Below are 138,772 nucleotides of genomic sequence, written 5' to 3'. Positions count from 1 at the left end.
ACAGGAGGCAGGGAGGTCAGAGGTTGATGCGACAGTCAAGGAGGGAGAGGATAAATGCTCGGATCAGTGGGGTAGCAGTTTGGATGGAGAGAAAAGGGCCAGGGGTCGATGGTGGGACAGGCGAGAACGAGGCACAGTGAGAAGGTTAGCGCCAGAGGAGCGGAGCGGGAGGGCTGGGATGTAGAAGGAGAGAAGGGGGAAAGGTGATGGAGAGCTTCGAAGCCAATAATAATAATAATAATAATAATAATAATAATAATGGCATTTATTAAATGCCTACTATGTGCAAAGCACTGTTCTTAGCGCTGGGGAATTTACAAGGTGATCAGGTTGTCCCACGTGGGGCTCACAGTCTTAATCCCCATTTTACAGAGCAGGTAACTGAGGCCCAGAGAAGTGAAGTGACCCACCCAATAGTGAGGAGTTTATATGAAGGTCTGTCTCCCCCCACAACAAACACACCGTATGCTCACTGTGGGCAGGGAATGTGTCGGTTTATCGTCGTACCGTATTCACCCAAGCACTTAGTACAGTGCTCTGCCCACAGTAAGTGTTCCACCTCCGCCACTTGTCAGCTGTGTGACTTTGGGCAAGTCACTTCACTTCTCTGGGCCTCAGTGACCTCATCTGTAAAATGGGGATGAATGTGAGCCCCGCGTGGGACAACCTGATCACCTTGTAACCTCCCCAGCGCTTAGAACAGTGCTTTGCACATAGTAAGCGCTTAATAAACGCTATTATTATAATAAATGAGACCGAAAGAATGAACGAACGAGCTTACAGTCTAGAGGAGAACGGCTAGGGTAGGGTTTTGATAAGGTGTGAAGGGATGTGCAGGTGGAGGGATGGATTTTGAGAGAAGGCAGGTGATCTCTGGAAATACTGCTGGGAAGGATGGGAGAGTTGAAGACGACCCAGGAGGATTGGAGAGGGGCAGGGGAGGTTTTGGGGGGATCACGCCCGTGGGTTTCAATTTTAGCTTCTAGACTGTGAGCCCACTGTTGGGTAGGGACCGTCTCTATATGTTGCCAACTTGGACTTCCCAAGCACAGTGCTCCGCACGCAGTAAGCGCTCAATAAATACGATTGATTGATTGATTGATCAATAAAGCACCGGGCCATCTGGGGAAAGGGATGGGGGTTGGAGGGCAGGAGGTATGAGAGGGAAGTCCACGGGCAGGGTCCACAAGAGTCAATAAAAAACAACATACCTTACGTGGCTCAGAGGAAAGAGCCCGGGCTTGGGAGCCAGAGGTCATCGGTTCTAATCCCGGCTCTGCCGCTTGTCAGCTGGGTGACTTTGGGCAAGTCACTTCACTTCTCTGGGCCTCAGTGACCTCATCTGTAAAATGGGGATTAAGACTGTGAGCCCCACGTGGGACAACCTGATCACCTTGCATTCCCCCCGCCCAGAGCTTAGAACAGTGCTTTGCACATAGTAAGCGCTTAACAAATCAATCAATCAATCATATTTATTGAGCACTTACTGTGTGCAGAGCACTGTACTAAGCGCTTGGGAAGTACAAGTTGGCAACATATAGAGACAGTCCCTACCAATACCAACGGTGGGCTCACAGTCTAAACAAATGCCACCATCATCATCATTATTATTAATTATTATTATTAATAAGGACAGAGCGGTTTTGTTTTGTTGCCTGTCATCCCCCTTCTAATAATAATAATAATGGCATTTATTAAGCACTTACTATGTGCAAAGCACTGTTCTAAGCGCTGGGGAGGTTATAAGGTGATCAGGTTGTCCCATGGGGGGCTCACAGTCTTAATCCCCATTTTCCAGATGAGGTAACTGAGGCACAGAGAAGCGAAGTGACTTGCCCAAAGTCACACAGCTGACAATTGGCGGAGCCGGGATTTGAACCCACGACCTCTGACTCCAAAGCCCGGGCTCTTTTCCACTGAGCCACGCTGCTTCTCTACATCAAACAGAATTTTGAAATACCGTACTGCTGTTCTGCAAAATGCTAAGTTTTTACTTACGGGCTCACAGTTTCTAGACTGTGAGCCCATTGTTGGATAGGGATCGTCTCTGTTGCTGAACCGGACTTTCCAAGCGCTCAGTGCAGTGCTCTGCACACAGTAAGCGCTTAACACATTTTATTATTATTATATTATGATTAATAAGGACAGAGCGGTTTTGTTTTGTTGTCTGTCGCCCCTCTTCTAGACTGGGAGCCCATTGTTGGATAGGGATCATCTCTGTTGCTGAACTGGACTTTCCAAGCGCTTAGTACAGCGCTCTGCACACAGTAAGTGCTTAACAAATGCCACCATTATCATTATGATGATTAATAAGGATAGAATGGTTTGGTTCTGTTGTCTCCCCTACTCTAGACTGTGGGCCCATTGTTGGGTAGGGATCATCTGTTGCTGAGCTGCACTTTCCAAGCACTTAGTACAGCGCTCTGCACACAGTAAGCGCTTAACAAATGCCATTATTATTATTATTATTATTATTATTATTATTATTATTATTATTATTAATAAGGACAGAGCGGTTTTGTTCTGTTGTCTCCCCTATTCTAGACTTTGGGCCCATTGTTGAGTAGGGATCGTCTGTTGCTGAACTGGACTTTCCAAGCGCTTACTACAGCACTCTGCACACAGTAAGTGCGTAACAAATGCTATCATTATTATTATGATGATTAATAAGGACAGAGCCGTTTTGTTCTGTTGTCTCCCCTATTCTAGACTGTGAGCCCATTGTTGGGTAGGGATCGTCTCTGTTGCTGAACTGGACTTTCCAAGCGCTTACTACAGTGCTCTGCACACAGTAAGTGCTTAACAAATGCCATTATTATTATTATTAGTAAGGACAGAGTGGTTTTAGTAATAATAATAATGTTGGCATTTGTTAAGTGCTTACTATGTGCAAAGCACTGTTCTAAGCGCTGGGGGGGATACAAAGTGATCAGGTTGTCCCATGGGGGGCTCACAGTCTTAATCCCCATTTTTTTACAGATGAGGTAACTGAGGCCCAGAGAAGCTAAGTGACTTGCCCACAGCAGACATGTGGCGGAGCCGGGATTTGAACCCATGACCTCTGACTCCAAAGCCCGGGCTCTTTCCACTGAGCCACGCTGCTTCTCTGCAGCGTGTTCTTTGTTCTGCGTGTTCAGGTTTTGTTCTGTTGTCTCCCGTATTCTAGACTGTGCACCCATTGTTGGGTAGGGATCGTCTCTGTTGCTGAACCGCACTTTCCAAGCGCTTACTACAGCGCTCTGCACACAGTAAGCACTTAACAAATGCTATCATTATTATTATTATGATGATTAATAAGGACAGAGCGGTTTTATTTCGTTGTCTGTCTCCCCTCCTCCAGACTGTGCGCCCATTGTTGGGCAGGGATCGTCTCTGTTGCTGAACTGGACTTTCCAAGCGCTTAGTACAGCGCTCTGCACACAGTAAGCACTCAACAAATGCCATTATTATCATTATGATGATGATTAATAAGGACAGAGCGGTTTCGTTCTGTTTTCTCCCCTATTCTAGACTGTGAGCCCATTGTTGGGTAGGGATCATCTCTGTTGCTGAACTGCACTTTCCAAGCGTTTACTACAGTGCTCTGCACATAGTAAGCACTTAACAAATGCTATCATATTATTATTATCATTATGATTAATAAGCACAGAGTGGTTTTATTTCGTTGTCTGTCTCCCCTCCTCCAGACTGTGTGCCCGTTGTCAGGTAGGGATCGTCTCTGTTGCTGAACTGGACTTTCCAAGCGCTTAGTACAGCGCTCTGCACAAAGTAAGCGCATAACACATTTTATTATTATTATATTATGATTAATAAGGACAGAGAGGTTTTGTTTTGTTGTCTCCCCTATTCTAAACTGTGAGCCCATTGTTGGGTAGGGATCGTCTCTGTTGCTGAACTGCACTTGCCAAGCATTTACTACAGTGCTCTGCACGCAGTAAGTGCTTAACAAATGCCATTATGATGATGATGATGATGATGATTAATAAGGACAGAGCAGTTTTGTTCTGTTGTCTCCCCTATTCTAGACTGTGAGCCCACTGTTGGGTAGGGACCGTCTCTATATGTTGCCCACTTGTACTTCCCAAGTGCTTAGTACAGCGCTCTGCACACAGTAAGCGCTCAATAAATACGGTTGGATGAATGAATGACTTTCCAAGCACTTAGTACAGTGCTCTGCACCCAGTAAGCACTCAATAAACACGTTTGAATGAATGAATGACTTTCCAAGCGCTTAGTACAGCGCTCTGCACACAGTAAGCGCTCAATACACACGGTTGAATGAATGAATGACTTTCCAAGCACTTAGTACAGCGCTCTGCACCCAGTAAGTGCTCAATAAACACGGTTGAATGAATGAATGACTTTCCAAGCACTTAGTACAGCGCTCTGCGCACAGTAAGCGCTCAATAAACACAGTTGAATGATTGAATGACTTTCCAAGCACTTAGTACAGCGCTCTGCGCACAGTAAGCGCTCAATAAATACGGTTGAATGAATGAATGACTTCTGCACACAGTAAGTGCTCAATAAATACGGTTGAATGAATTAATGACTTTCCAAGCGCTTAGCACAGCGCTCTGCACACAGTAAGCGCTCAATAAACACGGTTGAATGAATGAATGACTTTCCAAGCGCTTAGTACAGCGCTCTGCACACAGTAAGCGCTCAATAAATATGGTTGAATGAACGAATGACTTTCCAAGTGCTTAGCACAGCGCTCTGCGCACAGTAAGCACTCAATAAATACGGTTGAATGAATGAATGACTTCTGCACACAGTAAGAGCTCAATAAATACGGTTGAATGAATGACTTTCCAAGCGCTTAGTACAGCACTCTGCACACAGTAAGCGCTCCATAAATACGGTTGAATGAATGAATGACTTTCCAAGCGCTTAGTACAGCGCTCTGCACACAGTAAGCGCTCAATAAACTCAATAAATACTGTTGAATGAATGAATGACTTCTGTGAATGAATGAATGACTTCTTCACACAGTAAGTGCTCAATAAATACGGTTGAATGAATGAATGACTTTCCAAGCGCTTAGTACAGTGCTCAGCACATAGTAAGCGCTCAATACGGTTGAATGAATGAATGACTTCTGCACACAGTAAGCACTCAATAAACACGGTTGAATGAATGAATGACTTTCCAAGTACTTAGTGCAGCGCTCTGCACACAGTAAGCGCTCAATAAACACGGTTGGATGAATGAATGACTTTCCAGGCGCTTAGTACAGCGCTCCGCACACAGTAAGCGCTCAATAAATACGGTTGAATGAATGAATGAATGACTTTCCAAGCGCTTAGTACAGCGCTCTGCACACAGTAAGCGCTCAATAAACACGGTTGAATGAATGAATGACTTTCCAAGCGCTTGGTACAGCGCTCTGCACACAGTAAGCGCTCAATAAATATGGTTGAATGAATGAATGAATGACTTCTGCACATAGTAAGTGCTCAATAAATACGGTTGAATGAATGAATGACTTTCCAAGCGCTTAGTACAGCGCTCTGCACCCAGTAAGCGCTCAATAAACACGTTTGAATGAATGACTTTCAAAGCGCTTAGTACAGCACTCTGCACCCAGTAAGCGCTCAATAAATACGGTTGAATGAATGACTTTCCAAGTGCTTAGTACAGCGCTCTGCACACAGTAAGTGCTCAATAAACACGGTTGAATGAATGAATGACTTTCCAAGCGCTTAGTACAGCGCTCTGCACACAGTAAGCGCTCAATACACACGGTTGAATGAATGAATGACTTTCCAAGCGCTTAGTACAGCGCTCTGCACACAGTAAGCGCTCAATAAACACGGTCGAATGAATGAATGACTTTCCAAGCGCTTAGTACAGCGCTCTGCACACAGTAAGCGCTCAATAAACACGGTCGAATGAATGAATGACTTCTGCACCCAGTAAGCGCTCAATAGATACGGTTGAATGAACGAATGGCTTCCCAAGCGCTTAGTACAGCGCTCTGCACCCAGTAAGCGCTCAATAAACGCGGTTGAATGAATGAATGTATGACTTTCCAAGCGCCTGGTACAGCGCTCTGCACACAGTAAGCGCTCAATAAACGCGGTTGAATGAATGAATGCCTTTGCAAGCGCTTAGTACAGCGCTCTGCACACAGTAAGCGCTCAATAAATACGGTTGAATGAATGAATGACTTTCCAAGCGCTTAGTACAGCGCTCTGCATACAGTAAGTGCTCAATATACACGGTTGAATGAATGACTTTCCAAGCGCTTAGTACAGCGCTCTGCACACAGTAAGTGCTCAATAAATACGGTTGAATGAATGAATGACTTCTGCACACAGTAAGCGCTGAATAAATACGGTTGAATGAATGAATGACTCTCCAAGCGCTTAGTACAGCGCTCTGCACACAGTAAGCGCTCAATAAATGCGGTTGGATGAATGACTTTCCAAGCGCTTGGTACAGCGCTCTGCACACAGTAAGTGCTCAATAAACTCAATAAATACGGTTGAATGAATGAATGACTTCTACACACAGTAAGCGCTGAATAAATACGGTTGAATGAATGACTCTCCAAGCGCTTAGTACAGTGCTCTGCACACAGTAAGTGCTCAATAAATATGGCTGAATGAATGAATGACTTTCCAAGCGCTTAGTACAGTGCTCTGCACACAGTAAGCGCTCAATAAATATGGTTGAATGAATGAATGGCTTTCCAAGCGGTTAGTACAGTGCTCTGCACACAGTAAGCGCTCAATAAACGTGGTTGAATGAATGAATGACTTTCCAAGCGCTTAGTACCGCGCTCTGCACACACTAAGTGCTCAATACACACGGTTGAATGAATGAATGACTTTCCAAGCGCTTAGTACAGCGCTCTGCACACAGTAAGTGCTCAATACACACGGTCGAATGAATGAATGACTTTCCAAGCGCTTAGTACAGCGCTCTGCACACAGTAAGCGCTCAATAAACACGGTCGAATGAATGAATGACTTCTGCCCCCAGTAAGCGCTCAATAAACACGGTTGAATGAATGAATGAATGACTTTCCAAGCGGTTAGTACAGCGCTCCGCACCCAGTAAGCGGGCCGGCGAGAACCCGGATGTGGGCGGCGGGCCCAGCCGGGAGGGCGGAACTAAAGGTGAAGGGCTGCGCCTCCGGCGGAGCCATTTGAGCGGCGCCCTCCGCGGCCGCCATTGGTCCACGGGGAGGGAGGGGGCGTGCCCAGGCCGCGTCCGCGCGCTCCCATTGGCCGGCCTGCCGTCGGGCGGGCGGATGCGTCCGTCGTGGTGAGCCGTCCGGGTGAGGCGATCCCGGGGAGGCGGCGATCATGGTGCGCCGGAGCCGCCGCGAGTGGCCCGGGGGCTGGGGCCGCGCGCTGTGGGAGCGCTGCAGCGTGGTGGCCTGGCTCAGCAAGGCCGAGTGGGACCAGGTGATGGTGTACCTCTTCTGCCCCGACTGCAAGCTGCAGCAGTACGCCCTGCACCGGGTGTCCGCCTGGAAGAGCAGGTGCGGGGCCGGCGGGGACCCGGGGGGAGGCGGGAAAACGGTTGCCCCGGCAACGGGGGGGGGGGGGAGGGAGGCGGGGGAAGATGCCCCGGACCACCGCAGGGAGGCGTGCTCAGAATCATCACAATAATGATGATGGCATTTGTTAAGCGCTCACTATGTGCCGAGCACTGTTCTAAGCGCTGGGGAGGTGACCAGGTGATCGGGTTGTCCCACGAGAGGCCCACAGTCTCCATCCCCATTTTCCAGATGAGGTCACTGAGGCCCAGTGAAGTGACTCGCCCAAAGTCACACAACTGACAAGTGGGGAGTTGGGATTTGAACCCACGACCTCTGACTCCCAAGCCCGGGCTCTCCTCCACTGAGCCACGCTGCTTTTCTGTAGCAGAATCATAGTGAGGGCCTTTAGTAAGCGCTCACTATGTGCCAAGCACTGTTCTAAGCCCTGGGGAGGTGACCAGGTGATCAGGTTGTCCCACGCGGGGCTCACAGTCTCCATCCCCATTTTACAGATGAGGTCATTGAGGCCCAGTGAAGTGACTCGCCCAAAGTCACACAACTGACAAGTGGGGAGTTGGGATTTGAACCCACGACCTCTGACTCCCAAGCCCGGGCTCTCCTCCACTGAGCCACGCAGCTTCTCTGTAGCAGAATCATAGCGAGGGCCTTTAGTAAGCGCTCAGTATGGGCCAAGCACTGTTCTAAGCGCTGGGGAGGTGACCAGGTGATCGGGTTGTCCCACGCGGGGCTCACAGTCTCCATCCCCATTTTCCAGACGAGGTCACTGAGGCCCAGAGAAGTGAAGTGACTCGCCCAAAGTCCCAGAGCTGACAATCAGCGGAGCCGGGGTTTGAACCCAGGACCTCTGACTCCAAAGCCTGGGCTCTCCTCCACTGAGCCACGCTGCTTCTCTGTAGCAGAATCATAGTGAGGGCCTTTAGTAAGCGCTCAGTATGTGCCAAGCACTGTTCTAAGCCCTGGGGAGGTGACCAGGTGATCAGGTTGTCCCACGAGGGGCCCACAGTCTCCATCCCCATTTTCCAGATGAGGTCACTGAGGCCCAGTGAAGTGACTCTCCCAAAGTCACACAACTGACAAGTGGGGAGTTGGGATTTGAACCCACGACCTCTGACTCCCGAGCCCGGGCTCTCCTCCACTGAGCCACGCTGCTTCTCTGTAGCAGAGTCATAGCGAGGGCCTTCAGTAAGCGCTCACTATGGGCCAAGCACTGTTCTAAGCGCTGGGGAGGACACAGGGTGATCGGGAGTTTCTGCCTGATGCGCAGATTGACTGGTAGCCGCTGGAGATTTTGGAGGAGGAGGAGGAGGAGGATTAAGACCGTGAGCCCCACGTGGGACAACTTGATCACCTTGTATCCCCCCCCGCCCCCAGCACTTAGAACAGTGCTTTAGTAAGCGCTTACAAATGCCATTATTATTATTATTATTATACCGTAGTTCCCCTTATCATTATTATTAGTTCCCATCATCAGTGTTCCCAAGAGCCTAGCACAGTGCTCAGCACACGGTAAGCGTTCAGTAAATGCAATCGAATGAGTGAATTGCGATTGTTTTGGTCCCCAGCCCTCGAGAGGCTATCTAAGGATAAAGCAGCGTGGCTCAGTGGAAAGAGCACAGGCTTGGGAGTCGGAGGTCGTGGGTTCGAATCCCAACTCCACCACTTGTCAGCCGTGTGACCTTGGGCAAGCCACTTCGCTTCTCTGTGCCTCAGTTACCTCATCTGGAAAATGGGGATGAAGACTGTGAGCCCCATGTGGGACAACCCGATCACCTTGTATTCTCCCCAGCGCTTAGAACAGTGCCTTGCGCCTAGTAAGCGTTTAACAAATACCAGTATTATTATTATCAGGTTGTCCCACGGGGGGCTCACAGTCTTCATCCCCATTTTACAGATGAGGGAACTGAGGCCCAGAGGAGTGAAGTGACTTGCCCAAGGTCACACAGTTGACAGTTGGTGGAGCCGGGATTTGAACCCATGACCTCTGACTCCAAAGCCCGGGCTCTTTCCACTGAGCCAATAGTTGTCCGGGGGTCAGGGAGGGATGGGGGCAGGGGACGGTGCCCCTGACCAATGTAGGAAGCAGGGATCTGGAGGGAGTCGTGCTAACGATTGTCCCGGGGTCAGGGGTGGGATAGGGGCCGGGGGAAGATGTCCCTGACCACTGTAGGAAGCAGGAATTTGGAGGGAGTCGTGCTAACAGTTGCCCTGAGGTCAGGGGTGGGATAGGGGGCAGGGAAAGATGCCCCTGATTACTGTAGGAAACAGGAATCTGGAGGGAGACGTGCTAACGGTTGCCCCAGGGTCAGAGGTGGGGGTAATGGGGCAGGGTAAAATGCTCTTGAACACTATAGGAAGCAGGGACCTGGGGGGATTCGTGCTATCAGTTGCCCCGGGGTCAGGGGTGGGATAGAGGGCAGGGGAAGATGCCCCTGACCACTGTAGGAAACAGGGATCCGGAGGGAGTCGTGCTAACGGTTGTCCTGGGGTCAGGGGTGGGATTGGGGGCTGGGTAAGATGCCCCTGAGCGCTGTAGGAAGCAGGGACCCGGAGGGAGTCGGGCCAACGGTCCCTTGGCCCCAGTGGTCCCTGCCATCCCGGGGATCCTCCAGGCCCACACCAGGTCCCGGGCACGCGGTGCCCCCCGCAGAACCCGAACCTCGGATTTACCGCCTCTCCCTCCAGGTCCAGCAACAACCTCCCCCTGGCCGTGGCCTGCACCGCTGACCTGGTTCTCTGCACGATCCTCGATGTGACCGGAGACCTGGGCCCCGACGCGCTCCTCTACCTGTATGGGATGGCCCTGGTCAGGTGAGGCCCGCGTTCCCGGGGCAGTCCTGCCGGAGAAGCGCGCGGGCCGCCACGTAGCTGGCGTCCTTCGTGAGCCAGTGGGCGCGAGGCCCACGCACGCACAGACAGACACACAGAGGAAACACAAGGGACTGGGCCGTCGGGCTGTGTGCGACCGACCCGTCTGGTGGGAGAGACCTTCCCCGGGGGCCGTTTTGGAGTCAGAGCCTCCCTGGCGCGGCGCGGGGGTCGGAGAGAACTCGGAGTGGCCGGCCGTGTGAACGGGTGGCCGGACCGCCTTACACGAAGAACGACAGCAGGCCGGACCCATCCTGCGCCACCCCGCCGCCAGCTGTCCGCTTCCTCTTCCCCAGGTTCATCAATCTGATCACTGAGAGGAGGAAGGCACTCAACCCCGCTTCCCTGAGAGAGCTGGCCTTCGAGGTACGGGAGCCGGGCGGAGGGTGGCAGGGAGGGGTGGCCCCTGAATTCTGCCTCCAACACTGGCTGGACAGGCACCGCCCCTGATGTTGGGGGGCCGGGGCAGGGTGGGGAAGCCGAGGAATGGGGCTGGGCTGCGTAGGGGGGGCTCTTCCCATCGTCTGGGCCCCAGAGACCCCGGAATCTGGCCGGCCTCTCCCCGAATACCGCCCCCCACCTTTGCTGGGCCTCACCCAGGTGGGGTCAGGGAGGGCGTTGGGCAGCTGCTGGCGGAGACCGGGAGGTTTTCCGCCCCGAGACCCTTCCCTCCCTCTTCCCTGCCAGTTGAACATTCCCGATTGGATCGTCAGTCTTCGCCACGACCTGACCCACGGGAAGCTGCCTCAGCTGAGCACGTGTCGCAAAGGTAATGTGTCTTCCGTGCCGCGGGACTCGGGGGCGGCAAGTGGCGGGGTGATCTGATGACACGGAGTCCCCTTCTGAAGCGGTCAGAGCTCTTCCCCAGCAGCCCCCTCCTTCCCTTTCTCTGGTCTGCCCCCCCGTCCTTCCTTCTCCCAGTCTCGAAGGTTTCTGTCCGAGGGGCCTCACCGGGTCCGCTTCCGTCCAAGCAGCCCGTCCGCCCCGGCCTCGGCCAGAACCCGGAGTCGTCTTGTCCGTCACACACTCGTACATCTGCTTTGTGCAGGGCTCAGGAGTGAGCGGTGGGGATTAGACGTGGTTTTCCCTCCCCTTCGGACCGTGTCCGACCTGATCGCCCCGAATCTCAACCCCAACTCTTAGCAGCACAGACGGGGCTGGGCCCATAGTACACACTCAACTAATAATCGTATTTATTGAGTGTTTACCATGTGTAGAGTGCACAGATACTTTATATATATTAAGTATAAGCTTATGTATGCCACAATTCATACCACAATTCATGACACCATTCATAGAGAAGCAGCATGGCTCAGTGGAAGGAGCCCGGGCTTGGGAGTCAGAAGTCGTGGGTTCTAATCCTGGCTCCGCCGCTTGTCAGCTGGGTGACTTGGGCAAGCCACTCCACTTCTCTGTGCCTCACTTACCTCATCTGTGAAATGGGGATTAAGAATGTGAGCCCTGCATAGGACAACCTGATCACCTAGAGAAGCAGCGTGGCTCAGTGGAAAGAACATGGGATTTGGAGTCAGAGGTCATGGGTTCGAATCCAAGCTCCGCCACATGTCTGCTGTGTGACCTTGGGCAAGTCACTTAACTTCTCTAAGCCTCAGTTACCTCATCTGTAAAATGGGGATTAAGACTGTGAGCCCCCCATCGGACAACTTTATCACCTTGTATCCCCCCCAGCGCTTAGAACAGTGTTTTGCACATAGTAAGCGCTTACAAATGCCATCATTATTATTGTTATTATACCATAGTTTCCCTTATCATTATTATTAGTTCCCCTCATCAGTATTCCCAAGAGCTTAGCACAATGCTCTGCATACGGTAAGCGTTCAGTAAATACGATCGAATGAGTGAATTGTTATTGTTTTGGTCCCTGGCCCTCGAGAGGCTATCTAAGGATAAAGCAGCGTGGCTCAGTGGAAAGAGCACAGGCTTGGGAGTCAGAGGTCGTGGGTTCGAATCCCGACTCCACCACTTGTCAGCTGTGTGACCTTGGTCAAGCCACTTAACTTCTCTGTGCCTCAGTTACCTCATCTGGAAAACGGGGATGAAGACTGTGAGCCCCATGTGGGACAACCCGATCACCTTGTATCCTCCCCAGCGCTTAGAACAGTGCCTTGCACATAGCAAGCGCTTAACAAATACCATTATTATTATAAAGGTGGGGAGAAGAGACTGGAATCCAGCACTTAGGAGGGATGAAACGGTAAAGGAATATCAAGGACAAGGATAAGAACAAAAAGAGCAGGAAGCACTGGCTAGAGGGACAGGGTTTTCGGCTCCTCCCAGCTCAGGGGCCACCGTGGTTGCCGCCACAGCCTTCCTGGTGTTCTCGATTTAGTGGGGAGCTAGTGCTGAGGCCGGGCCCAGTCTTCCTGGCCTCCCGTGCCGTGACAGTCCCTGCCTTCATCCCGGGGAGGGAGGCCTGGCCCGGGAGCCGGGCACTGGACAGCGCGTCCTGACCCAGCTCTCCCCAGGCTGCAAAGCCGCCCTGGATTGGCTGCGGCGAACCTACTGGTGCCGCCAGCTGGGGAACAACCTCGTGGAGTCCCTGGACTCGGAGCTGGGCGAGGAGGCGGCGGCGGCAACGGCGGCGGGGGATGACAACGGCGACAAGGAGGAGGATGACGACAACGACGAGGCGGAGGAGGAGGAGGAGGAGAGCGGTGCCAGCCTCTCCACTACCAACCAGCAGAGCCTTCCGTCTGCGAAGGAACTGAGACGCAAGGAGCTGTACGGTGAGGCCGGACGGAGGGAGGGTCCGTGGAGCGGGAGCCGGGCCCCGAGAGTTTGGGGGGTCCGGCGCGGACGCCAGGGCCCCGGCCCGGGGGCCGCGAGGGGCTTGGCCAGGGTGGCTGAATGGATGGTCCACCCCGTGGCAGGACCCAGCGTGGCTCAGTGAAAAGAGCCCGGGCTTTGGAGTCAGAGGTCATGGGTTCAAATCCCGGCTCCGCCACTTGTCAGCTGTGTGGCTTTGGGCAAGTCACTTCTCAGGGTCTCAGTTACCTCATCTGTAGAATGGAGATGAAGACTGTGAGCCCCACGTGGGACAACCTGATCACCTTGTATCCCCCCAGCGCTTAGAACAGTGCTTGGCACACACTAAGCGCTTAAAAAATGCCTTATTATTATTATTTTCCTGGCCGCTCTGGTGGGAGGGGGTCCTGACCGTCCAAGGGAGAGAGCACGGGCCACTCCCTCCCGAGTTACGCCTCGTGATCCGCAGTCTTCACCTCGGGGGGGTCGGCGGAGAGGTGGCCGTTTCTCAAGGTTCGCACGTGCTCCGTGCGCATGCTTCGTAGCCCCCCTGTGCATCTGCGGCCAACACCGCGAAGGGTAAAGGCCCAAGCGCCACCCAGGCCCAGAAAGTCTGAGCTGGGGGCGGCGCCCGGCTGCTCGCCCAAAGCCAGGGGCGATGGTCCAGCCCAGGGCCCCTGGGTCTTCTCAAGCCGAGGAAGGCTAGCACCGGGCCCCTGTTGGCTAGCCAGAGAGCACTCCCTCCCCCCTTGGGGACCGGGTGCCTGACGGGATGTAGCCGCACGCCGCGAGGCCCAGCACCCACTGGCACATTTGTGTTGGCAGAGAAAGTCCGCGATGTCCTGGTGTCCTACGAGGAGCAGCTGTATAGGGTGAGTGTTTGCCGTGCCGGGGCCTGGGGCGGGCGCGGGAATGGAGGAAAGGCGGGGAGACCTGACCAAGGCCCACCAGCCCTGACCGCCATCCCACCCCCCAGGTCAGCCGGGTTTGGGCAGGTTTGGATTGGGTGCCAGGGACCACCACTCAGCGCCTCGTGGCCTTCCAGAGGACCTTCCTCTCCGTCCCCTGGAGCCGAGTTTTATCGTCCCCCTCCCAAGTGGCTTCCCAGACTTGCCCACCTGACTTCTTCACTGCCTCGCCTGGCTTTATTCATTGCCTTGCCAGGCCAAGCCTTGCCTTGGCTCTGATGCAAAGACTAGCTCCCACTGCCTCAGTTTCCCTCTTTTTGTAGTAGGGAGAAAGGTCACCCCAGGCGGTGGGAGTAGGTAGGGAGGACCACCCCCTCCTGCCCCCTGCCCCGGGCTGCCAGGATGGGGGCCGGGGAAACGGGTGTCCGCCTGGTCACCGAGGCGGCCCCGCCCCCTCCCACTGCTGGCAGGAGCTGGAGCAGAATCGGAAGCGTTTCAAGGACATCCGGGCGAGGTACACCCTGTCCGAGGAGGTGAAGTGGATCGTGGCCCAGCTGAAGGATATGATCCAGGAGAACAGGTGAGGCCGGGGCTGCCCGGACCTAGGAGCCACTCGGGGTTGGCCACCGGTCCTACCTGGGGCGAGCCGGGAAGCTGGAGGAGATTGGCCGGGGTTAGAGGGTATGCCCCCGGCCTGCTCCTCCCGTACGCGGAGGGCGGAGGGCTTGGGCTTGGCTGGGCCCAGAGCGGCATTGGGGTCGTCCAGCTCTGGGGAGTCAGTGGGGGCCGGGGGGACGTGCCCAAGGTGGGACCACGGCCCCGGCGACTCCAAGGACTCGGTCCAGAGACCGCCTCAGAGACACTTGCGTCCTGGCACCCCTGCTCGGGTGGGGAGACTGAAGAGGGTGGGGTTCAGGGTGCTGGACCCTTCTTCCCGGGATGCCCCTCTGGTTCCCGCCCCCCGTCCCCACACCCGTGCCAGGGAGGGAGTGAGCCGCGTCGACATTAAGCAGGGCGGTGGCGGTCAGCGGGCCGACCGGAGGAGGTCCGCTGAGAGTCGGAGCCGTCGGGGCGGGCAGAGTTGGGCCTGGCGGAGACACGTCCGTCTCAACTGGACCCTCCAGGGGCCGTCCCTCCCCTGTGGGGGTCCTAAAACACCCGCCCTGTGGCCCAGAAGCTGCTGCCGCGCCTGTCTGGAGCCATGCTTCCGGTGGGGCCGGGGCCGGGACCCTTAGGTCCAGGCTAATCGTGCCCTCTGCCCCGTGCCGGGCCTCTGCAGGGGCGTGGTGCTGGATGCCCTGCTGGACGAGGGATTCCTCATTCCCACCGAGGAGCAGCTGGCAGCGCTGCGGATCCCGAAGAAAGGTGGGGCTGGGGCCGGGCTGAGGTGGGAGCGGCCAGGGAAGGCCCCGCCGGGGGGCCGCGTCTCTCAAACCCATCGGCACCGGTGCCCGCCGAGCCCCCTGCCTATTGCGCGCTCTCCGGCCCCCCCAGAGTCCGCCGACCTGGACCGCCTGCTGCTGCTGCCCCGCCCCGTCTCCCGCTTCTGGCAGCCGCTCCTGAGCCAGCTGGACTCCCACTCCTTCATGCAGGCCCTGCTGGAGCGCATGCTGACCACCCTGCCGCACTGCGCCAGCGGGACCTCCGGCCTCCGCCACTCCTACCTGCTGGGCTGGATCGCCGAGCTGTTGGTGGCCCACACCAAGTGCCGTGAGTGCCGGGGAGGGGTTCCGGTCGCCGCGGTTCCGCGTCCCTTCGGCTTCCCGGCTCCTCTCCGGGCCCGGAAGGGTCAGTGAAGCCAGCGAGTCGGCCCGCCAGCGTGCTCGCCCCGAGGGCGCACGGGGGGCTGGGGGAAGAGGGAGGCTCCGAGCCGCGGGCAGGGATGGGAGAGGCGGAGGGGTTCGCCAACCGGACCCCGCGCGGCCGCCGTATCTCCCCAGGGCGGAGCACCCGGCATCTCACCACCGCCCAGTGGGAAGTGCGCAAGTCGTGGATGATGTTGGGCCCGATTGCCCCCCTGCAGTGGCCGCAGCTGGTCCAGGCCTGCCTGGCCGCTCCCTGCTGGGCCAGCCCCCACCTGCTGCAGCTGTAAGACGGACCCCCAGGGAGGGAGGGCCTCGGTCGCCCCGGGAGCCGCCCCGGATCCCCTCGCTCACATCCGCTTCACCCCACTTGGAGGGCGGCTCTCGGGGCCTTCCACCACACACACACTCACACCCACACCCCTCCTGCCGCCCCCGGTCGGATCTCCCGCGTCCGGGCCCAGGGAGACGGAGCCCCTGACGGCCCGCCCTCCGGGCTGCTGTTCCCACCCAGAATCCTGAAGGCTTCAGAGGAGCCCCCGCCCCTGAGCACCCAGGAGAAGCTGCTGCACCTCTGCACCGTCTACACCCAAGGGGGGTCCTCCCTGCCCGGCTCTGACTCCGGCCCCGCCTCCCCCGGACAGCCCGTCTACACCCTGGAGAGCCTGCGGGGCCAGGCCTGGGGCCAGGGGCCCGAGGGGCGGGAGCCTGGCGAGGAGGACGGCGACGAGGACGAGGAGGAAGCGGCGGTGGCAGAGGAAAAGGAGGAGGAGGAGGAGGAAGAGATGGAGCTGGAGGGCGCAGAAAGGGAGGGGGAGGAGGACGGCGGGATGGAGCGGGCGGCCGCCCCGCACCTGGCGAACGTGCTGCCCCTGACTCTGCCCGTACCCATCAGCCCTGAGGCCTTGGCAGAGAAGCAGGCAGTGCTGCAGGGGTCTGCCTGGCAGCTCAGTGCAGGTGAGGGAGCCTCCCCCAGCTCTCTTGCCCTGCTCTGGGGGCGAGCGTCGGGGGAAACTGAGGCTCAGAGGTGGCCAGGCTGCGAAGCCTGGGCTAGACCCCCTCGCTCAATTGGCCTGGGCTTGGGAAAGCCTCCAACACCCACCTGCCCTAGCGTGGATGCCCCCTAGCCCAACAGGACTCCACTCCCTCCCCAAAATACAGGCAAATATGGGGGGTGGGTGGCAGGATGGGGCTAGGCAGGGTCTTGACTCTGACCTGGGCCCCGCAGATGACGTGCAGTGGGGCCTGTTCCCTCTGGGGAAGCTCCCGGGCCAGACGGAGGATCCAGGCGGCCTGCTGCTCACCAGCTACACGGTGCTGGACCAGCCGGCCGCAGACGGGCGGCCGAGTCCCACGCCCTCCGAGGATTGGTGAGTACCCTCTCTTATCCATTTCCTTGCCGAGTCCCCCTTCTCCCCTCCCGGGAACCCAAGAACCAGCCCGAGCCCCTCCTTCTGGGGTCTCCCAGCTGGAATTCCCCTCGGTTCCGGCTGGGAGTTGTCCGCCGCCAGCCGGCTCCTGGCCGAGGGACCCCCCTTTGCCCCGGGCACAGGCCCCCTTCCCGGCTTCAGATCTTGGACGGGACCACGTGAACGCACCCGAAGCCAGGACCCAACCCTCAGCTCAGGGCTTTCCGCATCCGCCCCGGCCTGCCTCAGCCCCGCTCCTGGAGAGGCCGGCGGAGCAGCGATGCTTCCCCGGTTCCTCTGCCACCCGAGCCGCCGCTTGCCCTGACCAGTGGAGCTTGGGGAGGGCGGGGGCACAGTCAAGGGGGCTGGAGAGGAGGTGGCGCAGGCCCCCCGAGCCTGTTTCCCCACTCGGACCCTCTCCCCTGACCTGTGGCTCTCAGAGGGGTCTCCGGGCTGTGGCCAAAGCTCCTTCACACGCCCGGAGGAGAAGACGCCATCTGGGCGGGGCTGCCCACGGGCCCCGGGGCTCCAGCCAGTCGGGCCTGCCTGCCAGCTGGCCGTCAGGGCTCACGCTCGACTACCGGTGGAATGGACCTGGGCGCCCCTTGCCGCTTCCTCCTTCAACTCGAGGAGTGCCCCCCACCCCCGGGGGCTCAGATGGGGCTGCCCGGCCTCCGCTAGCCCTGGGCCCAGCAGCCCAGTGGCTTCTCCAGTCCCCAGCCCCCACAAGGCTGGTCGGAGAAGTGGGGGGGCCCCACCACCCCTGGAACCCAGGAGCAGCCACGATGAGGAGCTGGGGTTTCATGTTGGCACCCCGAGCTCTCTGCCCCGTCCCCGGCTGACCTGCCGTCTCTCTGCTCTCCCAGCTGCCTGGACCTCGGTGACTCGGGCGGTGAGGGGCTGCTGTGGACGCCGGGGGAGATGCATCGCCTGAAAGCCGGCCTCCAGCTCTTCTGACTCCGCATTCATCCTGCTGCCTGCCACAGGCTGAGGGTTGGGAGTCGCGGATCGGGAGCCAGGGGGATCCTAACCCCCATTCCCGTTCCAAGCATTTGTACTGCCTTTGGAGGAAAATAAAGTGAGGGTGGGGGCTCCGGTCTGTGCCCGTCCTCTGCCGGGACACCTGTGTGGGGGCCCGCGCTTCTCCCTGGCCAGCTGGGGGTAGCCAGGATACTGGGCAAGAGCCATCACCAGAACAAAGAACCTCTGCCCCCCAGAGCCTGGGTTCTTACCCCAAGACTGGGGAACCAGGAGGGGCTGGGATTTTGGTCCGGAATGGGGCTGACTTTCATTCCTTGCTGGAAGGCCTGGCCTCGGCCTGCTTAGTTGTGTGGCAGGCGGTGAGGGGTTTGGGGGAGACACTTGGGTTGGAGCCAGGACTCTCCACGGACACAGGGGCAGCTGGCCGGGGTGGGTTAAGCTCAACCGGCACCTGGTTTGCTGGCCTTGCTGTTAAACCCCGCATTAAAATTTCACTTCTAGCCTAGTCAGGGTGGCAGTGGGCAGGAGGGTGGGGTTTGGGACCCCAGGCAGAGGGCGGGACGGGATGGGGGTGTCTATTTCCAAGAAAGGAGGAGGGAAGGATTTTCCTTTTTGGAGCAAGGGTGGCCCTACCCCAGCCCTGGCGCCCTGACACCCCCGTCTCTACTCCCACCTCAGCTGCACCGCATTGCCCGGGGCGGGGACAGAGAGGACTGACCCCAGGCCCGTGGGTCTGACCAAACATGGGAAGCAGCTGCACCCCTGGCACGTGGCCCATGGAGGCTGTTGCCCACAGCTCCAGGAAGTGGGCTGCAGACCCCTGCTCCTCTTAGGACCACGGAGGGGATGCCGAGTTCCATCACACCTAGGGCTGGTGGGCCCCGCTGACCCGCCGCGCCCAGGAGCACAATCAGGGAAGAGCTTTACGAAAAGATGTACCTTCAGTAAGGTTTTGAAGGTGGGGAGAGTGATTGTCATAATGTATTTGGTAAGCAGCTACTATGTACCAAGCACTGTACTAAATGTGTCGCTCTTGGGGCTCACAGAAGATACGAAGATGGAGGCTATTCCAGGCCAGAGGCAGGATATGGGCAAGAGGCTGGTGGTGAGAGAGTTGAGATTGAGGTAAAGTGAGACGTTTGGCATTAAGAGGTGAAAAGCGTGTGGGCTGGGTTGTAATACAAGAGCAACAAGGTAGGAGGGGGCAAGCTGATTGAGGACTTTAAAGCCAATGGTAAGGATTTTCGGTTTGTTGGGAGGTGGATGGGCAACCACTGGAGGTTCTTGAGGGGGGAAACCTGAACATTTCTGTAGAATAATGATCCAGGCAGCAGAGTGAAGTATGGACTAGGGCAGGGAGAGCCTGGAGGCAGAGAGGTCAGCAAGCAGGCTGTTAAGGTAATCAAGGTGGGATAGGATAAGTGCTTGGATTTAACGTGGTAGTTAGGATGGAGAAGAAGAAAGGGCTTCAATCAATCGTATTTATTGAGCGCTTACTGTGTGCAGAGCATTGTACTAAGCGCTTGGGAAGTACAAGTTGGCAACATATAGAGACAGTCCCTACCCAACAGTGGGCTCACAGTCTAAAAGGGGGAGACAGAGAACAAAACCAAACATATTAACAAAATAGAATAGATAAGTACAAGTAAAATAAATAAATATGTACAAACATACATATATACAGGTGCTGTGGGGAAGGGAAGGAGGTAAGACGGGGGTGGTGGATGGAGAGGGGGAGAGGAAGGAGGGCGCTCAGTCTGGGAAGGCCTGGAGGAGGTGAGCTCTCAGTAGGGCCTGGAAGGGAGGCAGAGAGCTAGCTTGGCGGATGGGCAGAGGGAGGGCATTCCGGGCCGGGGGGGAGACGTGGGCCGGGGGGTCGTCGGCGGGACAGGCGAGAACGAGGCATGGTGAGAAGATTAGCGGCACAGGAGCGGAAGGTGCGGGCTGGGCTGGAGAAGGAGAGAAGGGAGGGGAGGTAGGAGGGGGCGAGGTGAAGAACAGCCTTGAAGCCCAGGATGAGGAGTTTCTGCCTGATGCGCAGATTGATTGGTAGCCACTGGAGATTTTCGAGGAGGGGAGTAACATGCCCAGAGCGTCTCTGGACAAAGACAATCCGGGCAGCAGCATGAAGTATGGATTGAAGTGGGGAGGGACACGAGGATGGGAGATCAGAGAGAAGGCTGATGCAGTAGTCCAGACGGGATAAGATGAGAGCTTGAACGAGCAGGGTAGCGGTTTGGATGGAGAAGAAAGGGCGGATCTTGGCAATGTTGCGGAGCTGAGACTGGCAGGTTTTGGTGACGGCTCGGATGTGAGGGGTGAATGAGAGAGCGAAGTCGTGGATGACACCAAGTTTGCGGGCTTGTGAGACGAGAAGGATGGTAGTGCCGTCAACAGAGATGGGAAAGTCAGGGAGAGGACAGGGTTTGGGAGGGAAGACAAGTAGTTCAGTCTTGGACATGTTGAGTTTTAGGTGGTGGGCAGACATCCAGATGGAGATGTCTTGAAGGCAGGAGGAGATGGGAGCCTGGAGGGAGGGGGAGAGAGCAGGGGCAGAGATGTAGATTTGGGTGTCATCAGCGTAGAGATGATAGTTGAAGCCGTGGGAGCGAGTGAGGTCACCAAGGGAGTGAGTGTAGATCGAGAACAGAAGGGGACCGAGAACTGAACCTTGGGGAACCCCCACAGTAAGGGGATGGCGAATGAATGAATGTGGGACAACGTGATTACACTGTATCCCCCCAGTGCTTAGAACAGTGCTTGCACATAGTAAGCCCTTAATAAATACCATTATTATTATTATTAACAAATACCATCATTATTATTATCATCTTTATCTGGCAGGTTGGCGGAGCCTCCTAATTCTGGATCCCACCAGTCATCTGGAAGATAATAATAATGATGATGGTATTTGTTAAGTGCTTACTATGTGCCGAGCACTGTTCAAAGTGCTGGGGGGGGAATACAAGGTGATCAGGCTGTCCCACGTGGGGCTCATAGTCTTAATCCCCATTTAACAGATGAGGTAATGGAGGCACAGAGAAGTTGAGTGACTGGCCCAAAGTCACACAGCTGATAAGTGGCGGAGCCAGGATTAGAACCCACGACCTCTGACTCCCAAGCCCGGGCTCTTCAGCCATGTGAAGGTTGAAGTCACAGTGATAGGTTGAGTGCGAGATGAGTCACGGTTATGGGTTTGTGAGTCGGAGGCCGGTGGTGCTGTCTACAGTGGTAGAAAAGTCAAGGAGGATGGTTTGGGTGGGAAGATGAGTCATGGTTATGGGTTTGTGAGTTGGAGGTCAGTGGTGCCGTCTACAGTGGTAGAAAAGTCAAGGAGGACAGGGTTTGGGTGGGAAGATGTTCCATTTGAGGTGCTGGTGGCAGGAGGAAAACTTGAAACTGCGGAGGAGAGAGAGAGCTCAGGGTTGGAGTTGGAAAATTGGGAATCATCTGCCTAACGGTAGTGGAAACCACAAGAGTGAGTGAGATCTCCAAGGGGAGTGGGTGTAGATGGAGAATAGGAGTCCCAGAAGTGAACCTGGAGGGACTCCCACAATAGGAGGAGGAGGATCGGCCCGAGAGATACAGGAAGAGAACCAAGAGAAGACAAGCCAAGGTGGGGTGGTGGTTCCAGAAGAAGGGGGTGGTCGACAATAGTGGAGGTTGAGGAGAATTAGGAGGGATTAGAGGCAATCCAGTGGCCCACTTCCCCCAGACAAAGCACATGTAATCTCCCCGGTGGCCATGCCCCCTTAGGGAATGGGGACTGAGACTGTGACCCCCTCGTGGGATAGGGGCCTAGTGCTCTGCCTGGCACAAAGTAAGCACTTAAACACCCCAATAATTCTCATTAAGATGCTCAGCAGCTCAGCCCAGGGCCTGTCCGGCGCGGAGCTGTTTTTGACTGAGACCAGGATGCCGGGAGGACCTCCGTCGTCCACCTGGGCACCTGTTCGCGTAGTTAGCGGCGGAAAATGGAATATCCAGCTCTGTTCACTCTCCCCCCCCACTCCCTCCAGTGACCCAGTGAGCCCCCTCTCCCTCCCTGTGACGCAGCGTGGACGCTTTTCCATGGATCCAGCTAAATCCCTTAGCAGCAGTGCTAGTGTTTCCAGCTGCCAAGCGGCCTGTGGAGCGGATCGGGTGTGATCTCGGGCAATCCCCACCCTCCGTCCACGAGAGTGCGGGGTGCGGGGATCTGTCGGTTCCCATCCCCCAGGTATCCAGCAGCAGCAGCAGAGACGTTCATCCATTGTGTGAACGGAGCGGTTTATCGCCCGGGTTATTGGCCGACAAAGCAACGGAGTCCATCCCACGTCAGGCTCCAACCAAGGCCTGCAATTCCTGTGAGCGTTCTCCGCTCTTTCACTCCCCCAAGAGCCGCGGGAGAGGGGAGAAAGATTTTTTGGTCACTTTCTTCCCTCCCCACATTGTCCGCTGAGCAGGCTTAGTACGCTCATGTTGTGACATCCCTTGGGCGGGCCTCGCCATGCCAACAAGTCTCTGGTCACGCAAAACTCATCTTCGTCATGGGCCACACGCAGCAGCCACAGCATGGCCTATTGGATAGAATGGGCCTGGGACTCAGAAGGACCTGGGTTCTAGTCCCAACTCTGCAGTTGTCCGCTCGGTGACCTTGGGCAAGTCACTTTCCTCTTCTCTGCTTCAGTTACCCTGTCCGTAAAGTAGGGTGAGCACCATGTGGGGCTGTGCCCAACCTGATTACCTTGAGAAGCAGCGTGGCTCAGTGGAAAGAGCCTGGGCTTTGGGGTCAGAAGTCATGGGTTCGAATCCCAGCTCTGCCAATCGTCAGCTGGGTGACTTTGGGCAAGTCATTTCACTTCTCTGGGCCTCAGTTACCTCATCTGTAAAATGGGGATTAAGATGTGAGCCCCACGTGGGACAACCTGATCACAGCGAAAAGCAGTGTGGCTCAGTGGAAAGAGCCCAGGCTTGAGGGTAAGAGGTCATGGGTTCAAATCCCAGCTCTGCCAATCGTCAGCTGGGTGACTTTGGGCAAGTCACTTTGCTTCTCTGGGCCTCAGTTACTTCATCTGTAAAATGGGGATTAAGACTGTGAGCCCCACGTGGGACAACCTGATCACACCGAGAAGCAACATGGCTCAGTGGAAAGAGACCGGGCTTTGGGGTCAGAGGTCATGGGTTCAAATCCCGGCTCTGCCAATCGTCAGCTGGGTGACTTTGGGCCGTGCTTAGAACAGTGCCCAGCGCTTAGAACAGTGCTTTGCACATAGTAAGCCCTTAATAAATGCCATTATTATTATCATTATTATTATTATTAAGTCACTTCACTTCTCAGGGCCTCAGTTACCTCATCTGGAAAATGGGGATTAAGACTGTGAGCCCCCCATGGGACAACCTGATCACCTTTTAACCTCCCCAGCGCTTAGAACAGTGCTTTGCACATAGTAAGCGCTTAATAAATGCCATTATTATTATTATTAGTATTATTATTACCTTGCATCTACCCCAGCACTTAGTATGGTGCCTGGCACAGAGTAAGCCCTTAACAAATACCATAAAATAAATCATAGGTCAGCTTACAAGTGCATCTGCGCCCTGGTAGATCCTCATCGATTTCCAAGTCTCCCTGCATTTATGCAATCCATCAGGGGATTTATTGAGCGCTTACTGTGTGCAGAGCACTGTACTACAGAGAAGCAGCGTGGCTTAGTGGAAAGAGCCTGGGCTCGGGAGTCAGAGGTCATGGGTTCAAATCCCGGCTCCGCCACTTGTCAGCTGTGTGACTTTGGGCAAGTCACTTATCTATGCCTCAGTTCCCTCATCTTTAAAATTCATTCATTCAATCGTATTTATTGAGCGCTTTCTGTGTGCAGAGCACTGTACTAAGCGCTTGTTGGCAACATATAAGACTAAGACTCTGAGTCCCACGTGGGACAACCTGATCACATTGTATCTTCCCCACTGCTTACAACAGTGCCTTGCACATAGTAAGCGCTTAACAAATGCCATCAGTATTTATTGAGCGCTTACTGTGTGCAGAGAGACTGTACTAGCAGAGCACTGTACTACAGAGAAGCAGCGTGGCTCAGTGGAAAGAGCCCGGGCTCGGGAGTCAGAGGTCGTGGGTTCTAATCCCGGCTCTGCCACTTGTCAGCTGGGTGACTTTGGGCAAGTCACTTCACTTCTCTGTGCCTCAGTTACCTCATCTGTAAAATGGGGATTAAGACTGTGAGCCCCCCCATGGGACAACCTGATCACCTTGTAACCTCCCCAGCGCTTAGAACAGTGCTTTGCACATAGTAAGCGCTTAACAAATACCATCATTATTACTATTATAGGTTCTAATCCCGGCTCCGCCACTTGTCAGCTGTGTGACTTTGGGCGAGTCATTTCACTTCTCTGTGCCTCAGTTACCTCATCTGCAAAAGGGGGATTAAGACTTTGAGCCCCACGTGGGACAACTGGATTACCTTGTATCTACCCCCGTGCTTAGAACAGTGCTTGACACATAATGAGCACTTAACAAATACTGTCATTATTATTATTATTATTATTATTATTACTAGGTGCTTGGAAGAGTACACTACGACAGAGTTGGCAGACATGTTTCTTGCCGACAGGGAGCTAACAGTCTTGATGGGGAGACAGACATTAACATGATTTATATAAACACGAATAATAATAATAATTATGGTATTTGCTAAGCGCTTACTACGTGCCAGGCACTGAACTAAGCGCTGGGATAGATACAATCGAATCAGGTTGGACACAGTCCCTGTCCCACATGGGGCTCACAGTCTCAATCCCCATTTTCAGATGAGGTAACTGAGGCAAGGAGAAGTCAAGTGACTTGCCCAAGGTCTCCCAGCAGACAAGGAGTGGAATCAGGATTGGAGCCCATGACCTTCTGACTCCCAAGTCTATGCTCCATTCTCTATGCCATGCTACTTAGAGAAACAGCCTGGCTCAGTGGAAAGAGCACGGGCTTGGAGTCAAAGGTCATGGGTTCAAATCCCAGCTCCGCCGCTTGTCAGCTGTGTGACTTTGGGCAAGTCACTTCACTTCTCTGGGCCTCAGTGGCCTCATTTGTCAAATGGGGATTAAACCTGTGAGCCCACCGTGTGATAACCTGATCACCTTGTAACCTCCCCAACGCTTAGAACAGTGCTTTGCACATAGTAAGCGCTTAATAAATGCCATTATTATTATTATTCTCTGTTATTTTATTTTGATAATATGTTCTGTTTTGTTGTCTGTCTCCCCCTTCTAGACTGTGAGCCCGCTGTTGGGTAGGGACCATCTCTATATGTTGCCAATTTGGACTTCCCAAGCAGTTAGTACAGTGCTCTGCACACAGTAAGCACTCAATAAATACGATTGAATGAATGAATAATAAGCACTTAAACACTGTCATTATTATTATTATTATTATTATTATTATTATTATTACAAGGTGCTTGGAATAGTACACTACGACAGAGTTGGCAGACATGTTTCTTGTCGACAGGGAGCCTACAGTCTAGGTGGGGAGACAGACATTAACATAATTTATATGTACACACGAATAATAACCTCTCCAGTGCTTAGAACAGTGCTTTGCACATAGTAAGTGCTTAATAAATGTCATCATTATTATTATACTTCCCCGCCCTGCCCTTCAGGAGCACCTCCCCTTCCCACAGCACTTGTATATATGTATATATGTTTGTATGTATTTATTACTTTATTTATTTTATTTGTACATATTTATTCTATTTATTTTATTTTGTTAATATGTTTCGTTTTGGTCTCCCCCTTCTAGACTGTGAGCCCACTGTTGGGTAGGGACCATCTCTATATGTTGCCAACTTGGACTTCCCAAGTGCTTAGTACAGTGCTCTGCACACAGTAAGCGCTCAATAAATACGATTGAATGAATGAATGAATAATAAGCACTTAACAAATACTGTCATTATTATTATTATTACTAGGTGCTTGGAAGAGTACACTACGGCAGAGTTGGGAGACATGTTTCTTGCTGACAGGGAGCCTACAGTCTAGATGGGGAGACAGACATTAACATAATAGGGTCCGTCTCCTTCCCTCACCCCCAACGATCTGGCCTCCTACTTCATTAACAAAATTAAATCCATCAGGTCCGACTTCCCCAAAGTCACTCCCCCCCTTTCTCCAACCCCCCGGCTCTCAACCCTCTCCGCTACTCTCCCATCCTTCCCAGCAGTATCCTTTGATGGGATCTTCTCCCTCCTCTCAAGTGCTACTCCGGCCACCTGTGCTTCTGACCCCATTCCCTCTCATGTCATGAAATATCTCGCTCCATCCCTTCTCCCCTCCTTAACTTCCATCTTCAACCGCTCACTCTCCACTGGTTCCTTCCCCTCTGCCTTCAAACATGCCCATGTCTCTCCCATCCTAAAAAAAACCCTCTCGACCCCACCTCACCTTCTAGTTATCGCCCCATCTCCCGACTACCATTCCTTTCCAAACTCCTTGAACGAGTTGTCTACACGCGCTGCCTCGAATTCCTCAGCACCAACTCTCTCCTCGACCCCCTCCAGTCTGGCTTCCGTCCCCTTCATTCCACGGAAACTGCCCTCTCAAAGGTCACCAATGACCTCCTGCTTGCCAGATCCAACGGCTCATACACCATCCTAATCCTCCTCGACCTCTCAGCTGCCTTCGACACTGTGGACCACCCCCTTCTCCTCAACACGCTATCTGACCTTGGCTTCACAGACTCCGTCCTCTCCTGGTTCTCCTCTTATCTCTCCGGTCGTTCAGTCTCAGTCATTTTTGCAGGCTTCTCCTCCCCCTCCCATCCCCTTACTGTGGGGGTTCCCCAAGGTTCAGCGCTTGGTCCCCTTCTGTTCTCGATCTACACGCACTCCCTTGGTGACCTCATTCGCTCCCACGGCTTCAACTATCATCTCTACGCTGATGACACCCAGATCTACATCTCTGCCCCTGCTCTCTCCCCCTCTCTCCAGGCTCGCATCTCCTCCTGACTTCAGGACACCTCCACCTGGATGTCTGCCCGCCACCTAAAACTCAACATGTCCAAGACTGAACTCCTTGTCTTCCCTCCCAAACCCTGCCCTCTCCCTGACTTTCCCATCTCTGTTGACGGCACTACCATCCTTCCCATCTCACAGGCCCGCAACCTTGGTGTCATCCTTGACTCCGCTCTCTCATTCACCCCTCACATCCAAGCCGTCACCAAAACCTGCCGGTCTCAGCTCCGCAACATTGCCAAGATCCGCCCTTTCCTCTCCATCCCACCCGCTACCCTGCTCGTTCAAGCTCTCATCTTATCCCGTCTGGACTACTGCATCAGCCTCTCTCTGATCTCCCATCCTCGTGTCTCTCCCCACTTCAATCCATACTTCACGCCACTGCCCGGGTTGCCTTTGTCCAGAAACGCTCTGGGCATGTTACTCCCCTCCTCAAAAATCTCCAGTGGCTACCAACCAACCTACGCACCAGGCAGAAACTCCTCACCCTGGGCTTCAAGGCTGTCCATCACCTCGCCCCCTCCTACCTCACCTCCCTTCTCTCCTTCTCCAGCCCAGCCCGCACCCTCCACTCCTCTGCCGCTAATCTCCTCACCGGGCCTCGTTCTCACCTGTCCCACCATCGACCCCCGGCCCACGTCATCCCCCGGGCCTGGAATGCCCTCCCTCTGCCCATCCGCCAAGCTAGCTCCCTTCCTCCCTTCAAGGCCCTACTGAGAGCTCATCTCCTCCAGGAGGCCTTACCAGACTGAGCCCCCTCCTTCCTCTCCCCCTCCTCTCCCTCTCCATCCCCACCGTCTTGCCTCCTTCCCTTCCCCACAGCACCTGTATACATGTATATATGTTTGTGCATATTTATTACTCTATTTCTTTATTCTACTTGTACATATCTGTTCTATTTATTTTATTTTGTTAGTATGTTTGGTTTTGTTCTCTGTCTCCCCCTTACAGACTGTGAGCCCACTGTTGGGTAGGGACTGTCTCTATATGTTGCCAACTTGTACTTCCCAGGTGCTTAGTACAGTGCACTGCACACAGTAGGGGCTCAATAAATACGATTAATTGATTGATTGATATATGTTGCCAACTTGTACTTCCCAAGTGCTTAGTACAGTGCTCTGCACACCATAAGTGCTCAATAAATACGATTGAATGAATGATTTATATATATATGAATAATAACCTCTCCAGCACTTAGAACAGTGCTTTGCACATAGTAAGCGCTTAATAAATGCCATCATTATTATTATACTTCCCCGCCCTGCCCTTCAGGAGCACCTCAAAGTTAACCCTTCCATATCCCCAATGGTGTGCTCACCCGCCTTTGATGGGTACCCAAGTTTTCCCGGCTGTTTCGCTCGATTCCTCCCCTCTGCAGTCTCTTGGTGGGGTAGGGTTCGGGACCAACATTTCTCTACTCCCCATGCTGGTCATCTCCCAGCCTGCGGCGTCCTGACCCCTCCGGGCTCTCCTCAAGCTGCTCTGAGTCCTGGCCTTCGGGTCCCCGTTCGAGATGCCGTCTGGCAAGAGCTGCTGTCCACAATGAAAGCCATGAAGTGTCATTTTTCTTTCCTCACCCCGCCAGGGTGAAGGCTTCGGGGAGAACGGAGACCCACTGACCCGGGCGGAAGGTCGGGGCTGCGGCCCGGCCTTTTTGGGAGCGGTGAGGGTGGACTGGTCTCTCCCAGTCATCCCCAACGGTACCTTCATCAACATTCAACAGTTCAACCCTCAGCGCTCCTGTCTTCATTGGCACTGAGCTTGCGAGAGCCCTGTTTGAGCCCTGAATGTGCCCTAATAATAATAATAATGATGATGACATTTGTTAAGCACTGGGCACTGTTCTAAGCGCTGGAGAGGATACAAGGTGATCAGGTTGTCCCACGTAGGCCTCACAGTCCCATTTTACAGATGAGGTAACTGAGGCCCAGAGAAGTGAAGTGACTTCACTTCCTTCACTTCAATTCCTACATATATATATATGTTTGTACATATTTATTACTATATTTTACTTGTACATATTTATTCTATTTATTTTATTTTGTTAATATGTTTTGTTTTGTTCTCTGTCTCCCACTCCTAGACTGTGAGCCCGCTGTTGGGTAGGGACCGTCTCTAGATGTTGCCAACTTGTACTTCCCAAGCGCCTAGTACAGTGCTCGGCACACAGTAAGCGCTCAAGAAATACGACTGAATGAATGAATGACTTGCCCAAAGTCACACAGCTGACAAGCGGCGGAGCCGCCGGGATTAGAACCCATGACCTCCGACTCCCAAGCCCGGGCTCTTTCCACCGAGCCACGCTGCTTCCCCTACATGAGCCCTGAGCGGGTCCGGGCACTAATTCATTCATTCATTCATATTTATTGAGCGCTCACTGTGTGCAGGGCACTGTACTAAGTGCTTGGGAAGTACACTAATATATATGCATATATGTTTGTACGCATTTATTACTCTATTTATTTTACTTGTACATATCTATTCATTTTTATTTTGTTAATATGTTTTGTTCTCTGTCTCCCCCTTCTAGACTGTGAGCCCACTGTTGGGTAGGGACCGTCTCTAGATGTTGCCAACTTGGACTTCCCAAGCGCTTAGTCCAGTGCTCTGCACACAGTAAGCGCTCCATAAATACGATTGATTGATTGATTGATTGATTGGTTGGTTCCTTTGCTGGCATGCAGTGCAGAGGGCTCAAGCCCTCACACTGGCCACAACGATGGGGCCGAGGGCCCGCGAGTCTCGGGAGGCTGTCATCCCCCGGGGGCAGGGGGCCCGGCCTCGGGGTTACCTGCCCCTCCAGTGCCAAATGGGGGTTGGCCGCCGGCCCCTCTTGCCAAGCTCAGCTCGGAGCCGCGGGGTCCCAAGGCGCAGGGCTCCAGATGCTTCCGGATGACGCGCCCACCCGTTTCCCTCTGTAAAAACCAGGCGGAGGCAGGGGCTCTCGTGTATAAATACTTTTATGGTTCAGGCTGGTTTACAGAGCGCCATCATCAGCCACACGCGGCGTCTTTCCATTGGGAAAACAGTTCAAATAAATTAAAACCTTACGAAGAAGCTCCGAGCTCCTCCGCTGGCATGCAACAGCAGGAAAGCACTGCACACATGACGGCGATTACGAACACCACGGACCGGGGCTGGTGGACTTCCATTTTTACTGGTCTGTATGGGTTGGGGGCGGGGAGAGCAAAGGGGGGGTGTGTAGTGTGTGTACGTGGGTGTGGGCGAGTGAGTGTGAGGGTACGCATGTGTGTTTGTGTGTGTGTGTTTGTCATTGAGACTTACATTATGTTTGGGTTAACCAAAAAACCCAAAGAGGTTTTATAAAATCTTACAACGATTAAACAGTAACGTTTAATTCTACGAATGAAAACCAAAACCGAAAAACAAACTACGATAGCTCCATAATTACAACCACCAGGAAGGACTGAGAGTAGTCAGATGACCCACAGATACTGAGCTTCCTAAAAGACCACAGTCGGACATGAGGTATTTACAAACGGTGAAATAACTTAGAACGGGTTCCAGAAATACACCCGGCTCGGTGGGCCCGAGGGTTCAGCTGTCCCTCCAGGTGGGAAAGGAATCGCTCTCCGGCGTCGGCCCGTAAACGGAAAGGGAGGCGGGGAGCAGAGGTCGGGATGGGTCTGAGTCGGGAGAACCCCGGTGCCCCTCCCCGACCCCCGGTGCTCCCCCCCCGGGCCTCCCCACAGGTGACTTCTCGTACTCCGGAACGGTCATCCGCACTCAAATAAACGAAATCTATTATTTAAACCTTGGGCTCTCAAATAGAGCGTCTGTACAAAGTCCCACTATTTACACCTCGAGATGGAGAGTGACGGTGTTTCTCGAAATGAGCTCTCTTACGGGAGAAGAGACCCCGGGGCTACACGGGGGGATGACGGGTGGCGGCGTCCGGCTGCGACCGTGACGGTGGCCGAGGAGCCGTGGCCCCGGGTCGAGGACGGATGACCAGCCTCCGGGGACTGTGCCGAGACATGGTAAGCGGGGCGGGAGGGCGACACGGTTCTCCACGACTGAAACACGCGCGAGGGCTGAGGAACCCACCCCGGGTAGGCCCCCGGCCCCGGCCTCCTCCGTCCGGATGGGGTGGGGTGGACGCCGAGCTGAGCCGAGCTGAGCTCGCCCCTCTCCGAGCGGCCTGGCGGAAAGCGTCCGCCCCCGATCTGACCGGCGGGCCGGATCCTCGCCCACAAAGACAGCCCAGGCCCCACGGCCTCGGGTGGGGCCCGGACGGCCCGGCAGCCCACAGGGTCGGGGCCGGACGCCGAGCCGCCAAGCGACTCCTGCCCGACGCGACATTTCTGAACACCCGAAGCTCCGACTTCCACCCGCTCCAGGGCCGGCCCCAGGCCCGGAGGCGCGAGGGATCGGATCGCCCGGGCCCGGTTCCACCCTCGCTCCCCACCGAAACCGTTGTCTGCCGGCCGGTTCCCATTCCCGACGCCGTCCAGAATGGAAGGACGCCGAGCGGGATGCGCCTCGGGCCGCCGGAACTATCCCGGCCGATCCACCACCGACGCTCGGAGAAGGCACGTTAACGTGGACTTCTTTTACCCAGAAACCCCCAAGGCAGGGGCAGAGGCGGGGCTCTCTATCGACCTGAGACGAAAGCTGACTTATGCTCTAGAACACGCTCTAAAACGCACACGCGCCAGCTGTGCGCGGACTAATCGAAGTGGACGTGAAAAGTCGCCTCTGTCCAGAAACGACAGGTGCCCTTTGGAACTAAATGGCCGCTTCAGTCCCCCCGCCCCCAGGGCTAACTCCCCGTGACACACAGTGTCACAGACATCGTGGTGACAACGCAATACTGAAACTAGTCTAGAGATGAGTTTGTACAGGTTTGCTTTATACAATCAAGAAAAAAAGAGATACAATTTGTATCAACAAACAAAAGGTCATTTCTGGTTATTTGAGGCTTTGCTCCCAGCCGCAGAATCGGACCAGCTGTGCGCGAGAGGGGTTTGATCGGGGCGGTGGGTGGAGGGGAGAGGGGGGCAGATCTGAAACCCAAAAGGTCGGTGAAGAAGAGGCTCGGGGGGGGCGAGAGCCGGGGAACCCGCTCTCGGCCCCCCGGAGCTGAACTTCTTCCCGGCGAATTTACGGCCGACGGGGTCGGCGAGGGCCCGTTTGGCCGGTGCGGGCCCACGGCTTTACGGGGCCGAGTCGGGAGGCTGCGGCCCAGGCGTGGAGACCCCGGCCTCCGGAGGGGCCGTCCCCCACGGGCTGCCCATCACGCGGCAGAGGCGGGAGCCCCGGTCTGCCCAGGACGAACGGCCCGGAGGGAGGCGGATCCGGGGCTCTGGGGGGTGGGGGCCATTCCTTTCCCCCCGCACTGCCCCTCCGTCTTCAGCTGCGGGGGGTGAGAGGGAACGTCAGAACGGGGGGTCGGTGGGGGGGAGCCGCGCTCAGCGGGGCCGGAGAAAGGGGAAGGGTCCGGAACGCGGCCTGCAAGCCATGATCAAAACGCCAGAAACAACCCTGACGGCAGCCTCACATTCTGTGCGTTTCACAGTAAGAAACATTTAGGCAAGTGTCACACCTTCTCATGAAGAAACAAAAGGCCCGGAACAGGCCTTCTCAACTTGCATGAAAAAACTACAGTAGAAGTCGGCCATTTCCAGCTTGAGAACTATCCCAAGCTGGTCGTGGTTTAAAATGTGGAAATATACATTGGATTCAAAAAGGGCGTCCATTCAGTGCAGCTTAAAAAAAAAACAATCGACGCCTCTTCCGGAGGCATTGTAGCTACAAAGGTTTCCACCCTGAGGAAAAGACAAGTTGCGCAAACGATGCCCCTCCCGGAGGTCCGTTCCTCTGGCCTCCTCAAGGACCCGGCCCCAAGCCGGCCGGCGGCCAGACGCCCGTCCGGCGTGGATCCGGGGCGCCCGATGGGCGTCCCCGCCCATCGTTCCCGCCCACTCCGGTCCCCCGTCCCCCGTCCCCGGTGGGCAAATCCCCGGTCTCATCCCCACCCGGGGGGAGCAGAGTTCGCTCGTCCAGGGCCGGGCATCTAGGACGTGATGTCCCGGCAACCCCGGGGGTAGCGCCCGCTCTCTCCCGGTAACACCGATCTACACAGCGGGCGCTCAAAAGTCAGGGATGGACAGAAGGGTCCGGGCTGATGGGGAACACGCCGCCCGCACGGATCGGCCCCTCTGAAGGGGCACGCTGCTGAGGCCACCGGTTGGGCTTTCCGGAGGCGGAAGTGCCAAGGGAAAGGGCCGGCTTGCTTCTTCCGCCATTCAGGACCCCTCTCTCTGTCTCCGTCTCTGTCTTTAACCGCCGGCAGGCTCTCAATTCCGAAATCAGCTTAGCAGGCGGGTGGCCTCGGCCAGGAAGGCCCTCCGGAATTCCTCGCCTACCTACCTTAAGTGCAGAACTTGCTTGGAAAGGTTGAGCGTAGGTAGCGGGGATATGGAGACACGCATCTCCGCATCTCTAGAAAGGCGGCGGCGGACCCGCAGACACACACGTCTCGGAAGATAATCTACATTCACACATGCGACAGGATTGCTCACGCTAGGGTTGGGTTTTCCGGCTCAGAGACTTGAGCGGGACCCAGGAGTTGATCCGTGCGGTGAGGCGTGTGCATTTTCTCTTCGGGTGCCGGGGAAAAATTCCTCTGATTTTTGCTTTTGTGATAAAAAAAAGCGTGTCGCCAAAAAATCCACCTCCCCACCCGCACCGCCCCCGGCCCCCACCTTGCCCCACCGGGCCCATCCTGTTCGTGACGAAAGCCGGTCTCAGGGGTCCCCGAGTCGACCTTCCCCGTCTCGCCGAGCGGGACGGCGTCCTGCGGGTGGGGGTTGGCCAGGCCCGAGCGGAGCCCCAGCCCCGCCCGCCGCCGCCCATCTCCAGAGCCAGGAGAGTCGGAGCAGTGCCCGGGCGCCGCGGGTCAGCGCCCTGACCTGAGTTTGGTCACGATCACGGCGGCCAACTGCTGCGCGTCCGTCAGGTGCGGGTTCTTCTCCATGACGGCCAGGACGACGCCGGCCGGGAAGATGTTGCACAGGTTCCGGTAGGTCTGGTAATGGTGCTCCGGGACGGCGGGCTGCTCGCGGGGCTCGCCGCAGGCTCCGGCCCACGGGTGCCGCCACAGCTGCTCCATCTTCTCGGGCATGCTGCGCACCATGACGGGCTCGTAGCACGGCTGCATCAGGCCGCCGCTCAGCGGGTACGAGTGGTAGCCGTACGAGTCGGCCGGGCCGGGCAGCGGGTCCCAACTGGCGTGCTGCTCCCGGCAGAGCGGGGGCCTCCGCTGCCTGGTCGGGTGGCCCTCGTAGAGCCGGGAGTCCGAGACGCTGTCCATGCGGGTCATGACCAGGGCCCGGCCCGGCTGGGCACCGGGGGCGGCCGCCACCTGGGCGCCCGGGGGCCCCGGGTAGTCCCCGGGGCAGCTGGCCCGGGTTCCGGCCACCGGATGCTGGACGTGGAGGGCCAGGCGGGAGAGCGGCGGCTTGCGCGGGCCCGGACAGGGCTCCTCGGGCCCGTAGCTCTGGACCCGGGCCAAGGCCTCGTGGAAACCGCCGGGGGCGAAGGGCTGCGGGCGGTGCCGGGAGGGCGACCGGCGCATCTTCAGGGTCTCCTCCGGCCCGCTGTCCGCCAGGCCCAGGTAGAGCTCGCCGAAGGCGGCGTAGCCGGCTCCTCCCGGCTGGCTCAGGCGGGGGTCGGGCCCGGGCCCGGGGCTGGGGTTGCGCGAGAAGAGGCCGGGGTCCGGCTCGGCGGCGGGCCCGTAGTAGTCCCCGCTGCCGAGGCTCAGGGTCCCGGAGAAGTCGCTCAGCATGGAGTAGTAGCCGGGGTCGGTCAGAGAGTCGTACTTGGGATACGGTTCGCTGTAGTCCACCGGGGCGCCGTGGGTGTTGGTGACCAGGATGGGGGGATACCGCCGGCCGGCCATGTGGTCCAGGCCGGCCTGCGGGTGGGCGAACGGCGACGTGCCCGGCACGGGGCTGCTGGCCGAGCGGGTGTTCAGGGCCCCGGCCGCGTGGCTCTTGGGCGGGGGGCAGCGTCGGCACGCTCAGCGCCGACACCAGCGAGGGCACCGAGCTGGCCTCGGCCTTGCGGGCGGCCGACAGCCTCTCCTCGGGCTCCGCGGCCGCCACCGAGCGGATGCTGGGGTCCGACTGGCGCTTGGGGGCAACCCGCTTGCCTTCCGGGCCCACCTCGCCCTTGGGGCCGGCCGAGCCGCCGGCGGCCTTGGCCAGCGCACCCTCGCTCAGGGTCTTGACGGCGCACAGCTTGGCGCTGATGCGGAGCTCGTCGGCCACGGCTCGCTGTGGCTGGTGGGCCCGCTCCGGGTGGTAGTACTTGCACTTGTGGCCGTACGTGCACTTCTTGCCTGGGGAAGAGAAGCCCTCGGGTTAGGGTCACGAGCCCGCCTGGAGACCTCAGGGGTGGCCCGGTGGTGGCTTGGGGGAAGATTCACGCGCTGGGGACTGCCCCCCACCCCCGGATATCCGCGTCTAGTCAGAATGGCGACCACCTGGCCGGGTGAGACGAAGGCCTTCGGTGAACCAGACGGGGTGGGGGGACGGGGCAGCGTCTCTCAGCGGCCCAAGGGTCTCCCCAAGCAACTGGAAAATTATCGCAATAATTCTATTTATTCTGACCATTTGGACACCTGTCTACGTGTTTTGTTTTGTTGCCTGTCTCCCCCTTCTAGACTGTGAGCCCGCTGTTGGGTAGGGACCGTCTCCCTATGCTGCCGACTTGTACTTCCCAAGCTCTTAGTACGGTGTTCTGCGCACAGTAAGCGCTCAATAAGTACGGCTGAATGAATGAATGAGATGAATGAAACCCCCAGGGGCCGCTGCCATGGGGGTATCTGCTCATTTGCAGCAGGGGTTTGAGGGAGATAGGGGCCAGGGCCAGGGCACGGGCAATTGGGCTTTGGGGAGCGACAGGTCAGGAGGACCGGATCCGGGGACTTTCCAGTCCCTGCGGAGAAGCCCAAAAGTTGCAGGGGAGAGAACAATCTGGACCCTGGCATGGAGTGGCGGTGGGGGGGCACAGAATGAAGAAGCATCATTTAACCAACCCCAACCCCATCTCCCTCCCACAGAATTGGCACCTGTGCTCTTTCCCTACAGGCCCTTCTGATTTCCAGATAAGGCAGAGAGAGGAACGGCTCTTTTCCTGGCTACTTTTCTTTCATCGCCATTTCTCTTAATTCTCTGTGCCCTGAGGCCCCCTCGGCCACTTCTAAGGCTCCATCTAAGCACTTCCCCTCCACACCCGCAGGAAAATCCACACGCAGTCCAGCGTGGCTCCTCGGCTCCTCAAAGAGCTCCCTTTGAACCAGGAGAGAGGGATCAAAAGGCGAGGGTTCCCCGCTCACAACGTCTGTCCTCCAACCCACTACCCACCGTACGGGCACGGCTGTTTTTTATGTTCCGGGATAACCGGCCTCTTTCTCAGGAAATTTTCAAGGCTCGGGCCGTGGCGTCCTAGAGGGTCATCGGGCGGCATAAATCTAGGAGAAGAGAGAAAGAGGGAAAATGAGAAAGGGGGAGAGGGGGAGAGAGAGAACGAGAGCGAGCCCCTGTATTTGAGCATGACCCCGAGTGTGACCGTACTTGTCATTGACAAAGGAATACATCAGCAGCCTCTCTTCTATGAACTTCTTCCACTCTGGCTTTTCATTTTGCAGGTCCCGGTAGTTGTCGTTGGACACGATGATGCCATCCGAATCGAAAGCCAACTTGACGATAAACCGGTCGTCGTAGCAGACCACTCTCCTCCCCTGGACCCTCCGGGACGGGGTGAAGACCAGAATTTTCTCTTTCTCCAGTTTTCGCAAGATTTCTTGATCTGTCAAAGGGATGAGGTACTTTGAGTACACAAGTCCGAGCCCAAACTAAAGCCGCCAGCAAAGCAGTTTTGACCCCAGTTGAGGTAAAAACAGGAGACAGTGTGCTCGGCCTAAGCTACAGAGCCCGCCTGGAAATCCGAGAAACAGCCCGGCCTAGCGAGAAAGAGCCTGGGCCAGAGAGCCGGAGGACCTAGTTTCTAACCCTGGCCCTTCCACTTGCCTGTGGTGTGACTCTGGGCAAGTCCCTTCGCTTCTGTGCCTCAGTTTCCTCATCTGTAAAATGGGGATTCAACACCTCTTCTCCCTCCTATTTAGACTGTGAGCCCCAAGTGGGACAGGGAATCGGTCCGACATGATTAATTTGTATCTTCCCCAGCACTTAAAACAATGCTAGACACATAGTGAGCGCTTAACGAATGCCAGAATAAATAACTGTAATCTGCAAGTCCGTCGTCAGTTTCCACCTTGGCTGCTGAACAAAAGAACTAGTCAGTGATTCAGGGCTCTATCGGGCCTTTCTTCTGAGCCCTAGGGAAGCGGCCCCGGCTGCAATCGGGATACCAGGCCCGGGAAGAACAGGCCCACAAAGACCAGGCCTGGGTGCTGTCTCTAATAAGTCCCTGCTGTCAGGAAGGCAAAAAAACCCTTTCCGGAAGACCAAATGTCAGTCACTCACCGTGCCTGCCTGGACCCCAAAAAGGCCCTTTTGAGGAAAATAAAAATTCACAGTTGGCAACCCAAGCCATACGTTTCTGAGTAGCGCAGCCCCTCAGAGCTCCGTGTTGCCATTTTTATGGACCGGCCGGTCTCCCTGCTATTGAGTTCAGGCGGATGGTGTTTCTGAACTAGAAGGGGCATCCTTCCGCTGCCTCCGGGTTGGCCGGAAGTTTCTTCCGACCACTCCTATCCCCCCGGCGGTCCGCTTGGAGTCTGGGGCTGCAGAGTGCTTCAACGCTGCCAGTGGGGAATGACGGGAGCCAAAAACACCCTGAATGCTCTCCTTCAATTGTGGGGTCCTGGCCGATCCCCTGTTCCCCTCAGAAACCAGGCCTTGTAGCTGCCAAACCACTCCCCTCACCTACAAGGGGCTTCCTTGCCCACATTTACTTGGGGCTGATTTAGACCCAAACCAATGGTTTTCCAGGAAAAAAATATCCATCCACTCCAAAATTCCCCTGCTCTAACAAGCCAGGCTTCAATCTACAGGGAAGAAACCTCCTTTTGGGATGGCTGGACCCCAACCCCGTTCCTCTTCCTGGAAAACCCTACCTGTTCCACGTTTCCCGCCCACTGGAAAACAACTGTCTTATGGGAAAGATAACGTTTATCTTTTTTCAGTGTTCATTCTACCCTCTAGGGAAAACCCGGGTGACTTCCAGGTGGTGTCTCTGGACCCGGCACCGCTTTCCGAACCCCGGGGGGAAGGGGGAAAACGTGTTGTGTTTGGAAAACAGGAGCCAGACAGCGGTGGGGGAGGGGGTTGGCGGGGGGGCAGAGGAATCGTACTCATTTCCCACCCTGCGGCGTTACCTGTGATCGGCGCATCTGGGCGAGACTGTTCCTTTCTCCAAGCAGGCACGAACACAGTAATGTCTTTGTGCCCCTTCTCCAGAAACCAGTCCACAGCTAACTGAATCCCTCGGCAGGAGAAGCTTTCTTTATTTCCGTGGCTGGAAGAGACGAGGGGGAATCGAGCACGGAGGTCAACAGAAATTAGCGATGCTTTAGGATAGACTCTATTGGCACCGAGGGGGAGAGACTGGCTGGAGAGGAATTTCCCACTCTGGGATTGCCCGCAGATAATGAAAACAGAACCTGCAAATCCAACTACCCAGGGCAACTATCCTAGGAAGCTAAACCTCTTCCTCAGAGGTCAGAAGGGTGCCGTGGGGGCATTTTCAAACCAAACGGACAAGGGATGACGTGGGTGACCCCTCCTCTTGTCCCTGCTGGGGTCTGGAGGGTCTCCCTTTCCCCTCTTGAGGGTCCGTCATCGATCCGTTCCCACAAGGTGGAATGCTGTAGGAGCTACTCACGACCTCTGACTTCTTCCCTCAACCTTCCTCGTCCCTAGTTGCCACTGCCAACTTCAATCTACCGGGTCCTCAGGACGGCCCGTGGGGACATCTTATGGGCCGGGGACCGCAGCGAGTTGCCGCTGGGACTGGTGGAGGGGATTTCGGGAGTGCTCGCGTTCTTCACAAAACGGCAACCCGGAAGGCTGACGTTCAATGAACACTGCAGATATTGTGATAGAAAGCTGTGAGCCGTTTGTATGGGCTCCTTGACAATTTCATATTTTGCTGGCTGAGTAACGAATTTGTACCGATGACTTCTGGAAGTGGGAATTCTCCGAGATTGTGACTTTCTAGACTTTCACTTATGCTCCAGACTGGAAGTCTGTTGTGGATGGTCATTGTGACTATTTATTGCTGTTCTGTACTCTCCCAAGTGCTCAGTACAGTGCTCAGCACACAGTAAGTGCTTAATAAATACAAATGAACGAATGAATGACCTTAAAGGCTTCGTCAGCTGAATACGCTAGTGGACGTCAGTATCAAAGAGGAGCACGGCTCCCCAGAATTATTTTGGTGGCCCAAAATAAGGAAAAGGGGACACCAGAGGGCAAAATATGACTGGACCACCTTTATGTCCCTTCAGAGCCATGGGCCCTGGCAGATTCCATCAGTCAGTGGGGACAGGAGCACACAGGATGAAGCCACAGCGCTCAGTGGGGGACCGACACCTATTAATTGCCGAAGATGATGGTGCCAAGGGCTCGCCAATTAAAAATGCTCACTGCACTGGGGGATGCTGTGCGGGGTTTCACATTGCACCATGGTGCTTGGCTTGATAAGAGGGAAAACAGTCATTAAGATTGGGAACCCCCAGGGGCAGGGCACCTGGGCCCAATCAATAACCTCGCATCTTTCCGTAGCCCGGAATACGATAACGCTTGGCACACGATAGGCGCAAACTGGTGAAACGACTACGCCTTTGAAGGTGGAATTTTACAAACCCAAAAAAGGAGGCGCAGGGAAACTGGCGAAGAAAAGGAATGAATGGGAATAGGGACATCATTGGCCAGTTAAGCCTCGGATGGGAAGAACGGACCCACCCGGCACGGGTAGCCGAACTGCACTTAAGGCTGGGTGACCGATGAATTCCGACAATGTACCAGCAATCCCAACCCAAGCAATATAATGTGGATCCTTGCCGTTTTACACCCCACATGCTCTGGCCCGGAAATCAATTTCCTCACAAAGACAAGCTACCCGGGGGTCTTGGAAGGATGGGGTGGGGCCCTCTACAAGAACCCCACTCTAGGGAAAACCTGCGCACTAATTCTCACCATGTCCGACACTGCGCGAGTGTGCCCAACTCCATGACAAACTGAACCTTCCTTCCTTCCCTAATGTTGAGTTCTAGCTGAAGAAGAGAGAGAAAACCTGCATTGGGGACCCCGTTTTCCTGAGGACTCCCCACTCTCTCCAATAGCCGTGGTACCTGTTCAGCGCTGGCTTGGTGTTGAGCGCTGTACTGAGCGCTGGGGCAGGTTACAAGATCATCGGGTCAGATCCAGTCTCTGTCCCACCTGGGGCTCACGGCCTAAGTGGGAGGGAGAACAGGGATTGGCTCCCCATTTTACAGTTTGGGGCAAGCATGCATCACCCCTGCATTTTAAAAGTCCCAACTTTTTTTTAAAAAAGGAGCTCTGCCACTTGCCTCTGGGTGACCTTGGGCAAGTCACTTCACTCTTCTGGACCTCAATTTTCTCATCTGTAAAATGGGAAGAAGATACCTGTTCTCCCTCTCACTTAGATTGTGAGCTCTTTGCCTCGAATTCCTCAACACCTACTCTCTCCTCGACCCCCTCCAGTCTGGCTTCCGTCCCCTATATTCCATGGAAACTGCCCTCTCAAAGGTCACCAATGACCTCCTGCTTGCCAAATCCAATGGCTCATACTCTATCCTAATCCTCCTCGACCTCTCAGCTGCGTTCGACACTGTGGACCACCCCCTTCTCCTCAACACGCTATCTGACCTTGGCTTCACAGACTCCGTCCTCTCCTGGTTCTCCTCTTATCTCTCCGGTCGTTCATTAATCAATCTCTTTTTCGGGTTCCTCCTCCCCCTCCCCTCCCCTTACCGTGGGGGTTCCCCAAGGTTCAGTGCTTGGTCCCCTTCTGTTCTCGATCTACACTCACTCCCTTGGTGACCTCATTCGCTCCCACGGCTTCCACTATCATCTCTACGCTGATGACACCCAGATCTACATCTCTGCCCCTGCTCTCTCCCCCTCTCTCCAGGCTCGCATCTCCTCCTGCCTTCAGGACATCTCCAACTGGATGTCTGCCCGCTACCTAAAACTCAACACGTCCAAGACTGAACTCCTTGTCTTTCCTCCCAAACCCTGCCCTCTCCCTGACTTTCCCATCTCTGTTGACGGCACTACCATCCTTCCTATCTCACAAGCCCGCAAACTTGGTGTCATCCTCGACTCCGCTCTCTCATTCACCCCTCACATCCAAGCCGTCACCAAAACCTGCAGGTCTCAGCTCCACAACATTGCCAAGATCCGCCCTTTCCTCTCCATCCAAACGGCTACCCTGCTCGTTCAAGCTCTCATCCTATCCTGTCTGGACTACTGCATCAGCCTTCTCTCTGATCTCCCATCCTCATGTCTCTCCCCACTTCAATCCATACTTCATTCTGCTGCCCGGATTGTCTTTGTCCAGTAACGCTCTGGGCATGTTACTCCCCTCCTCAAAAATCTCCAGTGGCTACCAATCAATCTGCACATCAGGCAGAAACTCCTCACCCTGGGCTTCAAGGCTGTCCATCCCCTTGCCCCCTCCTATCTCACCTCCCTTCTCTCCTTCTACAGTCCACCATGCACCCTCCGCTCCTCCGCCGCTAACCTCCTCACCGTGCCTCGTTCTCGCCTGTCCCGCCATCGACCCCCCGGCCCACGTCATCCCCCTGGCCTGGAATGCCCTCCCTCTGCCCATCCGCCAAGCTAGCTCTCTTCCTCCCTTCAAGGCCCTACTGAGAGCTCACCTCCTCCAGGAGGCCTTCCCAGACTTGAGCCCCTTCCTTCCTCTCCCCCTCGTCCCCTTCTCCATCCCCCTCATCTTACCTCTTTCCCTTCCCCACAGCACCTGTATATATGTATATATGTTTGTACATATTTATTACTCTATTTATTTATTTATTTTACTCGTACCTATCTATTCTATTTATTTTATTTTGTTAGTATGTTTGGCTTTGTTCTCTGTTTCCCCCTTTTAGACTGTGAGCCCACTGTTGGGTAGGGACTGTCTCTATATGTTGCCAACTTGTACTTCCCAAGTGCTTAGTACAGTGCTCTGTACTAAGTGCTCTAAGCGCTTGGGAAGTACAAGTTGGCAACATATAGAGACAGTCCCTACCCAACAGTGGGCTCACAGTCTAGAAGGGGAAGACAAAGAACAAAACCGAACATACTAACAAAATAAAATAAATAGAATAGATATGTACAAGTAAAATAAATAGAGTAATAAATATGTACAAACATATATGCATATATACAGGTGCTGTGGGGAAGGGAAGGAGGTAAGATGGGGGGATGGAGAGGGGGACGAGGGGGAGAGGAAGGAAGGGGCTCAAGTCTGGGAAGGCCTCCAGGAGGAGGTGAGCTCTCAGTAGGGCCCTGAAGGGAGGAAGAGAGTTAGCTTGGCGGATGGGCAGAGGGAGGCCATTCCAGGCCCGGGGGATGACGTGGGCCGGGGGTCGATGGCGGGACAGGCGACAGCGAGGTACGGTGAGGAGATTCGCGGCAGAGGAGTGGAGGGTGCGGGCTGGGCTGTAGTAGGAGAGAAGGGAGGTAAGGTAGGAGGGGGCGAGGTGATGGACAGCCTTGAAACCGAGGGTGAGGAGTTTTGTTTTGTTTTGTTCTCTATCCACCTTCTAGACTGCAAGGCCACTGTTGGGTAGGGACCGTCTCTATATGTTGCCAACTTGTACTTCCCAAGTGCTAAGTACAGTGCTCTGCACACAGTAAGCACTCAATAAATATGATTGAATGAATGAATGCCCCCTAAAAGGTCAATCAATCAATCGTATTTATTGAGCGCTTACTGTGTGCAGAGCAGGTCACAAATGATCTCCTCCTTGCCAAATCCAGTGGCATCTACTCCATCCTAATCCTCGACCTCTCAGCTGCCTCTGATACTGTTGACCACCCCCTTCTTCTGGAAACATTATCCTATGTCGGCTTCACTGACACTGTCCTTTCCTGCTTCCCCTCCTAAATCTCTCCCTGGCTGCTCCTTCTCAGACTCTTTCACAGCCTCTTCCTCGGCCTCCCACCCCTAAATGTGGGAGTCCCTCAAGATTCAGTTCTGGGTCTCCTTCTAGTCTCCATCTACACCCATTCCCCTTGGAGAACTCATTCTCTCTCATGGCTTCAACTACCACCTCTTTGCGCATGATTCCCAAATCTGTATCTCCAGCCCTGCTCTCTCTCCCTCTCTAGAGGCTCACATTTCCTCCGGCCTTCAAGACACCTCTACCTGGATGTCCTCCCGTCACCTCAAACTTAACATGTCCAAAACAGAACTCCTTATCTTCCCACCCAAACCCTGCCCTCCCCTTACTTTCCCATCCCTATAGACAGCAACACCATTCTCCCTGTCTCACAAGCCTGTAACTTTGGTATTATCTTGACTCCTCTCTCTCATTCAACCTACACAATCCTGTTGATTCAACCTTCACAACATGGCTTAAATTCACCATTTCCTCTAGAGAAGCAGCGTGGCTCAGTGGAAAGAGCCTGGGCTTTGGAGTCAGAGGTCATGGGTTCGAATCCCGGCTCCACCACAAGTCTGCTGTGTGACCTTGGGCAAGTCACTTAACTTCTCTGAGCCTCAGTTACCTCATCTGTAAAAATGGGGATTAAGACTGTGAGCCCCATGGGGGACAACTTGATCACATTGTATCCCCCCCAGCGCTTAGAACAGTGCTTTGCACATAGTAAGTGCTTAACAAATGCCATTATTATTATTATTATTTTATTATTATTATTACCAGGTTAATCAAAGCACTTTGCCTATCCTGCCTTGTTGATTGTATCAGCCTCCTTGCTGACCTCCTTGCCTTCTATCTCTCCCAACTCCAGCCCACACTTCACTCTGCTGCCTGGATCATTTTTCTCCAAAACGTTGAGTCCAGGTTTCCCCACTCCTCAAAAAACTCCAGTGGTTTCCCATCGACCTCCACATCACACAAAAACTCCTCACCCTCGGCTTTAAAGCACTCAGTCACCTTGTCCCCTCCTATCTTATCTTTCCGATCCCCGATTTCCAACTACAACCCAGTCCACCTGCTTGGCTCCTCTAATGTCAAGCTATTCACTGTGCCTCAGTCTCATCTATCTCGCCCGCCAACCTCTCACCCACATCCTGCCACTGGCCTGGAATGCCCTCCCTCTTCGTATCCAACAACGGATGACACTCCCCACCTTCAAAGCCTTCTTGAAGGCACATCTCCTTCAAGAGGCCTTCCCTAAGTCCTCATTTCCTCTTTTCCCACTTCTGTGTCTCCCTGATTTTCTCCCTTTATTCGCCCCTCCCTCAGCCCCACAGCACTTAAGTACATGCATATGTATATATAGTAAAGTCTGTCTCCCCCTCTAGACTGTGAATTTGTTGTGGGTGGGGAATGAGTCTCCCGACTCTGTTACATTCTTACATTGCACTCTCCCAAGAGCTTAGTACAGTCCTCTTCGTACAGTAAGTGCTCAATAAATACGACTGACTGATCAATTGATCGATCCCCAGAGTACTCTCAAATGTACAGTGCTCTGCACACAATGAGCACTAGGCAAATACTACTCTTGATAAGACAGCCCACTGGGGAATTGAGGACTTTCAAATCTTAGGGTCAGTCACACACCCACTCCCTCTGTCAATGATCCACTGATACCATGAGTAACAAAAAAACTTGGTGGAGACCCATCTTGGGCTAATACACTCTATTGTAGCCCGGCTGAGGCCAGGGTGGAGTCCAGCACAGCCAGAGGGAGATGCACACAGTCCTCGACTTTGGACTTTTTTGCGTTCTGATCACTCCTTGCGACGTTTCTAAGTGAACACCCCTGCAGCTTTACAGCATTGTAGGCACGTCAACTCTGCCTGGTGATTCGGTCCAGCAAACGGGGAGAATAATGGAGAATGGAGGTGGTTTGTGTTCAGTATTTCCTGTGTGCCGAGCACTGTCCTAAGCACTGGGGTAGTTACAAGATCATCAGGTTGGACTCAGTCCCAGTCCCGCACGGGGCTCCTGGTCTCAGGGGGAAGCTCGCCGGCAGAAACCGTGCAATAACACAGAATGTGTTGGGCAGGCAGAGAGGCTGCCGGATCGGAGACGGCTCGGGCGGGTGGCGAGGTGGTGGGGAGGCGGACTGGCACTGAGTCTGAAGGCTGTTATTCAGCAGCGATGGATCGCAGCGCCGTGGTCTTTGCTGCGGACTGACTGTTCTTGCTGACGTTGTCAGCTTGATCTTTCCTTGTGTCTGGCCCCAGTTCTCTCTTCTCCCCTCTTGAGACTGGCAGCCCCCTGGGGAATGGGGATAGGGTTTGCACACAAACCCTACTGCTCAATCAATCAATCAATTTATAGCATGCTTACTGCATGCAGAGCACTGTACTATGCGCTTGAGAGAATACAGTAAAACAACACGAAAGATATGTTCCCTGCCCACCTTCACTGCCCACAGACTATAGACGATTTTTACGGTCTGCCGGGTCTCCCCCTCTCTGTCCCAGAAACTGCCCTCTCAAAGGTCACCAATGACCTCCTTCTTGCCAAATTCAACGGCTCTAATAATAATAATAATAATGGCATTTGTTAAGCACTTACTATGTGCAAAGCACTGTTCTAAGTGCTGGGGGGGATACAAGGTGATCAGATTGTCCCACGTGGGGCTCACAGTCGTAATCCCCATTTTACAGATGAGGTAACTGAGGCTCAGAGAAGTTAAGTGACTTGCCCAAGGTCACACAGCTGACATGTGGCGGAACCCATGACCTCTGACTCCAAAGCCCAGGTTCTTTCCACTGAGCCATGCTGCTTCTGTTTCTCTACTCCATCCTAATCCTCCTCGACCTCTCAGCTGCTTTCAACACTGCTGACCACCCCCTCCTCCTGGAAACATTATCCAACCTCAGCTTCAGTGACACTGTCACTGTCAGTCTCAGTACCTTTCATGGGCTCTTCCTCTGCATCCCACCCCCTAACTGTGGGTGTCTCTCAAGGTTCAGTTCGGGGGTCCCCTTCTATTCTCAATCTACACCCACTCACTTGGAGAACTCATTCGCTTCCAATGGCTTCAACTACCACCTCTATGCAGATGATACCCAAATCTGCATCTCCAACCCTGATCTCTCTTCCTCTCTGCAGTCTCACATTTCTTCCTGCCTTCAAGGCATCTCTACTTGGATGTCCTCCTGTCACCTCAAACCTAACATGTCTGAAACGGAACTCCTTATCTTCCCATCCAAAGTCTGTCCTCCCCTGATTTTCCCATCACTATAGATGGCACCACCATTCTTCCTGTCTCACAAGCTTGTATCTTGGTGTTTTCCTTGACTCTTCTCTCTCATTCAACCCGCAAATTCAAACTGTCAGTTCAACCTTCACATCGTGGCTAAAATCTGTCCTTTCCTTGATTTCATCTACCTCCAACCTCACATCCACCAAATTGATCACTTCCCCCCTTCAGAGCCCTACTGAAAGCTCGCCTTCTCCAGAGGCCTTCCCAGACTGAGCCCCCCTTTTCCTCTGCTCCTCCTCCTTCCCTCCCAAATGTCCCTACTCCCTCCCTCTGCTCTACCCCCACCCCGCCACTTCACTTGTGCATATATGCACAGATTTATTATTCCATTAATTTTATTAATGATGTGCATATATCTATAATTCTATTTATTTATATTGATGCTATTGATGCCTGTTTACTTGGTTTGTTTTGTTGTCTGTCTCCCCCCTTCTAGGCTGTGAGCCTGTTGTTGGGTAGCGATTGCCTCTGTTGCCGAACTGTACTTTCCAAGCACTTAGTACAGTGCTCTGCACACAGTAAGCACTCAATAAATACGACTGACTGAATGAATGAATACCTCACCACTGATCTCTTGTTCACATCCTGCCTCTGGCTTGGAACGCCCTCCCTCCTCATCTCCCAATTACACTGGACAATGTCCAATTACTCTCCTGTGCTTCAAAGCCTGAATGAAGGCACATCTCCAAGAGGCCTCTTCCCTAAGCCCTCTTTTCCTTTTCTTCAGCTCCCTTAATAATAATGATGGTATTTATTAAGCGCTTACTATGTGCAAAGCACTGTTCTAAGCGCTGGGGAGGTTACAAGGTGATCAGGTTGTCCCACGGGGGGCTCACGGTCTTAATCCCCATTTTACAGATGAGGATTCATTCATCCCTTCTGCGTCGCCCTGACTCGTTCCCTTTATTCATCTCCCCTCCCAGCCCCATGGCACTTCTGTACATATCTGTAATTTATTTATTTATATTAATGTCTGTCTCCCCCTCTAGACTGTGTGCTCACTGTGGGCAGGGAATGTGTCTTCTATATTGACAATGTTGTACTCTCCCAAGAGCTTTGTACAGTGCTCTGCACACCATACGCGCTCAATAAACACTGGCTGATTCCCTGTGTACTGATTTCACAGCTCGCTCCCTGAGGCCCACTCGACCCCAAGTGCTTAGTACAGTGCTCTGCACACAGTGAGCGCTCAATAAATACGTTTGAATGAATGAATGAATGAATATATAATGATCAGGACCGTAATAACACACTGCCCTCTAGACTGCAAACTCACTGTGGGCAGGGAACTCGTTTACTGACTCTGTTGTACCGGACTCTCCCAAGCACTTAGTACAGTGCTCTGCACACAGTAAGTGCTCAATAAGAACCCAATGAGAAGCAGCATGGCCTAGTGGAAAGAACACGGGCCTGAGAGTGTCAGAGGACCTGGGTTCTAATCCCAGCTCTGCCAAATGCTTGCTGTGTGACCTCGGACAAGTCACATCACTGCTCTGTGCCTCAGTTCTCTGCCTCAGGTCTCTTGTTCTCCCACTTATTTAGACTGTGAGCCCCAAGCAGGACAGGGACAATGTCCAATCTAATTAACTTGTACCTACCCCAGACTTAGGGTTTGACACAAACTAAGTGCTTAACAAATACCATTAATAAATAAATGCCAATGATCGGCTGATAGCACCAGTTTAGAAACTCACCTCATCCCATTGAACGCTTACTCAAAGGCCTTACCATCCTTAATACTAGAGGTGGGGTCCACGCTGCCCCCTTCTCACCTGCCCACAGGGACAGGGAGAGCAGGGCCGATGTGCAGTTTGAACGACAGCCCCATGACGTGATTTCACGTCGGCAAGCGGCCCCCAGATAAGTAGAAACGTTTGGCTGCTCTGGGGACTGTCCCCAGAGCCCACACTGCACCCTCCCGCTCTCAAATTTAGGCTAAAGAAGGAAGCTCCATCCTCAGTTATTCCGTTCGCTGCAGGACATTCGGCGGATCATCTTGGAAATGTCAAACAAAAAGTCCTCTAGATTGTCAGCTCTTTGTGGGCAGGGAACGTGTCTACCGACTCTTTGGTTGTAAACTCTCCCTGTTTTGTCCTCTCCTCCTCCCCATCTTCTCCTTCCCCTCCTCACAGCACTTGTATATATTTGCACAGATTTATTACTCTATTTATTTTACTTGTACATATTTACTATTCTATTTATTTATTATTTAAAGCAAATAGCTTTAATTCTACTTGTTCTGACGATTTTGACAACTGTCTACATGTTTCGTTTTGTTGTCTGTCTCCCCCTTCTAGACTGTGAGCCTGTTGTTGGGTAGGGACCGTCTCTATATGTTGCCAACTTGTACTTCCCAAGCTCTCAGTACAGTGCTCTGCACACAGTATGCGCTCAATAAATACGACTGAATGAATGAATGAGAAGCGCACTATGCAGGCCGTTGACTGATGCAGGAGGGCCAGCCTGGGAGATGAGTCCGGCTTGGGGTGAGCCTCAATCTGGTGGAAACCCAGGAGTCTGCCAAGGTTCGGACCTGGCTAGTCCAGGGGTTAGAAATCTCTGGTTCTGCATATATGTATATATGTTTGTACGTACTTATTACTCGATTTATTTATTTATTTTATTTGTACATATTTATTCTATTTATTTTGTTTTGTTAATATGTTTTGTTTCATTCTCTGTCTCCCCCTTCTAGACTGTGAGCCCACTGTTGGGTAGGGACCGTCTCTATATGTTGCCGACTTGGACTTCCCAAGCGCTTAGTACAGTGCTCTGCACACAGTATGTGCTCAAGAAATACGACTGAATGAATGAATGAATGGTTCTGCTTCGTAGTAAGCCACAGGCAACTATCCTGGGGCAGAGCGAAACCCTACTGGAATCAACCCTAATTTGTGGAAGGCGAAGGGGCGGGGAGGGGGGGAAGTCAGCAGAGCAGAGAGACCTTCTGGGGGTTTTTATGACCGAGTGGAAAGGACAGACGGCTGGGAGTCAGCGGATCTGGGTTCCGGTCCCAGCTCTGTCCCCAGCCAGCTGGGTGACCTCAGTCTTCCAATTGTTTATCTGTAAAATGGGTAGAGTAATCCCTACCTCCCTCCTCAATCTCAGCAAGATTAACTAGTTACAAAGAGAAAGATGGTCAAATACGTTCTCCTTCAGAGAGTGGCTCTATGCAGAATGAAGAGGCAGCATCACAATATAAAGATCTTCTTTCTCTTTGGAGGCAGCCGCGTGGCCCGACAGAAAGGACGTAGGACTGTAAATCAGAGGATCTGTGTTCTAACCCCAGCTCTGCTGCTTGCCTGCTGGGCAAGTCACTTCGCTTCCCTGGGCCTCGGTTTCCTCATCTGCAAAATGGGTATTAGATCCCTGTCTTCCCTCTCCCTCAGACGGTGAGCGCCATGTGGGTCCGGGACTGTGGCATTACAGAGAAGCAGCGTGGCTCAATGGAAAGAGAATGGGCTTCGGAGTCAGAGGTCATGGGTTCAAATCCTGGCTCCGCCAATTGTCAGCTGTGTGACTTTGGGTGAGTCACTTAACTTCTCTGTGCCTCAGTTACCTCATCTGTAAAATGGGGATGAAGACTGTGAGCCCCCCCATGGGACAACCTGATCACCTAGTACCTCCCCAGTGCTTAGAACAGTGCGTTGTACATAGTAAGCATTTAATAAATGCTATTATTATTATTATTATTATTCTAATGCTCTTGTATCTACCCTAGTGCTTGAGAAGCAGCATGGCCTCCTGGATAGCGCCTGGGACTGGATTCTAATTCTGGCTCTGCCACTTGTTGGCTGTGTGACCTTGGACAAGTCATTTCACTTCTCTGTGCCTCAGTTACCTCATCTATAAAGTGGGGATTAAGACTGTGAGTCCCTTGTGGAACAGGGACTTTGTCCAACCCTTTGATCTTGTATCTACCCCAGCGGTTAGAATAGTACTTGGCACACAGTTAAGTGCTTAACAAATACCACTATAATCATTACTATGATGGCTATTATTTTTATTAGAGTGCTTGGAACTTGGTAAATGCTTAACAAATACCCCAATCATTCTTCTTCTTCATAGCCAGCACTACCCCTTAACAGATTAAGAAAACAAGAGGACATTACGGTTGTCTCCTAACTTGTTTGTAGGAACTGAGCCGAGTCTGTAGGACCCAACAGACGAAAGCGGGTGTCCCTCTCCTTCAGACCTGATCGACTGCACCCTGAGGGGACTCGCTTTCTCCCAGGGCCTCGGCTGTCAGGAGAGTAACAGGCTGGAAATTGGAAGCAATTTCCAAGGGAGAGCACGGATCATCCTCGGGAAGTGCTTCCTGGGAGCTGGTGGCCTCTCATGAGCCTGGCTAGTTGCCCAGGTGAACGCGGGCCATCGACGCTGCCGGCCGGTGGGTTTGGGTTAGCAGAGGTGAGGAGTTTCTGGGGGCACCTTAAGGAAGTGCCCCGCAGCAGCATTCATTCATTCATTCATTCAATCGTATCCCGGTGCTTAGAACAGTGCTTTGCACATAGTAAGCGCTTAATAAATGCCATTATTATTATTATTATTTATTGAGCGCTTACTGTGTGCAGAGCACTGTACTAAGCGCTTGGGAAGTACAAATTGGCAACATATAGAGACGGTCCCTACCCAACAACGGTCTCACAGTCTAGAAGGGGGAGACAGACAACGAAACGAAACATATTAACAAAATAAAATAAATAAATCAAGGCGGCTAGAGCACGGGCCCGGGGTTCTAATCTCGTCTGCTGTATTCATTCATTCATTCATTCATTCATTCATTCATTCAATCATATTTATTGAGAGCTTACTGTGTGCAGAGCACTGTACTAAGCGCTTGGGAAGTACAAGTTAGCAACATATAGAGATGGTCTCTACCCAACAGTGGGCTCACAGTCTAGAAGACCTTGGGCCTTCTAGAAGACCTGTGTATGACCTTGGGCGAGTCACTTCGCTTCTCTGTGCCTCACTTACCTCATCTGTAAAATGGGGATTGAAAAAGTGAGCCCCGTGTGAGGACAGGGCTTAGTACAGCGCCCGGCACAGAATAAGTGCTTAACAAATCCCACAATTATCATTATTACCTCATCGCCACGTTGCTGCCGTCGATGACGACTGGCCTCAGATTGTCCGTGTTGTCCACCATCTCTTCTTCTAGGGACAGCTCGGGGCTGGCGATCTCCTGGGGGCAGGGACCACGGGGCACGAGCATGCCGGCGGCAGTACCGCCCCCGCCGCCGCTGCCGCTGCCACCGCCGCCGCCGTGCCCCTCCGCCTCGCCTTTGTTACCCAGCCGGACCAGCTCGGCCAGGATATCGTTGATCAGCGCGTCGGGGCCCAGTTTGTTCAACACGGCTTGGATCTGTTCCCCGGCGTATCCCAGCTTGAGCGCGAAGTCCATTTTGGCCTGGTATTCCTTGTCCAGGGGGGTCTTCTCCGGGTCGAGCCGCAGCTCTTGCAGGGTGCTGCTCTGTGAGAAGCTGGGCCGGTCCAGGCAGGGAGAGCGGCAGAGCTGCCGGTGAGGCTTATGGGACACCTCTCGCTCCCTCCAACGAGGGTTGCCGCCGCCACCGCCACATGCGATGCGGCCGGAGCCGCCGCCGCCGCCGCCGCTGATGCTGCCGCTGCTGTCGCCGCTGCTGCTGCCACCGCCGCTGCTGCCGCTGGTCCTGAGGCAGGGCTGCTCGGGCTCGCTCTCGGAACTCGTCCAGTCCTCCGACTCGGCGCTGCAGTCCCCAGCGTCCCGCTCCGCGGTCCTCTCTTCTCGGGAGGATCTCTTCTCCATTTTCAGCTTCTGCACCATGGACCAGGCCGTCATCCCGTTGGGCTACCGGCCGGAGACTGCCAAGCCTCGCTTTCTTGCCCCACCCAGCCCCGTTCCACCGGGCTTCCCGGGGCTGCTTCAGCCCCAGAGCATCTCCGAGCGTGGTTCACTCCTCCGGGGGTGCGGGGCTCGGGGACGTCTCCGATGCCCACGGGTTCCTGGTGCGTTCCTGAAAACCAAGCACACACACACAGAATGAACTCGGTCTCGCTTGGAAAAGAGTAGGTGCTCTGAGGCGGGGAAAGGGAGAGGAAGCGAGGAGGGGAGGATTTGAGCTGCGCAGCGAGGCTGCCCTCTGGGTCCCGGGAGCCGCGGCCTCCTGAGGGGCCCTCTGGGTGTGACGCCTCACTCCCCTGCTGCCCAAGAAGGCTGGAGGCCATTCCTCGGGAAAGGTGATGCTCAGGTGACTACTTTCCTGAGCGAGAGCCCGGAAGTGGGACATTGAGGGGACGAGGCTTTGCTAGGATGAGCCCAGGGGGCTGAGATTGCAGGGAGAAAAAGGCAGGAAAGGGACGGACACACGCACACTTGTACTGGGACACGAAAAGCATTCCTCAGAGAAACCACCTGCCCAAGGAGCACTGAGGCCAAGGCTTTGAGCCCGCCCTTGTGCTGCCCACGGTGGCCCCTGACTGTCTTCCCAGGGACAAGAAGCACCCCATCACCCAGGAAGAGACGCTAAAGTCACAAACCACAACTCCCCGATGCCTCTGGAGGCTTTTACCGCCATCCTCGGAAGGTAGGCTGCGTTCCTGGCGGGGACACCGCCCCCCAACCCCACTCCCCAGCCAGAGAGTTTCGCCCTCCCAGCTCCCTCTGAATCCAGGCTTGGCATCGGAGCTGTGGAACTCCGACACCGGATCTGCAGAGGAGCGAGGTGGGAGGCCGAAAGTTAAAATAACACCAGACAGAGGACAGCTGAAATCTGGACTGTCCGGTCCCAAACGTGGACGGCCTCCCTGCTTTAGAGGCTGGCAGCGCCGCCGTGACCGCCACCGCTGCCAGAATCTGCGAGCCGGGGGATCCTGGGCCACAGGAATCGCTTCCAGTACGAACCCGGCCAACGCAGCAGCAGCAGCAAGAGGAGGGCCGATCTGGGGCCCAACCGGCCATTTCCTGGGTTTGGGAAAGATCTCTGGGCACAGCCCCCAGCTCTGTTTTGTTATTTGGATGGTGAGTTGAAAGGAGAAAACACAGTTTCTGCCGAGGAAGCCCGAGTAATCGAACCATATTTAAGAACGTCTGGAGGAGGGACAGAGGACGCTAGCAAAGGAAACTTGAAATCATGGGCTTTGGCTCTCCTTCAAAGACTGCCTTCCCTAGACCCTTGAGGAGTTCACCGCGGCGTTTTTCATGCTGTGACCATTTATCTTAAAAACAATGGGTCAGATTGCTAATGGCCTCTCCGATCTTCCGTTTAGTGAAAAGGAGAAAACCTGCCTAGAAAAACCGTATCGTCCCCATTGCCATTTTCAAGTCTGGGCTAGAAACCAAACGTCAGGTGGCCCAGACTTTTAAAACCAAACACACCTCTCTCCTCTTCTTCTTAAACCATTTAGGGAGTGCTAAAGCGGAGATTAAACACTTTTTAAACTGAACAATAGACCCCAGCCCTGGAGAGGAGAGAGATGAACTCCGAAGTCCTGAAACGGCAGCAGGAAATTTAAAGTGTCCCAGATATTCAGCATTTGGGGGTCTGCCAGGCTGACACAACCATCCCAGCAAACTGGCCAGGAGCCCGGGGTGCCTGCCGGCTAGGACGCCTCTTCTCTTTCTGACTCCTGTTTCTCATCTTGAGGTTTCACTGAATGGACATCAGCAGAACAGCTTTTTTCTTAAAATCTGCCCCCACTCAAATCCCTCCACCCCTCAAAAACCTCCAAGCATCGCCCATCCATCTCTGCATCAGGTGGACACTTCTCACCGTGGGCACTCAACAGCTCTCTCCCCCCTAATTATCCTCGCTCCTTTCCCACTATCCCCAGCTCGCATACTTTGTTCCTCTCTTTCACTCCTCCATCCATTCAAATGTATTTATTGAGCACTTACTGTACGCAGACCACTGTATTAAGAGCTTGTGGGAGTACAACATAATAACAGACATATTCCCGGCCTACAACTTACAGTCTACCATCAGGCCAACGTCCATTTCTTTCGCCATTGCCCCTTGCTCCCTCCTTTCCTCCTGTCTAGAACTCCCTTCCTCTTCACAGTGGGCAGACCACTGCTCTCCTCATCTTCAAAACCCTTCTGAGCTCTCATTTCCTCCAGGAGGCCTCTCCTGCTTCATCTCTCATTTTCTTGCTGTGGTGTCACTGAGCCATTTAGGTCCTCATCCGCTAAGGTACTTATCCCACTTCTAATCCACCAAGAGAGCTTGTGGGAGTACAACATAACAACAGACATATTCCCCGGCCTACAACTTACAGTCTACCATCAGGCCAACGTCCATTTCTTTCGCCATTGCCCCTTGCTCCCTCCTTTCCTCCCGTCTAGAACTCCCTTCCCCTTCACAGTGGGCAGACCACTGCTCTCCTCATCTTCAAAGCCCTTCTGAGCTCTCATCTCCTCCAGGAGGCCTCTCCTGCTTCATCTCTCATTTTCTTGATATGGTGTCACTGAGCCATTTAGGTCCTCATCCGCTAAGGTACTTATCCCACTTCTAATCCACCAAGAGTACTTCTGTACAAATCTTTAAACGCCAATCTTCCCCCCTATCTGTAACTGATTTTAGTGCTGGTCTCCCCCATTAGATTTTACTCCAAGCACTTAGTACAGTCCCAGCCCACAGTACGTGCTCAGTAAATGTTATGTATTGACGGACCGGGATGGGATGGCAGGGAAGACGGCGGAGGTCCCCTCCCAGGCCCTTAGCTCCACCTGCTCCGATGTTTCACTGAGAGACACATCTGGAACGTTTATGGAGGTGGGGAGAATCCCTTGAGCCAGCTCTGGGTTCTGCCCGTCACCTGAAACCGTAAAATAGCATCCTTTAGGAAGGAGCGTGACTCAGTGGAAACAGTGTGGGCTTGGGGGTCAGAGGACGTGGGTTCTACTTCTGCCACTCTTCTGCTGTGTTACGTTGGGCAAGCCACTTAACTTCTCTGTGCCCCAGTTCCCTCATCTGTAAAACGGGGATGAAGACTGTGAGCCCCACGTGATTACCTTGTATTTACCCCAGCACTCAGAACAGTGTTTGGCACAGAGTAAGCGTTTAACAAATACCATACTTATTATAATTATTTTATTATTTAGGAGCCTGCTGCCAGCTGAGGTGGTGGGAGAGAATCCCTTGGCTGCCAGGAGGAGGAGGAGGAAGGGGAGGAGAGGAAGGAGAGGAAGACTGGCTCTCTAGTGACAGGGTCGGCAGTTATTGTCACCGCTGCGATCATAACCCAACTGGTTATTTCATGCCTACTGTGGACAGGGCCCCTTACTGGGCACTTGGGAGCACAATTTTAATCAATTAATTAATCGATTGTATTTATTGAGCGCTTACTGTGTGCAGAGCACTGAACTAAGCGCTTGGGAGAGCCCAATACAATAGAGTTGGGAGACAGGCTTTCAGCCCACAAGGAGCTGACGGTCTGAGGGGGACACTATGATAAAACTGGAAGTGGCAGCCCCCACCCTTGAAGATCCTACAATCTGTAGCCAATCTTCCTAACTCTGCTTTCCCCCTTTCCACTCCCTTGTCTCTATTGCTGTATTGTCCTCTCCCAAGCGCTTAGTACAGTGCTCTGCACATGGTAAGCGCTCAATAAATACGATTGATTGATTCTCTTTCTCTGCCTTCCGATCATGAGAGGTGAGAGGGTGAGGCAGTGCGGCCTAGAGGAAAGAGCACGGGATTGAGAATCAGTTTCTAGCCCCATCTAGGCCACTTATCCGATATGTGACCTTGGACAAGTCACTTAACTTTTTTGTGCCTCAATTTTCTCATCGGTAAAATGGGGATAAAATACCCATTCTCCACTCTTCTTAGTCCCTGTCCCACATGGGCCTCGGAATCAGGGTCTGATAGGATTATCTGGAACCTGCCCCAGCGCCGCCGGCGTTCGTTTGAGTAGCCAGCAAGGAGGGAAAATAACCGTGAAATTCTTGTGACTACTTCATTAAGTCTCAGCAAGTCTTTTGACTATTATATTTATTCGGTGATATATTTATTTTAGGAAAGTTGTCGTCAGAAACATCACACGAGTGCGCCAATGGAGATTTTACCATCAAATATAGAAGTGACGTTTCTGTTGCCCGATAATTTCTGTTGAAACCATTACACGTAGCGGCATATGTACTTTTTAGGAAGTTTCCAATAAGGAATTAACTGGCTATTTTTGCTTTCACTTCCTAGACCCGTGTTAGTTATGCAAATTCTGAAGCCCGTTTCCTTTTTCGTTTTTCTGAAGGACTCGAAACTCAGATTGTTTTGCAGGTGATTCCTCTGCCGGACCAATTCACAGAAGGGTTTCCCCCCGGCACACTGGTTGGCTGGTGAGGCGGAGGCAACAGCTGGCCTTGTTCATTGCTCATTTGCTCCCGGAATTAGAGCCACGTTTCCCTGCAGGGAAGCCCGAAATGGACTTGGCCCCTCTAAATGATGGATCTGCTCGTAATGGCCCCTCCGCTCAATCCTCAATAGCCCCAATCTCTTTGGCTCCCCGGCCTTCAATTATGCGTGCTAGTAACCGTTCGTGCGGAGAATGAGTTATCCGCCAGAATAAATTCAAGCTCAGGGAAAACCCCACCAGAAGGAGAGCTCAGCTGCCCTTTGACTCTACCAGAAGCTAATAGTGAGCATTTGTCACTGAGGCACTATAAATGGGAAGTGAGCCAGAAAACCCAATGGGCGAAGACCTTAAGGTTAACTCCACTAAAAATTTAAGGGCATTGTTTGTCCTTTGCCCTAGACTCTGGGGGTGTCCATAATGTATATTGTCCATCATGGGTCATACACTCCAGAATCTAAGCTCGTGTGGGCAGGGAATATGTCTACTTATCGTTATACTGTACTCTCCAGAGCACTTAGAACGGTACTGTGCACACAATAAGCGCTCAATAAATACTACTGAATGAATACGGTCCCAGAGGGCGGGGACCATGTTTTTCAATCCATCAGCCGCCCCACTGAGCACATCCTGAGAGCACAGCACGGTATTTAGAACTGAACAGTTCTAACAGCACGCTTAGAACAGTGCTTTGCACATAGTAAGCGCTTAATAAATGCTATTATTATGATTATTATTTAGCGGTTGGGAGAGTAGGTTGGGAGAATAGGGAGAGAAAGTTCCCCCTTCTAGACTGTGAGCCCACTGTTGGGTAGGGACCGTCTCTATATGTTGCCAGCTTGTACTTCCCAAGCGCTTAGTACAGTGCTCTGCACACAGTAAGCGCTCAATAAATACGATTGAATGAATGAATGAATGAATGAGAGTACGTTGGAGTGAGCAGGGATGATTCCTGCACTCAAGAACCTTTCAGGCTGGAAGGTTTGCATGTGGCATCATTTATCCTGGACAATGCCCAGGCTGGGTCTCCGGTCTCACGTTTTCAGTGATCAATCAGGTGATAGAATATGGGTAGAAGACAGTAAGACAGAAGACACACGTCCTGATTAGGGAGGCCGATTCCTTCTCCCCGTTTTTTTTTTAATGGCATGTATTAAGCGCTTACTATGTGCAAAGCACTGTTCTAAGCGATGGGGTGGTTACAAGGTGATCAGTTTGTCCCACGGGGGGCTCACAGTCTTCATCCCCAATTTGCTTTGACAGAGAAGGAGCCGGGGCACCCTGAGGTGAAATGACTTGCCCAAGATCACATGGTTGGTTGGTGAGTGGCAGACCTGGGATTAGAACCCAGGTCTTCTGACACCCAGGCCTATGTACGTTCATTCCACTGGGCCCCGTTGCCCAGAGGAGCCAATAAGATGACAGACTCTCACCAGGAGGTGAATGCTGTCCTTATTCAAGAACGGGGCTGGATGTGGTTTATTAGTTTCTGGAAAGGAACAAGCAGCACGGTGCTCAGAGAACGCAGCTTGCCCAAAGTCAGAGAAACTAAGCAAAAAGTTCCAAGCGGGCAGCTGAACGGGCCTAAGCAGAGCCAGATGACGGCATAAATGCAAATGTCACTGAGGAAACAGCAAACAGTTTTTCAGTAAGAAAAAAAGGGCATTTCCTTCAGCCATGCAGGGTGCTGAACTCCCCTTCTAGACTGTGGGCCCGCTGTTGGGTAGGGACCGTCTCTATATGTTGCCAACTTGTACTTCCCAAGCGCTTAGTGCAGTGCTCTGCACACAGTAAGCGCTCAATAAATACGATTGAAAGAATGAATGAACCACACAGTGCTTCATTCCTTGGTTTCGCCCCGTAGAGCAGAACTGTGTTTTACACGACTTTCTGCTAAGGGGAACAGAAGTCCCGTTTTAGGAAGGGACTCCTCAACTTCGGGCGTTGGTCCTGGGTCCCACATATTTGAATGTGTGTCTCGTTAACTAGATCTGGAGCTCCTTGTTATTCATAATAATAATGATAAAAATAATGATGGTATTTGTTAAGCGCTTACTATGTGCGAAGCACAGTTCTAAGCGCTGGGTGGGGGACTACAAGGTGATCATGTTGTCCCACGTGGGGCTCACAGTCTTAATCCCCATTTTCCAGATGAGGGAACTGAGGCACAGAGAAGTTAAGTGACTTGCCCAATGTCACACAGCTGACAAGCGGCGGAGCGGGATTAGAACCCATGACCTCTGACTCCCAAGCCCATGCTCCTTCCACTGAGCCATGCTGCTTCTTTAAGTTAATAATAATAATAATGATGGTATTTGTTAAGCGCTTACTATGTGCAAAGCACTGTTCTAAGCGTTGGGGGGATACAAGGTGATCAGGTTGTCCCACGTGGGGCTCACAGTCTTAATCCCCATTTTCCAGATGAGGTAACTGAGGCACAGAGAAGTTATGTGACTTGCCCAAAGTCACATAGCTGACAAGCGGCGGAGTCGGGATTAGAACCCATGACCTCTGACTCCCAAGCCCGGGCTCTTTCCACTGAGCCACACTGCTTCTCTAAGTTAATAGGGCTGTCCCACGCGGGGCTCACAGTCTTGATCCCCATTTTACAGATGAGGTACCTGAGGCACAGAGAAGTTAAGTGACTTGCCCAAGGTCACACAGCAGACAAGCGTCGGGGCCGGGATTGGAACCCACGTCCTCTGACTCCCAAGCCCGTGCCATTTCCATTAGGCCACACTGTTTCCTTGAAGTGGGCAGGGAACGTGTCTACCGACTCTGTTCTATTTTTCCTCTCAGCACCTCACCTCACTATGACAACCCAGCCCGCACACTTCACTCTTCTAATGCTGACCTACTCACTGTACCTGGAAGCAGCATGGCTCAGTGGAAAGAGCCCGGGCTTTGGAGTCAGAGGTCATGGGTTCAAATCCCGGCTCCGCCGCTTGTCAGCTGGTGTGATTTTGGGCAAGTCACTTAACTTCTCTGGGCCTCAGTTACCTCATCTGGAAAATGGGGATTAAGACTGTGAGCGCCACGTGGGACAACCTGATCACCTTGTAACTTCCCCAGCCGTCAGAACAGTGCTTTGCACATAGTACTCGCTTAATAAATGCCATTATTATTATTATTATTATTATCTCGCCTATTTCACCACCGACATCTCACCCACGTCCCGCCTCTGGCCTGGAATGCCCTCTCTTTTCATATTTGATGATTACTCTCCCCACCTTCAAAGCCTCATTGAAGGTACACCTCCTCCAAGAGGCCCTCCCTGACTAAGCCCTCATTTCCTCTTTTCCCACTCCCTTCTGCGTCGCCCTGACTTGCTCCCTTTATTCACCACTCACCCCCGCGCAGCCCTACGGCACTTATGTCCACATCCATAATTTATTTATTTAATGCCTGTCTCTCCCTCTAAACTGTAAGCTCGTTGTGGGCAGGGAATGTATCCGTCACACTGTTGTGTTGTAGTCTTCCAATCACTTAGTAATAATAATAATAATGATGACATTTATTAAGCGCTTACTATGTGCAAAGCACTGTTCTAAGCGCTGGGGAGGTTACAAGGTGATCAGGTTGTCCCTCATGAGGTTCTCAGTCTTAATCCCAATTTTCCAGATGAGGTAACTGAGGCCCAGAGAAGTGAAGGGACTTGCCCAAAGTCACACAGCTGACAAGCGGCAGAGTTGGGATTTGAACCCATGACCTCTGACTCCAAAACCCGTGCTCTTTCCACTGAGCCACGCTGCTTCTCTACTGAGCCACGCTGCTTCTCATACAGTGCCTTGCACACAGGAAGCGCTCGATAAATAATAAATACGACTGCTCTGCATACAGTAAGCATTTAATAAATGCCACTGACTGACTGGCCTGGGTGGCATGATAAAATCCCTCTGCTGCCAATCAATCAATCAATCAATCGACTAACCAGTAGCAGATGAGATGAGCCAATAAGATGACAGACTCTCACCAGGAGGTGAATTCAAGTATGCTCAGTACAAAGCATACTTTGTAGGCAGAGCACTGTAATGAGCCTTTGGGAGAGTTCAAAAGGGTTAGCAAGGCTGATTGCTATCCCACCAATCTAGCGGAGGAGATGGATGATAAGATATAAAGATAGAAACATAAGTTGCTCACGGGGAGGGGTGTGCCCAGTGCTTAGGGGGTGTGGAACTCCTGAAGTGGTAGTAGGGTGGGCAGAAATGAACTGGGGAAAGTCTCCTGGAGGAGATGCGATTTCACAAGAGCTACGGTGGAGAGGGTGGAAGTCTGTTGGATATGAAAAAGGAGGGAGTGCCAGGCCAGAGGGAAGACATGAGAAAGAGGGAGAGAGGGAAAGGAAGAGGGAGAGGGAGGAGGAGAGAGAGAAGAATTAGGGACAGCGAGTAGGCTGTCTTGAGCAGCACCAAGGGAGCAGGCTGGGCTGGGGTGGAAAAAGAGAGTGACCAAATACGAACAAGAGCTGACAGAGAGCCTTCAAGTAGCTGAGCCGAAATTCCTGCCGGATGAAGAGAAGAACGGGCACCCGCTGGAGCTTTCTGGGTAAGCGGGGAGACCGGGGCAGGAAAACATTTGAGAAAAGCGACCCAGGAGGCAGAGTAGACGAGGTCAGTGAGGAGGCTGAAGCAGTTACGGTGGTGATGGCCAACGGCTGCTATTGTTGCCACTTATGGCGGAAGAAAAGCAGCGTGGCTCAGTGGAAAGGGCACGGGCTTTGGAGTCAGAGGTCATGGGTTCGAATCCCGGCTCCACCAATTGTCAGCTGTGTGACTTTGGGCATGTCACTTCACTTCTCTGGGCCTCAGTTACCTCATCTGGAAAATGGGGATGGAGACTGTGAGCCCCCTGTGGGACAACCTGATCACCTTGTAACCTTCCCAGCACTTAGAACAGTGCTTTGCACATAGTGAGCACTTAATAAATGCCATCATTATTATTCTTATTATTGCGATCATTGCTTCTGCTGCCAGTCGGTATCTGTGTCTCTCCGTGTGTTTGTGTCTGTAGGTCTGCCACCCAGTCTGCCCTCTCCTCCTTTCTGTCCTTCCACCCACCTGCCTCTCTTTTTATTTCCCTCTCTCTGTTTGTCCCTAACCTTTACACACCCACCCCAATGGGGGCATAAAGGGCATCTCTTTGACCCTTCTTGAGTACCGCCCAAATCTGGTCACCTTAGTTGAGCGATTCACCCAAACCCAAAGAGCCAATGACTTTCTAATCTCCTGGAAAAAAAAGAAAAACTCTTGGGGGAGGGATGATGTTGATTTTAGTCAGGTCATAAAAAACTAGGCCAAAGCCTTGGAGCCAAATGCCTACACCACATGGCCCAAGGGACCTGAATGCCTAGGCCACCTGTGGCTACGGGGTTGATGGTTTCAAACTAATCAACCCAAGTGGTACTAAAGCTGAACATTCAGTCAGAAGTCACTTTTTAGCCAAAGACTCTAAATTAATGTTAAACTATTTTTTTTGAAGTTTGTTTAACATCACAATTGGGTCAGAACAAGGGCAATACCGGAAAAATCCCACTTTTCTCGGCTACCTGCACTCCCAATTATCTGAAAGACTCAGTCCCATTTAGTTCAGGTAATTGACTTTACCTCATAATTTAGTTTTCAATTCTGCCATTTGGGCTATTTTGAAGAACCACGGGATAGACTATGACTTCTACTAGACTCTTCTAGAAAGTAACCTGTTGATGGTATTCACTGAGAGTTTACCGTGTGCAGAGCACTGTACTGTTTGGGAGTCTAATACAGCAGAGTTGGTAGGCATGATCCCTGCCCTCAAGGAGTCTACTGTGTGCAGAGCACTGTACTACTAATAATAGCATTTATTAAGCACTTACTATGCGCAAAGCACTGTTCTAAGTGCTGGATAATAATAATGGTATTTATTAAGCGCTTACCATGTGCAAAGCACTGTTCTAAGTGCTGGGGAGGTTACAAAGTGATCCGGTTGTCCCATGGGGGGCTCACAGTCATAATCCCCATTTTACAGATGAGGGAACTGAGGCCCAGAGAAGTTAAGTGACTTGCCTAGAGCCACACAGCGGACAATTGGAGGAGCCGGGATTTGAACCCATGACCTCTGACTCCAAAGCCCACGCTCTTTCCACTGAGCCACTTAAGTAAGCGCTTGCGAAAGTCCAGTCCAATACAGTTGGCAGACACGATCCGTGCTCTCAAGGAGTCTACTGTCTACAGCCTGAAAAATCTCAAGAGCCGAGCACTTGAATGGACATAGAAGATTTACACCAACTGAATGCTGTCCGATCCAAGTTCCCACTGAGAAGCAGATGGCTCGATTTAGGCCCTCTCGACTATTTTCACGTGTCTTAAGTGACTGTCCAGTAGCAAGAGCAGAGCTCTGAGTTCTAGTCCCGGCTCTACAAGCACGGTAGCTTCTGCCCTGGGGCGGAACCACCTTAGGCGTTTCTCAGGGATCCAGAAAAATTGTGGGTGGATGCGGGAGGAGAAGCCCACAGCAGTTACTGAGACTACCACTCGCCCTGGCAAAAATATTGGATTTTTCCATACGGGAGGCAGGGGGGTCAGGAGACCCGGGATCTAGTCCCGGCACTGCCACTCTCCTACTGGGTGACTTTGGGCAAGTCTCTTCATTTCTTGGTGCCCCATCAGTAAAATGGGGATAGTCCCTCTTCGACCGTGAGCCCCATTTGGGGCAGGGATCATGTCTCCCGGGGTGCTGTGCCCCCGGTTTAATAAACCCCATCATTTTCACTAACAATAATGATGGCATTTGTTAAACGCTTAACTGTGTGTGAAGCACTGTTCTAAGTGCTGGGGTAGATACAAGGTAATCAGGTTGTCCAACGTGAGACTCACAGTCTTCATCCAAATTTTACAGATGCACAGCGAAGTTAACTGACTTGCCCAAAGTCACACAGTTGATAAGTGGGGGAGCTGGGATTACAACCTCTGATTCCCAAGCCCATGCTCTTTCCACTAAGCCTGCTTCTACTAAGCCACACTGCTTCTGTACCCTTGTATTGTGTGGCAGCAGCAGGGTGGAGGAAGAGATTGCGGGCAGACCATTATTACTTCCATCCCTAAGGGCAGACCCTTAGGGCTGAGGTCTCTGAACTGAGGCTCCTTCGTGGTTCCTTTTGGGAGACTTGAGAAGGAAAGCTGGGGCCGTCCCAGTGGTCATGGGAAACGAAGGAGGCAATCCCTTCCATCCTACCCGCACTGCACACTTAGTAGGCGCCTGCTGTCGTGGTGATTTTTCTAGGGAGAGATCTGACTCAATTTCCCCCCCGAGTCAATTTCCAAATGGAGGGCAAGCTATCAATCAAGCAATGGTTTGCTGAGCGCTTATGGTGTACAGAGCACTGTACTAAGCATTTGGGAGAATATATTTACCACAGAGTTGGTAGACATGATCCTTGCCCACAGTGAGCTTACAGTCTACAGGGAGGAGAAAGGAATGCACAAGACGACAGGCCTGAGAACGGATTTGGGATTTCCAATTGGCAGCCAAGGAATCAGAGGATACGATTCAGTTAACAGTCACTGGGCCAAGAGCAGAGGATTGCATGTCAATCCGAGCCACTGGCGATTCGGAACATGTCCACATGGGATGCCTAGGTGCATGAATGTTTGGAAATTAGGTTTCCCTGCCTGCAATGAGCTTATGGTCTACAGAAATTAATATAAGTAAATTATGGATATACACATCAGTATTGATTCTCGAGTGTGTGTGTTGGGGGGGGTGGCTGAGGTGGTTGGGAGATAAGGTGGTGAGCAAATCTTACCAGGAAGGGCGAGCTAATTAAAAGCAGGACATCTGGTTGAGATGCGAATTGGCGATGCTCACTATTGCACTTCATGAGAAATCCCTCATCTACAACCATTTCTCTCTAAAGGGAGGTCGTCTCCATCATCTCACGCCATTTTCCTCTCTTCCCAGCCCCACCAACCATCCCATTAATCGTCAGGGGCTTCTAGAGTGGGGGAATTTATCTGCAGATTCCCATCGTGGGAAAAAAAAAAACAAAATCATCCCGGCTGACGCTGGGGCCTACGCAACTCCCCAAAACCAAGTCCGGGACTGACCGCCCCCAACGCCGGCCGGGCGCTGGGCTCTTCCGCCCCTACTCCGTGAACAGAGCCGACCCATCCCAGGAGCCCACAGTCTCCGACTCCATCTAATAGATTCTGGGGCTTCCGTCATCCCGGACACGGGGCCCGGACCAAGCCGTCTCAGGAAGAACCGAGACCGTCCGCGGTGGCTTAGCTCGAAGGTCTGGGTCTCGTCTAAAAATGCCCTTCGCACACTTTCCCAACTGGACTTGCTCAATTCTCATCTCGCGCTGTACTCTTCTTAATCTGTTTACCCTGGTGGCGATACTATTGACGGGGCAACCACATTCTTCACGTGCTCTCTGCTCTCCCGATCGGTGCCCGGCCCACTTTAAGTGCCCACTTCCTGGACGCCGGGAACATGGAAATCGCCGCCTCGGCCCCGACGCCGTCCAGCCCACCCCACCCCCGGACCCGTTTCTGTTCAAAGCCCACTCACCGTGGGCAGGCTTCATTTCTATTGACTCCAATCCCATCTCTGCCCGGCTGTCTCTCCCGTACCCACTAGACGAACAACAGTGAATGGAATCACTGAGGACAAACTCACCTCCTTTTCCTGGGTCCGTCAAGAGGATCTGGAGAGAGGTCAATTGTAATCCAGGGCGGGGAAGCCACACCGATCACTACAGAAGCGGCCTTCTGCTCGAGTAACTGTGCTGAAATTGTGCGCTCCGGCCACTGGAGACGGCTGGGGAGAGCTGTTATGAAAGCTTGGCTCTGGAGAGCCCGCCCACTTCTGTGACTCACTGGAGGAGTTTCTGGCTTTCCTTTTTGCTGAACCGTAGTCAATGATCTGCCCCAAAGCGGTAGGGAAATTTGGCTGTGTCATTCCACTCTCACAGGACAGCGGAAAAGGCAGTGACTGTGGTGTGACTTGATATCGGCCAGCCCATCTTTGGCCCCTCGGGCTTCTAAAAACTGCTCTGCTGGGGGTGAGTTGGGACTTTCGTCCCGGGACCCTCTGGCCGAACGCCCGGCAAGCCGAACGGAAGCGGAACGCAGCCAGCTTGCGGTCCCATGGCAGGGTCTCAAACTGGCAGGTGCAACGAGCGGAGCAAGGCAAAAGGCAGCGGGGCAGGCGACGTCTTGTTTCTCCGCCGCCTCCCATTAAGGGAGGCTTCGGGGATGTCACTGCTGGACCCTGGCCATCCTAGAAGTGCTCGAGAGGCCAAAGAAGTCCCAGGGAAGGAGGCATGTGGCATGGAGGGAGAGTTAAAGGAGTGGGATCAGCTGCCTCTCACAACCCAGCGTTTATTTTAACTCCCTTCCTCTAAGCTGTCGGGTGCTGTTACTACACTCTTTCCAACCACAGCTGGGGCAGAAAGGCTTTGGTGGCAAATGGGAAACAGTCCGGGAGGGGGGGTTTGGAAACCGCTCCAGAATCCTCTGGGGTGCTGGGGGGTCCCATTGAAGAGCGGGGGAGTCCGGGATGAAATAAGAGCCCTCGTCTCCCAAGGTCGCTGGAGGGATCAATCCTGATTGCAGGGGGCGGGGAGGGGGTCCGAGGGTTGGGGATGTTCCTGAGCCCTTGGGGGGGTCCGGCTGGCTCCCTTAACCTGGGGCCCCAGGGACCTCCAAAGGAGGGAGGAAGAACCAGGTGGTGACTGAGGGACAGACGGTCAGAAGGCAGGTATCTCGGATGACAGGTGTCCCACGCCCCGGTGCTGCTGCTGCAGCTGCTACTGCTGCAGTCACCAGGGCATCTGGCCCACAGCCATGCCAGCAATCACTTTAGTCAACATTACCTGGCCTGCTCTAGGTCAGGTCAGGTGTGGCATCCTTGGCCCGGATCCTCAGAGCGGCCGGGATGAGTCACTCGCCTCACAGGAGTGGCTTCGGAGAAGTTTTCCCGTAAGTTATTTGAAGTTGGGAGCGACGCTAACTTTCAGTTTGCTCTGGCATATTTTTTCCCACAAAAGCGCCTCCGGAAAAGGGCCAAACAAAGGCTTCCGATCGCTAATCTCCCCCAAATACCCAGGCGAACACGGAATTAATTTTCATACCATGGAAAACTTTTGATAGTCCCCCAGTTCTGGACAAGTTACAGAGTTCGTCCCTTCTTGCTACGAGCATCTGCTGAGGTTTACACAATAATGAATCCATTCTTTTCCTGGAAAGACATTTCTGCAAAATAAGCAGCTAACATCTCCAACTGCTCTGAAACCAAATATCTACACCGGCGAGCTTGACGGGTGATGGCTGGGTGTAATTTATCTTACATTTTGCACGTCGGTGAGGTATCTGCGAGCAACTTAAGGGGCTCACCCATTTTTCACCGAAAAAGTATCTTCCCACGTCTGTGATGACAGCCGTGAGGTTAGAGGTTGGGGGAAACCGGAAGCCACGATGACCAATGTTTTTTTCCCCCCTGCTCAAAACCTCGCTCTCCAGGATGGTTGGTTTAACCCAACTAGCTGATCAAAATGGCTCTTGACACAGCTCTCAGCACCCTCAGACCAAACTCTCAGTGACTTCCTCCACATTCGAAAGTCAGGCTGCCTCAGGGCCCACGGACTGACCCAGCACTCCACTGGCCAGGCTCCAGGAGCCGAGTTCGACAGTCTGTTCTGGGCAATCTTAACCCACTCCTGGCCGAATTCAGACTCAACTAAGAGAAGGGGGGGTGGGGGTCTCAATGGGCCCTGCTCCGATCAGGAAAATTCAATGTCCGCTTTCCCAGTCCGGGCAAGAGATCTTTGGGATGCCCAAGATGCTGAAAGGGGAATGCTCCTTGCCAAAGGAGTTTCCCAGAGAGCAATGCACCCTTAGACTTCTCTTTCAAAAGGTGTTTTGAAAGACCATGAACCTGACAGGGAATTAAATCAATCCATCAGTGGCATTAATCTAACTAATTCACTGGGGGGGTCTCAGTGGAGTCCGGGATGAAATAAGAGCCAACCCGTTGGAGCGCCCCACCTCCCAACAGGGAATTAAATCAATCCATCAGTAGTACTCTATTTATTTATTTATTTATTTTACTTGTACATATCTATTCTATTTATTTTATTTTGTTAGTATGTTTGGTTTTGTTCTCTGTCTCTCCCTTTTAGACTGTGAGCCCACTGTTGGGTAGGGACTGTCTCTATATGTTGCCAATTTGTACTTCCCAAGCGCTTAGTACAGTGCTCTGCACATAGTAAGCGCTCAATAAATACGATTGATGATGATGATGATGATTAATCTAACGCTTACCGTGCTCAGAGAGCACTAAGTGCTTAGTCTGCTGTCCTGACTTTCCTTTTCTTTGTTTTCTTTCCTCCACTGAACTGCAAGCTTATTGTGGGCAGGGAAGATGTCTACCAAATCGCTATAGTGTCCCCTCCCAAGTGCTTAGTTCAGTGCTCGGCACACAATAAGCGCTCGATAAATACCTTTGATTGATTGATTTGGAGAGTTGGTAGATGTGATCCCTGCCCACTAGGAGCTAGGTCACCTTAAGATGACAAATGAGCATGCCGACTAAAAAGCTGAGTCTCCAACTAGAAAAAGACCCAGTTCAGCTACGTAATAATAATAATGGTGGTATTTGTTAAGCGCTTACTATGTGCAAAGAACTGTTCTAAGCACTGGGAAGGTTACAAGGTGATCAGGTCATACAACGGGGGCCTCACAGTTTTAATCTGCATTTTACAGATGTTGGTAACTGAGGCCCAGAGAAGTTAAGTGACTTGCCCAAAGTCACACAGCTGGCAGCTGGCGGAGCCGGAATTTGAACCCATGACCTCTGACTCCAAAGCCCATGATCTTTCCACAGAGCCACACTGCTACATAATAATAATAATAATAATGATGATGGCATTTATTAAGCGCTTACTATGTGCAAAGCACTATTCGAAGCACTGGGGGGATACAAGGTGATCAGGTTGTCCCACATGGGGCTCACCGTCTTAATCCCCATTTTACAGATGAGGTAACTGAGGCCCAGAGAAGTTAAGTGACTTGCCCAAAGTCACACAGCTGACAAGTGGTGGAGCCAGGATTTGAACCCATGACCTCTGACTCCAAAGCCTGTGCTCTTTCCACTGAGCCACGCTGCTTCGCCCCATACCTTCTCATTCAAGTGTCTCCACTTACTGTTTTGCTTTCTCTCCAAACATCAAAGAGCACGAGCTTTGGAGTCAGAGGTCACGGGTTCAAATGCCGGATCTGCCAATTATCACCTGTGTGACTTTGGGCAAGTCACTTCACTTCTCTGTGCCTCAGTTACCTCATCTGTAAAATGGGGATTAAGACTGTGAGCCCCCCATGGGACAACCTGATCACCTTGTAATCTCCCCAGCGCTTAGAACAGTGCTTGGCACATAGTAAGCGCTTGATAAATGCCATCATTATTATTATTATTATTATTATTAAAATGACAGTGAACTCAGGTTACGCTGCTGGGGTTCAGGATTCCATCTCCTGACGGGACAGCTCCTGTTCTTGATCTGGAAGAGTTTCCGATCCTGAAGGGGGAAGGAGACCCTCTTGGTGCCCCACCCCGAGAACCCGGACCTGGGGGGTCCAAGCAGCTGCCATTAACTGCACGTGTCCACTAACTGGGGGTAGAGGGCCTGACTTCGGAATTTCTAAGCACTGGGGTAGATACAAGATCATCAGGTTGTACACAATTCCTGTCTCACGTGGGGCTCACGCGGTCTTAATCCCCATTTAACAGATGAAGTAGCTGAGGCCCAGAGAAGTGAAGTGACTTGCCCAAGGCCATAGAGCAGATAAGTGGCGAAGCCGGGATTAGAAGCCCAGGTCCTTCTGACACTTAGGCCCGTACTCTAACCACTAGGCCATGGTGGCCCTAGAGTGAAAGAGCTGAGACGAAGAAGAAGAAAGCCCACCTCAAGGGGTTCAAACAGACGGGGGTCCCAGAATAAACTCAGGACCCAAACTGACCACTCTTTTTTCAATCTAAGACATAAATCCTGGGTAAGTAAATAATAATGACCATCGTGATATTCGTTAAGCAGTTACTACTTACCAAACTCCGTACTAAGCACGAGGGTTCATACAGTACTTTCACATAGTAAGTGCTTAATAAATGCCATCATCATCATCATCATCAGATTCAGTCCCCATCCCACCTTGGGATCACAGTCTTTGGAGGAGGTATTTCACCCCGATTTTCCAGATGAGGAAATAGAGGGCAGGGAAGTTAAGTCCAACAGGTCACAGCTAGCAAGTAGTGGAGCCGGAAATAAGAACTTAGGTCCTCTGACTCCTGGGCCCGGGTTCCTTCCCTAGGCCTCACCCCTTCTCCCTAGGTCCCGCCGAGTAAAGACGGAAGGAAGAAAACTGACCAGCCCCCGCTCTGGCCTGCAAATTTTTTCTTCTCTTATCTCACCTTGCTCTAACTCGAACTAGTCTATGCAAAGTTTATGCAAAGCTGACAAATGGCCTTGCAAATACCAGGAAATAAAACTTTTCACAACCCTTGCTGCACCCTGTTTTGGCCTTTCCTCGCCCTCCAGAATTTAGCTTTCATTAGAGGTCGGGGGACAGACCTTAACAGACTCCTAAACAAAAAAAACGCTCCCCGTGAGATGAACATCTTCTCCTGCAACAAAAGGCTGACAAGGTAATCCGCCTTGCTCTTTAGGAATTCTTACAGTTTTCTTTTCAAGGACCCAGAAAGGGGAAGAAGTTTGCATTGGTTTGACGATTGGAATGTCCCTATTTGCCTAATAAATCCCAGGTCTCTTTCCCTGTACCACATCACTTACAAACTGGGAAATTATTTATTTATTTTATTTGTACATATTTATTCTATTTATTTTATTTTGTTAATATGTTTTGTTTTGTTCTCTGTCTCCCCCTTCTAGACTGTGAGCCCACTGTTGGGTAGGGACCATCACTATATGTTGCCAACTTGTACTTCCCAAGCGCTTAGTACAGTGCTCTGCATACAGTAAGCGCTCAATAAATACGATTGAATGAATGAATGAATGAATTTAGCGTGCCAAGGATATGAGCCCGGAAGAATGAAGTGGAGTGTGTTCCGGAAATTTATCCCACTAAATTTGATGAATCACACGGGTGGCTAAGGCCCCTAATTCTCTTTTTCCAGAAGACAGTGATATGAACAGGAAGGCCAACCAACGCTGCATAAGTTACACAGAGGTCTTTCTTCTGAATATTCAGAATGAAGCAATCCCAGCTATCAGCCAGCTAAAACTACTCTTAAAGAGGGTTTCGCAAAGAGCTTGGTAGACAGAGAGCCGCTGTACAAGGTTAGAACCGCTGTTCAGCCCAGACGATAATGCACTTACTCATTCAGGCACGGATGAATCCCACGGCTTTTAAAAAAAAATGGTATGTGTTTAGCACTTACTACGTGTTAAACGCTGTTCTAAGCGCTCGGGTAGATAGAAGATGATGAAATTGGACATAGTCCCTGTCCCACATGGGGCTCACAGTCTAAGTCAGAGGGAGGAGGATTTAATCCCACTTTACAGATGAGGTAACTGAGGCCCAGAGAAGTGGCCCGCCCAGGGTCGCGGAGCAGACGGGTGGCAAAGCAGGGATTAGAACCTAGGTCTTCTGAATCCCAGGCCTGTGCTCTTTCCCTAGAACACACTGCTTCACTGTGACTTCTCCCCTCTCCAACCTCTTCCCAGAATGAGAGACACCAAATGGCTTCGGAAACTTCGGCCACCGGCCTCTATCTCCACGGGGCCGACTAGCTGTGCGCACAAACTGGGTCTCTTCCTACCAAAGAGAGGAAAATGTTCTCCAATTTGTTACAGTGTCAAGGCCCAGGAGCCTCCTCTGGGACACCCGCTGGGCCTAAATAGGTTTTTCAAGCTCATTTGCCTTGAAGGTTCCCAGAGACATTCATTCAATCACTCTTCAGTGGCCTGCAGGAAACGAACCGCTGATCTGAATTTTGCGCCCGGGCAACAGGAGTCCGCTTCCTGAAATCAAGAGTTCCAGCCAATACCCAAAGCAGCGGGGCCTAGGTGGAAGAAGTCTAGACCTGGGACCCTGGGTTATAATCCTGGCTCCGTCACTTGTCTGTTGCGTGACTTCAGATAGGCTGTCTCGCTTGCTGGGCCTCAGTTTCCTCATCTGTAAAATGGGGAGCCAATGCTCGTTCCCCTTCCTACTTAGACTTGTAGGGAAGGACTGGGTCCAACCTAAATAAAAATAATAATAACAATGATAATAATAATTCTGGTATTTGTTAAGGGCTTAGTATGTACCAGCGTGGTACATACTAGAGAAGCAGCGTGACTCAGTGGAAAGAGCCTGGGCTTTGGAGTCAGAGGTCATGGGTTCGAATCCTGGCTCCGCCACATATCTGCTGTGTGACCTTGGGCAAGTCACTTAACTTCTCTGAGCCTCAGTTACCTCATCTGTAAAATGGGGATTAAGACTGTGAGCCCCACATGAGACAACTTGATGGCCTTGTATCCCCCCCAGCGCTTAGAACAGTGCTCTGCACATAGTAAGCGCTTAACAAATGCTATTATTATTATTATTACCAGGCACTGTAGTTAGCTCTGGGGTGGATACAAGCAGACCGGGTTGGACACGGTCCCTGTCCCGCGTGGGGCTCATTATCTTAATCCCCATTTTACAGATGAGGTAACTGAGGGGCAGAAAAGTGATGTGACTTGCCCAAGGCCACAAACCAGACAAGCAGGCCAGTGGCGGACCCAGGATTAGAACTCATGACCTTCTGATGCTCGGGCCCATGCTCTATCCACTACGCCACGCTGCTTCAACTTGCCTCCACCCCCGGGGCGTGTGACATCTAACAAGCGCTAAAAAAAAAAATGCCACAATTATTAACGGTCCGGCCTTGACTATGCTTATAAAATAAAGGATCCAGCGCTGGGTTGCGGGGTGAGGGAACAGGGGAGCAATTTCCCCAGCTACACATCGGGGACGTGATCTCTTCTTTCTAGCTAGAGGATGTGTCCTTTTTCCACGTGCTTCTGCCACCAACTCAACACTCAATAGTGTCGGCTCACTTCCAAGGCAACAGAGGCTGGGCACCAAATCCCCGGGAGAAAGAATGGGAACTACGGCGCCTTCCCGTCAGGAGTCGAGGAAGACCCGGCCCGGAGGAATCGATCACGCGGGGCTGTTCACACCCTCGGCTCCCTGCCGGTCATGGTGGGCACTTAGGTGGGAGGGGCAGGGACACACCGAGATGGTGTATGGCCTAATGGACAGAGCATGTCCTGGGCGTCAGAAGGTCCCAGCTCTGCCACTTGTCTGCTGTGTGACCTTGGACAAGTCACTTCACTTCTCTGTGCTGTTACCTCATCTTTAAATGGGGATTAAGACGGTGAACCTAATGTGGGATAGGGACTGTGTCCAACCTAATTTGTTTGTATCCCCCCCAGTACTTCATACAGTGCCTGGAACGTAGTAAGCGCTTAAGTCCCACGGCTATTATTATTATTATTAGATGCACATGCGGCCTTTGGCAGGGCCAGCAAAGTCAGAAATGCAATGTCAAATAAAATCTACCCACTTACGACTTCAAATCCAGGGGTTTAAAGTAGTAACTCTGCCTTGTACCGAAAGCCAAATGCCACGGGCTCTGCTCTGTTCCAATTCCCACAGATTTTTCAGGGGTTTCAGACGGTAGGGCCCATGGCCCCCTTCTGAGAGATGCGGTAGGGCCTGACTTTTGTGGATGCGATAATTGTGGGTTTGGTTAAGCGCTTTCGATGGGCCAGGCACTGGGGTGGATTCAAGCAAATCGGGTGGGAAAGTCCTTGTCCCACGTGGGGCTCACAGTCTTTACCCCCATTTTAAGATGAGGGAACTGAGGAACAGAGAAGTGAAGTGACTTCCCCAAGGTCACACAGCAGACATGTGAGGGAACAGGGATTAAAACCCAGATCCTTCTGAGTCCCAGGCCTACGCTCTATCCACTAGGTCAAACTGCGTCTCAACCACCGGCTCCCCTTCTGCCTCATGGCCCCTAACCATGGGTGTCTCATTGAGGCTCTGTTTGGGGTCCCCAACTCATCAGCTGCCACTTCCATGCGGGTGACTTCCACACAATATTGCTATATTGTACTCTCCCAAGCGCTTTGAACAGTGCTTTGTACGAAGTAAGTGTTCATAACTGACTGACCTATCTCCCCTTTCCCCTTCTTCGGCGATGCAACGATTTCCTGTTTCCTCCTGTCCCGGGGACATCCCCCCTTGGATGTCCCTCCGGCATCTCACGCATCACAGGTCCAAGACTGAACGATTCATCTTCACTCCTAAACCCTCTCTTCCTTCCAACGTTTCCCTCCCTGTCGATGACACTGCCTTCCTTCCAAGTCCCGAAGCCCAGAACTTTGGTGTCATCCTTGGACTCCTCATTTTAACTCGCAGGTCTCCCATTCAAGCTATGGCTAGCTCCTGCCAGTTTGGATTTTCACAACTTTTCCCGCCTCTGCCCATTCCTCTCCGCCTAGATTGCTATCATCTGGGGTGTATTGTGCCTGGACTGTATCAGTCTCCTCACCTGTCTCCCTGCCTCTAGCCTCTCTCCACTTCAATTTATTACTTTAGGCTGCCTAGAGTCACAATAAACTCCAGCACACGATACAGTACATTATAGCACTGTGGTGACTGTGATCCTAGTGTGGCTCGTCTCTTAACTACCCCAGCGTTGGAGAAGCGGCATTGCTTAGTGGAAAGTGCACGGGCTTGGGAGTCAGAGGTCGTGGGTTCTAATCTCGGCTCCATCACTTATCAGCTGTGTGACTTTGGACAAGCCATTTAACTTCTCTGGGCCTCAGTTACCTCATCTGTAAAATGGGGAATAAGACTGCGAGCCCCACATGGGACAACCTGATTACCTTGTATCTACCCTAGTGCTGAGAACAGCGCTTGGCACATAGCACTTAACAAATACCATCATTAGTATTATTATTATTACAGTGCTTGGCATATCGCAAGCACTTGACAAATACCAGAACTATTATTATTATTACTACTATTACTGGCTGCTGCACAGATCGCCCTCCAGAAGCATCACTCATCTCACATTCCTCCTCCCCTTAAATCCCTGCAGTGACTCCTCTGTTGCCCTCTGCAACAGATTTCCTCTAGATTGGCTTCAGAGCTCTCCTCCGACTCTCCTCATCTTCACCTGGGACTCTCCAGCTCACTCTCTTCCCTCCTCCCAAGCCGACCTTCCAGCTGGGCCTCGTGCCCAACTTTCCTCGCTCCCACTCTTTCTGCCTGCCTAGAATTCCCTCATCGCCCTGATGGGACACACCGCGGCTCTTCCCGCTTTCAAAGCCCTCCTGAAATCCCATCCTCTCCGACCAGCCTTCCCCGATAAACTCCCCAATCTCAAGTCACATCACCCTTTTGGCTGCTTCCAGCACTTACGTATTCATTTCTTCATCCATCCATCAATCAATCAATAAAGCGATGGTATTTACTGAGCGCAACAGGGGGCTTGTCTCATGCTTCTGTTGAAGCACCCCATGGGCGCTCAATACTAATAAGTGTGGTATTTGTTAAGTGCTTACTTCGTGCCAGGCACTGTACTAAGCCCAGGGGTGGCTACAAGCAAATCGGATCGGACACGGTTCCTGTCCCACATGGGGCTCACAGTTCCCATTTTAGAGATGAGGTAACTCAGCCCCAGAGAAGTGACTTGCCAAGGTCACACAGCAGACAAGTGGCAGAGCCGGAATCAGAACCCACAACCTTTTTGTATCCCAGGCCCGTGCTCTGTCCACTTTACTACTTAACCACTACTTAACAACTAAGTTACTACTTAACTACTACTATTATTATTCAAAGAAGCAGCGTGGCTCAGTAGAAAGAGCCCGGGCTTGGGAGTCAGAGGGTGTGGGTTCTAATCCCGGCTCTGCCACTTGTCAGCTGTGTGACTTTGGACAAGTTACTTCACTTCTCTGTGTCTCAGTTACCTCATCGGTAAAATGGGGATTAAGATTGTGAGCCCCACGTGGGACAACCTGATCACCTTGTATCCCCCCCCAGTGCTTAGAACAGTGCTTTGCACATAGTAAGCACTTAACAAATACCATAATCATTATTATTATTACTACTACTTTTACTTCCTTCAGAAGAATCTTCCTTCTAACCTGGGCAAGAAATGACTGTTGAAATTACGGAAAACCAAACGAATTGTTTCTATTTTCTGTTTTGCCCTTGTGATTGTCACAACCTAATCACCGAGACTTTCCCCTCAATTGAATGTCCCATAGAATACTTTTCTGGAATCGGCTAAGCACTGCTACAGTTCCATGCAAACCCCGGTTACCAGCACGTCATGGGAATTTTCAAAAGAGAATCTGAGGTGAGTATTTCTCCCCCCACCAGCAGGTCTGGGATAATGGCGGGGTTAGTATTACCTTGCATCTACTCTGGAATTTACAATAGTACTTGATGTGCAGTAAGCATTAGCAAATAAAATAACAATAATAATAACAGCAAGGAAAATCACTAAATTTTGGTTTATTCTAGATGGGCAAAATTTCAGGAATGAACACAGTTGCATATTCTTTACATTTTCATCCTAGACTTTTGTTTAGGGAAATCAGGTATCCCCATCTTCAAATATCCACACTGGCCCATTTGCCCTCAGCCCAGGCCTATAAAACATGGAAGGGAGATGGGTAGACAAAGCTTTACATCAGATTGTAAACTCCCTAGGGGCAAATTCAACATCCTGTTATTTCCAGGGCCTAGTAAAATACATCCTGCCAGCAGCAGGCTCTGCAAATAATGGGTGTCCAATAATAATAATAATGATAATGGTATTTGTTAAGCGCTTACTATGTGCCAAGCACTGTTCTAAGCACTGGGAAAGATACAAGGTTATCAGGTTGTCCCATGTGGGGCTCACAGTCTTAATCCCCATTTTCCAGATGAGGGAACTGAGGCTCAGAGAAGTTAAGTGATTTGCCCAAAGTCACACAGCAGACAAGTGGCGGAGCCGGGATTAGAACCCATAACCTCTGACTCCCAAGCCCGAGCTCTTTCCACTGAGCCACGCTGCTTCTTTAAAGAACACCAGGGGTACTGACCCTGAGCTGTCCGAGTAGGTGGAAAAGAAACGTCATCTATTCTGAGGCCGTGCTCACGTGGACACAGCTGTAGAACCGTCACCTGAAACTCATTCTTTCTTTAACACTCCCTAGGTCATTGGGCAAAGGTGACAAGTCTTTAGGCCCCTTTTGACCAAAAATAAAAACCCAAAGGACAAGAACCTTTGGTCAGGACGACCTCCTTATTGTGGCCCAGCTAAACAAATCGAGCAGCGGGTTCTGGTGGAAAGAACACAGGCCTGGGCATCAGAGGATGCAGGTTCTAATCCCAGTTCTACCACTTGCCTAGCTCTATGACCTTAGGCAAATCACTTCTCTTCTCGTTGCTTCAGTTTCCTCCTCTGAACAATGGGGATGAGATACCTGTCTTCCCTCCTATTTGGATTCTGAGTCCGAGGTGGGACAGAGTTCTTGTCCAACCTGATGATCTTGCATCTCCCCCAGCACTTAGTACAGTGAAAAACAGAAATCACAATTATTTTCATTATTCTACCTCAAATTGGCAAGCTTTCCCTCTGTAGCTACAGAAAATATTCCTCATCTGGAAAAGATTGATTTCTGCTTCTGTAATCTAAGGAAAATGCAGAGAGAGGAAAGAAGAAAGGGAAAAGAATCCCAGCTACCTTATGGTGAGGAAGACTTCTCTCTCCAAGACTCTCATTCTTAGCTTCGGATCCCAGAGCCGCTCACGTATTTGGTGAAGATACGAACGGCTATGTGAATAATCTTTCGTGGAAAATTAAAGTGAAAGAGGAATATCCTCCCTTGTGAGGTAAAATGCTGAACCACACACCTGCCCACACTCTGGAATTGAGTCCTCCTCAGTCTGACTTCAGCCTTCTCTCTGATCTCCCATCCTCGTGTCTCTCTCCACTTCAATCCATACTTCATGCTGCTGCCCCGATTATCTTTGTCCAGAAACGCTCTGGGCATATTACTGCCCTCCTCAAAAATCTCCAGTGGCTACCAATCAATCTGCGCATCAGGCAGAAACTCACCCTGGGCTTCAAGGCTGTCCATCACCTCGCCCCCTCCTACCTCACCTCCCTTCTCTCCTTCTACAGCCCAGCCCGCACCCTCTGCTCCTCTGCCGCTAATCTCCTCACTGTACCTCGTTCTCGCCTGTCCCGCCATCGCCCCCCGGCCCACGTCATCCTCCGGGCCTGGAATGCCCTCCCTCTGCCCATCCGCCAAGCTAGCTCTCTTCCTCCCTTCAAGGCCCTACTGAGAGCTCACCTCCTCCAGGAGGCCTTCACAGACTGAGCCCCTTCCTTCCTCTCCCCCTCGTCCCCCTCTCCATCCCCCCATCTTACCTCCTTCCCTTCCCCACAGCACCCATATATATGTATATATGTTTGTACATATTTATTACTCTATTTATTTATTTTACTTGTACATATCTATTCTATTTATTTTATTTTGTTAGTATGTTTGGTTTTGTTCTCTGTCTCCCCCTATTAGACTGTGAGCCCAATTTTGGGTAGGGACTGTCTCTATATGTTGCCAATTTGTACTTCCCAAGCGCTTAGTACAGTGCTCTGCACACAGTAAGCGCTCAATAAATACGATTGATGATGATGATGAAGACGTAGCTTGCATTTTTCCTCACTCTATGAGTGAGAGTTTATGGATTAACTTTTCCATATTTTTGGCACGGATTTTTGACGGGGCCCTTTGTGTGACCTTGTAGAGAGTTAAAATCGGCCGTCGCGCCTGACCTAACTTCCCCTCGGAAATGGTCTCAACCTCCAATATTAGCCAAGGCATCTTCATAATATAATAATAATGGTATTTATCAAGTGCTATGTGCCAAGCACTGTACTAAGCCACGCTGTTCCATGTCACATTATCTTCTGCCATAAGATGTATCTACAGATTGGTACATACAGCTCCTCTCACCCTCACGTCCCCCTCCCTTCCCTTCCAAGAGACTACTGACCTGTCGTTGTCATAGACCTCCCCGTGGACGTCGCCAACTTTCCCAATGCTGCACGACTCCTCCGGAGGCCCTTGGGGGCCCGTGGCGTCCTTTAAAGCAATAGGCTTCTTGGTTCCAACATGGCTTCAATCCTCCAAAGCTGAGGCGAGGATGTCACAAGTCCGCTGCCACCACTGCTGCCGCTGCCACCCTGAGAGGACACAAGCCTGTCAGAGTCAACCTTCTCAGCTGCTAGGGAGGGGCGGTCATTTGGAAAAATGCTTCCCTGTAGCCCCCTGCTCGCCCCGAGCCTGGGGCCCTGGCCTGAGCCGACCAAGAGTCAGGCCTGCTCCCTCCAGCGTGGGCTGATCCAATGGGACAGCCCGCCATCCATCTCCCTCTTGGGGTGGGGAAGCCTGTTGCCGCAAGGTAGTTTGTCATCCCGTGCCTTTGAGGGAGAACCTGAAAGGCTAGGGCAGGGGAAGCTACGTGAGAAAAACCCGGAGTTTTTGACACGTGAATTGTGAGTGGAACAGCAACGGTTCAATCCGGATGTGCAGCTAGCCAAAAGACTTGCACGCTCCTAGAATGACTTCTGGTTATGGGGTCACAGGTCTATTTCTCCTTGGGGGGTTTCTGGAAACACAAAACTATAAATCCTAGGCTACTTCAACTTAGACAGACACGTTTCCAATCCACTCGAGATGTTGCAAGCTTGCATCACGAGGGTGCTTCTCCCAGGATTCTACCCAATCGGGGCTGAGAATTCCTTCGGGCTGACAGCGTGGGTTTCAATCCTGGGAGGTGGCCATTCTGGTGAGTCAAGAATTCTCCGAACTGGGCTTCTTCCGTCCCCTCCCCCAGACACGGGCATTCCCTCATTCTCGCCCCTCTCCTTTGACGTAGGCGATCTGCTTCCGGGACAGTGGGTGGGTGAGGAGAAACAGAGGAAAATCAAAAGCCAGAAAAATGCCACTACTGCCAGCCTGACGGTAGAATTCAGGATCTCTCTGTTCCCACCCAAACGGGACCCAAATGAGTTCTTCTGACTCATTTCCTGGGGGTCGTCACACTGGGAAGATGAGGACGGTGAAGGGGCCCATCCTTGGGACCTCGCGGGGCACTGGAACCTAAGAAGGAAAGAGCGGGAAGGTGCCGGGCCTTGTGGCTCTGTCACCCTGGCTCAGGGGGTTGCCCCCGGCTGGCCCCCTGCCAGACACGGGGCGGATAACGACCCCCGTCGGCCACCTTGGGAGGTGGAGATCCAGTTCCCAGCAGCAAGCCGCAGCTGGGAAAGAGCTTCCCCAGAACGGAGGGTGGCCCTGGCCTCGGCTACACCTGAGAGGCAGAGCTCATCGGGAAAGCAAGTGTTGGTCCCCTCCCCTGAGAGCTCTCCCTGGCAGGTGGGGGCACAGAGCATCTTGAAAGACCAGCCTACAGGCTGCCACCGGCTAGCGGCTACCTTTCAGAATGGACCGTTTTCTCCTGGGCTACAGGGCCAAGCGACCACCCCGGGCAAGCCAGCAGCGGAAGGCGGTGAGAAGGTGAAGACCCCAGGGGCCAGGGCTGCCAGGGACACGGGCATTGGGGGAGCTGCTACTCACCCACCTCCCTGGGTGTCAAGTTGCCTCTCCTTCCGAGTGTCACCAGGGAAAGTCAGGATCCTACGAGGCAGAGGGACTGCCAGCTTGCCACCTGGCAGCCTAGGCTACTCCTTGTTAAGAGGGCAGAGGAGTGGGGTTGGGGGAGGAGGTCATGGAAGATATGCTGACCTCTAACCCCGCACCCCAACAGGGAACTCTCGTGGGACACGGCGGGTCATGGGAGGGAGACAGAAAACCAGAAGGGACCAGAGCATGCTTACCCTTTCAGAGACCTAATCTTCCAGGGAAAGAAAAGAAGCAGCCAGGGTAAAGTCAACAATATGCCATGCCAACGAGTACAGCGCGAAACAAACATACCACAGACACCCGAGGAGAGGCCAACTTGGAAACAGAGACAGAACAACACCCGCTGGCGAACAGGGCCGGGAGAATGGGGGACTTCCTGGAGAATAGGAAGTCAGCCTGACAGATCTGTTTCCTGCATCGTCCAGCTGGAGAGGAGAGCCGTTCCCTTTCCTCAGCTGTTCACAAACCAGAGGTGATATTTTTCTGTAGAGAAAATACCACCTCCGTCGCCCTGCTCCCGCCTGGTCTCACAGTTCTGCTCTCCTCCACTAATACAGCTCCAACCCTTCAGCCTGAAACAGCTCAATCTGGAGACCAAACGCGGCCTGGCCCAGCGGGTCACCCAACAGTCCAGATTGTCCCCCTGCTTCACCGCTCCTTGGAAGGCTCCGCTGTGGGAGATTTGTTGCCCGTTCTTGTGTGAAAACTGCTGTAGGACATACCCAGCAGACGACGCGGGCAGTCCGAGTCTCCAAATTGCACGGGTCTTACCTGCGACTTTGTTTTCTCAGTAACTACGGCACATGCCAAAGGTAAAGCTCTTGGGCTACGCATTCTGGGCCACGGCCTGGGTGAACAGAATATTCTGAGGCCAAAAATCTCTCATCAGCGATCAGGAGCCAGGCAAGAGGGGGCAAGAGGCTGCCTGCCTCCCAAAGCACAAATAGCGCTAATGAACTAGAGAGAAAGAGTTATATCTTCACCCTTATTCGATGAGGAGATACCACTTTCTCGGGTTCTGATATGGATCAGTTCCAGGTTTACGATGGGAAGGGTCTTCAGATTAGGGACTGTAGGCTCCCTCTAGACTGTAAACTCATTAGGGGCAGGGAATGTGTTCTTCCAAATCTGTTGCACTGGATTCTCCCAAGCACTTAGTACAGTGCTCTGTACGTGGTAAGTGCTTAGAAAACATGATTGACGGATTGAAAGCAGCCAAAAGTTAGGCAGAAAACCACACTATGGGATAGAGAAGCAGCGTGGCTCAGCAGAAAGAGCAAGGGCTTTGGAGCCGGAGGTCAGGGGTTCAAATCCCAGCTCTGCCAAGCTGTGTGACTTGGGGTAGGTCACTTAACTTCTCTGGGCCTCAGCTACCTTATCTGTAAAATGGGGATTAAGACTGTGGGACAACCTCATCACCTTGTAACCTCCACAGTGCTTTGCACATAGTAAGCGCTTAATAAATGCCATCATTATTATTATCATCCCCTGCTCCAATTGCAGAAATGGCTCCCCGCTTTTTAAAGCGCTTATTATGTGCCAGGCACTGTTCGACGGGATGGAGTAGCTATGAGGTACTCAGGTTGGACACAGTCCCTGTCCCACACGAAGCTCACAGTCGTAATCCCCATTTTACTTATGAGGTAACTGAGGCCCAGAGAAGTGAAGTGACTTGCCCATGGTGACAGATCAGACAAGTGGTGGGGCCGGGATTAGAACCCAGGTCCTCTTGACTCCCAGGCCTGTGCTTTAACCACTAGGCAATACTGCTTCCCCATCATCACCTCACCGGCAAGTTGGTGGGATGAGAGGGCACTTCCTGAAATTTGAAGAAGACTTCTCCGGGTGGCCTAAACTCTGCCCTGATGCCCCTGCGCTTGGCTACGAGGACTCCAGGAGTGGACGAAGGAAGAAAAGGAAGAAGTGGATAAGATTTGGGGATGAAGGGGAAGGCAGCGTGGTTCGGTGGAAAGAGCCCAGGCTTTGGAGTCAGAGGTCATGGGTTCAAATCCCGGCTCCACCAATTATCCGCTCTGTGACTTTGGGCAAGTCACTTCACTTCTCTGGGCCTCAGTTCCCTCATCTGTAAAATGGGGATGAAGACTGTGAGCCCCCCTGTGGGACAACCTGATCACCTTGTAACCTCTCCAGAGCTTAGAACAGTGCTTTGCACATAGTAAGTGCTTAATAAATGTCATTATTATTATTATTAAGGCAGAGGGAACAGAGAGTAAAGACAAGGCCAGAAACTGAAAGCGGGAAAATCGGGGACTTTTTAAAAACAGGGCTTGGGTAGTGCCTACAGATCCCTACTGTTCAGGAAGACATCAAGGGTTGTCTATTTTTGAAAAATGAAGAAGCACCTCTAAGTCCACAGTAAATGCCAAATAAAGTCATATTAGAACTTGAATCAGTCACACTGAGCCCCTTTTAGGAATCACAAAGATTTTTCTTAACAAACCACTCTCGCCCTGATCCATTGCAATGTTTTCACATCTAATGAGTGCATCTGCTCCAAGCATTGTGTAATTGTTTAAAAAAACATTAACACATTTTTACCTTAAACAAAATGATAAAAGCACATATATTCCAGTCACTAAGGCAGGGCAATTATGGAAAAAAAATCAAAGGACCGGAATAAGATAGACAAGAACGGAACTTTGGTTTGATCCCTAACTTCTAGAAATAACAGGCTTTGCACGGGAAACAGCAGCAAGGTAGCTGTCACCCTTCCAATCTGCTACGAACAGCTTATTATGAGTCCCCAAAACTGCATTTTTTCAGCAGACCACAAGAAAGGGGGTGCCAAGCAGCTTTTATCCTTTAATTTCTTTGTAGAAGAATGAACAGGAAGCAGGCAATCCACTCCCAAGCACTTATTACAGTACTCTGCATTCAATAGGTGCTCAATAAATACAGCTGACTGATTGACTGGGACTGCAGAAACTACTGCGGTCTTTGAGCCCCATGTGAGACAGGAACGGTGTCCTATCTGATTGTCTTATATAATAATGATAGCATTTATTAAGCGCTTAGTATGTGCAAAGCACTGTTCTAAGCGCTGGGGAGGTTACAAGGTGATCAGGTTGTCCCATGAGGGGCTCACAGTCTTAATCTCCATTTTCCAGATGAGGGAACTGAGGCCCAGAGAAGTTAAGTGACTTGCCCAAAGTTACACGGCTGACAAGTGGCAGAGCCGGGATTTGAACCCATGACCTCTGACTCCAAAGCCCGGGCTCTTTCCACTGAGTCACGCTGCTTCTCTCTCAGAGCTTAGTACAGTGCTTGGCACACAGAGAAGCAGCACGGCTTAGTGGACGGAGCACGCGTCTGGGTGTAGAAAGGACCTGGGTTCTGATCCCGGTTTTGCCACTTATCTGTTTTGTGACTTTGGGCAAGTCACTTCACTTCTCTGGGCCTCAGTTCCCTCGTCTCTAAAAATGGGGATTAAGACCGTGAGCCCCATGCGAGCCCGCTGTTGGGTAGGGACCGTCTCTATATGTTGCCAACTTATACTTCCCAAGCGCTTAGTACAGTGCTCTGCGCACAGTAAGCGCTCAATAAATATGACTGAATGAATGAATGAATGAATGTGGGACAGGGACTGTGTCCAACCTGAATAACTTGGAACTACCCCAGCACTTAGAACAGTGCCTGGCACATAGTAAGTGCCTAACGAATACTAAAAAAAGTGTTTAGCAAATACCCCTATTATTTTCACTGCTATTGATGAGTCACGAGTCACACACACATTGAACCAGATTTACGGAGAGGGCATCTAAGGTGGGAAAATTGGAGTTGAGTCCAAATTCTTCCTGGAAAGGGCCACGGGGTTTGATTTCCGGCCGTCAGATCTTTTCGGAGAGGAATGGGAAGGTCTTCAATTAGCGCCACGTTCCAAAGGCAGCAACTTCAGTAAGATGGCAGCCCCTCCCAAGTCTCGACTGCCAAGAAATTACACATTAGCCTTCACCCACCAAGTTAGTCTGGCAGGGGTGACCTATCGACACCAATAACTGATATCATCTGTGTGCTGGTCACCATGCAGAACTTCTAAAAAATGGAAAAATCTCCAACAGCGAGAGACAGAAGTGCAGAAGTAACCGGTTTAAGTTCCAAACTCGAGAGGTATCCGAGGTGGCTATCAACCCACTGAGACGACCTTTTGGTTGATGCCGAACAGAGGGTCTATCGAAAATTAGAGATTTGCTTCTCTTGAAAGTGAGGGGAGTGTTTCGTTAACAGAATAAATGCATTTCACTGACTTGGAATATTTTCAATCTACCCAAAGGCCTTCCCTGAATTTCAAGAAGCCAATCTCAGCATCACACTTGTACTTTGCTCCAATTGCTCTGCTCATTTACGACAGCATAGTTTCTATTTTAGGCGAGGCCTGGATACAGCCGGCTTTGCTGAGGCTGGTGGTGTTTACTTCCAAGTATGGGAGGAAAAAAAAAAGAATGCACATTTATATGGCATAAATATGCTACATAGTTTTTAAGACTTCGTTTTAAGTAACCAGCATCACTGGACAGAGAAATCCGGGTTTTATTTCAGTTGTGGTTGAGGTCTGAAAGAAGCTCTTTAAGAAAACGTAAAACAGGGGAGTTGAAGAAACATCGGATTTCTACAAAGATACAGCCCAAACCACAGCCTAACCAACTCAACCGGTGCTTTAAATTCACTATGACAAACTGCTAAAAATCACCAAAACACCAAACTGCTGGGGAAAGTGAAACCATGACAAGACACCGATCAGTTACTATGAATGTGGAAAGGTTTTCAACCACGGCCTTTCACAACTGTAAAGTACAAGAGGGAAAGTTATGCAAATATGGATAAAGGATAAAGAGAAGAGGTGCGGGGGGAGTGACGTGTTACAGATTTGAAGTATGACACTGCAGGTTCCAGTCTAGAAGGGGAGTGAGATATTATTATAAATAAATAATTTACATACAGGTACATTTCTACCAACTCTTTTGTATTGTCCTCTCCCAAGCGCTTAGTCCAGTGCTCTGTGTGCAGTAAGCACTCAATAAATATCCTTGGTCACCACTGGACCAGGCCTTGCAGCTAGTCTTCTTGACCTTAGCTCAATCAATCAATCAATCATTCATATCTATTGAGCTCTTACTGTGTGCAGAGCACTGTACTAAGTGTTTGAGAGAGTAAAAATACCAATATAACAGAGTTGGTATACATATTTCCTGCCCACAATGAGCTTACAGTCTAGAGGGGGAGACAGACAAGAATATAAATAAATGAATTATGGATATGTACAAAACTGCTGAGGGGCAGATGGGTGAATTCATTCATTCATTCATTCAATCGTATTTATTGAGCGCTTACTGTGTGCAGAGCACTGTACTAAGCACTTGGGAAGTACAAGTTCCCAAGAATACAGGGAGCAAATCAGGGTGACCAAGAATGGAGTGGGAGAAGAGGAAATGGTGGCTTATTCAGAGATCTTAGAAGAGATGTACCTTCAATAAGGCTTTGAAGGTGGGGAGAGTGATTGTCAGATATGATAAGGGAGGGTGTTCCAGGCCAGAGGCAGGATGTGGGTGAGAGGTTGGTGGTGAGACCGTCGAGATCAAGGTACACCAAGTAGGTTGGCATAACCTCCCCAGCGCTTAGAACAGTGCTTTGCGCTTAACAAATACCATCATTATTATTATTATTAGAGGAGCAAAGTGAGAGGGCTGGGTTGTAGAAGGAGAGCAGTGAGGTGAGATAGGAAGGGGATTCGGTGCTGTAAAGCTGATGGTAAAGAGTTTCTGTTTGCGGATGGCAACCACTTGCGGTTCTTGAGGAATGGGAAAACCTGGCCTTGAAAGTTTTTGTAGAAAAATGATTTGGACGGCAGAGTGAAGTATGGACTGGAGTGGGGAGAGCCAGGAGGCTGGGAGGTCAGAAAGGAAGCTGATACAGTATTCAAGGCAGAATAGGATAAGTGCTTAGATTAACGTGGTAGCAGTTTGGATGGCCCACCTGGAAAGTTTCCAGTACTCTACCAGTCTCGGCTACAGGAGGGAGAGCCAAGCAGAGCCCTAGCCATTCCATTCCTAGCTTGGGCAGTGGCTAGGAAGGTAATCTGCTACAATTCAAAACTCACCTGTGCTGGGCAGCAGTGGCTGGGAGAGTGTCGAGGGCAGAGACTCAAGTTTACCATGCGGAAGGAGGCGATGGTAAACCACTTCCATGTTTTTACCAAGAAAACTCTATGGATACACTACCAGAACGATTCCAGATGGAGAACGGGGCGTTCTAGGAGAGATGTGTCCGTGGTGTTGCTATGGGTCGGAAACGACTCGACGGCATAAGACAAGTTTGGATGGAGAGGAAAGGATGGACATTAGGGATATTGTGAAGGTTGAACTGAGAGTGACAGTTATAGATTGAATATGTGGGTTGAACGAGAGAGATGAGTCAAGGGTAATGCCAAGTTTAAAGGCTACAGAGATGGGAAAATCAGGGGAGGACAGGGTTTGGGTGGGAAGATAAGGAGTTTTGTTTTGGACATGTTAAGTTTGAGGTGACAGCAGGACATCCAAGTAGAGATGTCTTGAAGGCAGGAGGAAATGTGAGACTGCAGAGAGAGAGCGAGATCAGGGCTGGAGATGTAGATTTGGGAATCATCCATATAAAGGTGGTAGTTGAAGCCATGGGAGCGAATGAGTTCTCCAAGGCAGTGGGTGTAGATGGAGAATAGAAAGGAACCCAGAACTGAATCTTGAGGGACTCCCACAGTTTGAGGGACGGGGAGTTGAGACAGCGGAGGAACCAGGGAAAGAGACTGAGAAACAGCAGCCAGAGAGATCCAGGACAGGACAGCGTCAGTAAAGCCGAGGTTGGACAATGCTTCCAGGAGAAGGGGGTGGTTAACAGTATTGATGGCAGCTGGGAGGTCAAGGAGGTTTAGGATGGAGTAGAGGCCATTAGATTTGGCTAGAAGGAAATCATTTGTGATCTTGGAGAGGGTGGTTTCTGTGGAGTGAAGGGAACGGAAGTCAGATTGGCAGGGGTCAAACAGAAAATTGGAAGAGAGGACCAGGAAACAGAGGAGTCTGGAGAGGAATGGTAGGAGGGAGATGGGGCGACAACTGAAGGGAGCCATGGAGTCAAGGGAGATTTTTTTAGGATATGAGGAGACATGAGCATGTTTGAAAGCAGTGGAAAAGAAGCCACTGGAAAACAAGGAGTTGATGGGAGGGGACAAGTGCTTTGATAAGGTGCAAAGTGGAGGGGATGGATTTTGAGAGAACGCAGATCTCCTCTTGAGATACTGCTGGGAAAGACGGGAGAGTTGAAGATGGGGCAGGAGAAGGGAGGGACTGGAGAAAAGCAGGACTGGAAAGAGCAGGGGGAGGTTTAGGGAGATCACCTGATAGTTTCAATTTTCTCAATAAAGTAGGTGGCCAGGTCATTAGGGGCAAGAAATTGGGGAGGCCGGAGGACAGAGAGTTGGAATATGGAGCTAATCACCTAGAACGACTGATGAGGGCATTGGGCATGGGTGTCAATAAGGATGGAGAAATAATTTTCCTGGGCAGAGAAGAGGGCAGAGTCCAACCACGCACATCCGAGGATGAACCTGAGGTGGATGAGGTTGGCCTGGTATCTAGATTTCCATCAGCAGAGTTCTACGGCTCATGCACAGGAGTGAAGGAAGCAGAATGAAGAGGTGATCCAGGGCTGTGTTAATGGTATGAGACGAATGAAGGGAAAGGGGAGCGAGTGATAATGATGGTATTTGTTAAGCACTTACTTTGTGCCAGGCACTGTACTAAGCACTGGCAAATCGGGTTGGCTACGATTCCCGTTTCACGTGGGGCTCACATCCTACAGATGAGGTAACTGAGGCCCAGAGAAGTGAAGTGATTTCCTCAAGGTCACACAGCAGGCAAGTGATGAAGCTGGGATTAGAACCCATGACCTTCTGACTCCCATGGCCTGAGTTCTATTCACTAGGCCATGCTGCTTCAGTTGAGTTCAAGTTCAACAGAGAGGGTGGTCGATTTGGTCATCAAGGGAAAGCAGTTTGGGCATGGAGACTAAATGGGGCATGCCGACCTGAGAAAAGTGGATAGGGTCAAAAGATCGGAGCTCTCCTTGGGGGAACAAGACAGATTTGTCGGTTGGAAGCATGTGGGAGAAGAGGGCAAGTGAGGAAGTGTTGGTCAGAGGGATTTGAGTTGGCAAGGGTAGAGACTGAACAGTGGCTAGAGATGAGATAGAGTCTGTGCCTGGTGAGTGGGAAATCCCTGAAATCCCTCTATCTGATCACAACTTCCTCACTTGCCTCCTCTCCCATACATCCCCTAAATCTGTAATATTTACAGAGAATTCAGATCTTTGGAACCCAACCAACTTTCTCAACTCATCATGCCCAACTTAGCCTCCCACACTATACCCACACTACCCTCCCACAATGATCAAATCAATGCTCTCCGCACCACCCTCTCTACTGAACTCAACTCACCCATTCCCCTAGCCCTTCATCGATCTCATACTTCTAGACTGTGAGCCCGCTGTTGGGTAGGGACTGTCTCTATATGTTGCCAACTTGTACTTCCCAAGCACTTAGATAGTGCTCTGCACACAGTAAGCGCTCAATAAATACGATTGAATGAATACCACTAACTCACAGCCCTGGCTCACTGCAAAGTCTGCCTCCTTCACTCCTGTGCTAGAGACACAGGGCGCTGCTGGCACTAATCTAAATATCAGGCCGACTTCATCCACTTCAAGGTTATCCTTGTAAACTTTAACTCTGCCCTCTCTTCTGCCCCCCGAAAATGATTTCTCCATCTTTATTGACATGCATGCCCACTGCCCTAACCAGTTGTTCCAGACATTTAACTCCCTCCTCAGGCCCCCTATGTCCCCACTGCCCCCCCATCCCCAGTCCCTTGACCACCTACTTTATTACAAAAATTGGCATTATCGGGCGTGAGTGCTTGAAAATCACCCCTGCCCTTCCTCAGTCCCTCCCGCTTCCAGCCCACTCTTCAACTCTTCCATCCTTCCCAACATCCTTCTCCTGCCTCCTCTCTAAAGCCGTCCCCTCCACCTGTGCATCTGACCCCCCATTCTTTCACACCTTATCAAAACTCTTGCCCTCTTCCTTCTTCCCTCCCTAACAGCCATTTTCAACCGTTTGCTCGCCAACGGCTTCTTCCCCATGCCTTTCAAACATGCCCATGTCTCCCCTAGCCTAAAAAACCCCTCCCTTGACCCCACAGCTCCCTCCAGTTATGACTACATCTCCCTCCTACCATTCTTCTATAAACTCCTTGAGTGAGTTGTCTACACCCTCTGTCTCAAGTTCCTCTCCTCCAATTCTTTCCTGGAACCCCTCCAATCTGGCTTCTGTCCCCTTCACTCCACAGAAACCACCCTCTCAAAGGTCACCAATGATCTTCTTGGCAGATCCAACGGCCTCAACTCCATCCTACTCTTCCTTGATTTCTCGGATGCCTTCAACACTGTGGACCATCCGCTTCTCTGGAAACATTATCTAAACTTTGCTTCTCTGAATCCTTCCTCTCCTGTTTCTCCTCATATCTCTCGCCGTTCATTCTCAGTCTCTCCTCCTCTGCCTCCCACCCCCTATGGGGCTCCCTCAACGCTCAGTTCTGGGTCCCCTTCTATTCTCCATCTACACCCACTCCCTTGGAGAATTCATTCCCTCCCATGGCTTGAACTACCACCTCTATGAGGACGATACCAAAATCTACATCTCCAGCCCTGATTTCTCTCCTCTGCAGTCTCGCATTTCCCCTGGCCTTTGAGATATATCTACTTGGATGTCTTTCTGTCACCTCAAGCTTAACATGTCCAAACCAGAGCTCTTTATCTTCCTACCCAAACCCTGCCCTCCTCCTGATTTTCCCATCACTGAAGATGGCACCACCATCCTTTCTGTCTCATAAGCCCGTAACCTATGTGTTATTCTTGATTGCTCTCTCTCATTTAATCCACATATTCAATCTGTCACTAAATCCTGTTTGTTCCATCTTCACAACATAGCTAAAATCTGCCCTTTCTTCTCCATCCAACTGCTACCACAGTAATAAAATCACTCATCCTATCCAGCCTGGATTACTGCATCAGCCTCCTTTCTGACCTCCAAACCTCCTGTCTCTCCTCACTCCAGTCCGTGCATACTTCACTCTGCTGCCCAGATCATTTTTCTAGAAAAATGTTCAGGACATGTCACCCCACTCCTCAAAAAACTCCAATGGTTGCCCATTCACCTCTGCATCAAACAAAAACTCATCACCATTGGCTTTAAAGCACGGCATCACCTTGCCCCCTCATTCCTCACCTCACTATTCTACTACAACCTAGCCCGTCCACTTCACTCCTTTAACATTAACCTTCTCAATGTGCCTCAATCTCGCCTATCTAGCCGCTGACCCTTTGTCCAAGTTCAGCCTCTAGCCTAGAATGCCCTTCATCCTCAAACCGAACAATTACTCTCACCCGCTTCAATGTCTTACTAAAGGCACATGATGATGATGATGATGATGATGGCATTTGTTAAGCGCTTACTATGTGCCAAGCACTGTTCTAAACGCTGGGGGGGATACAAGGTAATCAAGTTGTCCCACATGGGGCTCACAGTCTTAATCCCCATTTTACAGATGAGGTAACTGAGGCCCAGAGAATCAATCAATCAATCGTATTTGATTGTGCAGAGCACTGTACTAAGTGCTTGGGAAGTACAAGTTGGCAACATATAGAGATGGTCCCTACCCATCAGAGGGCTCACAGTCTAGAAGGGGGAGACAGAGAACAAAACAAAACATATTAACAAAATAAAATAAATAGAATAGATATGTACAAGTAAAATAAATAGAGTAATAAATACGTACAAACATATATACATATATACAGGTGCTATGAGGAAGGGAAGGAGGTAAGGTGGGGGGCATGGAGAGGGGGAGCAGGGGGAGAGGAAGTGAAGTGACTTGCCCAAAGTCACACAGCTGACAAGTGGCGGAGCCGGGATTAGAACCCACGACCTCTGACTCCCAAGCCTGGGCTCTTTCCACTGAGGCATGCTGTTTCTAATAATATTTGTTAAGCGTCTACTAATAAACGTAGTTTGGGCAATCCTCGGACTTTCGCCACCACTGGTTCCCCCAAAATCTGCATGTCAAGTTGAAACTTTCTAAGTAGGAACCAATTTTTCCATAGGAACAATATTTATAAATAGGAAGTTGATTTCTGAGTCAAGTTCGGATATCCTATTTTCACCAGAAAATTGTGTACGCAATCAACTACAGGGGAATGACACAGCTTCACAAATTAATCGATCAATCCATGATATCTGATGAGCACCTATGCGCAGAGCACTGCACTAAGCATTTAGGAGAGCTCAGTACAGTTGGTAGAAATGATCCCTGCCCTCAAGAAGCTTACTGCCTTTACATGAATATATTTACCTTGAGTCGGAGAGGTTCCATCAATCAATCAATCAATCAATCGCATTTATTGAGCACTTACTGTGTGCAAAGCACTGTACTAAGCGCTTGGGAAGTACAAGTTGGCAACATATAGAGACAGTCCCTACCCAACAGTGGGCTCACAGTCTAGAAGGGGGAGACAGAGAACAAAACCAAACATATTAACAAATAAAATAAATAGAATAGATATGTACAAGTAAAATAAATAGAGTAATAAATATGTACAAACATATATACATATATACAGGTGCTGTGGGGAAGGGAAGGAGGTAAGATGGGGGGATGGAGAGGGGGACGAGGGGGAGAGGAAGGAAGGGGCTCAGTCTGGGAAGGCCTCCTGGAGGAGATGAGCTCTCAGTAGGGCCTTGAAGGGAGGAAGGGAGCTAGCTTGGTGGATGGGCAGAGGGAGGGCATTCCAGGCCCGGGGGATGACGTGGGCCGGGGGTCGATGGCGGGATAGGCGAGAACGAGGCACGGTGAGGAGATTAGCGGCAGAGGAGCGGAGGGTGCAGGCTGGGCTGGAGAAGGAGAGAAGGGAGGTGAGGTAGGAGGGGGCGAGGGGATGGACAGCCTTCAAACCGAGGGTGAGGAGTTTCTGCCTGATAGTCACCTTTTATTTCATCCAAAATAAAACGGAGGTGTCGACTGACCCTGGTGATTTTGTCTGCCTGGACCCTAATGCTCCCCTCCTCCCAGCCTTCATTAAGTTTTGTCCCCCATTTCCTCAGAGCTCCTATGCCCAGAGCCCCTCCCTCCCTCCCTCCCACTCATGTCCCTTGACAAGGCTGGCTCTTTTATAATAAAACTTCACCTCCCTTCCCTCCTTCTACAGCCCAGCCCGCACCCTCCGCTCCTCTGCCGCCGTTAACCTCCTCATCGTATCTCGTTCTCACCTGTCCCGCCGTCGACCCCTGGCCCACGTCCTCCCCCTGGCCCGGAATGCCCTCCCTCCGCACATCCGCCAAGCTAGCTCTCTTCCTCCCTTCAAAGCCCTATTAAGAGCTCACCTCCTCCAGGAGGCCTTCCCAGGCTGAGCCCCCTTTTTCCTCTCCCCCTCCCCATCCCCACCGCCCTACCTCCTTCCCTTCCCCACAGCACCTGTATATATGTTTGTACAGATTTATTACTCTATTTATTTTACTTGTCCATATTTACTATTCTATTTATTTTGTTAATGATGTGCATCTAGCTTTACTTCTATTTATTCTGATGACTTGACACCTGTTTTGTTTTGTTGTCTGTCTCCCCCTTCTAGACTGTGAGCCCGTTGTTGGGTAGGGACCGTCTCTATATGTTGCCAATTTGTACTTCCCAAGCACTTAGTACAGTGCTCTGCACACAGTAAACGTTCAATAAATATGATTGAATGAATGAATGAATGAATGAATATAATAACAAACCAAATGCTGACTCTTCTAGTGCTTGGGTTCAACTGTCACCCTCCCCCAACCACCATCGTTTTCTCCTCTCAATCAATCAGTGGTATGTATTGAGTACTTACTGTGTGGAGAACACTATCCTAAGCACTTGGGAGAGTACAAAACAGCAGAATTGGTAGATATTTCCACCCACAGTGACCTTTGAGAAGGAGCATGGCCCAGAGGAAAGGGCCCTGGACTGGGTTCTAATTCCAGGTCTGCCACTGGCCTACTGTGTGACCTTGGGCAAATCCAATTCTCTGTGCCTCAGTTTCCTCATCTATAAAATGAGGATTCAATGCCTGCTCTCCCTCGTACTTAGACTGAGCCCCAAGTGGGACAGGGATTGTGTCCAACCTGATATTGTATTTACCCCACAGCTTAGTACCATTTTTGGCACAGAGTAAGAGCTTAACAAATACCATAATCACTGAAGTAGCATAGCCTAGTGGATACAGGATAGGCCATGGAGTCAGAAGGACCTGGGTTCTAATCCCAGTTGCGCCACTTGCCTGCTGTGTGACCTTGGGCAAGTCACCTCACTTGTCTGTGCTTCACTTCCCTCATCCGCAAAATGGCGATTAAGACTGTGAGCCCTATATGGGACGTGGTCTGTGTCCAACCAGATCTGCCCCAGTGCTTAGGACAGTGCTTGGCACATATTAAGCGCTTAACAAATACTATAAAAAAAACCCGACTGTACTCTCCATCATCTTCACCGTTACTGACAGAACACAAAGTTTGGAAAGGATGGATCTGGAGAATTTGCATTTACACCCTCTCCCTGACTTTTGTGGTGGAAAGGTTCAGAGAAAAGCGAAACTTTCAGTCGGCGAGATTTTGAAGTATGCTGGGGTAAACCACGTGCAAATAATCAAGAGTGGAACACCTTTTGAGGATAAAGAGCAATCAAACATTGATATTTATTGAGCGAATATTGGGTACTTGGGAGAGTACAATTCAATATAGTTGGTAAATTTGATCTTGCCTGCAAGTTTGTAGTCTAGAGGGGGAGACAGGCATTAAAATAAATGACAGGGGAAATGACAGTATATAAGGATATACCCGTTAAGTGCTGTGGAGGTGGGGGGAGTATCAATCAATCAATAAATCAATGACAATTACTAAGCACTTAATGTCTGCAGAGCACTGTACTAAGAACTTGGATGAGTACAATATAACAGAGTTGGCAGACACATTCCCTACCTAGAGGGGGATAGAGACATTCATATAAATACATAAATTATGGATATGGGTGCAAAATCCGAGTGCAAGAGTGATGCAGAAGGGAGTGAGAGAAGAAGAAATGAGGGCTTAGTTGGGGGAGGCCTCTTGAAGGAGATGTGCCTTAAATAAGTCTTTGAAGGTGGGGAGAATGTCTGTCAGATATGAAGAGGGAGGGTGTGCCATGCCAGAGACAGGACTTGGGACAGAAGTCGCAGGCGAGATAGAGAAGATTGAGGTACAGTCGATAGGTTGGCAATAAAGGAGTGGAGTACGCTGGCTGGATTGAAGAAGAAAATCTGGGAGGTAAGATCAGCGGAAGCAAAGTGATTGAATGCTTTGAAGCCAATTGGGAGGAATGTCTGTTTGAGGTGGAGGTAGATGGGCAACTACTGTAGAAACACGCATGGGACATTTTTATAGAAGAAATGACCCGGGCAACAGAGAGAAGTATGGCTGGAGTGGGGAGAGACAGGAGGAATGGAGGTCAGTGAGGAGGCTGATGTGGTTATCAATGTGAGATTGGATAAATGCTTGGATTAACATGGTGGCAGTGTGGATAGAAAGGGAAGATGTTTGCAACATTGTGAAGGTTGAAGCAACATGATTTGTTGAGAGATTGAACATGTGGGTTGAATGACAAAGATGGGTTAAAGATAACACCATGATTACGGGCTTGTGTAGAGGTGTTGTCTAGAGTCATGGGAAAGTCAAGGGAGGACAAGGTTCAGGGTCTAGTGCTTCGAACAGTGCTTGGCACATAGTAAGTGCTTAACAAATACCATTATTATTATTATTATTATTATTATTCAGGTGGGAAGACAAGGAGTTCTGTTTCAGATTTGTTCAGTTTGAGGTTTAGCTGGGACATCCAAGTCAAAATGTCCTGAAGGCAGTAGGAAATGTGAAACTGTATGAAAGGACAGCGAAGAGGCCTGGAGATGTAGATTTGGGAATCATCTGCACAGAGACGGTAGTTGAAGCCATCTTGAATGGGGTCTCCAAGGGTGAGGGTGTAGATGGAAAATAGAAGGGGATCTGACCTGAGCCTTGAGGGACTTGATGATGATGATTATGGTATTTGTTAAGCGCTTACTATGTGCCAAGCACTGTTCTAAGGGCTGGGGGAGCTAAAAGGTTATCAGGTTGTCCGAGGTGGGTCTCACAGTCTTAATCCCCCATTTTATCAATCAATCAATCAATCGTATTTATTGAGCGCTTACTGTGTGCAGAGCACTGTACTAAGCGCTTGGGAAGTACAAGTTGGCAACATATAGAGACAGTCCCTACCCAACAGTGGGCTCACAGTCTAAAAGGGGGAGACAGAGAACAAAACCAAACATACTAACAAAATAAAATAAATAGAATAGATATGTACAAGTAAAATAAATAAATAGAGTAATAAATATGTACAAACATATAAACATATATACAGGTGCTGTGGGGAAGGGAAGGAGGTAAGATGGGGGATGGAGGGGGGAACGAGGGGGAGAGGAAGGAAGGGGCTCAGTCTGGGAAGGCCTCCTGGAGGAGGTGAGCTCTCAGCAGGGCCTTGAAGGGAGGAAGAGAGCTAGCTTGGCGGATGGGCGGAGGGAGGGCATTCCAGGCCCGGGGGATGACGTGGGCTGGGGGTCGACGGCGGGACAGGCGAGAACGAGGTACGGTGAGGAGATTAGCGGCAGAAGAGCGGAGGGTGCGGGCTGGGCTGGAGAAGGAGAGAAGGGAGGTGAGGTAGGAGGGGGTGAGGTGATGGACAGCCTTGAAGCCCAGGGTGAGGAGTTTCTGCCTGATGCGCAGATTGATTGGTAGCCACTGGAGATATTTGAGGAGGGGAGTAACATGCCCAGAGCGTTTCTGGACAAACACAATCCAGGCAGCAGCATGAAGTATGGACTGAAGTGGGGAGAGACACGAGGATGGGAGATCTGAGAGAAGACTGATGCAGTAGTCCAGACGGGATAGGATGACAGCTTGAACGAGCAGGGTAGCGGTATGGATGGAGAGGAAAGGGCAGATCTTGGCAATGTTGCGGAGCTGAGACCGGCAGGTTTTGGTGACGGCTTGGATGTGAGGGGTGAATGAGAGAGCGGAGTCGAGGATGACACCAAGGTTGCGGGCCTGTGAGATGGGAAGGATGGTAGTGCCGTCAACAGAGATGGGAAAGTCAGGGAGAGGGCAGGGTTTGGGAGGGAAGACAAGGAGTTCAGTCTTGGACATGTTGAGCTTTAGGTGGCGGGCAGACATCCAGATGGAGATGTCCTGAAGACAGGAGGAGATGCGAGCCTGGAGGGAGGGGGAGAGAGCAGGGGCAGAGGTGTAGATCTGGGTGTCATTTTACAGATGATGTAACTGAGGCACAGAGAAGTTAAGTGACTTGCTCCAAGTCACACAGCTGATGAGTGGCGGAGCCAGGATTAGAACCCACGACCTCTGACTCCCAAGCCTGGGCTCTTTCCATTAAGCCACGCTGCTTCTCTTCCACACTTAGCGGGGTGGGAGGCAGAGGAGGAGCCGTGAAAGAGACTGAGAAGGAGCAGCCAGAGAGATAAGAGGAGGATGAGGAGAGGCTATTTCCAGGAGAAGGGGTTGGATGACAGTGTCAAAGGCTGCTGAGAGGTCAAGGAGGATTAGGATGGAGCAGGCTGCTGGATTGTATCACACACAGGGAGATGAGGAGTTGGTCATCCCAGGCCCCTTGAAGGAGATACAATTTTAGTTGAAAGTAGGGAGAGTGGTGGTCTATCGGCTACAAAGGTGGAGGGAGTTCCAGGCCTGAGAGAGGACTTGGGCACGAGAGCCGAGATTGAGGCAGAGTAAATACGCTGGTGTTAGAGGAGTGAAATGTAAGGGATGAGTTGGAGATTAATGAGGTAAGATAGGAGGGAACGGGCTAGTAGAGAGTCTCAAAGCCAAAGGAAAGGAGTTTCTGTTTGATGTGGAGGTGGCTGAGCTCCTGGAGGCTTTTGAGGAGTGGGGAAATGTGGTCTGAACATTTTTGTAGAAAAATGATCTGGGCAGCAGAGTGAAGTATGGACTGGAGAAGGGAGAGACAGGAGGCAGGGAGATCAGCGAGGAGGCTGGGGAAGTAGCCAAGGCGGAGTATGATACCCGTCTGGACCAGTGGACAATAGGCCTTCTTTAAACTTCTCCCCCAACCTCATCTTTCAAGCCAAAGACTCTACTAACTGGGGGTGCCAAGGAGTTTCTCTCTGAGAGTCGAGGGAAATAGAGGGTCAACCAACGCACAGGACCACCGCAAGCAGAACTGTAAAATGAGAAAATCACTACAGGAGAATGCAGGAAAAAAAATCAGCCTGCTCTGCGCTGACCCAAGACACGCTATTTACGAGGATAACTGAGAAGCCCTTGGGCTGTTCAGATTCCCTTGAAAATCGGTAGTGGGATCCAACTTCAGCATCTAGTCAGTTTTCCCCTTACTTACTTTTTCCATTTGGAATTTTCTAGAAAAATGCCCCTTTGTCCCTTTCTCTCCTTCACTGTGCTACTTAGAAATACAAAGCTGGGGGAAAAACCCCACTAATAAAATCAGCTTTCATTATCATTTGCCTTGGAGAGCTTTTGCTACCAAATTTCCTCTTAATTTCCATAAGTGTGTGACTGCAGCTTAACAGCTGGGCAGCATTTATAGTAAAACTAAAAGTAAACACCGTGAAGTTTTCCACATGCCTGGTATCATGTGCTTCTGGGAAATGCGGAGTCCTTACGTAGGGTGTAACTGATCATCTGAGCAACAACCAACACTGAAGCATTTCGTAACCAACTTGAGATCCAGAGAAGGAAACGGTGTCGAGAGTGGGTTGCCTGTCACGTGCCTAACAGCCACAAACCTTTTTAAGCAGTCGGCAAAATTTTCAGAGGCCTTTCACACACTTTCCTAATGTTCTTGAGATGCTCTAGCTGAGGGAAGAGGCCCTGTCACCACTGGCTCCTTCTCCCTTTCTTTGTTTTCCTTCCCCCCAAAACCTTTCTCCTTCGCAGCCACCTTCCCCATCGCGCCTCTGCCCCTTCTCCCTGTCCTTTCCATGTCCTTTCCCTTTCCCTCCAGCTGCTTCCCTTTCTCTTCCCCCCCTGCTCCCATCCACTAGGGCACAGTGGGAAGCGGTGTGGCCTAATGGAAAGAGCCTGGGCCTGGGTTCTAATCCCGACTCTGCCACTTGTCTGCTGTATGGGCAAGTTCATTCAATCATATTTACTAAGTGCTACTGTGTGCCGAGCTTGAGAGAATACAATAAAACAATAAAAAGACACATTCCCTGCCCTTCGCTTCTCTGGGCCTCAGTTCCCTCACCTGCAAAATGGGGTTTCAATACCTGTTGTCCCTTCTGCTTAAGACTGCAAGCCCCAGGTGTGCCCTTATCATCTTGTATCCATTCCAGCGAGTAGTACGGTGCTTGGCACACAGTAAGCACTCACGATTGAATGAATATTATTATTATTATCCATTCCCTCTAAGAGAGCAGACTGGACCCCTTAATACATTAGCTGCCTAAGAAATTGGCTGGGGGACAGAAAGGACACAAAAAAAATGTAGACTGCATAGCAAATACATGGCTTCAGGCTTATACATAAACCACAAGGCTCTTTTCCATCCTGTGGCCCAAGGACCATCAGTGGCCTGGCAAGTTTTCTGATGGCCTTCACTATCCCTTAGCTCTAGGTGGGCGACCCTTCTCTGACAGGGGCTCGAGATTAGTTCAGCTGATTGAGGAAGAAAGATATGAGCAAGGAGGGACTGGATGTAAGGAAACCATGATAGAATTAAATGAGAAAACTACCCAAGCAGATATACCCAAAACACACAATACAGTTGGGACCCATGTACTTCCCAAGCACTTAGTACAGTGTTCTGCACACAGTAAGCACTCAATAAATACGATTGAATGAATTAATGAACTGAATGCGCCTCTAGGGAAAAGCCTCAGTATGGGCCTATTGAAGCTTTATTTAATAGTGGCCAGCCCTTCCGAACGGTGATGATGGATGGACCATAAAATGCTAGTGTAAGCTCACCATCATCATCGATGATATTTCTTCAGTGCTTACTATCTGCGGGGCACTGTACTAAACGTTCGGGAGAGTACAATGTAACAGAGTAGACAGACAGGTTCCCTGACTACAATAAGCTTACAGTCTAGAGGGGGAAACATGCGAATGCAAATAATTTCTAATTTATAATCTACAAATTATAATGATAATATTTACGATTTATAATCTACTTTATAAATATGAACCTAAGTGCTGTGGGGTTGAGGGTGGGGCAAATATCAGATGCCCAAAGCTCACCGATCCCAGTGCATAGTTGAGGCGGAAGGGAAAGGGTCAGCAGTGAGATAGATGAGACCGGGGCATAGTGAGTAAACCGGTGCCACAGGAGGGAAGTGTGTGGGCTGGTTAAGACTGTGAGCCCCCCGTGGGACAACCTGGTCACCTTGTATCCCCCCGAGCGCTTAGAACAGTGCTTCGCACGTAGTAAGCGCTTAACAAATGTCATTACTATTATTATTATTATTATTTGTAGCAGGAGATAGATTAGTGAAGTAAGGTAAGAGCAGGTGAGCTCATTGAATTCATTCATTCATTCATTCAATCGTATTTATTGAGCGCTTACTGTCCTAAGCGCTTATGCCTTAAAGCCGATAGTTAAGGAGTTTCTGTTTATGGCATAGTGGATAGAGCACGGGCATGGGAGCCAAAAGGTCATGGGTTCTAATCCCGGCTCCCCCCTTGTCTGCTGTGAGCCCCTGGGCAAGCCACTTCCCTTCTCTGGTCCCCACCTGTAAAATGAGGATTGAGACTGTGTGCCCCATGTGGGACAGGGATTGCGTCCAACCCGATTTGCTTGGATTCAACCCAGAGCTTAGAACAGTGCCTGGCACACAGTAAGCACTTAACAAATGCCATTATTATTATTATGATTATTATGACTGTGCAGCAGTTGATGAGCAACCACTCTTGAGGAGTGGAGAAACCTGGACTGAACTTTTTTTAGAAAAATGATCAGTGCAGCATAGTTAAGTATGGACTGGAATGGCATATAGTAAGCAATTAACAAATACCATCATCATCAGCATCATTATCAGATGTCCTGGAGGCAGGAGGAAATGTGGGATTACACAGAAGGAGAGAGGTCAGGGCTGGAAATGTAAATTTGGGAATCATTTGCATAAAGAGGGTATTTGAAACCATGAGAGCAAATGAGTTCACCTAGGGAGTGGGTGGCAGGGATTAATCAATCAATCAATCAATCAATCAATGGTATTTATGGAGTGCTTACTGTGTGCACAGCACTGTACTACATGCCTGGGAGAGGACTATACAGTAGATTTGGTTTATACTTCATACACTCTGCTGCCCGGACTATCTTTCTACAGAAGCACTATGGGCATGTCACTCCCCTCCTCAAAAATCTCCAGTGGTTGCCTATCAATCGTTGTATGAATTGTATGAAGCAAAAACCCCTCACTCTTGGCTCCAAAGCTCTCCATCACCTCGCCCTCTCCTACCTCGCCTTCCTTCCCGCCTTCTACAGCCCAGCCCGCACATTTCACTCCTCTGCTGCTAACCTCCTCACTGTTCCTCGTTCTCGCCTGTCCCGCCGCCGACTCCTGGCCCACCTCTTACCTCTGGCTTGGAATGCCCTCCCTCCTCACATCCGCCAAACTAGCTCTCTTCCCCTTTTCAAAGCCCTACTGAGAGCTCACCTTCTCGAGGAGGCCTTCCTGGACTGAGCCCCCCTCTTTTCCTCTGCTCCTCCTCCCCTCCCCATCACTCCCCTCCCTCCCTCAGCTCTACCCCTTCCCCTCCCCACAGCACTTGTGCATATTTGTACATATTTATACTCTATCTTATTAATGATGTGTATATATCTATAATTCTATTTATCTATTTTGATGGTATTGATGCCTGTCTACTTGTTTTGTTTTGTTGTCTGTCTCCCCCTTCTAGACCGTGAGCCCGTTGTTGGGTAGGGATTGTCTCTATCTGTTGCCAAACTGTACTTTCCAAGCATTTAGTACAGTGCTCTGCCCACGGTAAGCGCTCGATAAATACGATTGAATGAATGAATGAATGAATGAATGAATAAATAAATATTAGTGATGGACTAATCGGTAACTTTTTGCACCAAGAGAAAGAATGGCCCTGATAGCTGCAAGTCACTCCACTGCGAGGCCCCGAGTCAATCCTCTCCGTCCTCACCCCTGCTGATGATCGGCATACAACTGAGCCACGGGGCCAGCAAGTTGAATGGAACTACTACACTCTTTCAGACCGTCCGAAATAAAGCGAGCCCCTGAAACTGGACTCTAACCCAGACCGTGGGTGACCTATTTATCCAGGCCGTGGTCCCTGGGGGAGTCTGGGGTACGAAAAGGAGGGAGGGCATGGCGGTCCCTATGGCAGGACCTCTGAAGTTGTGGAATATTTCCTCCCGCTCAGCCACGAACTGGCAGCAACTGGCGTCGATGCGAGTTTGGCTACCAAGTTGCTCTTGCCGCCCCTCTGAATCAATCACTTGGTTTATTCTCTAGCTCCTGCTTGCCGAACTGGGCAGACAGTCAGACAGCACCAGAGTTTTACAAATCTCCAGGGTGAAAGTGGCCTTTTGACTCAGCAGGGGTTTCAAAACCCTGAGGAATTCCAGAAGTTGCGCCTCACGCTCAGGAGGCTGGAATCGGTTCTCCTTTTAAATGAGGCCTTCTCTATTTTATAACTTCCCTTTGACTTTAAGCTTAGTGGGTAGAGCGTGAGCCTGAGAGTCAGAAGGACCTGGGTTCTAATCCCGGCTCCGCTTCGTGTCTGCTGTGTGACCTTAGGCAAGTCATTTGACTTCTCTGGGCCTAAATTACCTCATCTGTAAAATATCAGGATTAAGAGTGTGAACTCCATGTGGGACAGGGAATGTTTCCAATCTGATTAACTTACATCTACCCAAGAACAGTGCTTGACACGGAGTAGGGACTTAGCAAGCACCATAATTATTAGTGTTAATTTTTATCGCTATTCTGCCGCTACAGTCAATGAACTGATTACACAGCTCCAATTTTCCTCAACAACCACCTCATTCCATTCTTGTTCATCTAAACCTAATCTTCGGTCTTTCAGTCGAGGGGTCAATGTCTCAATCAGGCTGACCACGCTTCCCAGGGAGCTAAGGAAATAGTCTGGATGGCAGAACTCAACCTTCCCCTCAAACAATCGTTTAATGATATTTATTGAGCGCCTAACGTGTGCTGAGCACTTTACTAAGCGCTTGGGAGAGTACAATACAACAGCAGTTGGTAGACACGTTCCCTCCCCAGTAGGAGCTTACGGTCTAGACGGGCAGATAGATATTAAAATAAATGACGGCTCTGGACTCAAGTGCTGTGGGGCTGAGGGTGGGGTGGACTTCAAGTGCTTGATTCATTCATTCATTCAATCGTATTTATTGAGCGCTTACTGTGTGCAGAGCACTGTACTAAGCGCTTGGGAAGTACAAGTTGGGTACAGAGTCAAAGTGCATAGGTGACACCGAATCGAGAGGGAATAGGGAAGATGAGGGGAAGACCTCTTGGAGGAGACGATATTTTACTAAGGCTTTGAAGGTGGGGAGAGCGGTGGTCTGTAGTATGTAAAGGGGCAGGGAATTCCAGTCCAGGGGGAGGATGTAGGCAAGAGGTCATCAGCAAGATAATAAAACTCCAGTGGTTCCCCATCCACCTCCGCATCAAACAAAAACTCCTCACCATTGGCTTTAATGCACTCCTCCTCCTTGCCCCCTCCTACAGCACCTCCACTCCAATCCTCCAGTGCTAATCTTACTGTCCCTCGGTCTCACCTGTCTCTCCACCGACCCCTCGCCCGTGTCCTGTCTCTGGCCCGGAACGCCCTCCCTCCTCAAATCCGACAATTATTCCCCACTGCTTCAAAGCCGTATAGAAGGCACATCTCTGCCAAGAGGCCTTCCCAAACTAAGCCCCCTTTTTCCTCTTTTTCCTCTCCCATCCGCTTGGTCATGACTCTCTCCCTTTGTTCTTCCCCTCTCCCAGCCCCGCTGTATGTAACTGTAATTTATTTACTTATATTGATGTCTGTCTCCCCCCACTAGACTGTGCGTTTGTTGCGGGCAGGGAACATATCTGTTTATTGTTGTATTGTACTCTTCCAAGCATTCAGCATAGTGTTCTGCACACAGTAAGCGCTCAATAAATATGATTGAATGAGTGAACAAAGATAAGTGGGATTGAGGGACAGTGAGTGAGATAGTGTGGGAGGGGTGGGTGAGGGATGGGATGGAGTAAGAGTTCAGCGCTGACTGAGTGCTTTAAAGCCAACGGTATGGAGTACGTGTTTGATGTGGAGGTGGGTGGGCAACCACTGGAAGTCTTTCGAGGAGTGGGGAGACGCAGACTGAACGGTTTTGCGGAAAAATGATCAGGGCAGCAGAGTGAAGTAAAGACTGGAGAGGGGAGAGGCAGGAAGGTCAGAGAGGAGGATGATACTGTAGACAAGGCGGGAAGAGCAGCTTTAACTTGGGGGACAGCTGTCAGCGGTTGAAAAGCGAAATTCAGTGCTAGTTCATCCATGGTATTTCCTGTTCTTCCTGAACCCCCACCTGTGCTTGGCATTATGTGGGAATGATTCCATTCTTCACAAGCTTCTGATCAAAAGGAGCTCTGCGGTTTGAACTTGCGCCTGCATGCTACGGCATATACTAGGCGCTGTGAGATCCCACGGATGAAAGAGCTTAAGAAAGGGGTACTTTTTCTCGCACAAGGAAGTGAACTGGCTCATCTTTCAACAGAAGACAAACTCATCGCCCGAGGGGCCGGAGATCAAAAATTCAGAGGCGCAGATCACTGAAATCGAAACACCGTCTGATATCGGGCCTGCGATGAGCGTCCCGAAAGCGGTTCAGGGCTGGCTGTTCACGTCTGTGAAAAGCGGCATCCTCGGGGATGTTAGCGGGGTGAAAGACTGGCCCGGGGAATGGGCTGAGGCTGAACCCCAAATGTGGAAAGGTAACCCAGGAACCCGGATTCCTTCTTCAATCCCATTTATTGAGAGCTTACTGTTTTCACAGCACTGCTTGGGACAATACAATAGAATTGGTAGATAGGACCCCGTCCCCAAGGGGCTTACAGTCTAACGGGGAAGACAGACATGAGCGGGCAGCTGAAAGTACATGGGATGAATGCTGGTGGTCCTGGGGGGTGCATGTTGCCAACTTGTACTTCCCAAGCGCTTAGTACAGTGCTCTGCACACAGTAAGCGCTCAATAAATACGATTGAATGAATGAATGAATGAGAGGATGGGTGGGCGGACACGGGCAGGGTGGTTCATCCTTCCCACGTGAGCTAGATGGGCCCAATCTACTAGCTGTTATTTTCCCTAAGAACTCCCTCTCAGGTAAGACCAATATGAAGGTGTTGGGTTTTTTGTATTGTTTTGTTTTCAAGAAGGAAGCAAATGCCAGAAACTTAAGCCTAATTACAAGACTGGAGGAAAGGACAACAGTACCGAGCTTTGCCTGGGTGAGAGAAATAGGGCCCAGTGATGAAATACCCAGTTTAGAATTACCCCTGCTGAGAAAAACATTTCTTTCACAGATCTGAGTCACCCTTCTGCAGAATGGAAGAGGTCCAAGAGAAGAGTAATACAGGACTGCCCAGAAACGACAATGAAGAGCAAATTCAAATTCAAAGGTAAACTGCACCACCCTGTCAATAAATCCAGGAAAAGAAACAATACTTGGGTGAGTAGCAGTAGAATTTCCAAGGAGAGGGAGACAGACACAGACTTGGAGAATAAGAGGGTTGGGGGCAAATGATCTCATAGAGAAAGAAGCGGGAATGGCAACAGGAGGTAATAATAATAATAATAATAATGGCATTTATTAAGCGCTTACTATGTGCAAAGCACTGTTCTAAGCGCTGGGGAGGTTACAAGGTGATCAGGTTGTCCCACAGGGAGCTCACAGTCTTAATCCCCATTTTACATATGAGGTAACTGAGGCCCAGAGAAGTTAAGTGACTTGCCCAAAGTCACCCAGCTGACGATTGGCAGAGCCGGAATTTGAACCCATGACCTCTGACTCCAAAGCCCAGGCTCTTTCCACTGAGCCATGCTGCTTTATCTACTAAGGTCGTCACTTCAGCGGCCATGGATACTACCTTAGTGTCATAGATACCACTCCAGTTATCACAGACGCCATTCCGACTATCACAGGTGCCACTCCAGCTATCGCAAATCCCTTCCGAGCTATTGTAAATATCACCCAAGATGCTGCTCCAGTGAATAAGGAGACCACTCCAGCTACCACAGATGCCACTTCAGCTAACGTGGATACCACTGTCAGAAGTTGTAGGTGGGTAGGCACCTTTTGGGCAGGGATCAGTCTACCAACTCTGTTGTATTTTACTCTCCCAAGTACAATCCAAGCCCAGAGACACACACAGTAAAGTGCTCAAAAAATATGAGTGTTTGATTGATTTCTGGGCACGAGATGATACATAGTTTGGTCCCAGTGTCTTACTAGCTTCCTTCCTGAGCAAGAGTCATAATGGAGGGCTGGGAAGCTGACCTGCAGAGGGGCTGAGATAGGCTCCTTTTTTTAAAAGCAAAACAAAACAAAACCATAAAACTATCCCACTTCCTTAAAAGGATGAAAAGGCCTGAGGGACTGTCCCACTTGTTTGCTTCCCCAACTGGAAAGATGCCCGAATCATCTAGCTTCCTCTGTTCCTCTCACTTCAAGCCCAGTTGAAAAATAATTTCTTTACAGTCAAGTTTTGGTTCCCTATATGGAAGGGGAGAGAGAAAGTGGGGGACAATCATTCCCAAAACAGTAGGTGATAGAAGACAGAGGAGGGGGCTAGGGTCCTGGCCATTAATGAAAGAAGGCAAGGGGGATGCCTGGTTCTGGAAAGCCGTCACGTTCTCCCTCCGCCACTCCGGCCCGCTCCCCTATAAAATTGGGGATATCTCTGATGGGCCCAAAGAAGAGCCCATTCCGGCCCCACTGGATGGGCTGGCTTGGCATCTGGATGAGACACGGAGGCACCCATGGGAAATAGCCAGCTCTGAGGGAAACCCAGATTTTTTCAAACACTCCAGGATTGGCCTCTCCCACTCCGATCCGAGAGGCGAGGCTGCAGTCGGGCTCGGGGAGCCGGGGGGTGTCGGGGAGAGGGTGGGAAGGAGCTAATGGGAGAGGACGGGTAACGGCTGGATGCGGGCACTTTCCAGAGGATCCTCTATCAGAAGTCAAACATTAAAAAGGGCCATTGGGCCGGAGAGAAACTGGCTGGGACTAAACAGAGGGAAAGGTTGGAGCCAAATTGGTCTCCTTTGCAAATTCATTTGAACTGGATGGGACCTTACAGAAGCTGTATAATCCTTGTTAGAATTACGATCTCAACTATAGAGCATCAACCCCAGCCTTTTTCACTCTCTAAAAACACTGGAGATCTATCAATCAATCATATCTATTGAGTAATAATGACGACGTTTGTTAAGCGCTTACTATGTGCAAAGCACTGTTCTAAGTGCTGGGGGGGATACAAGGTGATCAGGTTGTCCCACATGGGGCTCACAATCTTAATCCCCATTTTACAGATGAGGTAACTGAGGCTCAGAGAAGTGAAGTGACTTGCCCAAGATCACACAGCAGACATGTGGCAGAGCCGGGAGTGTTTACTCTGTGCCGAGCAGTGTACTAAGTGCTTGTGAGAGTACAATATAATGCAGCTAATTGCAATTTAAAGTATGAAATATTCAATATTTAAATACTAAAAGTAGCAATGGTATTTCCTAGGAGCTTGGGTCTGGAAAACAAGATTACTTAATTTACTTTTCATTTTTCCTAAACCGGACACGGAAAACCTGATGGAAAAAAGGCCGAGAGACAGCTTAGCTTTTGTTGTAGCATTTCCAAGAACTTCTTCTCAAGCCGCTTATTTTAAAGACTCAAAAATAGATTTCTTTTTAAAAGAGCAGCTGCAATCTCCTAAGTATTGCTTCTACTTCCCCTGTTACATTGATCCTGCGCTCCAAAAAGCACATCTTAAAAATGCATTGAAAAGGCTGCCAGCCCTAATATTTAGCCACTTCTGGTAAAATGCAGGCTTCTGGGATTTTTTTATGCTATTTGTTAAGCACTTAGTATGAGCCAAGCACCATACCAAGCATTGGGGAAGATACAGTCTAATCGAGTTGGATACAGTCCATGTCCCACATGGGGCTCACAGTTTTAATCCCCATTTTACAGATGAGGTCACACTGCAGACAAGTGGTGGAACTGGGATTAATAATAATAATAATGATGATGGTATTTTTTAAGTGCTTACTATGTGCTGAGCAATGTTCTAAGCGCTGGGGGAGATACAAGGTAATCAGGTTGTCCCACGTGGGGCTCACAGTCTTCATCCCCATTTTACAGACGAGGGAACTGAGGCATAGAGAAGTTAAGTGACTTGCCCAAAGTCACACAGCTGACAAGTGGCGGAGCCGGGATTAGAACCCATGACCTCTGATTCCCAATAATAATAATAATAATGGCATTTGTTATGCGCTTACTATGTGCAAAGCACTGCTCTAAGCGCTGGGGGGATACAAGGTGATCAGGTTGTCCCACGTGGGGCTCACAGTCTCAATCCCCATTTTACAGATGAGGTAACTGAGGCTCAGAGAAGTTAAGTGACTTGCCCAAAGGTCACACAGCAGACACATGGTGGAGCCGGGATTCGAACCCATGACCACGGACTCCAAAGTCCGTGCTCTTTCCACTGAGCCACGCTGCTTCACACCCCTGAATTCTGGGTTTGAAGACACAGCTGTGGACACCACTGCCCTCTGAAATCAGCAGTTACCTTAGGCGACATGATGAGCAGAAGGGAAATGATCCTCTTAAACTCCCTAGGAGCGGTGAATGAATTACGGGGGTTACCAAGTGAGTTGTTGAGTCAGGCTGAAGGTGGTAGCCGAAGAAAATGTCAGAGACATCTGGGGAGTCAATGAATGATCCCTAAAATGAAATAACTCTGTCATGGCCTTTATTAAGCACCTGTTACGTGCAGAACAATGTACTAAGGGACGCCCACTCATTTGTTCCTCCTCCTTAATAATAATAATGGCATTTATTAAGCGCTTACTATGTGCAAAGCACGGTCCTAAGCGCTGGGGAGGTTACAAGGGGATAAGGTTGTCCCACAGGGGGCTCACAGTCTTAATCCCCATTTTACAGATGAGGTAACTGAGGCCCAGAGAAGTTAAGTGACTTGCCCAAAGTCACACAGTTGACAATTGGCGGAGCCGGGATTTGAACCCATGACCTCTGACTCCAAAGTCCAGGCTCTTTCCACTGAGCCACACTGATTCTCCTTCTCACCAGTCTTCCCTCTCTCCTTCCTACCATTTCCACCACTGGGGTGGCAGAAGCTGGGAGGTGTTCCTCGGAGAGGGGGATTGGGAGGAGGAAGGGGAGGAGAAGCAGGAGCAGAAGAAAGGGGAGGAGGAAGAGGAGGAGAGAAAGGAGACAACAGAGGGATAATAATAATGATGATGATGGCATTTGTTAAGCGCTTACTATGTACGAAGCACTGTTCTAAGCACTGGGGGGGATACAAGGTGATCAGGTTGTCCCACGTGGGGCTCACAGTCTTAATCCCCATTTCACATATGAGGGAACTGGGGCCAGAGAAGTTAGTGACTTGCCCAAAATCACGCAGCTGACAAGTGGCGGAGCCGGGATTAGGACCCATGACCTCTGGCTCCCAAGCACTTGCTCTTTCCACTGAGCCATTTTCCCTGGATATTTTCTGACCCCTGCTCAAAGAGGTGGAAGCCAAGGCTGGGAGAGGGAGGGGCGCGGCAGCCCAGCCCTGGGAGTTGTCACGTGTAACGTGCGTCATGTCGTGGATATTTCCGTCAGAAACTGTTTGTTTGTTTGACTTCCGATTAGCAGACGCCATCCCCACCGTCAAGGAACTTACAATCTAATGGGGGAGGCTGGGAGCGAGGGTTCTGGGATAGGCGCTGAAAAACACATAGCGACAGGAGGAAGGAGAAGTGGGCACATTTGGTGTACCACTAAAATCGTAGACTAAGTTAGTCTGTATGGACAGAACTCATCCGGGTGGTTTGTGAGAATACAAGGGCAGAGTTGGTGCAGAAGTGGTGGTCGGTGGGATTTAAACGGGGGGCGAGGGGGAAGAAAAGTTCATCAGGGAAGGCTTTCCGGATGATCTGTGATTTCCAAAGGGCTTTGAAGATGGGGAGAGCTGGGGTAAGGCGAATTTGCAGTGGGAAAGGCATGAGCCAGAGAGGTCAGAAGTGGGGAAGACAAGAATGGAGCACAGTGAGCCAGTATGCCTAAAAGCAATGAGGAGAGTGAGCTGGGGTGGAGTGGGAGAAGGGAGTGGCTAAAGAAGGATGGAGAGAGAGCCGATGGAGTTCCTTTAAGGCAGTGATCAGGAGGTTCTGCTTAAAACAGAGAGGGGTAAGCACTGAGCCTCAGGCCTGAGATTTCAGCACCAAGATCCTGGTCGGAGCAATTGACTGTAGCACTAGTGTCTTGCACGGCACTGCTTACCCTTTCTGGTCCTTTGGTCACATTCTCGAAAGGGCACACGGAGCCCCGGGCAAATAGGCAGGCAGGGGGGTACCACCTGGCAAATTTCAACAGATATCTGAATGAATGAAGAGCAATCAGTTGATCAGTTTATCGAGCGCTTACTGGGTGCAGAGCACCGAACTAAGTGCTTGGGAGAGGATGACACAACACAGTTGACAGGCACGTCTCCTGCCCACAAGGTGCTTAGGGACTAAAGCTACAGTCTACAGCACTGTACTAAGCACTTGGGAGAGGGCAGTGGAGTTAGCAGACGTGATCCCTGCCCTCAAGACGCTTGACAATTGAGCGGATGTGCGGCCTTCACCTATATTCGCCGGCCACAGGCAGACGATTCCAAGGGCAGGGTTCTTTCCACTGGCCAACAGAGACTCACTCAGCCAAACTGTGGCCGAACCGAGCCTTTGATTAAATGGAGATTTTAATTTCTAGCCCAGCAATCTTTCTTTCACCAGAGATACTACAGTTTGAAAGTACCATAACCCCCACCCGCCTCCACCCACCCACACACAAAAAAAGCTTCTCGCTTACCATTCTCAATCCTGTCTGTGTCAGATCACTATCATAACTCCGGTAACGAAAACCATCCCCTGTAGCTTTAAGAGGCTCGATCTCTGCGGCTCACTGCTTAGCAACCTGGGCCCTTTGCTGAAACACCTCTTTTCAGGAGAGTCACGACTGGATGAGGGGACAGATAATATGATTCAGAAACCAGCGAGTGCTCGAAAGTAGCTGTATTTTCTTCATTCGGGATGAACTTCTAATTATAGTTCAGTTTACCTTACACTAAAACCAAAGCCTGTCTAAAATTCCAACTCGAATCAGGTATTTCATGCTGGAAGTCTTTTGTCTTGTGGCTGGTTCATTAAAAAAAAGCAATCTGTCAACTATTTGGTCCAACAATTGGCTCAAGATGAGCATATTCACCTCATTAATATTATTGATAATAATAATGTTGGTATTTGTTAAGTGCTTACTAGGTAGCAAGCACTGCTCTAAGTGCTGGGGGAGATACAAGGTCATCAGGTTGTCCCACATGGGCTCGCAGTCTTCACCTCCATTTTACAGATGAGGGAACTGAGGCCCACAGAAGTGAAGTGACTTGCCCAAAGTCACACAGCTGACAAGTGGCAGAGCCGGGATTAGAACCCATGACCTCTGACTCCCAAGCCCGGGCTCCTTCCACTGAGCCACGCTGCTTACCCTCTTCCCCCACACCCCTCAAAAACCAATATTCCAGATGGCGACTCGATTTCTGAAAGAGTTCTAAATCACTGTTCCATGAATAGTCCCAAAGCAGAGAAGCTTACAAAAACTGCTCCTATCTCGGAAGGTAATAATTTACCAGAAGCTGTGAAAAAGCCTTTTATTTCCTTATCTACGAAGAACGTGGGCGCTGTATTTTTAAACTTCTCTTCCTGTTTTCCCGACCTCATCCGTGGAATACCTGTTGCAATTAAAAGGGCATGACTTCACAATCTCTTTGACCCATCCTTAATCCTTTCCTGGGGATTCTGTCTGTGTCCCTACTTCCTGTTATGCTACTCCCTGTTCCTGGAATAATCCCAAGATTCCTCCCTCTCCTCAGCCAGTCTCACAAGTGCAAGTGAGGAATGGATTTTCATCTACTCTCCAAACAGGGCACTTTCTATGTTCTTTCCTGAAAGTAAACAAAAGTGACTCAAAGCAAACGGCGACGATTTCACTCTGTGGACTTCCCTGCCAGCTTTCCTGTCTTCAACACACCGTGGTATTTTTTAGGTGTTTACTCTGTGTCAAGTCCTGGGGTAGCTACAAGGTAATCAGATTGGACACAATCCTGGTCTCTCATGGGACTTGCAGTCTAAGTAGGGAGAATGGGTACTGACTCCATATTTTCCAGGTGAGGAAACTGAGGCCCGGAGAGGCAAAATGACCCACCCAAGGTCCCACAGCAGGCCAGGGGTAGAGCTGGGACTAGAGCCAGGCCCTAGTTCCTTCCCCTAGGCTGGGCTACTGTTCCCCTCATCTCTGTTCCCCTGACCCCCCATCAACCAATCAATCAACGATATTGCTCTGCACACAGTAAGTGCTCAATAAATACGATTGAATGAATTTATTGCGCGCTTATTGCGTACAGAGCACCAGACGAAGCACTTTTTAAAACAGTATTTGTTACGCACTTACTATGTGCCAAGCACTCATCTAAGTGCTGGGGTAGACACAATTTAATCAGCTTGGACACATTTCCCATCCCACATCTAAGCACTTCATTCATTCATTCCATCCATCATATTTATTGAGCACTTACTGTGTGCACAGCACTGTACTAAGCGCTTGACTTGGACTCTCCCCATCTTGGGGAAGCCTCTATCCCCTCCTGGAAGTCATCCCCCAATAACCTGGTCAGGGTCACCCCACCGGCCACCTTCAGCAGGCCCCTGCATTTGTGATTCCAACGATTTATTCTTTTTTTTGATTGCTTTGGTTATTACACCTTCGATTTTTCCCTCTCCTTCCTATGGACTGTAGAGTCTCCCGCATTAGGTTATAAATTCCCCATGGGCAGGATTGGGGCCTCCTACTTTCACCCTTTGCTCTCAAAAATCCAGTAAAGCGCTCGGGACACGACAGGCATTCCATAAATACTGATGAGGGTAATGATGCAGCCATTTCCAGGACAGAGAAGCCTCCCAGGATGACTCTGTGGGCACTATATTCGTCCAGCCGAAGACGAAGTCCCTGTAGAAGTGGGCAGGCAGGCAGCCAGCCACTGAAGATCCCTTTAAACCGCAAGGAAAATGAAAATCTCTTGAAGTCGCTGAGGTTCCTGTTCGCCGTTTGACTTTGTGGTCTGCGTTCATGGATGAGGCCCAACGAGAGACTACTTCCGTCTGTGATTCTGTATGAGCTAAAATGTTCTCGGGTGTAAATTGCCAAGGTATCTTACCTCAAAATTTGACAACTGACAAATGAAAAAAAAATCCCCAAATAACACAAAAGTGTAATCCTCTTTCTGAAGGAGATTTCAGAGTGGCTTTGCTCTTTTCTATTCTCCATCTACACCCACTCTCTTGGAGAACTCTACTGCTCCCACGGCGACAACTATAATCTCTACCTGGATAATTCTCTAATTTTCCTCTCCAGCCTTGACCTCTCTCCTTCTCTACAGTCACGTATTTCTTCCGGCCATCCTGACATCTCTATTTTGATGTCCTGCCAAGACCTCAAATTTAACATGTCCAAAACAGAGTTCATTCTCCCACCCAAACACTGTCTTCCCCACAACTTCCCCCCCCCCCCACTGTAGACAGCACCACCATCCTCCCTGGCTCACGAGCGCATAACCTGAGCGTTATCCTTGACTCTCATTCAACCCACATATTCAGTCAGTCACCAAATCCTGTCAGTTCTACCTTCACAACATCTTGTGAATTGGCCCCTTCCTCCTCTCCAACCAAACTGTCATCACTCTGGGCCAGGAACCTGTCATATCCCACCTTGACGAATGCATTGGCTTCCTTGCTGACCTCCCTGCCTCCGCACTCTAGTCCTCACTTCATCCTGCTGTCCTGATCACTTTTCTGAAAAATTGTCCTGCGCACGTCTCCCAGCTCCTCAGAAACCTCCAGCAGTGGCCCATTCCTCTCCACATAAAGCAGAAAGTCCTCAACATTGGATTTCGAGCACTCAATCGGCTCTCTCCTCCTCCTTGCTCCTCTCCCACTACAGTCCCATCCACATGCTCCACTCTTCAAACATCAACCTACTCATTGTGACTCGATCTTCTCTTTCTCAGTGTTGACCCTTGCTCTCACCCTCCCTCTGGGCTGGAACTCCTTCCCCCTTCAGAGATGGAAGACTACTGTTCTCTCCATATTCCAAAACCTATTAAATCCTATTTCCTCCAGGAACCTTTTCCTGATTAATCTCTCATCTCCCCACAGTATTCTCCTACGACGAAGCCCATACGATTTGCTTCTCTACCATCAAGCTACTTGCTGAATTTCAATCTCATCTGTTTGGCCACTGACCCCCGGCCCACATCCTCTCTCTGGCCTCGAACTCCTTCCCCCTTCATATGCGACAGACCACCGTTTTCTCCATCTTCATATCACCTTCAAGAGGCCTTCCCTTCCTAACTTCTCATTTCCCCACCCTATTCACCTCTCCCTTCTGCGTGATCTATGCCCTTACGGCTGTACCACTTAAGCACTTTGATACATCCGCCAAATTAGCTCTCTTCCCCTCTTCAAAGCCCTACTGAAAGCTCACCTCCTCCAGGAGGCCTTCCCAGGCTGAGCCCCCCCTTTTCCTCTGCTCCTCCAGGAGGCCTTCCCAGACTGAGCCCCCCCTTTTCCTCTGCTCCTCCTCCCCTCCCCATTGCCCCATTCCCTCCCTCTGCTCTCCCCCCTTCCCCTCCCCACAGCACTTGTGTATATTTGTACATATTTATTACTCCATTTTATTTATTAAACTCTATTTATCTAGTTTGATGGTATCGATGCCTGTCTACTTGTTTTATTTTGTTTTCTGTCTCCCCTTTCTAGACTTTGAGCCCCTTGTTGGGTAGGGATTGCCTCTATCTGTTGCCAAACTGTACTTTCCAAACGCTTAGCACAGTGCTCTGCACACAGTAAGTGCTCAATAAATACGACTGAATGAATGAATGCATACTCACCCCAGCCCCAGCCCTACAGCACTTATTTTCCAGTCTCTCTCTCCACCTAGACTGTGAGCCCGTTGTCGAGTAGGGACCGTCTTTATATGATGCCGACCTGTATTTCCCAAGCGCAGGGATAGAGCCTATAAACTCTCTCTGCTCAACAAACACCACTGATGGATTGACTGATTGATTGATGACTGGCTCCAAGGAAGAAGTTGCACATAACTGAGATCCCTATGGGCAGGGTGACATGCAGGAATCTAGGTCTTGTGCCAGGGATTGAGACGCATGGGGGAGAGGGGACCCTTCCATTAGTTCTAGTTTATCCTGGGACAAAGAGATTGGCCTCTACTCCATCCTAATCCTCCTCAACCCCCTCAGCTGCCTTTGACAATGTCAAAATCACTCCCTTTTCCTGGAAACATTATCCAACCTCGGCTTCACTGACACTGTCCTCTCCTGCTTCTCCTCCCCTCTCTCTGGCTACTCCTTCTCAATCCCTTTGGCGGGCTCCTCCTCTGCCTCCCACCCCCTAACTGTGGGAGTTTCTCAAAGTTCATTTATTACTCTATTTATTTATTTTACTTGTACATATTTATTCTATTTATTTTATTTTGTTAATATGCTTTGTTTTGTTGTCCCTCTCCCCCTTCTAGACCGTGAGCCCATTGTTGGGTAGGGAGTGTCTTTATATGTTGCCGACTTGAACTTCCCAAGCGCTTAGTACAGTGCTCTGTACACAGTAAGCGCTCAATAAATACGATTGAATGAATGAATGAATGAATGAATGAATAATAATAGTAATAATAATGTGGCATTTGTTAAGCCAAGCACTGTGTTAAGCACTGGGGTAGCTACAAGCCAATCAGATTGGACACAGTCCATGTCCCATAAGGGTTCACTGTATTAATCCCCATTTTACAGATGAGGTAACTGAGGCCCAGAGAAGTCAAGTGACTTGCCCAAAGTTACAAAGCAGACATGTGGCGGAGCCGGGATGCTCTAACTGTTAGGCAACACTGTGTGCCCTTCTATTCTCCATCTACACCCACTCTCCCTTGGAGAACTCATTCGCTCCCGTGGCTTCAACTGCCACCTTTATGCAGATGATTGCCAAATCTACATCTCCAGCCCTGCTCTCTGTCCTTTTTTGCAGTCTCACATTTTCTCCTGCCTTCAGGACATTTCGAATTGGATGTCCCACCTAAACCTCCAACTGACCATGTCCAAAACAGAACTCCTTATCTTCCCACCCAAATGCTGTCCTCCCTGCTGACCTTCCCATCACTACAGACAGCCCCATCATCCTCCCTGTCTCACAAGCCCAAAACCTTGGCATTATGCTCAATTCATCTCTCATTCAACCCACATATCCAATCAATCAATCAATCATATTCATTCATTCATTCAATCGTATTTATTGGGCGCATACTGTGTGCAGAGCACTGTACTAAGTGCTTGGGAAGTACAAGTTGGCAACATATAGAGACGGTTCCTACCCAACAGTGGGCTCACAGTCTAGAAGGGGAAGACAGACAACAAAACATATTAACAAAATAAAACAAATAGAATAAATATGTACAAGTAAAATAGAGTAATAAATATGTACAAACATATATACACATATACAGGTACATGTATACATATACACACATATATACATATATGTGCATACATATATATACACATATATGTGTATATATACACACATATATACATATATATGCATACATATATACATATATATGTATACACATATACATATATATGTATATATGTATACATATGTGTGTGTGTGTGTGTGTATATATATATATATATATATATATATATATATTCATTGAGCGCTTGCTATGTGCAGAGCACTGCACTCAACACTCGGGGGAGTACAATATAACAGAGTTGGTAATAATAATAATAATGGCATTTATTAAGTGCTTACTATGTGCAAAGCACTGCTCTAAGCACTGGGGAGGTTACAAGGTGATCAGGTTGTCCCACAGGGGGTGCTCACAGTCTTCATCCCCATTTTACAGATGAGGTAACTGAGGCCCAGAGAAGTGAAGTAACTTGCCTAAAGTCACACAGCTGACAATTGGCGGAGCGGGGATGTGAACCCGTGGCCTCTGACTCCAAAGCCCGTGCTCTTTCCACTGAGCCACGTTGCTTCTCTGGTGGACACGTTCCCTGCCCACACCGCGCTTACAGACTAGGGGGACCAAATCCCGTAGCTTCAACCTTCACAACATCCCTAAAATCCACCTTTTCTGCTCCATCCAAACTGCTACCATGCTAATCCAAGCAATTATCCTATCCCGCTCTGATTACTGCATCTGCCTCCTTATTGACCTCCCAGCCTCCTGTTTCTCCCCACTCAAGTTCAGATTTCACTCTGCCGCCTGGATCATTTTTCTACAAAAACTTTCAGGCCATTTTCCCCCACTCTTCAAGAATCTCCAGTAGTTGTCCATCCACATTTCCCCTTGAACAAAAACTCCTCACTTTTGGCTTTAAAGCACTCAATCACCTTGTCCCCTGCTATCTTATCTCACTGCTTTCTTTCTACAATCCAGCTCACACACTTCACTACTCTAATGACAACCTACTCACTATACCATGACCTCATCTGTCTCACCTCTGACCTCTCACCCATATCCTGCCTCTGCCCTGGAACAATCTCTCTCTCCATAGTCAACCGATGATTACTCTCCCTACCTTCAAAACCTTATTAAAATCCCAACTCCTCCGAGGCTTCCCCTGACTAAGCCCTCATTTCCTTTTCTCCCACTTCCTTCTGTGTCACCCTTGCACTTGGATTTGCCCTTTTATTTACCTCAGCACTTAAGAATGTATCCATAATTTACTTATTTTATATTAAAAACTGAATAATCTTGGGACTGTAGAGTAGTCTTTCATTTGGAAGACGACGCTGATAACGGGTGAGATTGCATCCATGAGTGGAGATGTCCTTGAGAGAGAATCTCCTAAACGCTTTCACATTTTGTCCAGGAAAATCTACGCATAAACCTTTCCTGACTCCTTACCATAGGGTGAGCTTGGCTCGATACAACAATCGTGAATTATGGTATTTATTATGGTATTTATGGTATTTATAAGTATTTATGGAACACTAGACGGTAAGCTTGTTGTGGGCAGGAAATGTGTCTACCAACTCCCAGGTGTTTAGGACATTGCTCGGCACACAGTAAGCAAATAGGAATGACTGACTGAAAATACCCTTGGGCGGTACTTGCAGAACCTATCTCCCCAAATACCCCAAGGCTTTCAAATAATAAAATAATAATAATAATAATAATAATAATAATAATAATGATAATGGCATTTGTTAAGCACTTACTATGTGCAAAGCACTGTTCTAAGTGCTGGAGAGGTTACAAGGTGATCAGGTTGTCCCACAGGGGGCTCACAGTCTTCATCCCCATTTTACAGATGAGGTAACTGAGGCACAGAGAAGTTAAGTGACTTGCCCAAAGTCACACAGCTGACAGTTGGCAGAGTGGGGATTCTAACCCATGACCTCTGACTCCAAAGTCCGTACTCTTTCCACTGAGCCATGCTTCTTCACCTCTTGACGATACGTGTCTGCGTCTGTAGACTTTAAGCTCCCTGTGGGCAGGGATTGAGTTTACCTACGCTATTGGATTCTGCTTTCCTGAGCACTTCACCCAGTGTCCTGCACCCAGCAAGTGTTCCATAAATACCATTGATTGTTGGATTGTGGGATCCCTCATGGTAAGGAGTCAGGAAAGGTTTACACGTAGATTTTCCTGGACAAAATGTGAAAGCGTTTAGGAGATTCTCTCTCAAGGTCATCTCTGCTCATGGACGTAATCTCACCCGTTATCAGCGTCGTCTTCCAAATGAAGGACGATTCTACAGTCCCAAGATTATTCAGTTTTTGGAGGGTTTTTTTTTTAAAGGCTTTGATGTGGAATCTTTTGACAGTTGGAGTAAATTATGCCACTGGTTCCCCTCTATCCACTTGCCTACTGAGCCATTTGAAGAACTGCAGACACAGAAGGAGGCAGGAAATCCTCTTCCACAATGCGTACTGTATGTTGGGTTTTTTTGTTTTTGTTTTTTTTAAGTGCTTACTATGTGTAAAACACCGTTCTAAGTGCTGGGGTAGATGTAAGATAATCAGTTTGGACACAGTCCCATGTGGGGTACACAGTCTATGTAAGAGAGGGAAGTATTTAATCCCTATTTTACAGATGAGGAAACTGAGATCCAGAGAAGTGACTTGCCCGAGGCCACACAGCAGACAACTGGCAGAGCCGGGATTAGAACCCAGGTCCCCTGACCCCCAGGCCCGTGCTCTTTCCACTAAGCCACGCTGCCTTCTCCCACTCAGGTGGTCTTTTCTGATCTTAGAATGAATAATATATTCAACTTTTACTTTAAAACATTTACTTTAAAAGTGTGGCTTTTCCAGGAATAGAAGCCAGACTGAAATTTCCAGGAACACCTTTGGATCCATTTTCAGAAATGGGAGTTACAGGAACGATCCACCATCCTCTGGTCAGGTGGCCATCTGTAAAGATAGGTAACACATTCTCGCCATGAGTTCTGCAACTCTGCCTTTTGAGTTCCTTCAGAACTCTTCCTGGAAACTTGTTTACCCCTACTAAATCAATTTGGTTTAAAACATCCTGCGCCATCACCGCAATTCGATTCACCTCAGCTGATCCGTTATAAAAGACGATTTGGGTGTGGGAGAGCTTTCTGCAGCGAAGAACTAAAGGATCCACTGATCCTTTTCGTCCACCCAGACTCATCCAAGAAGCCCCCACTAACACGACAGCCCGCTGTCGTTGTGGTTAAAGAATCTTTTCTTATTAGCTCTGGCATTCCTTGCCAGATGCTCTTCCAACTGATTGAGAATGGCTGATTCCTTGCCTCCCCATCGGGCTTTGGTGAGCATGTGTTCCCCATCTGTTGTCTTTTCATTAAGTAGAACACGTCCAGTTCCTGCCACCTTCTCCATGCGGGTCCTTCCGTTGTAAACAATTATTCACTCTTTGCGGAATGCTCTCCAGATACAATGTTGAATGGCGTCCCGTGACTCCAAAAGGAATCTAACAAGTGCAGAGCAAAGAGCAATGACCTCATTTCTTTCCCACACCGTACTTCTAGCAATACCACTTAAAAAAAAATTTGCTTTCTTTGAAAGAGTCATGGTAATGATTCACGTTCAAATGGCCTATTATGTCTGAAGACGCTGCTTGATGATGCTACTACAGGCAGCTCTCCTATAACGTAGGGGTTATAGCTGCATTCCTGCAGAACCCGGCACTGAGGAAATCCCTTGCCGGAAGAGTCACTGTGTCTGAGGGCGTGCTTCCCAACCTCCAAACTTCTTTTCAAACCCTGCAGCATGCTACATCCGAAATGGCACCCGACACCAAGCAAACATCCTCTTTTTCCCTCACGAGGGTCAAGCCGAGACAAGCAGGGGCAACTTGCACTATGACAGAAAGAACTCGGGACCGGTTGCCCAGAGACCCAAGTTTTAGGCCTGGCTCTGCCGCTTCCCCCCTGTAGGGCCTTGGGCAGGTCACTTCACTGCTCTGGGCCTCAGTTTCCACGTTTGGAAAATGGGGTTAAAATAACCCATCTCCCTCTCCAACTGTGGACCCTGGGTGGTACAGGGGCTGTGTCCAATCTGATGACCATCTACCTATGTTAGCACTTGGCAGAGTAGCGTTTAATAAATATTCATTCGTTCATTCAATCGTATTTATTGAGTGCTTACTGTGTGCAGAGCACTGTACTAAGCGCTTGGAAAGTACAATTTGGCAACAGATACAGTCCCTACCCAACATCGGGCTCACAGTTGGAGGCAGACAACAAAACAAGTAGACAGGTGTCAATACCATCAAAATAAACAGAATTATAGATATACACACATCATTAATAAAATAGAGTAATAAATATGTACAAATATACACAAGCGCTGTGGAGAGGGGTGGGGGATAGGGCAGAGGGAGGGAGTGGGGGTGATGGGGAGGGGAGGAAGAGCAGAAGAAAAAGGGGGGTCTCAGTCTGGGAAGGCCTCCTGGAGGAGGTGAGCTCTCAATAGGGCTTTGAAGGGAGGAAGAGAGCTAGTTATGCGGATGTGAGGAGGGAGGGCATTCCAGGCCAGAGGTAGGACATGGGCTGGGGGTCGACAGCGGGACAGGTGAGAAGGAGGCACAGTGAGGAGGTTTGCAGCAGAGGAGCAGAGTGTACGGGCTGGGCTGTAGAAGGAGAGAAGGGAGGTGAGGTAGGAGGGGGCGAGGTGATGGAGAGCCTTGAAGCCAATAGTGAGGAGTTTTTGCTTGATATGGAGGTTGATAGACAACCACTGGCGATTTTTGAGGAGGGGAGTGACCTGTCCAGAGCGTTTCTGTACAAAGATAATCCAGGCAACAGAGTGCGGTATAGACTGTAGCAGGGAAAGACAGGAGGATGGGAGATCAGAAAGGAGGCTGATGCAGTAATCCAGTCGGGATAGGATGAGAGATTGAACCAGGAAGGTAGTGGTTTGCATGGGCAGGAAAAGGTGGATCTTGGCGATGTTGTGAAGGTGAGACCGGCAGGTTTTGGTGACAGATTGGATGTGTGGGGTGAATGAGAGAGTGGAGTCAAGGATGACAACAAGGTTTCAGGCTTGTGAGATAGGAAGGATTCATTCATTCATTCAATCATATTTATTGAGCACTTACTGTGTGCAGAGCACTGTACTAAGCGCTTGGGAAGTACAAGCTGGCAACATATAGAGACGGTCCCTACCCAACAGTGGGCTCACAGTCTAGAAGGGGGAGACAGACAACAAAACAAAACATATTAACAAAATAAAATAAATAGAATAGTAAATATGTACAAGTAAAATAGAGTAATAAATATGTACAAACATATATACAGGTGCTGTGGGGAGGGAAAGGAGGTAAAGCGAGGGGGAGGGGGAAGAGGGGACAGGAAGGAGGGGGCTCAGTCTGGGAAGGCCTCCTGGAGGAGGTGAGCTCTCAGTAGGGCTTTGAAGGGAGGAAGAGAGTTAGCTTGGCGGATGTGCAGTGGGAGGGTATTCCAGGCCAGGGGGAGGACGTGGGCCGGGGGTCGACGGTGGGACGGGCGAGAACGAGGTACAGTGAGGAGATTAGCGGCAGAGGAGTGGAGGGTGCGGGCTGGGCTGGAGAAGGAGAGAAGGGAGGTGAGGTAGGAGGGGGCGAGGTGATGGACAGCCTTGAAGCCCAAAGTGAGGAGTTTTTGCCTGATGCGTACGTTGATTGGTAGCCACTGGAGATTTTTGAGGAGGGGAGTAACGTGCCCAGAGCATTTCTGCACAAAGATGATCCAGGCAGCAGCGTGAAGTATAGACTGAAGTGGGGAGCGACAAGAGGATGGGAAATCAGAGAGGAGGCTGATTCAGTAGTCCAGTTAGGACGGGATGAGAGATTGAACCAGCAGGGTAGCAGTTTGGATGGAGAGGAAAGGGCGGATCTTGGTGATGTTGCGGGGGTGAGAATGGCAGGATTTGGTGATGGATTGGATGTGACGGGTGAACGAGAGAGCGGAGTCAAGGATGACACCAAGGTTGCGGGCTTGTGAGACAGGAAGGATGGTAGTGCCATCAACAGTGATGGCAAAGTCACGGAGAGGGCAGGGTTTGGGAGGAAAGACAAGGAGTTCAGTCTTGGACATATTGAGTTTTAGATGGTGGGCAGACACCCAGATGGAGATATCTTGAAGGCAGGAGGAGACATAAGCCTGAAGGGAGGGAGAGAGAGCCGGGGCAGAGATGCAGACTTGGGTGTCAACAGCGTAGAGATGACAGTTGAAGCCATGGGAGCAAATGAGTTCACCAAGGGAGTGAGTGTAGATAGAGAACAGAAAGGGACCAAGAACTGACCCTTGAGGAACCCCTACAGTAAGGGGATGGGAGGGGCAGGAGGATCCCGTAATGGAGACTGAGAATGAACGGCCAGACAGATAAGAGGAGAACCACGAGAGGACAGCGTTGATGAAGCTAAGGTTGGATAGCGTGTTGCGGAGAAGGGGGTGGTCCACGGTGTCGATGTGGATGGTAGTGCCGTCCACAGTGACGAGAAAGTCAGGGAGAGGAGAGGGTTTGGGAGGGAAGATAAGGAGCTCAGTCTTGGATATGTTGAGTTGTAGGTGGTGGGCGGACATCCAGGTGGAGAGATGTCCTGAAGGCAGGAGGAGATAAGAGCATGGAGGTAGGGAGAGAGAACAGGGGAGGAGATGTAGATTTGGGTGTCATCTGCGTCGAGTTGATAGTTGAAGCCGTAGGAGTGAATGAGTTCACCAAGGGAGTGAGTATATGTGGAGAACATCATTACTGTTATTCTTATTAATTCAACAGTAGTAGTACTATTGAACACCCAATACACTGTACTGAGTGTTTGGGAAATACAAATCAAAGAAGTGGCAACTCCCCTATCCACGAGAATCTTACACTGTAATGGGAAAGACGGGCATAAATATATTTATGCCTCCTTACCCTCCCCCTCCAACTCTCGCTCACCCTCTCCTGCCTTCTTTCATCCGTGTCTGCTGGTCCACTGACCCCATCCCTATGGAAAACTCTCCCACTATCATTCTACGTGCAAGAAATTAACAAAGAGAACACTCATCCCCTTTGCCATATCCTTTGGTTCTATTTCATAATAAGGTACTGGGTCCCTAATGATTTTTCTGATAATTCCTTAGTACTTGGCAGCATTTTCAAAGGGCAACCCACTATCTCAATTTATCTGTGCGTCAGTTTCCTCAACTGCACATTCCCTACTCCCTCCTACATAGACGGTGAACTCCATGTGACACAGGGACTGTGTCCAACTTGATTAGATTGTGTCTCCCCCAGCATTTAGGCAGTCAGCCATTCACACTTAATGAGCGCTAACTGTGTGCAGAGAACTCTGCCAAGCTCATTGTGGGCAGGGAATGTGTCTGTTTTCTGTTCTACTATACTCTCCCAAGTGCTTAGTACAGTGCTCTGCACACAGTAAGTGCTCAATAAATACAACTGAATGAATGAATGAATGAGAGTACACTATAACAACAGACATATTCCCTGCCCACAGTGCTTGGCACATAGTAAGTGCCTAACAAGTATCATTATTATTATTATTATTATTAGGCCTTTCTAGACTAAGCCCAATTTCTCCTCATCTCCCTCTCCCTTCTGCATCTCCCTGACGTGCTCCCTTAGCTCTCCCAGACCCCAACCAGCCCCACAGCACTTATGTAAATATCTGTAATATTATTTGTAATAATAATAATAATAATAATAATAATGGCATTTATTAAGCACTTACTATGTGCAAAGCACTGTTTTAAGCACTGGGGAGGTTACAAGGTAATCAGGTTGTCCCACGGGGGGGCTCACAGTCTTAATCCCCATTTTACAGATGAGGTAACTGAGGCACAAGTTAGGTGACTTGCCCAAAGTCACACAGCTGACAACTAGGGGAGCAGGGATTTGAATCCGTGACCTCTGACTCTGAAGTCCGGGCTCTTTCCACTGAGCCACGTGTACTGATGTCTGTCTCCCCCTCTCCCCGCATCTAGACTCTGAGCTCGTTGTGGGCAGGGAATGTCACTGTTTACTACCGTACTTTCCCAAGTGCTTAGTACAGTGCTCTGCACACAGTAAGTGCTGAATAAATACACTATTTATTTATTTATTTTATTTGTACATATTTATTCTATTTATTTTATTTTGTTAATATGTTTTGTTTTGTTCTCTGTCTCCCCCTTCTTGACTGTGAGCCCACTGTTGGGTAGGGACCGTCTCTAGATGTTGCCAACTTGTACTTCCCAAGCACTTAGTACAGTGCTCTGCAAACAGTAAGCACTCAATAAATACGATTGAATGAATGAATGAATGAATGAATTTTGTTAATACGTTTTGTTTTGTTCTCTGTCTCCCCCTTCCAGACTGTGAGCCCACTGTTGGGTAGGGACTGTCTCTATATGTTGCCAACTTGTACTTCCCAAGCGCTTAGTACAGTGCTCTGCACACAGTAAGCACTCAATAAATACGATTGAATGAATGAATGAATGAGAGCTGAGTGGGATTTTTCCAGCCACAGGGAAGGGAGCTGACTGCATCAACAACCCCTGCCCTAGGCCCTCCGACCCCCCACAGGGGATGTGGCTGGTGGAGAGAACTGGCAGAAAACAGGGGGTGGAGGGTTAATGCACCACCACACCCACAAAACAAAACCTTCCCCATGCAGGACAGCAAAACCTCCCAAAATGCTTCCCAAAATACAACTTTATGGAAAGCTTAAAATATAAACGGCATCGCAGGCCCCTTAAATTTAACAAAAGACAAATTTGCCCACACTTTTTTTTCCTGCTTCACCTCAAAGAGCTGGTAACTGACCAAGAAGGAACATTTAGGGGAACCCCAAAACTATATACCCCTCTGAGGGTCGCACCTGGAGAGTTTCCAGTACTCTACCAGTCTCGGCTATGGGACGGAGAGTCGAGCAGAGGTCTACCCATTCCGTTCCTAGCTTGGACAGTGGATAGCGAGTGGAAGGCCATCTGCTACAAGTCAAAACTCACCCATGTTGGGCAGCAGCGGCATGGCAGAGAGTCGAGGGCGGAGACCTGAGTTTACTACACGGAACGCAGCAATGGGAAAGCGCTTAGTACAGTGCTCTGCACACAGTAAGCGCTCAATAAATACTACTGAATGAATTAAACCACTTCCATATTTTTACCAAGAAAATTCTATGAGAAAACACTACCAGAACACTTGCAGATGGAGCGGGGCGTTCTGGGAGAGATGCGTCCGTGGTGTCGCTATGGGTCGGAAACGACTCGACGGCATAAGACAAGACAAAGCTATACAGAGTTACTGTTGATAATCTTTTCTTCCCATTTTCCACAGGCACTAGAAGTGTCACGTGCTGAGAAAGCCGAAGAACTCAGGGGGTAATAAAAGCAAGCAATAACCATAGCAGATGAGAAGCAACGTGGTTTAGTGGAAAGAGCACGGGCTTGGAAGTCAGAGGACCTAGGTGCTAATCTTTGCTCTGACAGCTGCTTGCTGTGTGACCTTGGGCAAGTCACTTCACTTCTCTGGGCCTCATTTTCCTCAGCTGTAAAATGGGGATTAAATACCTGTCGTCCCTCCTACTTAGACCGTGAGCCTTGTGCCGGACAGGGACCGTGCCCGACCTAATTAATTTGAATCTACCTCAGTGCTTAGAACAGTGTTTGACACTTACTAAGCATTTAGCATTGAATACCATAAAACAAACAAACAAAACAAACACAAGAAGCCTTCACAAAGGCCACTACTGTGGATTGTGGAAACTGAAATCATGGGATTGTCTTCTAAAGGCCTAGTTCACGTTTCCAAAGTTTACTTTCAGCCATGTTCAGCCAGCATCAGGATAAAATTCAGAGGGAAATTGCACAAGTAGATACATTCTTGTAACTCCTGGCATACCATAAAACAAGCAAACAAAACGAACAAAAGAAGCCTTCACAAGGGCCACTACTGTGGATCGTGGAAACTGAAATCATGGGATTGTCTTCTAAAGGCCTAGTTCACGTTTTCAAAGTTTACTTTCGCCACGTTCAGCCAGCATCAGGATAAAATTCAGAGGGAAATTGCACAAGTAGATACATTCTTGTAACTCCTGGCATAATAGGAGGGGGAAGGAGGGAAGCACAGTTTCTGAGCGGACATTTAACTCCCTCCTAGAACCTCCTGTCCCTCGTTGTTTTAGACATTTAACTCCCTCCTCAAGCATCCTTCCCGGCCTGCCCATCTCCTGCCCCAGTGACACGGACGGCATATTTAACTGATAAAATTGAAATCACCAGAATGGCTTCTTCCCTGCTGCTTTCATACATGTTCATGTCTCCCCTCATCTAAAAAAAACATCCCCTGACTCCATGGCTCCTTCCACTTCCCACCCCATCTCCCTCCTACCATTTCTCTCCAAAATCCTTAAACTAGTTGTCTACACCTGCTGCCTCCACTTCTTCTCCTCCAGTTCTTTCCTTGACTCCCTCCAATCTGGCTTCCACCCCACTTAACGCCACCCAAACTGCCCTCCCAAGGGTAACAAATGATACCCTTGACAAATCCAACAGCCTCTATTCCATCTTAATCCTCCTTGACTTCTCAACTGCCTTTGACACAGCCAACCACCCCCTTCTCCTGGAGACATTATTCAACCCAGGCTGCACTGAGACTGTCCTCTCCTGGTTCTCCTCCTATCTCCCTCTGGATGCTCATTTTCAGTCTCTTTCGCAGGCTGCTCACCTGCCTCCCACCCCATAACTGTAGGAGATCCTCCAGGCTCAATTTTTGGGTGCCCTTCTACTCTCCGTCTACACCCACTCCCTTGGAAAACTCATTTGCTCCAATAGCTTCAAGGAGCATCTCTATATGGATGATTCCCAAATCTCCATTTCCAGCCTTGACCTCTGTCCTTCTCTACAATCTCACATTTTTTCCCGCCTTCAAGACATCTCTTCTTGGATATCCCAATGACATCTCAAACTTAACATGTCTAAAACAGAACTTGTCATCTTCCCATCCAAACCCTCTCCTCCCCCTCAATTTCCCATCACCTTAGAAAGCACCACTATCCTCCCTATGCCACAAACCCATAACCTTGGCAATATACTCAGCTCATTCATTCAATCACATTTATTGAGTGCTTACTGTGTGCAGAGCACTGTACTAAGCACTTGGGAGAGTATAACACAACAAGAAACAGACACATTCACTGCCCCCAATGAGCTTACAGTCTAGAGGTGGAGACACTAACATAAACAAATTACAGATATGTACGTAAGTGCCATGGAGCTGGGAGGGAGAATGAATAAAGGGAGCAAGGCAGGGCGACACAGAAAGGTATGACGGAAGAGGAAAGAGGGGCTTGGTCACGGAAGTCTTCTTGGAGGAGATGTGCCTTCAGTAAGGCTTTGAAGCAGGGAGAGGAATTGTCTGTCATTTTTGAGGAGGGAGGGTGTCCAAGGCCACAGGTAGGACCTGAGCAAGGGGTTACTGGTGAGATAGATGAGATCAAGGAACAGTAAGAAGTTTAGCATTAGAGATTAGGGTTAGGTTAGGCTGGGTGGTACTAATAATTATGGCATTTGTTAAGTGCTTACTATGTGCCAAGCACTGTTCTAAGTGCTGGGGTAGATACAAGGTAATCAGGTTGTCCCATGTGGGGCTCATTTTGAAGATGAGGTAACTGAGGCTTGCCCAAGGTCACACAATAGACAAGTGGCAGAGCCAAAACTAGCAAGGTGAGGCATGAGGGGGCAGAGTGACTGAGTGATTTGAAGCCAAAGGTGAGGAGTCGTTTGATGTGGAGGTGGGCGGGCAACCACTGGAGGTTCTTGAGAAGTGGGAAACATGGCCTGAGCATTTCTGTGGAAAAATGATTCAGGCAGAGTACTGATTTTTCAGAGTACTGAAAAATGATTCAGAGTACTGGAAAAATGATTCAGGGACAGGAGGCAGGGAGGTCAGCAAGGAGGCTGACTTCGTAGGATACGATAAGTGATTGGACTAACGTGGTAGCACTTTGAAGGGACAGGAAAGGGCAGACTTCAGCGATGTTGTGAAGGTGGAACCGTCAGGATTAGTGATAGTTGAATATGTGGGCTGAATGAGAGAGAGGACTCAAGGATAACACCCAAGTTATGGGCTTGTGAGAAAGGAAGGATGGTTGTGCCGTCTACAGTGATGGGAAAATCAAGGGGAGGAGAGGGCTTCGGAGGAAGGATAAGGAGTTCTGTTTTGGACATGTTAAGTTTGAGGTGACAGCAGGACATCCAAGTAGAGGTGTCTTGAAGGTGGGAGGAAATGAGAGCCTAAAGAGAGGGAGAGAGATCAGGGCTGGAAATGTAGATTTGGGAATCAGTTGCATAGAGGTGGTAGTTGAAGCCATGGGAATAAACGAGTTCTCCAGGGGAGTGGGTGTAGATGGAGAGTAGAAGAGGACCCAGAACTGAACCCTGAGGGACCCCCACAGTTAGCGGGTGGGAGGCAGAGGAGGAGCCCACGAAGGACTCCTGGACTGCCGCTCCCCAGTGGGGGACTGGGTGGCAGAAGGGGGATGAGTTGCTGCCATTCATCACCACCGCTGAACAAGACAGCTGCTGAGGGTAGCGCGTCCCCATCACTCCCCACTCCACTCTGGAGAGTCCTCTTCCGATCTGACTCCTGGGGTGATACAAGGAGGAGTCGGGAAATACGTGGTCCAGCAGGAAGAGCTCGGGCCTGGGAATCAGGGGACCTGGATTCCAATCTCGGCTCTACCACTTTGTCTGCTGGGTGACTTGGGGTGAGTCACTTCACTTCTCTGGGCCTCAGTTCCCTCATCAGTAAAATGGGGATCTGATACCTGTTCTCCCTCCTACTTAGACTGTGAGCCCCAAGTGGGATGGGGGCTGTGTCCGACCTGGTTATCTTGTATCCGCCTCTGTGTCTGGCGCAGAATAAACACTTCACAAATGCCACTTTATTATTATTATCATTATTACTGTTGTTGTTATTATCATTGTTCTGGGATTACCACGTTGGGTCGACCAGAGCATCAGCAGTATCTTCTCTGCCCAGAACTGGATTAATAGTCTTGTAAACCTGCTGTGGGCAGGGAATGTGTCTGTTATATTGTTCTCTCAATCGTACATTTATTCAATTGTATTTATGGAGCGCTTAGCTCTTAGCTTTGTGAAAAGCACTACACTAAGAGCATGGGAGAGTACGATATAATCACAGACACATTCCTTCCCACAGTGAACTCACAGTCTAGATGGGGAGACAAACATTAATATAAATAAATAGATAGATAATAAATTACGGATATATACATATGTGCTGTGAGGATGGAAGAGAGGATGAATGAAGGAGAAAGTAAGAGCAATGCAGAAGGGAGTGGGAGGAGAGGAGGGCTTAGGGAAAGCTTCTCGGATGGACGAGATGTGTCTTTAAGAAGGTTTTGAAGTAGGGGAGAGCAATTATCTGTTTGATATGAGGAGGGAGGGCATTCCAGGCCAGAGGTACGATGTGGGCGAGAGGCCGGCAGCGAGAAAGGCGAGATCAAGGTACAGTGAGAAAGCATTAGATGAATGAAATGTGTGGGCTAAGTTGTAGGAGAGTAGCGAGGTGAGGCAAGGTGATTAAGTGCTTTAATGCCAATTGTGAGGAATTTTTGATTGATGAAGAGGTGGATGGGCAACGACTGGAGTTTCTTAAGGAGTGGGGAAACATAGTCTGAATATTTTTGAAGGAAAATGATTCGGGGAGCAGAGCGGAGTATGGACTGGAGTGGGGAGAGACAGGAGGCAAGGAGGCTGATACAATAATCAAGGTGGGATAGGATAAGTGCTAATATTAATGTGGTAGCAGTTTGGATGGAGAAGCGCTTAATACGGTGTTCAGCACACAGTAAGTGCTCAATAAATACCACTGACTGACTGACTGAGTGTGCCAGACTGGCATCGTCTGCAAAGGCGGGCTTCCCAGTGACATAGCAGACTCTTCGCCTTGGCTATCTGTCCGGTCCCAGGTTGGGCCGGCTCAGATCCCCTGGCAGTGCTAGAGAGTCGGCTGGCCCCATCCCGTGATGAGGCAGCCTAGGAATCAGTCAGTCAATAGTACTTACTGAGCGCCCTACTGCATGCGGAGCACTGTAGTAAGCGCTTGGGAGAGTACAATATAAGTATAAACAGACACATTCCCTGCCCTCAATGAGCTTACAGCCTAGAGAAGCCTAAGAGAGCAGCATGGCTCAGTGGAAAGAGCCCGGGCTTTGGAGTCAGAAGTCATGGGTTCGATTCCCGGCTCTGCCAATTGTCAGCTGGGTGACTTTGGGCAAGTCACTTCACTTCTCTGGGCCTCAGTTACCTCATCTGTAAAATGGGGATGAAGACTGTGAGCCCCCTGTGGGACAACCTGATCACCCTGTACCCTCCCCAGCGCTTAGAACAGTGCTTTGCACATAGTAAGCACTTAAAAAGTGCCATCATTATTATTATTATTATTAGAGGAGGAGCATTGGGAAACATCGAAAAGGTTTCCCGATCAGCACCCCACAGGCTCAGAGGGCTTAGCGGGAAGAGCCCGGCCTCGGGAACAAAGCCTCGTCTCCTTCCCCACAACGAACTGTGGTCTCCCCCGAAATACTGATGCTGATTTCCCAAACACGCTTCGCTGGAGAATAGGTGCATCAAAACAAGGACTCTACCCAGATGGGCCCAAGGCTGACTCTTCAGTGTCCCTTAGCCAGGAGTGAGATCCGCCAATTGTCAGCTGTGTGACTTTGGGCAAGTCACTTAACTTCTCTGGGCCTCAGTTACCTCATCTGGAAAATGGGGATTAAGACTGTGAGCCCCCCCGTGGGACAACCTGATCACTTCGTAACCTCCCCAGCGCTCAGAACAGTGCTTTGCACAAAGTAAGTGCTTAATAAATGCCATCATTATTACTAGTAGTAGTAGTAGCAATTATAAATATGGGCAATAGGGAGTGCAAACAAAATCTTAGCTTAGCCACACACTGACCTCAGTCTGGTATGGCTCCTTAATTTCATCTGGGTTACCCCCAATTTGAGCAACGGCCAGTTTTCTTGCTAACTTTCGTCACTCTTTCAATAACACCACCGGATTCCCTATCCCAGAACCCTACCACGTTGGAGTCATCATCCAATCCTCATCATCTTTCAGTCCTCACATCTGGCGAACTGCTAAATCCTGACACATCTTATTAGTAGTAGTAGTAGTAGTAGTTGTAATAGTAATCCCCTTCTCAGGGTCGCACCTGGAGAGTTTCCAATACTCGACCAGCCTCGACTTTGGGAGAGAGAGTCAAGCAGCGTGGCTCAGTGGAAAGAGCACGGGCTTTGGAGTCAGAGGTCACGGGTTCGAATCCAGGCTCCGCCACATGTCTGCTGTGTGACCTGGGCAAGTCACTTAACTTCTCTGAGCCTCTGTTACCTCATCTGCGAAATGGGGATTAAGACGGTGAGCCCCACATGGGACAACCTGATCACCTTGTATCCCCCCAGCGCTTAGAACAGTGCTTTGCACATAGTAAGTGCTTAACAAATGCCATCATTAATTAATTAAGTAAGCAGAGGCCTATCCAGTCCATTTCTAGCTTGGGCAGTGGTTAGCGAATGGACGGTAATCTCCTACAAGTCAAAACTCACCTGTGTTGGGCAACGGCGGCATCGGAGAGAGTCGAGGGCCGAGACTCGGATTTACGGCGCAGAAGGAGGCGATGGTAAACCACTTCTGTATTTTCACTAAGAAAACTCTATGGATACACTACCAGAACGATTGCAGGTGGAGGTGGGGGGTTTGGGGAGAGATTTGTCCATGACATCGCTATGGGTCGGAGACGACTCGACGACATAAGACAAGTAGTAGCAATAATAATAACTGTGGTATTTGTTGAGTGCTTTCTATGTGCCAGGCACTGCATTAAGCCCTAGGGTAGATTTACTCATTCAATCATATTTATTGAGCACTTACTGTGTGCAGGGAACTGTACTAAGCCCTTGGGAAAGTACAGTACAAAAATAAACAGACACATTCCCTGTTCACAAGGAGCTTACAGTCTATGGGGGGAGGACATACATTAATATCAACTTGTTCCAACGACTTGACACCTGTCCACATGTTTTGTTTTGTTGTCTGTCTCCCTTCTAGACTGTGAGCCTGTTGTTGGGTAGGGACCGTCTCTACTTGTACTTCCCAAGCGCTTAGTACAGTGCTCTGCACACAGTAAGCGCTCAATAAATATGACTGAATGAATGGATAAAATTACAGCTATTCATTCAATTCATTCATTTATTCATTCAATCGAATTTAGATTCAATGTAATCGGGTGGGACAGTTCCTGTCCCACAAAGGGCTCACAGTCTTAATCCCCATTTTACAGATGAGGTAGCTAAGGCACAGAGAAGTTAAGTGACTTGCCCAAGGTCACGCAACAGACAAGTGAGAGAAGCAGTGTGGCTCCGTGGAAAGAGCACGGTCTTTGGAGTCAGAGGTCATGGGTTCAAATCCTGGCTCCACCAGCTGTGTGACTTTGGGCAAGTCACTTAACTTCTCTGTGCCTCAGTTACCTCATCTGTAAAATGGGGATTAAGACTGTGAGCCCCCTATGGGACAACCTGATCGCCTTGTAACCTTCCCAGCGCTTAGAACAGTGCTCTGCATATAGTAAGCGCTTAAGAAATGCCATCATTAAATGCCGTCATTAACAAATACCAACATTATTATTATTATTGTTCTCTGGGCCTCAGTTCCCTTATCTGTAAAGTGGGGATTAAGACTGTGAGCCCTCCGTGGAACAATCTGATCACCCTGTAACCTCCCCAGCGCTTAGAACAGTGCTTTGCACATAGTAAGCACTTAACAAATACCAACATTATTATTATTATTATTATTCTCTGGGCCTCAGTTCCCTCATCTGTAAAGCGGGGATTAAGACTGTGAGCCCTCTGTGGGACAACCTGATCATCTTGTAACCTCCCCAGCGCTTAGAACAGTGCTTTGCACATAGTAAGCGCTTAACAAATACCAACATTATTATTATTATTATTATTATTATACTCTGGGCCTCAGTTCCCTCATCTGTAAAGCGGGGATTAAGACTGTGAGCCCTCCGTGGGACAACCTGATCACCTTGTAACCTCCCCAGTGCTTAGAACAGTGCTTTGCACATAGTAAGCGCTTAACAAATACCAACATTATTATTATTATTATTAATCTCTGGGCCTCAGTTCCCTCATCTGTAAAGCGGGTATTAAGGCTGTGAGCCCCCCCGCCGTGGGACAACCTGATCACCCTGTAACCTCCCCAGCGCTTAGAACAGTGCTTTGCACATAGTAAGCGCTTAATAAATGCCATTATTATTATTATTAAGTCCTTCTGACCCCAGGCCCGTGCTCTAGTTACTAGGCCACACTGCTTCTCTCCACTCTTCCTCTCATTCCCCTGATAGGCTTCTTGCTCTCCAGTCGAACACCAGGTCAGGTCAGTCCTTTCACTGGTTGCCCTATCTCCAGCCTCTTCATCATCATCAAAAGTACTTACTGAGTGCTTACTATTCATTCAATCGTATTTATTGAGCGTTTACTGTGTGCAGAGCACAGTACTAAGCACTTGAGGGAGTACAATAAAAGCAAATGGCTACATATGTTCCCTACCTACGAAGAGCTGCCTCTCCCTCCTTCAGGCCTCATTCCATGTTTCTGCCCAGATCAAACTCTCGCAGCCTTCATTCAATCAACAGCATTTACCGAGTGCTTCCTTTGCGCAGAGCGCTGTACTAAACGCTTGGGAGAGGAGCGTACAAGAGGATTGGTAGGAGCAAACCCTGTCCTCACAGAGCTGACCGTCAAGAAGGGGAGATGGAAATTTAAATAAATTACAGAGAGGGGAATTGGGAGAGTATAACAAGATGGCTGGAAGTGCAGTGGGGCTGGGAGAGGGGTGAGTATAATAATAATAATGATAATGTTGGTATTTGTTAAGCGCTTACTATGTGCCCAGCACTGTTCTAAGTGCTGGGGGGGATACAAGGTAATCAAGGATGTCCCACGTGGGGCTCACAGTCTTAATCCCTATTTTACAGATGAGGAAACTGAAGCACAGAGAAGTGAAGTGTCTTGCCCAAAGTCACACAGCTGACAAGTGGCAGAGCTGGGATTAGAACCCATGACCTCTGACTCCCAAGCCCGGGCTCTTTCCACTGAGCCACGCTGCAATCATAACAATGATGGCATTTGTTAAGCGCTTACTATGTGCCAGGCACTGTACTAAACGCTGGGGTTGATACAAACAAATCAAGTAGGACACAGTCCCTGTCCAATGTAGGGCTCACAGTCTCAATCCCCATTTTCCAGATGAGGTAACTGAGGCCCAGAGAAGTGAAGTGACTTTCCCAAGGTCACACAGCAGACAAGTAGCGGAGTAGGGATTAGAACCTTCTGACTTTCGGACCTGTGCTCTATCGACTACTCCATGCCGCTTCTCAAGTATCCAAGTGTTTAATCGGTACAGACTCAAATTCCAGGGCGACGCCCATCTCTCTCCTCCTCAAAGACTTAATAATAATAATGATGGCATTTATTAAGCACTTACTATGTGCAAAGCATTGTTCTATGTAGGCCTGTGCTCTATCGATTACTCCATGCCGCTTTTCAAGTATCCAAGTGTTTAATCGGTACAGACTCAAATGCCGGGGCGACACCCATCTCTCTCCTCCTCAAAGACTTAATAATAATAATGATGGCATTTATTAAGCGCTTACTATGTGCAAAGCACTGTTCTATGTAGGCCTGTTAACATGTTTTGTTTTGTTCTCGTCTCCCCCTTCTAGACTGTGAGCCCACTGTTGGGTAGGGACCGTCCCTATATGTTGCCAACTTGTACTTCCCAAGCACTTAGTACAGTGCTCTGCACACAGTAAGCGCTCAGTAAATACGATTGAATGAATGAATGAATGTGCTCTATCGACTACTCCACGCCGCTTCTTAAGTATCCAAGTGTTTAATTGGTACAGACTCAAATGCCGGGGTGACGCCCATCTCTCTCCTCCTCAAAGACTTAATAATAATAATGATGGCATTTATTAAGCGCTTACTATGTGCAAAGCACTTTTCTAAGTGGGCCCGTGCTCTATCGACTACTCCATGCCGCTTATTAAGTATCCAAGTGTTTAATCGGTACAGACTCAAATGCCAGGGCGACGCCCATCTCTCTCCTCCTCAAGGACTTAATAATAATAATGATGGCATTTATTAAGCGCTTACTATGTGCAAAGCACTGCTCTAAGTGCTTAAGCAATGACTACCCATCTCTCTCCACAAGGAAGACAAACTCCCTACCACTGGCTGCAAGGCTTGCCATGGGCAAAGCAGGGTGGCTCAGTGGAAAGAGCCTGGGCTTGGGAGTCAGAGGTCATGGGTTCTAATTCTGGCCCCGCCACTTGTCAGCTGTGTGACTTGGGGCAAGTCACTTCACTTCTCTGGGCCTCAGTTCCCTCATCTGTAAAATGGGGATTAAAAGTGTGAGCCCCACGTGGGACAACCTACCTTGTACCCCCCCACCCAGTGCTTAGAACAGTGCTTGGCACATAGTAAACGCTCAACAAATGCCATCACTATTATTAGAGAAGAAGTGTGGCTCAGTGGAAAGAGCCCGGGCTTGGGAGGCAGAGGTCATGGGTTCTAATTCTGGCCCCGCCACTTGTCAGTTGTGTGACTTTGGGCAAGTCACTTCACTTCTCTGGGCCTCAGTTCCCTCATCTGTAAAATGGGGATTAAGACTGTGGGACAACCTGATCACATTGTATCCTACCCTGCACTTAGAACAGGGCTTTGCACATAGTAAGTGCTTAACAAATGCCATTATTATTATTATATCTGCTCTCTTCACCCACTTAACTCACTCTCTTTGTTCCTCCCAAGCCCTCCTTTGAACTGCACTTTCCCCTCGACTCTCTCCCACCTATAACCCTTTGCTCATATGCTGTTCTTCAACTCCAACAAGCCCTGCTAGCAATTATTAGCACACGGGTGTCTGCTCCTTTCCTCAGGATTCAATGAGCTTCTCTTCATTCAGTTATTTGTTCAGCTCTTTTTTCCTGATATGACGGCTTACCCTTCATCTTTCTCCTGTTTTCATTATCTGCAAATCATTAGCTGCTCTTCCCCTCTTCAAAGCCTTCCCCCATATTCCACCTCCTCCAGGAAGGCTTCCCTAATCAATTCACATCGCCTCAGGGACGGCAAGCCAACACTCCCAACTAGCAGAAGCAACATAGTGGATAGAACATGAGCCTGGGCGTCAAAAGGTCCTGGGTTCTAATCCCTGCTCCGCCACCTGCCTGCTGTGTGACCTTGGGCAAGATGCTTAACTTCTCTGTGCCTCAGTTACTTCATCTGCCAAATGGGGATTGAGACTGTGAGCCCCACGTGGGACAGGGTCTGTGTCCAACCCGATTACCCTGTATCCACCCCAGCACCTAGTACAGTGTCTGGCTTAGCAAATCCCGTAATTATTATCAATTATTAGCACATGGGTGTTTGCTCCTTTCCTCAGGATTCAATGAGCTGCTCTTCATTCGGTTATTTGTTCAGCTCTTTCTTCCTGATATGACTGCTTACTCTTCATCTTTCTCCTGTTTTCATTATCTGCAGATCATATGGCTCACTCTCCATTAAAGTCCTTGAAGGTAGGAAGCCCGAGACTTGCTACCATTGTATTCTCCCAGGCTTTCAGTCTGCGCCTGGCATGCAATATGTGTTCCAGAAAAACTTCTGACTGATTGCCCCACCGCACGGAATAGGGAATTTACATGCCTTACTGCCCTGTCCCATTTTTTGAGGAGGAAATAAAAATGATTTTTGGTATCACAGAATTGTAAGCTGTAGTGGTGACGTAGACTGGGGGAAGAGGAAGAGAAAGAGGAAGAAGAGGAGGAGGGGTCAGGATGCCAGAATGCAGCAGAGCCGGCTCGCATAGGCGGAGGGGCCAGTGTGGCCTAGTGGTTAGAGAACGGGCATGGGAGTGAGAGGCCCTGGGTTCGTTCGTTCATTCATTCATTCATTCAGTTGTATTTATTGAGCTCTTACTGTGTGCAGAGCACTGTACTAAGCTATTGGAAAGGTGGTAATTTGGCTCCACCACTTACCTGCCAGGTGACTTTGGGCAAGTCACTTCACTGGGCCTCAGTTTCCTCACCTGTAAAATGGGGATCCAACACCTGCTCTCTCTGCTAGTTAGGCCCTAAGAGCCCCATGTGGGACAGGGACTGTGTCCCATCTACATATACTGAGTACGAATGAAGCGCTTGAATACCACAGTTATTCTTAAGCTGCACTTGGGAGAGGGAAACAGAAGTAAAAAAACGCAGTTTCAAAAATCCACTTATCTTTCTCTTCTTTCTTTTTTCCCTCCCTTTACATCTAGCCTTAATTGCCTACGTAACAGCCCCTCCCCTGTTTTGGAGGGTTACAGAAATTCTGCAAAAATGCGGGGCAATTGTGGGGGTAAAGACGATAATTCATCCTGATTCATTTCTCCCATCAGACCTTCCACTTCTTCCTGTCTGCGATCCAAACCAACGTGAGACGATCACACTACCTAGAACTAATATCAAATGAGGCAATGTTGAAAATAAACACGGTTCTTCTACAAACGAGCATTTTCACTCTGGAAAATGAGGTTACTAGGAAACTGCCTCACGTAGTCTCAAAACCCCAAAATAAAGCTCCACTTTAATCTTCTGTTCACTCAGGATTACACAGGAAAATTGCAGTGAGCAATTTCTATTTTTTAACGGTAGCAAGTACCGCTTTCACTGCCACTTCTACACTGAACAATCCTACTTCATTTTACCCTTAAGCAACGGGATGGAATTCATTCATCCAGGGCAGATTTCAGCTGGTCGGTGATGCGCTTTGCAATCACAAACTTTAGGGTTCTGTGCTGCCATGACCCAAAAAGCCTCTGGCGGGAATCAATCGGTAGCACTTACTGAACAGAAAGATGTCTTGGGATCAATCAATGGTATTTACTGAGCGCTTACTATGTGCAGAACACTGTACT

General features: G+C 50.4%; 2 protein-coding genes and 1 non-coding gene across 3 annotated transcripts; 2 read left to right on the top strand and 1 right to left on the bottom strand.

Annotated features, from left to right (window-relative positions):
- The first annotated feature begins 7,314 nt into the window (after positions 1-7,314).
- Positions 7,315-18,371, top strand: LAS1L (LAS1 like ribosome biogenesis factor). Its single transcript, XM_038748489.1, has 13 exons — positions 7,315-7,495; positions 10,199-10,324; positions 10,678-10,747; positions 11,069-11,150; positions 12,868-13,128; positions 13,973-14,019; positions 14,526-14,635; positions 15,335-15,420; positions 15,550-15,765; positions 15,996-16,143; positions 16,372-16,814; positions 17,086-17,227; positions 18,133-18,371. The coding sequence occupies exons 1-13, from the start codon at positions 7,317-7,319 to the stop codon at positions 18,221-18,223; spliced, it is 2,001 nt and encodes a 666-aa protein (XP_038604417.1). The 5' UTR covers positions 7,315-7,316; the 3' UTR covers positions 18,224-18,371.
- Positions 18,372-34,068: 15,697 nt separating this feature from the next.
- ZC3H12B (zinc finger CCCH-type containing 12B) lies at positions 34,069-111,152 on the bottom strand. Its single transcript, XM_038748206.1, is given in 9 exon segments — positions 34,069-35,272; positions 35,274-35,608; positions 36,636-36,742; positions 36,846-37,080; positions 38,612-38,751; positions 51,764-52,672; positions 79,091-79,280; positions 110,449-110,545; positions 111,019-111,152. Coding segments are annotated over 6 exon segments (2,658 nt in total). The 5' UTR covers positions 52,498-52,672; positions 79,091-79,280; positions 110,449-110,545; positions 111,019-111,152; the 3' UTR covers positions 34,069-34,165.
- A 14,431-nt stretch (positions 111,153-125,583) lies between these two features.
- LOC119930196 lies at positions 125,584-125,721 on the top strand. Its single transcript, XR_005451684.1, has one exon. It is a non-coding gene; the product is annotated as a small nucleolar RNA SNORA7 (small nucleolar RNA).
- Positions 125,722-138,772: the final 13,051 nt, after the last annotated feature.

Source organism: Tachyglossus aculeatus, chromosome 6 (genome assembly GCF_015852505.1).
Source record: "Tachyglossus aculeatus isolate mTacAcu1 chromosome 6, mTacAcu1.pri, whole genome shotgun sequence".
NCBI lineage: Eukaryota > Metazoa > Chordata > Mammalia > Monotremata > Tachyglossidae > Tachyglossus > Tachyglossus aculeatus.
This window is presented reverse-complemented; position numbering and strand designations above follow the sequence as displayed.

Excerpts from the sequence above, each read along its gene's own strand:
- LAS1L (XM_038748489.1), top strand. The coding sequence starts at position 7,317 with ATGGTGCGCCGGAGCCGCCGCGAGTGGCCCGGGGGCTGGGGCCGCGCG. Across the intron at positions 10,325-10,677 it reads TATGGGATGGCCCTGGTCAG|GTTCATCAATCTGATCACTG; the intron begins GTGAGGCCCGCG and ends CCTCTTCCCCAG. Across the intron at positions 11,151-12,867 it reads GCTGAGCACGTGTCGCAAAG|GCTGCAAAGCCGCCCTGGAT; the intron begins GTAATGTGTCTT and ends AGCTCTCCCCAG.